General features: G+C 49.4%; 1 long non-coding RNA gene across 1 annotated transcript; it reads right to left on the bottom strand.

Annotated features, from left to right (window-relative positions):
• Nucleotides 1-76,558: 76,558 nt before the first annotated feature.
• Nucleotides 76,559-77,403, bottom strand: LOC144135540 (uncharacterized). The gene is made up of 2 exons (XR_013315526.1): nucleotides 77,245-77,403; nucleotides 76,559-77,081 (listed from the first exon to the last, which is right to left on the bottom strand). It is a non-coding gene; the product is annotated as an uncharacterized LOC144135540 (long non-coding RNA).
• Nucleotides 77,404-144,179: the final 66,776 nt, after the last annotated feature.

Genomic DNA, 144,179 nt, shown 5'->3' with positions numbered 1-144,179 from the left:
TCGTCACGAGATCACGCACCCACTGTCTGGCGAAACCGGCACTCTTAGACACACCGTCTTCACAGGTTCGATTTATCTCGTTCTTGAGCGATAAGAGCAAGCCTCTTATCTGCTTCCGTTCAGAAGGAGCAGGAACCTTTTGCATATCTCTCAGACCCCACCGTCCTGGCTTGTGATGCTGCCGCCGTTATTGCTGCACACAGCATCTGAAGATATCAGCGATAGTGAAAACCGGAGGAAGTGTCGAAGATGGCATCGAAATCGGCAGCTTCGTCGTCGTTTCGGTTTCCTAGGCGAAGGTTGCGTCAATGTGCTTCAAGCGCTGAGTGTTCAGATGAATGAAGCCGTCTTAGCAGAAACAGCCACTGAAATCCACGGCCCGTGCCTTGACCGTGTAGTAGAAACTTGACGGGAAAAAGTTTGCAGGAAAACTCTTCGCATGTCACACCAAATCACCATAGTCTAGATCTTAAAGAATAATTGGCAGCACTAAATGAACACTTCATCATTTGTGGAGCTATGTCCTCAGGTAATTGCCAAGATATACCTTCTCTTGCCCTACCAAGTGCATGCGCGGTCAACTCGTTAATATTTTGCCCTACCTCGCTTGGCGAAGTCGGAATGATAATCGATAAACTGAAAAATGATTCTGCCTCTTCCTCTGGAGCTCCCGTAATACATATACTATCAGAAATCATGTCACCTGTTTTGACCTACATTACCAATTGCATGCTCGAGTCAGGAACATTTCCCGAATACCTTAAAAAGCTAGAGTATGTCCTGTTCATAAAGGGGGAAACGATAATTCAGTAAATAACCGCATGCACATATAAATGTTTTCATTTTTTTTTCAAAAGTGTTTAAAACTATTATAAATGAAAAATTAATAAGCCTTATGAATGAATAAAGCATAATGAGCGATTCTCAGGTAGCTGCCTACCATGTGCTACAATGGTCCGGCCGAAGAAAAAGACGACTCGCGCCAGCTTACGCCCAGTGCGCGGGCAGAAGAGATTCTGCGCAGTCTGGTTTACGCCTGGCAGAGTGGGCCTGGTAAAATATAGTTGTGGACACCAGGCAATGAGGTCTGTGTGGTTCCCCTAGGCCACACTCAGTATGGTTTTCAGAAAAAAAAGTCATGCGAACTCGCACTCTACGTTGAAATCTAAATTGAAAGTTTGTTTTCTTTAACACGCATTACAGTGAGAAGAGAGGAAACGGGGCAAAAAGCTGCGTAAGACAGCTTGAAGTAGCTCCCAGTGTTTCAGGTATGTTTCAGGTAGGTGTGTTCGCGACGCGTACAACAGGTTTGAGTACAACACAATATCCCACTTAAAAAAACAAGAACAAAACAAAGTGGACATACATATAGAATTAAAAAAAACATACATTACAATACATCACCACAAAAGATTCTAAAATGCACTTGACGGACACTAACTGGCTGCGTGACATTTCTTCTATGCATACATATCTTATTTTCTGCCAGAATGTTAAGGTAATGTGCTACGTTATAGGATAAAGACTACCATATGAGGTGCGGCAATAAGGTAGAAGCCAGGGCAGGTGACATCGTGTATAGTATGCTGGTGTGTACTGATGAAGACAAAACAAGAAATAATAAAAATATTAATGATCATTCATAGACAATGTATTTATTTCTAGATTTGCGTAATGCATATGGCTGCTTATCATTACATTCTTGTATCTAAATTCATAACTATATGATACCTGACAAATCGTAGAAATAAATCTTTCAATAACCAGTCCTGGCCACGATCAATACATTTAAATAGTATACAGCGAGGATCATTACAGGGAACATTTTTATTTAATCTGTGTATAAATGATTTTCCCACAATACGTTCTTCTCCCAAAATCATCATGTATGCAGATTTCAGTGGTCGCCAAAAGAGTATAGCCGGTATCTTCTTGGAGAGGTCTTTACATTGCTAGTTTTCTAACGTTTTCAAAATTCATATCTTTTCCCGCGGATAACATTCTCGTCTTCCGCCTTGCGTTTGAAGTCGTCTGCATAACCTCTTTTCTCTGTATAGTTTTATGTTCCCTACAACTTTATACAAGATGTCGCTGCGTGGGCGGGCTGACAGTCTTCTTTTTCATCTTGTTGACCAAGAGACCATGCACCCGCTATTGCCTCGGGTAGATAGCACAACACGCAATAGGGGAGGGGGGGGGGGGCACACTTGCTTTTACAGCGGTACAGTCTGTACAGGGGGCCGCCAGGGAAAATGATATCCACGGTAGCGTCTCCGTGTTAGATCGTACCTGCTGGCAAAGCAGAATGTTATCCAGACGCGGTGACATTTTCACTGGTGGCGTGTTGTCGAGAAGATGACTCCTGTAGTGACGAGGTCCAAGTGCGCGTCAGAGTGGACAGATTTGCGGGGGTAGAGTGCACGAGAGGTTAGCATACTTACTGACAGCACGTTTTAAGTAACGAACAACTACATTTTTGGCCTCGAAAAGCAGACCAAAATGTGTCTAAAGACCGTACAAACACGGCACCTTTTTCTTGTTGCAACTCACGGTTGTTGGCTGCCGCCGCAGTGCAAACACTCATCCACACTGTTGATCTGGCGAAGCGAGGTGATAGTCGCGGTTGCAAAACCCTTTCCCCGTCCAACAGCTGCACTCTTTATCTCTGCACGGGCGATATAACGTTACACGTAGAATGTTATATCACCCATACAGAGATGAAGAGTGCGCCATACGTGCTCTACCGAGCGATTCCAGGAACCTGGCAGTTTCCGATTTCGTCAGCACTCGGTCGTCACGTGATGATCAAAGAAGAAGGAAGCTACAAGTCCGTTGCGGTTGCGCGAACTCGAGAGAACACAGAGCCAAGAGGGAAACAAATGTGGTTTCCTCTCTTTCTTAAGTTTCCGATTTCGTCAGCACTCGGTCGTCACGTGATGATAAAAAAAGAAGGAAGCTACAAGTCCGTTGCGGTTGCACAAACTCGAGAGAACACAGAGCCAAGAGGGAAACAAATGTGGTTTCCTCTCTTTCTTAAGCAATGAGGCGACGTCTATAGTTTGTACTATTGGGTTCGAAAGTTTACACAGTTCAGGGGCTGCAACAGAAAGAGAGAGAGAGACAGAGATGGTAAAGGAGGATAAAAAAGAAAGGAAGAAATCTGGTTACTGGTTTATTGGGATTAACGTCCCAAAGCGACCCAGGCTGCAGATAATTTCGATCGCCTGGGGTTCTTTAGCATGCACTGACATCGCACAGTACGCGATCTCTACATTTCGCCTTCATCGAAATGCGACCGTTGCGGCCAGGATCGAACCCGCGTCTTTCGGATCAACTGCCAAGCACCATAACCACTGAGCCACCGCGGCGTAGGGCGAAAGAAAGAAAGAAAGAAAGAAAGAAAGAAAGAAAGAAAGAAAGAAAGAAAGAAAGAAAGAAAGAAAGAAAGAAAGAAAGAAAGAAAGAAAGAAAGAAAGAAACAAACGTGGGTATGTGCCATTAAGCCTCAGGACGTCATCATCATCATCATATTTAAAAATAAGAGCGACGTTGTTGTTCGCTGCTAACTCTAAGAGAGAACATATGTGAAAAAAAGTTAGTGGACGATTCTGAAGCCAAACTGTTAGATGTCCTTCGTCACAGTTCCTGCTTTTGTGGACATTCTCCCTTTTAGGGAACAACATGCTCTGTATCTGAATCTGCTAAATGTCAATCATCTGTTAGGCGACAGCATGATTTTCCGCACACTCGTTCCTTTCGTTTCGAACGGTTCTCTACGCCTATCCTTGCTCAATGCCAATGCAGGAAATGCGCCACCACCTAGCTCACAGCGACAGATGTGTTCAACCAGATGGCCCGGTATGCGCCCCCCCACAATCTGCCAGTTTATCCGACCGAAGCCGTTGCCATCACTTCCGGGTTTCTCCGGCGCGTCTGTTGCCGCCATACGTGAGAGTTATGGAAGATAACCCGGCAACGAAGACACCACCTGAGAAACGAGAGAGAAAAAAATAAGCGACAGGTCCAGTGTGATGACCTTCCTATAATGAACCCAGGAAATATCTTCTATTCTGAATGCAAGCACGAAACTATTCACAACGTGCAGACGATAAACTTGCTTCCGTTAGCTCTGCTTGAATCACCAAAAAACTTCGAAGCGTTGACCTGCGAGTCATTGTTTACGTGAGATCAATTAACGCTGGAAGGACTATCCGCTCAAATAAATATTGTGTGTCCATTTTTTGATATTTAATAAACTTTGATTTATTATTGCTTGATTAGTTTGTTGACCATCTGACAGACAGACCGAGCGACCGACCGACTGGCTGACTGACTGACATGTCTAATTAATTAATTAATACATTGAAGCGCACTTTTCTTGACCTTCGCTGGTGCTGGCGGGAGAGATGCCCTTAAAGCATTTATTTCAAACAACTTAACACAGCCTAGCTGAGAAATCATGTCAAGCGAACATGCGGTTGCCGTTTTGTACTCATCATTCACCACCCCCGGTTAAGCAATGTAATGCCCTCACTAAAGCAAAACAGGCCAGCGTGAAAGATGTGGGCGAGAACAATCCCGTCGTGCCGATTCCGTGCCAATGCCGTGCAAATACCGTGCCAACATCTCTACTGGCAACTCTACTCTGTCACTGCAACCACAAGGTTTTGAGAACCATGCTTAAAATGATCTCCTCGCGGCCAAAAAGTGCACCATCCGACGGGCGTCTTTGAGTGCAGCGCATAGCCAGCCTTTGACGACTTCCTCCCGAGTCAGCGTCACTTCACCTTTGCAGACTAACCTAGAAGACAGATGAGAGCTTGCGACGCTTTTTCTCGAATGCTCTGCAAACAGCCCTTTTCGAGCCGACGACGAAGAAACCATTTCTCTACCCGAAAGGGGTAAAAAAAAAGAACAAACACTAAGAAAAGCAAGCTTGCACGTGCAAAATCGATTATCTCGCGCAGCACATTCAGATTCACAGGCCCTCTCGCACTTGTTTCCGGCACCTTCCACCTACACTCCATCCCATAACTAACTTAGCGCGTTAAGTGTGTCCTTTACAAAAGAAGTCGGAGCGACAGACGAAGGCAAATGAGGCATAGGAAACGACAGGACTGGTGCCACAAGCAACTGAATTTTATTTCGCACGAAACTCGCACTTTTGTAGGCCAACCGAGCCGGATCACACGTGCAAGTGTCCTTATAACGCAGGCTTATGGAGCCAATGCGCGCAGTACATCATGTAGGTAATCATTCATTTCATTTATTTATGCTGTCAGCCATGATCACAGGATATATAACAGGAGAGGGTAATGTGGTACAAATAACAGCAATGACACAGACATTGAAACGGGCGCAAAATTCCGTACATAGAGCGTTCGCGACTTATGCAGAATAAAACTCTGGCGTATAATTCATACACACGATAAAGCATTCTGCAGCTTATCTAAAAATTCCCCAAGTGATTGTGAAGTGATAACAGAGTTTGGTAATATATTCCATTCGTTAATGGTTCTTGGGAAAAAAAAACTAAATTTGAAGCAATAATTTCAGACAGTGTGCATTGGTATGTACAAGCTGTGACGATGGCTTGATAGTTCTCCAGCTTTAATTTCAAAGTACTCTGATTGGTTTATTTTCCAATACAAGCCATCATGCAAGAATCAAGCGAGTAAACCATCGTAACCACTGAATAAACATCAGTTGCTATGCTGAATAAAATTCATCGTAACTGAATAAAATTCTCTTGCTAGTGGCACTTGTCGTTTTATGTATCTCCTTTGTTTTCGTCTGTCGCGCCGTCTTCTTTTATAATTCTCATGTACCAACTAGCCCATACAAGAGTTCTACTTAAGTTTGTTCCTCCAAACCTAATCGTCTGCGTGTCGTCTGCTCGCTCGCGGCGTACACATGTATGGTTAGAAAGGACTATAAATCGACCTTGTTTACGAACCGTGCGCGTAAGCACGCTTACGTCCGCTAAACGCAAGCATTTTGCGGTACGTTACGCCATTTGTCACATTCGCACTTTTATTTTCCAGCTCAGCCTAGTGGCGCCATCTGGTTATTAAAACGCGCAGCATTTATGTCAACAAACCGACGCTTCTCTTTAGGACTACACACGGCAGAATCGCAACTCTGCATTTGATTTATTCGCTCATACGTTTTGTTATAGGTGAGGTGAGACGAAGCGAAAGCTCGGTGCCTCGTTTGATGACCAGTGAAGGTACTGAGAATCAACGACGAATTCGGTACAAGGTGAGCGGTCCTGGTTCGAAGGGCGCCGCCACATTGGAAACTATGTTTAAGAGTACGTTTGGCGTATGCATGCGCATCATAAAGAAATGCTATCCCATATGCCCGTACGCTTATTTTACACTGGCACTGCATTCCGCAGCGTCAAAACGTTGCTTGTGCCCTCATCGCAGCTTTGGCAGTGCTGCGAGGAACTACAGGGATGGAATATAGGCGTGTGCGCACACACGGAGTAAGCAACAATGAAAACATGTGAGACAAACATACGCGATCTTGAGCGAATCGCTCGCTGCGAAACATCTATCTGCTCAGCTCTGAACGCAGAACGCACATATCATGCATGCGAGCGAGCGCAACCGCACAGAGAACGATCCTTGGACGTGCAAGTGACAGCAACACCGGGTGGAGGAGAATCGGGTGAACGATATAGGAATACAAGGTATCTTCTTACTGGAGTAATGCTTTGAAGCCCGTGAGCACGTACTATTGCATGCTGCCCGGAGACAGGGGCCGTGTAAACAGAACCCGGCCGTTCAGGGCAGCGATGGGCCAACTATGACAGACGAGTGGGGAGAAGGGAAACGATGGGGAGGGAATGTGATCGAGCAAGAAGAGCGATCTCCGGAGGGCTCCGGTAAGTGCAGTCATCGCAGCGGCACCCGTGGATACACGGGCGACACGTTTGAACAGAAAGCAGAAAGAGCGAACGCCTGCTGGAGGGGGCAGTCCGACGTAGGAGTTATGCAGAGCAGCCAGTAACCGGATCGAAACGCTTCTGCGCATTGGTTCGCGGAAGCCCACTCACTCTCCGCGTACAAGGCGACAGCTCTTGGAAGATGGAACACATCGCTGGGTCAGGCTTGTGCTGTCCAAAAGAAAAGAAGCAAATAAAGCAAACAAACGAAGAAACAAGCGGAAGAAGCGGGCACCCGTCGTTGTCCTCGGGAAAAGCCACTACGACTGTCGCGCGTTTAACCTGACGCGTTTGGCTGCCAGCAGGAATTCCTGGTCTGCGTGGCCGCGGTTAATGTACCGAGCTAACTCGGACGCGTGCCTAGTTGCGTGTGTTCTTCATGCGAACGAAGTTGCTCCCGCTTACGCTGATAACACGACAATAAAAACTTTCTGCTTGCAGCGATGTTCCTTCCCTTTGGCCATTTGAAAACCCTGGTACTACAACAGCAGCCCCACCGAGTTCTCTGGAAGCTTCGAACAGCAGGACCAGAGATCTGTACAATGACCTTTCCCTGAACCGCTGCTGCAATGCGTGCCGAGTCGCACAATATCCCCCCCCCCCCCCTTCGCACACTTTAACAGTTCTTTCCTTTCTTTTTTTGCTTTGTTAGTTTCCAGTTTAAGGGAGCGTGTTCTCTAATAATTGGTCACGTACTGTAGGCGAAGTGTGGCTCAGGCTACTGACATCTGCTTTCTTTTTCTTTAACGCAGGCTTCAATTTCGACTCCAAACGTTCCTCTTGGGCTATAATGACACCTTATAATCACTGTTTAATTTGATGCATCGACAGCGTCATCACCTCGCTAGGATTCTGGCGCCCCCATACTGCCGAAAGCCTCGTTTCGCCACAACTCAGCTCGATTTGCCGCAGTAATCTGGCTACGCCTGGAGCCATCGCTCAGGGCAGAATCTAGGGATTAAGTGCATATATAGCTTGAAACATTAACGGATTTAGCAGGGTTTCTAAAATCGACGTCCTTGCCGCCGCGGTGGCTTAGTGCTTCTGGCTCTCGGCTACTGACCCAAAAGATGCGGGTTCGAACCCGGCCGCGGCGGTCGAATTTCGATGGAGGAGAAATTCTAGACTCTGCTCTTTCCTTTTCTGCGACAGTGGCAAGACATCTGTGTGTTTCAGCCCACGCCACAAAATAAACGAGGTGTAACGAGCAGGCGTTTGCAGCACCTCTCCACGATACTGTAGAGAGAGAAAAAATTTGTCCGCCACTTTTATTACCCAGCTGAGTTGGCACAATTTCCGCTCCAAATGGCAAGTGGCCACATATTGGGCGAGCGTCGCCAGCGCAGCTTTCGCAAAAAGCGCTGAATCGAGTGCAGACTGCTGCTCTCCAAGTGGGAAACAGACGACAACTCGCTGCGTGCAGCCAAGCAGTCTTGAGCAAGGTCCTTACGCAATCTCCGCACCATTTGCGCTGTCCAGGCGTGCACGAGCAGTGGTCGTGACCGGGCCAGCCGTGGCGACAGCTGCCTGCAGGGGCGTGCTTCAGCAGGGGTCGACGAACCGTTAACGGGCCTGAATGTCACCATGGGGCAGGAGTGAGCAGTCTGCCGCGCCGCTTTTCATGAGACGCTTTTCGATTAACGTAAAAGGATAAAATGAAGGAAACCCAAGGGGGTTAAAGATTTCAGGCGGCAAGTAGTGTGTCCTGACAGGTAAACCGGATATTTTTTTTATGGTTCTTCGGTGCGAATATCTTACGCAATGCAGTGCTCCGAATAAGAAATCCTGTTAGTAGTTATCATGTGCCCATAATGTCTTTTCTTCTGGTGTCGCCACTTTGGTGCTACTCCCGTCAGCAACAATACCAGCTCGCTCTGTTTGCTACCATAATGAGGGGGACGTGCACTTAGCAGGCTTCGCACTGCATCCGTGAACAGTCGACCGTTATCCATGAGCGCGTCTGGAGCCTCAAGCGACTCAATCCAGGGCTGCTAGCCTGGGTGTAAAGGTGCCTGTCTTGGTTGATTCGCACAGATTTCTGACGCATAGACCTTCAGAGGGCCATAGCATGCTGATACGATACAACGGTCCATGCCCGGTTGCCACCAGTCGAGCAGCCTATGCACAGTCTCCGCGAGCGGAGCTGAGCCCTGAAAACATAGCAGTAGCGGTAGCACAGCAAATGTAAACTAAAATGTTATATAACGAAAACTATTTTAGCTTTGGTTTGACCACGCAGCATTCTACCGTGGAATCTACAGCGTCAGCTGCGTGAGACCTTTTATTAATTGTCGATTAGTCTTAAGCTAATTTACGAGATTTAAGCCGGGCACCTGCCACAGTTGACAGGTGGCATAGTGTAGAAAGAGAAATCCTCCTTGTAGTTTTGGGCGGAGGAGGGAGAGGGAAAGTGAGAAAGAATAGAGAGGGTGGTGACGGGTGGCCCAATTAAATTTCGCTGCTTTGCCTTAGTACGGTTGACGGTGTAGGTTTCACTGCCAAATGGCTGAATGGCTAAACCGAAGCTATAACAGCCTTCGATGATTAATGCGCTATGCCGGTAAGCGTAGCTGTGAAAATTTGTTACTTCGTGAGCAGGTGAGGCATGACGTTAGGCGTGTAAGTATACCCATAACACCGACACATTGATGGCAGTAATTGGCAGCAAGTGTTAACTGCGGACCTACGCCGCTAACTTAAACAATGGGCTCTCCTTATACGATTCATACTGAAAAACAGCGCACACAATACAGGGGCGAAGAGAGGAAACGAGAACACGAGCGCTGTGTTCTCGTTTCCTCTCTTCGCCCCTGTATTGTGTGCGACATTTTTTCAGTATGAGTACATGCCAACTCGCCCAGTCTTCTACTTTGGCTTATACGATTCAGCTCGAGGGCAGCCCAGACTGGCTGCTCTACTCAGCCCTCCAGCTTTGCGGTGCAACTTATAAGTAGGAATTTCCGTTTCTCACCCGCTCAATGCAGTCGGTCTGCTCGAAGGTGGGTGGAATGGATGGCACCAGCTGTACAGAACGTCAGTTGTGACTCTAGGCAGATGTCGAGTGGCAACAGCTTTACTTATGAAAGACGCCGGCGGTCAACTGTGCGTTACCCTCTACAGACCGCATTCTTCTATCGCCCAGAGTCGGACGAGCAGTATAGACCGAGTTAGTTTAAAGAAGTTTATAAAAAGAGCACCCGGGAAAAAAACATTGAGGCACAGTCATGCGTCGCAGACATATATATGAACGTGAACCCTCTTGCCTCATGGCACCAGCCGGCCTTCCTGCCAACGGTTCTAACCGAAGCCCCCGGGGCGGCTGCATCGCTGAATGGCCGCGTGCAACGTGGGAAAGCGAGTGCGCGCCGTTGTTTATGACCCACGCGTGACGGAGCACTCTTCCGCACGGCCCTCTATTCTCGGAGCACAATGCTCGACTGCAGACACACGCGTTGCACGACCGGTCTGTCCACACGTCCCGGCGTCCGCACGCATTAGGCCGTGGACGCCGAACAAGACCTCGAAAATGCGCTGGCGGCTCCCCCTGCCGGTGAAACGAAGCCGTCCCTTACGCGCTGCCCACCCGAAACCAGCCACTTGAAGGCCCTCCCATTACTAAAATTTCCTTAGACAGTCTATAGACTGTCGATAGGCTTCTATAAAGTCTATAGGCTCTATATAGACGCACTAGAGAACAGTATATAGGCAATACAAATTCTATAGACAGTCTATTGATTTATGGATCTATACATTTAGTACACTTTTGTTTAAATACAGTCTATAGACTATGAATAGACAAAGAGAAATATCTATAGGAAGGAAATAGAGTCTATAAGGAGTCTATAGACTGTTTATAGACCATGTTTATAAGGGATCCCACCCCTCGGGTATACCGCAATCGCCTCCATCGTTTTCTACTGGTCACGTGCGGTGGGAAAGGCAAGCGTGAGATGTTTTACAGCGTCTTGCCTGAAAGCAAGTGATGAAGTGCGGGCATCCAACATGAAGTGCGGCAAGCCAACGCTCCGCTACGTCGCCGCAGAGAAAGCCGTAATGTAATGTCCACCGTCCTCCATGTGCACTGGTGGACTGAATTTGGCATTTCAGAAAGGAACGGCGCCACTTTTGACGGGCACGAAAGGAAAGACACACGAGGACAGGCGTTGTCCTTGCTTTCCTTTCGTCCCTTTCAAAGGTCGCGCTGTTCCTTTTTGAAGCTAGTGGCGTACCAACTCGCCCAAGCATCAACTCTAACCGGAATTTGGTGCTAGCCCGAGTTAAACCGATCAGAAATTAACATAGTAACTAACTTATTCCTCACTCCGCTTCGGCTTAGTCCACGAGGCTTCAAGGAAGAAAGACGCATTTGCAGGATGATAGGAAAGTGAGAAATTTGAAAAAGAAAACCAGTGAAGCAAAAAAAAAAATCCACCATCGTTGCTGTCCGCCACCCAAAAAGGGGAAACATCCTGGTAGTTTGCGTGAATTTTATTCCGTATAGTATTTTGTCCAGGGTACAATCTGCGCGAACGAAACATTTCGTGCAGTCGGGCTCCGTACGTGATGAGAGCAGCCAAGACGTGCCCTCGCTTTCGCCGCGCAGCAGAAAGGCGATGCTCTGTTCGCAGCCCCCATGGAGGGAGAAAGTACGAAGAACTTTAGTTAAACTCCTGCGCCGTTTTTGTGTTTCTTCATGCTATTGTCAACCGCTGCATTAGTGCGAACAGGGTCGCAGCAGAAGCGGCGGCCACTTATAGACCGTGGCCAACGATGACCCCTTGAAGCACACCTCCGCACCAAGCGGAGAAGTCCGCGTTCACGCATGACCCGGCGTGACATTTCAGTGAGAGGCCATCGCACCTTCTCGCCGCGACGTTCCCAAAGATCATCCGCAGTGCGCATAGAGGCAGCCTGTTGCTCTTTATACAATCGCGACGTCGTGCAGTAGTTTGGCGACAATTGCTCGGTCTTCCAAACTCTCCGTTCCGATTTACTGCAATTTCTTCATTTCTTAATGTGTGTTTCTTTCTTCCTTTCTGTCTTTTCCTTGCATTCCTTCGCCGCCGCCTTTCTTTCTTCCTTTATTTTCTCAACTTTAGTACACTGACCTGCGAGAACGAGCGAAGACCTTTAGCTCGAGGCTTCCAGCTCTGTTTCTAGTATTTACTCATCTGTGCAGTTTCAGTCGACGGCAACAGCTGCGTTAGCTACACAGATGGCAGCGATTGATGTCGGCCTCCTTCTCATTACTGGCCGCCGCGGTGGCTGAGTGGTTATGACGCTCGGCTGCTCACCCGAAAGACGCGGGTTCGATCCCGGCCGCGGCAGTCGAGTTTCGTTGAAGGCGAAATTCTAGAGGCCCGTGCACTGTGCGATGCCAGTGCACGTTGAAGAACCCCAGGTGGTCAAAATTTCCGGAGCCCCTCACTACGGCGTCCCTCATAGACTGAGTCACTTTGGGATGTTAAATCCCCATAAACCATAAACGAAACCTTTTCATTACTGATCTCCGGGAAACGCGACACATTTTTTAGCTCTGGGTGAGAAAGTCATAGGAAGAGCGTCTCTATGAATAACCACAAGTATAACTCTCTCTTGCCCCCTTAAGTGTCGCAAGCGATCGCATGTAGCATTATTTGTTTTTGCGGACGTCGTTTTTCGTCGGCCGTACAGTTGAAAAGAAAAGACCAAATAGCCCAGCATCACCCCCATTCGAGCTGTGTATACAGTCCCTTCCTATCTTTTTGCTGACAGCGCTTTTTCTTTATTTCGTTTTGCCAAATTTGGACGCTGGCTTATGGAAAATTGCATAGTTCCGCCAAATCGTGGCCTCTGCGTATCACGTACGCGTTATGAGCTCCACGAAGAAAAAGAAAAGTTTATTTCATAATCTATAAACGTTATGAAATACCAATGCGCAGAGTCTTCGTCCCGTAGTTTCTCTGTTACTGTAGTAGCAATGCTTCTTTTTACGTGCTTTGCTTAAATTACCTGTCACCTGCTATTCTAAAGTTGTGGGTATATTAAGTACACAGGCTCGATGAGAGAGGAAAATTCTGATTTTATTATTTCTGCAATTAATATTTTTTTCATTCACAAGAATCTCATAAAATATGCGACAATAAGGATACCTTATAGTAATACGTGCATGTGTGGGTTTCGCTCTGCGGGAAATCTTGCACTTAGACGTGACTGAGCTGTGTGTGTGCTCGTCGGATCGTGTAAGGATCACTGTTCCCTGGTGAGGGATTTTTGCGAGCAGACGAATATGCAGCTGAGATAATGCAGCAATCTGAGTCAACTGCTTTTCTTATCAGGCTGCGGGTGATTGTGTTCACTGGGACATCTCGGTGTACTCGTCGCATTCGTGCATGCCAGCAAGTTTGCTCTTACATTTCCAACTATGACTTGGCACCCAAATAACTTCACATTGCCTGCCCTTGGGTCCACTGAAGACGTTATACGTTCAGTTCGAACGATTCTATGCAGAACGCCGATGCTGGAATCTGAAGAGGCTCCACCATTTCTTCCCTCAAGTTGATACTCAAGCTTAGCGCATGTATCTGAAATGAGATAAATCTTCCGCTCCCCAGGCGACGAGGCAGGCTGGGGCGCCAGCAACCTACCAATATACGTGTTTTATTCGCAGCAAGGGGAAGACCACTTGCCGCGAGTCACACAAGCTATTCGCCTTGTTTTTTCCCCCGCGCGTTTGATTAAAGGAGACCCCCCGCCTGTAAGCAGCGCAGTCTAAGACGCAAGCGATACCCGTTAAGAAGGGCGCGGAGGAGCCTCTTACCTGCACACAAAGGAGAAGATAAAGAGGATAGGCTAAGATAATCTGAACCAAATTACAGCGAAATGCGGCGCGTGCGTGGAGTATACACACAGGGGCGGCTACATAGACGTGCTGGAGAGAAGGAAAGCGGTTAATATCGAAACGCAGGGTGGGCAAGAAGGAAATAGAAGAAAGAGTGCAGACCGGAACGAATGCGAGACCGGCACGCCCTCTATCTTTCTTCCTTCGAGAAGCGCCAACCTTTTTTTTAATCTCATTTAAGCTTCGCGCGAAGCCCTAAAAGGGAAAGGGACGGTGTCTGGAGTCGACGGGTGCGCGAAACAAATAGGGGCAACAAGAGGAAAAGTTACGCAGAGGTAATCTTAAATATGAGAAAGGGAGAGGAGGAAGGGGAGAGACGGAAAGGGCGAATATCGATGTAAAAGCCTGCAACACCCGAGGGAGCAAGCAACTTAACCAGCTTGCTGCAAGACACAGTGCCTCGCTAATCTCTTGCAGAAATGCGGCAACTGACAAGCTCTAAAAAGTGTATACGCATGTATGCTGTTCCCTTAAACAAACAATGAAACATGCCGGTCGATTTCCGATGGCCTCAGAAACCGGCTTGACGACGACGGCCCAGGAATTGCATAGACCTGTATGCCAAAACTAAAGAAAGTGAACTTGTGAGCACGCTCCCCTGCTAAGCGCTCTTGAGTGGAGAGGAAGGCGAAAGTGACTTCAAACTAACCGTCAAGCGAGTAAGCCAAGGTTAACTTATTAAGCTCTGCCCCATGCCACAGAGTACAGACCTGCACCATCGACAACACTACTCAACAGAGCTAGGGACAGTGCTGAGTCGAGAGTGTGCGCAGAGCACCATGTTGCTGCTCTGCCCACGCAACGGAAATGAATTCCAGGGCTGGAATTTTTTTCACAGCATAGAACGTTTGAGTACCGAGCCGATACTAAACCCGGGCGACGATGAAAACTTGTTTTCGCTCATTTTGCTGTCTTTAGGTAACAGTGGATATCAAATGGGCATTGTACAGAGCAAGTCCGGAGGGCCACTTCATTAACAATGAATGTATTGCCTGTATATTTAAACCGTCCTAAATTCATGAGGATTCGAGTCCCATCCCTGAGCAGCAACAGATTGCTGACGAAGACGGTGCAGGAGGCCACGAGCGCCACGGGTGCGTGGTGCGAGCGATAATAACCCCCGTTCCCACTCGGCGCCTGTGCTTCAGTGTCAACTGCGACTATTGGCATAGCACGTACCGTGGGCAGTCAGTGCGCATGTCCAGATCGCCAGGGCGCCAAATGGCACCATGTTCCCGCCAGCTGCCAGAAGACTAAAATCAGAGTGGAGGAATCGAAGAAGCGCCACATAAGTGGAATGATATAGCTGAGAACTTGGAAAATAGTCTAAAATGAGAAAAGAAAGGCAAAATAGGATTGAAAGTAAAACAAGTTGCAAAATAAATAAAACAGCTACTTTATTTCGTAGGCAAGGTGGCACTCGCCACCGCCCCGATTCGAGAGGACGCCAGTAATAGTGAGTTTTAGCCCCACCGTACGAAACACGGCAACTGCTACTGTATACGACAAATGTGGCTGGGCAAGCCTGACAACGGTAGCAACGGCATTGCGTTGCCGTATTCCCTGGACTGCTGTCCGGCCACCCTAAAACTGTCTACTGTCCGTCTGTCCAGGCCGGTCCGGTCCGGTCCGTCCATCTGTTCCTGCCGCGTCGGGACTATCTGTGCATGCGCAGCGGTGGCGCGTGCCGCACAAAAGATATCTCGTAATAGCATAGCGCGTACCGCTTACCGCGTAGCGTGTGCTGCCACTGCGCATGCGCAGAACGCCCTGATGGCTCCAGATGGCGCCACATTTTTGTCAACAGCGCGCGCGCCTTGCACGTCGGGACCAATCAGCGCGTATGTTGTGGTGCCCCGCGGAAGTGGGTGATGGTAGCGGATCATGGATAGCGCTATGCTATAACGCTGTTATCTTTATATATTAGTGAAAAATATATAACATACCTTTAGCGTGGCGCGAACCGCTTAACGCCTACTGCGCCCCGTCCCCGTCCCCGAGCTGACTGGTCTCAACGCAGCAGGCGGGCGCGCTGTTGACGGGTACGCGGCGCCACTAAGGGGACCTCGGGGTCATCTCCACATGCGCAGTGGCGGCTCGCTGTACGCGGTAACGCTTGTGGTAAGTATTACGCTAAAAGTATACAGGTATAGAGGGATTTAGCGTAGCGCGATTCGCGGGCGCTACCGCGATCCCTTTCCGGGGCGAGCCACTGCCCGGTTGAAGAGTTGTTCGACTTACCAAACGCACCAACTGCCCAGTCTCAGTTGGTGGGTTTTTCGACTTAGCAGATATCCGCGCGCTTTCATTAAGCTGACTTAGCACTTCTCAGAAGCTAGAGCGTATAATGAGCAATGGCGCCATCAGCTGGGCGAACTGCGTTTCAGAGAAGCCAATTTAGGAGTGAGGAAAACCTCCAATTAGCGCCGTTCATGCCCCCCCCCCCCCCCCCCCCCCCTATGGGAACAAATCTCTTAATCTCGTCCCTGTACTCACTTTCTGCCAGTCCCGACCATCCTTTTCTTCCATTATGTTGCACCTTGTTAACGCGAACGTTGCTTATCCGCTCTCCAACAATGAGTCCAATTTCTCCTCTCCAGTGTCACCATCAGTACTCAAAACCTGCAATAACACGAGATCTGACGCCACGAGGAACTTCACGGGACGAGGAAAAAACGAGCGGGACGCATTCGTGTTCTGTAACCCAAACCGAGGAGTAACCACCCCGGCCCGCCGACAAAACTGGCACGCTTCTTCCTCGCTTCTTCCTCGCTAACTCGTCGCGATAATCGCCAGCATGGAGCGAAGCCCGCCAGGAATGCGAGATGAGTGCTGCACAGCGGCGACGCGCTGTGCTGAACGCTGTTGGCGCGCGAGCTGGCAGCTTTGGCCCGCGCAACCGCTAAACTTAGGCGCAGGGCAGGGCGCAATGCGGCGGACATTACGTGAATGTGGTTTGGTATATGCGCCTCTCACTGCTGTCTCTTCACTCTCCCACTCTTCCAGGCGAGCTCAGCACAGCGGGCAGTGGTTCGAAAGGAAACGCGCGAGTCGCGACACTCAGACTGGCGCTGGGCCCAGGTCTTTTTTGCGCGTCAAATAACGGGGCAACGCACGGCTTGACGACCACGACACTAGGAAACATCCTCCAGTCCCGCCTACACAGCTGGTGCTGGGAAACCGTGTCAAATTCGCGCAATGCGGGAGACACGCTCGCCGAAAGCGAGACGAAAGAACAGAACAAGAAAAAAAAAGTGGGGTGCGGAGAGGTAGCTTTTGGGGGCATACCGCTACACATGATGTAAGCAACCTGCTTTTAACTGAGCCACTAACAAATTTGGTTGGGCAGGCTTTGGCCGTCAGAGTGACGATACGAAGGCACTGCAGAATTCGCCGATGACTGACGGCTCCGCGGTGCAGTCTGCGTGTTCCACTGGAACACCTCATTTGGCTTTGAGGGCAGCGCGCAGGGGCGAATTTACAGATCTTGGAGGAACGCTTGGGGAGAGGGGCGATACAGGGTACCTAATACTTAGGCCATCTGAGGCTAACGGAAAACCCGTCGTCGTCGTCGGCGGCGGCGTGAGCTAAACATCCCCACAGGTCATGTGACATTGTGACGTCATCACAACCTCTCCACCGGATTGTGAGCAAACTGCCCACCGTGGCAGGTGACAGTTAAATTTATGATTGGTCGCGAGAGGTTGCTCGGGAAGAGCAACCTGGGTCTCACAAGCCTCACCGATGGCAGCACCTCTCATCGCAGGGCAGTGGCGCATCCCTTAACCACTGCACCATTGCGCCAGGAGTGGCATGAGGTTTCCCAGCGATGTATGAATGCAAAGTAGAGAATGGCCAGTTCCGCATATATGGGCATTAAATAACCCATTAACGCTATCGCGTCATACATTTAAGGCGGAGCTTATGTGCCCCCCCATAGTTTTTAAAAGCAAGCGAATGCTTTAGGCAACAAACACAATTGTAGAATGTTTAAAAAGAAAAACAAATCGCGGTTAACAGAAATGAAAAAATACAAGGAGAACACAAGGATATAATGCAAGTGCTAAGATGTAAGGAAATTAAAGGTGGGCTACAAACATTTTTGTAAAGTTTCTGTTGTTGCATCATTAGTAAGATGATTCCAGTGCATAATCTTCGTCGAGGAAATAGGTACAGCTATAGAATTCTTGCGTTTAATGTTGTTACTGTTAAATCGTGGAGTGGCGTTGTGTTATATGAAGAAGAGAACGATACAATTTTGAATATGTTAATATTGAATTTATCTTTGATTAATTGAAAAAGGGAATTTTAAACCATAGATGCTATTTATGTGAGAGGCTGGCAGCAAACTACTTTTAATTAATGGGATAAGTAATAGATATACGACCATGCGTCTTATAAATACATAAACCGTACTACTTTCTTTTAGGAATATTAGTTCTAGTGAATGGATCCCAGATCGTGACAGAACAGGGTCGATTGGCGAGGTATGGGACAGGTTTTTGTCCTGCAGTGGGCGTAGTCAGGCTGATGATGATGCGGATGGTGACGTTGTAAGGAGACTCTTACGGAGGGTGCTGACCTTCAAAGCACGTCGAAGGGAGAATAGTTTGCTTGGGGCGTTATATGTGACGTTATCGACGTGCCCTTACAAAAACTTAAACATATAGTCAATAAACTCTCTATGCACAGGGAATTTTTGTAAGGCTGGCTACAAGCAAACGCGAGGTGTTTTCTGTCATGACAAATTACGGCGACGGCCACGTGGTTTGCCCCGTCCTAAGGCTCGCGGACTGCTGTCGCTGTAAAAAAGCGAAACGATCGCATTGTGCGTAAATGCATTCCTTCGTGCTCGCTTCCCCCCTCAAGAGCATCGCTGCGAGTGCGCGGGATTGACTACGCGAGAGAAAAAAGAAAGAAAATCATGGCAGTGATGTGACGTAAGAGTGGCACGCGCGAAAAACACGCGTGAAGCACGATAATCGAGCGGATAGAAATAAAATACGGGCAGAGGTAGCAGGGGAGGACGGGGGGGGTGTACGTACGGTTGGAGGAAACGATCAGCGAGACAGGAAATCCATTAGCGCGAAAACACTCTTCCTCGCTCTCCCTTCGATATCGCGTGCTCCTTTTAGCCCAGCGCGGTGTGAGTACACACACAAACACACGTATGCGGACGACCCAAGAGGACTCGACAAGCAGCAGCAGCAGCGAATGTCGAGGCCACGTCAGGTCGGCAGAGCCTGGCTGTCCTCCGCAGCCCGGAATAGAACCAATCGGGCCACAAAAACGCTTCTCTCTGCGGGTGGACATAATCCCACGCACGCGCTGACCCTCTCCTGTATGCGCACGGAATGACTCAACTGCGGAGGCTTCTGAGAGGGGGAACGGGCGCGTGAAGCTGCAATTCAGAGTCGGGTATTGCGCATCGTCGTGTACAGGGATCATGCGTTTGGCTTTTCGCGAGAACCCAGGAACCGACGCTGTCAGCTCTTCTACTTATACCCCAGAGCTACAAATGCAATGAATTTATTTTCTCCTTTATTTCACATTCCGTGCAAACGACTTGAGTGGAGAGCTGGCCGAGTACACGGGTATTTGACTGCCCGCTATCTGGTTTTTGTGACAAACTTTGACCTGTTCTGTAAGTTGCACTCCTTCCACACCGTACTAGAAATCAGTCCTCGCTCTCGTCGTGTCCAACGACCGGAAAATCGTATTTTTTTATGCCGCGAGGTCATTCATGAGACATATTTCCTCCGAAATGAGTCAAGAGACCTTTGATACCATCACCAAGACCATTTATTATTCGGCTAAGATTCCCAAGGCCGCTTCCTCTGAACGCGTCCCTCAGGAAACGCCGAGCGAGTCGCAGGAGTGTGCCACGAAATACGCAACCAGCGCGCAGGAAGAATGGGCGCGTGCGTTGCGGGCATGACGTCAGAGGCCAGGAACGAGCAGAGCTTCCGCACTGATGCCTCGGCTCAGTCAGTCCACGCGCGCGTCAGCGTCTTTCGAGAGCAGACATGGCACCGATTAAATTACTCTAATCACTCTGATTACAGCAATGTAATTACTTTCCTCGGTAGTTTGTAATGACCTACTTTTATGGTCCAGTACTCGTGACGTAACGAATTACTTCTGAGCAGTAATTCTGGAGCGAAATGGATTAATTACTCTCGAAATTACTATGAATGTAGCAATGATCGTTGAGTCGCAAAGATTTGATCTCTCACTAGTCGAGTTGGGTACCTCGAAAGGAGGAGTAGCGTTTGAAAAGCCTGGGCCAGCAAGGCAGCACTGAAGTTGCATGCGCGGGCCAGGGGAGATATGTGCGCGGCCTTACCTGCTACCTGGGAACGCGTAAAAGGGAAAGCTACATAGCTACTGAACTTCAAATGAATGCATGACATATCGACACGTGATTTTACAATTTTTCGGTTGTACCCAAAGGCTGAAAAAGCTCTTCATGATGCACAAGGCAGACTTGCTTTAAAAATGCATCAGCGGAACAGCTATTCAGCATGGCGAGAGACAGCTATCTTCAAAGCAGGACAAAAATTTCGGCGATGCAGTAAATTTAGAAATCTGGAATGATTGCAGGAGCTGCGAACCGCGTACTTTTTGTAAGTGGGAAATCAAAGAAATGCAGTATACTAGCAATTTCAATTACTTTCCGAAGGTAACTGTAATGCTACGTCATTACTTTTTGGTGGGCAGTAATTCGCAACGTAATTTAGTTACGTTTTAGCAATATTTAGGGAAATAATTACTAATGTAACTTAATTAATTTTCAAAAGTAGTATTGTCACTTTAGAGAGAGATGAGCTCAAACAGGTGAGAGGAAACTGTTTCTCGCATTGCGAGAAAAAGAAAGAAAGAAGGATCTGGTGCCAAGCTAGCAGCAGAACAGCAAGAGCAGCGCCACCGGTCACCTCGTATCTGCGGGCTATAGTTCTCTTCCAGCGTGCATTCGCGTACGCACACGACGACGGCCTAGCTGTCGCAGTCGCTTCGCCAACGCCCCCAGAATGAAATAAAGCAAGCCCTTCCAGCTCGTTGCTGTTTCGCTGCTCATTTGCTTGACCAGTTTTCCCTGAGGCCGGCCACCGCACGCCGCCTATACGCTGAGGTTCAACGCTCAACTTTTCTCAGAGCGTGCGTGGGGGGTTTAAACCGAAGTCGACATCAATACGCTCCTACAGGCCTCGCCGTCACTATCGTGCCGTATACGCGCATTGAGTAGAAATCGATGACGGCTGCTCCACTATACAAAAAGCCGAGGCACATGGTGCCTCCATTGTTCCTGTCTTACATTACCTGTTTTCTTTTCTTCAATTTAATTTGACAATTTCGCCTCCTCATTGGTGCGCCGTCCTCACGAGCGCCATGTGAATGAAGCCCTCGCCTGACTTCACCTAGCAGCCGAGCGCACGATCGAGAAGCTTCTGGAAAAGTGAACCAAGCCGGGCAAAGACCTTGCACCTGCGCATGCGAAGTTTCCTTATTGCTTTAAATAGGTTTGGTTTATGGGGGTTTAACGTCCCAAAGCGACTCAGGCTATGAGGGACGCCGTAGTGAAGGGCTCCGGGAATTTGGACCACCTGGGGTTCCTTAACGTGCACCGACATAGTACAGCACACGGACCTCTAGAATCTCGCCTCCATCGAAATGCGACCTCCACGGCCGGGATCGAACCCGCGTCTTCCGGGTCAGCAGCCGAGCACTGAGCCACCGCGGCGGCTTTTTTTAATTTAAATAAGGGTACTCATTAGCAACTAGTTTAGTGCAGTAATACGGCACACAGCAAACTTGGGCAATTTTATCGGTATTGCAGTTGAAAAAAATTATCGCCCTGGTACGGGTTTGAATGTCGCCCAGCTTTGAATACTTCTACACCTTGGAGGCTTAGCGCAAATACACTGAACTCCTTTTACTCCTATATGCACGGACTTTGTCAAAATATGCAGCGCACAGGGTTTGCTGCTGCGTGTGCCACGTGGTTTCTTTTGTACCGTCACTGTTCCAAATTTTCAAAAAATGAGAGCCATTATACCGTGGGAGGGCATCCTTCGAGGAGCATTTGCCGCTTTGTTTTTGAGATGCATCTGACTACAGCCGTCAGGGTGTTAGAGCGCCCCAGTGTTGGACGCGCATGCAATCCCCTTCAGCTGCACACTTTTCACAAATGCTACGTTTATGATGCAAGTGAATCGAGAGCGTCCCACCTGCTATCCAGCCATGCAGGTACGGGCAGGCAGACCCTGGCAAAACGTGTGTTTTGTGCTGCCAGCGTCTACGGCAGTGTTTTTGATACCGAACTCATTTAGCGATTGGATGAATGCATGAGTGAATGAGTCACTGAGTGACTAATGAATGAGGCAAAAATTAGTTCATTTATTTCATAAAACAAAGGGCTAGATGCGTTGGTTGCGCAAATGTGTCCGTAAATACAGCGCGCCTTGTTCGGAAACGGCTACCGCCTGACCCAGGTGCACCGTCAGTCGACCAATAAGCAGGCATTCGCCTCGACCAATACGGTGCAGCCTTGGGGAGGCTGCATGGCTCCCGTCAGCCGCGGCAGGCCGGGGGCCGTTTTCCCCAAGCTGGGAACGCGTAAAAACCCATGCCCCGTCGACTAGTGCGTGTGTGTTCTCACCGAGCACGATAGTTAATTACCCCCGTTAGCGACAGTTAAATGGTAGTCGTAGTCAGTTAAATGGTATCAATAGCCGAACAAACGTGAACCGTTTGTTCTGCTTCGTTTGGCGGCTTCGTGAATTCGGCGCCCGATTTGCCGTAACCAGCTACGCACCCTTTTCTGCACTGTTCAGTTTTAAACCGCCGCGATGAGTGTGCACCTGGAACAGGAAACAGGGGCGGAGGACGGGGGCATAGAGGGAAAGAGAGCCATGCTGACGAGTACCTGTTTTATGACTTTGCCACAGATGCGCCCTCGCTGCCTGCCGTTCCTATTTACGCATCGCACTCGCTTTCGCTACGGCGGCTACCGAGAGCCCTGCGCTTTATTTTATTTTCACTTCACTCGGCGGAAGGCTGTAGCCAGATGCGAACTATCCGCCAATGGGAAGTGCGCAGTCGGAGAACTGCGAAGAGTGTCGGGTGTCCTCTTCGTGTCAGACGTGGCGGCAGCTGTAGTACGTGTTGCAGCGTCAGCTGTTCAATGCTTCTTGTGCGCAGATCGCGTCCTTCGCACGAAAGGACGTCACATGAGCACGCCACATAACATGGCCTGGTCACAAAATTAATTACGTCACTAGCCCGTGTGGTGATCTCACCACTGGGTGAAGTTTGGTGAATTTTTAAATACTCCTTACCAAGAGCTACTTGAGGCCTCGCTTGGAGCCTCCTCTCCTTGCGGTACGCACACCTTCTTGCTTCCTTAAAGCTTGCTCCTTGACCTGCACGCATGCTTCACTGCACAACCACTCGCTCTGCGCTGGCGCAGTGGGGAGTATCCGGCGGTTACGGTGGCACCAAGTTCACAATGGCAGAGCGAACATTCGCTGTTGCCGTTGCACTGTCGCTGAACTGTAGGCGATGGGACGTTGCCAGACCAACTATGTTTTCCTGACACGGAGAGCACTAAAACAATTCGCCTAAAAGACAAAACGAGCGCACATAGGCACGCGTACCTGAAAACAAAGACACACACACACACACACACACACACACACACACACACACACACACACACACACACACACACACACACACACACACACACACACACACACACACACGCACACGCACACGCACACGCACACACACACACACACACGCACGCACGCACACTAAAATTTTTTAAATAATTTGTACAGATATATTATTAGGCGCATATCCCCGACCCCAGACGCATACAAGCGGCTCCTCGTCACCCTCAGTGCCTGCTTACCCCCCCCCCCCCCAAAAAAAAAAAAAACGAATAAGGACGGTTACAAAAATTGGATTGCACCATTCAACGCTTCCTTGAGTTAAGGGAGCATTTAGGACCCCTCATTTGAGGTAAGGAAACCGTGCAAACCAAAGAGCGTTCGTAAACTGCGCATGACCAATCACGTTCATGGCTCGTCAGCGCTAGGGAAACCATTTGACTCCGGAAGCCTGCTCGCAGATGTACAATAGGGCGGCGCTGGCATCGAGGCACCCTAATGTACAAATACAGACAGCGCTCCGGCTTCCAGCGGACGCAGAAGTCAGTGAAGCTGGGCGTGTCTGCGTTATCCATCTTTCTCTTTTGGTGGTCAATCAAGCAAATAGAAAAACTAAATAAGAATAAAACAATTTGCTTATTTATTTGAGGGCCACAGTTATATAACCCACAAAAATTACAACGGCGTGAATGCGTCAGCAGATCGTAAGCAAAGCACACTGATCTTTTTTTTATAATTAAAACTTTGTGGAGCATGCTGGATCCTATTAGTTCGCCAGCATCCACACATTTCCTAACCATAAAAACAATATTCCGTCAACACGTGCGCGTACAGACGTCTGTTTGGGACAGAGCGGCAAATATCTGGACCCGACTGAACTGAAAGTTCTGTTTTCCGCGGCAAAAAAATAAATAAATAAAGCAAGAAGAAAAAACGCGAGATTGGCGCTGTTTCCCAGCAATGTTGTTCGCAAACGCGCAATGTGCGAGTGAAAGGCGAAGCAGGTTACTTGCTCCGTTCGCTTCCTGCTGACGTGTCTCGTGCACTTGAATCGGCACCCGACAGAGATATGGTGGGAAAGGTTGCTCGGTGGACAGAAGGGAATACCGCATTTCCACTAGCATAGCTCGAACAAGCCACCTTTCGGGGCTATCCATTTCACTACTCTGAATGAAAACAAAAAAGAATAAATGCAGGTGCTATAGATGCTTGTGTTAAACACTTTTAGCACAGTGCAGCGCAAGGAGTTAAAGAATACAGTGACGTGGCAAAAAAATAAGTGCTATTACACACAGAGAAATTGAAGAAAAGCGGCAAACGCTAAGTACATTTATCAAAGCAAGGAACAATGCCGGCGTATATAGTTTCATATAGTTTCAGAGTACTATTGATCACAGCTGATCATAGCGGATTCCAAAGTAAAATGGTAATAAAAAAATATAAGCGCACAACAATGTCCACATTCTTGCGTTAGCAGGCATTACCGACTTCCCAAGATAAGAGCTATCGCGCACTAAAATATCTAGCAATGTCTCCACATCCTGATTAGTTAGCAGAGGAAAAAAACTGGACGGGACACTTGAGCTTCGAGTTAAGGGTATGACGGAATATCATTAACGAGTTAATGTCCATATATTCGGAATTTGTCATTGTCCGCATTACATTCAAAGATCGCTGGGAGTCCTCGTACCACTCCTGGCGCAGTGGTGCAGTGGTTAAGTGGTGGGGCTTGTGCGACGCATGTTGCTCTTCCCGGGCAACCTCTCGCAACAATCCCTAATATAAATGGCACCTGCCGTGATGGGCAGGTTATGATGACGACACAAGGTCACGTGACCTGGGTGGCCCACCTGGTTGATTCTTCTGGGGATTTTTCGCTCACAACACCAACACCGATGACGCCCTATTTTCTGCAGAACGGGAGCCTTAACGCTATCTCGTTAAAAAGAGCGTGCAAATGTATTAGGGCAAGGGAGTCTTGATCATAAGCCGACCTAATCTGTATTAAACTTGTTATAAGCCTGGAAGCCCAACTCCCAGTTCTGGCGCAGTAATATTGTAAAAGGAGCCAGACCCGCCCTGGTAGCTTTGTAGTTATCGCTTGTAGGGGCAGAAATCCATATAGTAAAACACCGCAAAGGACGCGGGCGCAAAGAGTGGTCACGGAAGTTATGGCGTTCGGCTGCTGATCTCAGGGTTGGGGGATCGAATCCCCGCCTACAATATCAGCATTTCGTTGGAGGTGAGATTCATAAGATACCCGCATGTATAATGAGATTTCATTGCACGTTAAACGACCCGAGGTGACTGATACTGGTCCGGAGTCGGTCTTCCATTATACGGTGTGCTTTGTGGGCTACAGTGTTGCGTTGTCACGCGAAAGAAAATCGACCAGTCATCACGGGAAAAGGAGTCAGTTATACGAGCGTAAACGCGGTACGTCCGATGGAAGGGGCCCTCTGTTCGCTTCCTCCCACGATGACCGTGGGAGCGGTGCACGCAAACAAGCCGGGTAAACAAAGGAGGCTCTCACGTTGCGGAAGTGGGGCCGCCGCTTTCCGGCATGACGATACCGGCAGCAGACGGGCTTCTTCTATGTACGACATGTAGTACGTTGCGTAGTATACGGCTCTATCCCCCCTCCTGTGTTCGTGGATACCCGTGCTCATCGCGGTGGGGGCTATCGGCTCTCGGCCTTTCCTCTTTCAGGCTTTTATTTCTCCGCGATAGCTGTATGGACGGAAGTTTTCGCGCATTTGATGGTCGCTGCCTGCGCACAGCACCGTTGATTAGTGGTCAGTGTGAGAGGGTTATTCTCTGCAGCAACTGGACTGAAGGTGATGATGGTGGTGTTGGTTGTGATGAGGATGGTAGTTGCATGATGGAATTTCTCCGGGGTAACCCGCGCTGTTGGCGTCGTAATATGTCGTAATCGAAAATGCCCACTTTTACCTGCTACCCGGCAGTAGGTCCCGAGTCGTAAGAGACTAAGGGCCGGGCAGTGGGCTCTCTAAGTGGTGTGCCAACTCTCATCATCTCACGGTTCTGCTGGTGGGACTGACAGTGGGCGCAGTGGCACCACTCGATATAAAGGATACACCGCGGGCACGGAACAAAACTGTATAGGAGGTGAAACTCCCGGCAGCGCGAGCGAGCGCAGGCGACCAGATAAAGTCACGATTGTATGCGCCGACGGGGGTCGCATGCAGTGGCGGCGCCATGCGGCGCCTCGTAGAAGCCGCAGCGAAAAAAAAAAAAATGCAGCGCCCGGGCAGGCCGCTTCGGCGCGCTCAACGCAGACGACAGACGACACGGGTGTTTGCTTCAGCGGGCACGCCATGACGTTGTATTTCAGTAGTTTCTTTCCAGGCCGCCAGGCGCCGCCAGTATAATAGTGGCGCCGCGGGCTTGTGACCTTTTCTGGTCGCCGCAGACAGCGGAGTTTCCACTCCTATATAGTCTTCCTCCGTCACCTCGGGTGTCTTCCTCGGGGCAAGGAACGGCATATAGACCTCCTTCACCCCGCGACGTCACGAAGATGCGGTGGCGCTGATGTCAGCAGCGATTTTCGCATGGTAGGCAAAACAGGTTCCGCCTGCCCGTGCCTACCGCAGATACCGGCGACTGCATCAAGGCTGTGCACTGCAGAAGCAGCATGTATTGGCCAGCTGCGTCACTACTGGATCCGCGGAGTAGCATAAAAGTAAATTTTAATTATCCTCGATAGGTTTCTCACACATAAATGCCGCATTAGAAAACTGGCTAGCAGGCATTGGGCCACGGTAGTAAAGCGCGAAGTCTGGGAGTCGATCGGAACTGCCACTCAATGTACTTAATAGCATGTAAGTTACTGCGTTCATTCACCTGAACACCAGGATAGTAGGCTTATAACTCAGCGGCTGCGCGCCACCCTGTGGCTGCGCCGCCACGCTGTCACATGGTTGGTCACGTGGTGCGGAGCAGCTGCCGTGGCTGATCACGTGGTTAGTCAACTGGTTGGTCACGTGACCAAGTTCCTCTGAGCCAGCTGCAGCTATCGCGTCCCTCTAGGTTTAACCAGAGCTTAACCACCGCCATTTTTTTTACATAAGCTTGGATGATGCCTATCTGAAAACGACGAAATTGCTGTATCTTGATCTATGACTTCGATGTGCTCTGTTACTACTCTTTGTCTTTTGGGGAGTGGGTCATTTGTCAAGCCGTGTACACAGCATTTTTCCTCACTTCCTCCCTCATTTTGATGGAAATGATCTATACAAAAAGTAACATTTACGCTCCTTTTCAACACGCGGCGCGCTAATATTCCTCAAGAGAACTGTAGTTCTCTACAAAAATGGCCTATAGACAGTCTTACAAAAATGGTCTTTAGAAAGTCTATAGACTTCTCATAGACTCTATTGCCTTCCTATAGATATTTTTTGTCTGTTCATAGTCTATAGAAAAGTCTACTAAAAGGGCGTGACCATAAATATATAGATTGTCTATAGACTGTCTATATGATTTGTATTGCCTATGGACTGTTCTCTAGGGATTGTCTATAGAGAGTTTGTACATTTTGTAGGCAGAAGTCTATGGACAGTCTATAGACTGTTTAAAGAAATTTTTGTAAGGGTAAGGCAGCTTTTGCTGCATTTTGGTGCTCTACGTTAGGTCATTAGCAGTCGCTCACAACAGACTGAGCACTTTATATGTGAGTCAAAGAGAGAGGGAGGACAACTCTATCAATTTATTTTTGTTAGCAAAATCCGCTAGTTCGGCATTTCGCGGCTTTGTTGCCGCTTGTCCGGCGGAGAAACATGCATTTATTGCTGAGAGATTTTGTATCCGAAGTTGAAAAACATTGTTTTCCCTCGGCTCCGCTCCAAACTCGGGACTCAGTTATGACAAAATGGCCGGAAAATGACGTAAACTGACGCAAATGTCGACGCCGTGTTGGCTAGCCTGAAGGGTCCTCCACAGAGAGAGTACTTGACAGGGTCACAGTTAGCTGGCGAAAGTGGCCTGTGGCATGGTGTTTTTAAAAAATTTATTATGCTTTTTTTCTAGCTTACAGAAGCTTCGTTTTCAGCAAAAAAAAAAAAGCCCTTTTGCCATCAAGACGCGGTAAATATTCGATATGGGGCAAGCCCCGGTTATAATCTGTGTCCGTTTAAAACATGCATTTCTGGCACAGCAGCTGATTGTGGTTACGAATATAGGTATAAGAAAGGGCATTCGCAACGCTGAGCATTTAATATAGACCTCGGTAATAGTTTACGTAAGGCGCCCCGGTGTATTGGACCACGTGTGCTGTTTTCGCTCACCGACGCGGTCACTCACTTGCCCTGCCAGCGAACGCTCAGGAAATGAAGCGTGCGTGCACAAACAGCAGGCCGAGCTGGTAGCGCAACGTCTTCCAGTTCCCTCCCAGCGCGTGAGTCAGACGCGACAAACAGCGGACAGCAGCGCGGGTCGTCGGCGCTGAGGCTGCGTCGACAAATTTAGACGACCGCGTTTTTCTTGGGTCGAGTCTATAGGCCACTGGATATTACAGCCGCGTTGCCGAGGATTTCATTTCGATGCTGGTGATGCTCCGAATTGTTTCCGCGAAAGGCCTGCCGGTTGTGCTCGCGCTGTCAGGAACATGCGTTAGAGATTGTGCGAATAAATATGGAGACAGTTTATGTGGGTAGATTTCCTTTCAAGAAAGTCAGATATGTAGCTGTCAGAATATAAGAGCGATTTTGTTACAGTATACGCAATGTGAACGGAAAGAACCTCTCACAACACACGGTACCTTGTACCAGTGCATCTGCGCTTAATGAAGAACCATTAAAAAAGAAGGTTTCAGTGAAGGTTTCTCAAAGCTCAGTTAATTTAGTCGGCTAATGCGAGAGGCGACGCTCCTTCTGATCCTGCTTACACGGCTGACCACGGCCTTTCTTAGAAGGTCATAGCGGACCGGCGACGGATGTCACGGTGTGCGCCCTTCACTTCGCCGGAACAACAGTGCGCACTAGTACAGCCTCGCTGAGTGGTTTTCTGTGCATAATGCAGGTCCGCCGGCCTTGACCCAGCGCGGAAATTCAGAAACCACGTTCCCTGTTTTCTGACGTCATCGGAAACAGCAATACCGTCATCAGCCCGGATCATCAAACTCGGGATGAAGACATCCCCTAGCTGAGGTCAAGCGAACCAGCTGATTTCCGTAACCTCATTTCTTCACCGGACTTCCTTCTGTCCTCGGCTACGTTTTCTTCTGCTTTCTAAAGCTCTCTAAAAATATGACATGGTGCAAGACCATGAATCCGGACGGCGGTGCGGCGCTTGTCGCATGACAAACGTGACTGTATACTCACACTCAATAGACAACGAGGAGACTGCACGCGTGCGGACTCTGTGACTCCATGTTAATTCGTAACGGTCACACGAGACCATGCTCCCGGCTCTCTAAAACTCCCAAATGGCCACCTTTGCCACAGTCGCTGCTTTCTGACGACACATTGCCCTTAATGCATCCCCGTGCGTGGGCACTGTAACTACAAATTCGTAACCTCTACACGTGGCCAAGCTCCCGGCTCTCTAAAACTCTCAAATGGCCACCTTTCTCGCTGCCGCTGCTTTCCGACAACCCGTGCCTCTAATTCCTCACGCCCAGTGGGCATTGTGGATCCAGAGTTTTGTAACGGGCACCTTAGACCAGTCTTCCGGCTCTCTAAAGCTCATTAATGTCCACTTCTTGTTCTCTTGCAGCGTTTCGCGAACCGCTGCTGCAATGCACCCCTGCGCAGAGAATTACCGCGTTGCGGAGTTTTCGTTGCGTCACCGCACCGGGGGAGGCTTTATAGAGCGCAGCAGCCTGCCGCCACCGGCAGCAACAACTCCACTGACCTCGACCGCTACGCAACAAAAAGCCCCGCCGGGACACGAGGCGCTAAAGAAAGACGCGCGGCGCAGTGACAACACAGCAGCCCGGGGAAGAGTGGAAAGAAGGGAGGGGGAGAGAGCACGCTAGCGAAGACCAGGAGGAGGAGTGTAAGGATGCTATTCGGGCATGAAATGTGGGTCTGCAGGGGACGAGGTTAAGGCGGCGGCGGAGGCGAAGCCATGGCGCGGGGTTCGCGGTGTAGTCCGGAGACCACCGAGCGGATGTGCGCTCGCATAATTCTTGGCACCGAGGCGCGCGATCCGAAGAGCTGCTCGCTCGCGCGCGCAGCGGGGCGATCAGCTGTTGCAGGGAACGCGCTCCAGCTGAGAGGCGAGGCAGAGAGAGAGAGAGAAGGCATTTGGCAACAACAGAAGTCGGTGCACAGCTGTGCGCGCTGTCTGTTGCGAAGATAAATTTTTATGTTATACTGCGCAGCTGCGCTTTGTGATGATGTGCTTGTCAAGAGAAAGATAAAGTATAAGCATGGAATAGCGTTGTGTTACGATTTAAGGAGACAATCACATTGGAAGCTCTTGCAGCGTCTTGTAGAAGCGCAGCTTGTTGGGCCAGCTGGTGCACGGTACCAGGTAGAAAACCAGCAGAAGAGGACGCGTACACAATAGAAGGAATTCACACGGACGAAGTCAGGCACTGATTGCGTCAGCGATGCGGGAGTCAAATTTTCTTTCAAAGAATACCAATTCATGAATGGGACATAATATCCACGCGCAATATAGCAGTGTTGTTAATGACAGACCTTTCTTTTGCTTTTGTTTTCTTACTTTTGTCGGCGTCCCCTGCTCACGCGCATGTGCGCCCTGCTCTGCTCGATTCTTTGATCGAGTAAAAATTTTCGGTTGTGCCTCCAGCGTCGTCCGAGTGAATTCATTCTATTGTGTACACGTCCTCTTCTGCTGGTTTCTCTACCTGGTACCTTGCAGTGTCATTTCACGTGAGTCCGAGACAATAAGATACTCCCTTTGTAGTTCAACCTTATTAGCCATATATGCGGGCGCAGTTGGGTCGCGAAATATGTATGCAGTATGTATGAGCTGCCTGTCTGGCACTTGGCTGCAATCCTCTCTTATACTCGCCTCCTCCCCGTTAGCTAAGGTTGGAGTATTGCAGAAAAATAAAGGTAATCGGTTCATATTCACGCATCTGCAGTGCGTTAACCTTACGCCGCAACAGCACATGAAAACTTTGTTACCCAATCGTCATTATGCGTGAATGGCACTGAACACTGTGGAGCATATATGCATTGAGCGTGGTGCTACACTGCGGCCTTCGGTACATTCACGCGCCGAACTCTATAGAGCTGTCAACGCGGAGGTGAGATTTAGAATAGCTTGCATAATTCCCTGTACATTAAGACCAACTCGTTTCATAACCACAGCAAAATTGTGGATGCAGTCGAATTTTGTCCGCTTAGCGGAAGAGCACCTTTAGGGGTTTAATTCGAGTGTCATTAAAGTCTTCTCTCTTCTGACTTTGGCGTCGCACAAACATCTATGTTCAAAGCCGAGGTTTGCACTCACGTCCCACAGCAGGCGTCTCGGCGGTCCTGAAAGGCGTGAGACGAGGACGAGGAGGAAAAATCTTTATGCGAGGCCTGTACTTGGGCCGAGGAGAGAGAGAGAGGTGAACTTTTATTCGGTTCGGAATGGGTGCGGCCCTTAGTCCAGAGTTCTTGCGGTGATCTTGTACCTCACAGCCAGCTTCGAGGCTCTCGCTGCACAGCGCTGCCTCCCACTGCTCCGTTGTAGCATTCTGCAGTTTCAGAGCTGTCGTTATATTTTGGCAGCCCCATGTAGTATGCTGTAGGGTCGGTTTTCCCCTGCACCAGAGGCATACGCTTTGATATTGTGTGGGGGCGAATTTTGTTTAGAAGAATTTCTTGTTGGGCTAGATGGTGCATGTAGTAACAAAAGAACTGTAGCGCAACGAAGACGAACACAAAGAGCCACACAGGACTAGAGCAAGTCCTGTGTGGTCCTTTCTTGTGTTCGTCTTGGTTTCGCTATGGTTCTTTTGTTACAAGGATTTTGTTTACAATGTGAAAATTTGGAAAAGTGTCTGCAATTGCCTCCAGTGAACCGACTGTTCCCTATTGAGCGTCGGGTGAGGTTTTGTGTATCGCACGCGGGCGCAACGGAGATGTCCAAGGATAGTGCAGGGAAAAAGGCCCTTGCTCCTTTAATGGCCCTTGTCAATCTGCCGTGTCCAAGAGAAGCCTAGCCCTCCAAAGAGAAAGGGAAGGGCATTGGAAATAAAGGAGGTAATGGCAGCGTCACAAGGGTACAGAATGCGTTTGTATCTACCGTGATCTCCGGACAGTTGGTACAGTGAGCTGTGGAACGCCATCCGAAGATGCAAAGTATTAATGGGGTGTGGAGAGTGTGAGTCTCAGTGTTGAGTGACGGGTGAGGATGGGTAAAATTGTGGGGTTTTCCCGGATGTTCTGGTAGTGTTCAGCTATTGGCTCTTGGTGCGTTGCAGTGTCTTCTGCTGATGCTGGATTGCTGCCTTTGGTGCTCAAACTTTCGGCAAAACGTGTTTCGATAAACTTTACAACTTTAATCAACTAGTCTGCGCCACAGAGGCGGGCCTCCATCGTGTGTTGTTCGAAAGCACTCGCTCGGTTGTTGCACATTAACCCATGAGAGTCGGTAAACCTGATCTTTTCAGTAAGTAGTTGTTTTAAACTGCAATGGATTCTTTGTTTTTCTGGCCTTTGCAGCTTTAACCAACAGCCTGATCACAAGCGAAGAAGCGCTATTGGTGCTTCGGAGTGCACTTATTCTGCTTGCAATTTTCGCCATTTACGGCTCGCCATAACCTGTAAACAGCGAAAATGGCAAGCAGGCTAAGTGCACCACGGAGCACCAAGAGCGCTTCGTCGCTTGTGATCAGGCTGTTGTTTACTCCAATGCCCTGTTTTGCGGTGGGCAATATGTAGAGCAGTCTATAGACGGTGTCTTAGTGAAAGATTAAAAGAACACCGTTACGAAGTTTCACAACTTGAATCTGGTCACCTCGGCATTGACTGCAGAGATTGTGAACAACCAAAAAAAAAAAAAGAAAGCAAAGAAAACAGTGCGTGTCACGGAAGAATGATACCGCAGTGGTTGCAAGGAATCGTGACAGCGGCACGAGAGAAACTATCGGGGCTCTGAAGATTAGAAGGTTGGGGAATCCGCGCGTCATCACTGCTTCAATTGCACTGCTGCAGAAGGAGCTGTCACTTCTGGGTGAAGCTTAATCACTGTATTGCTCTTGTTCTGAGAATTTGTTTTTGTTGTTCTTTCTTCTTCTGGGCGCATCTGTTCTGAATCGCTTTCGCGTCATCTGTGTATCTGTACTCGGTGTCGTGGAAATATACCTTCAGTTGTTAGCACTGTGTTCGTCTCATTCTTCGTCATACTGCATGTGTCTCAGATTGCGCTGTTCACTTCGTGGTGCTTCGTAACCAAGGAGCCCGCCAAAATGTCTTAGCCGAACTGATCCCCACCAATGCCCGTCAGCTAGCCCACCGTGAGATATGACCAAAGTGTTGCGAGGACGAAAAACAACAATAAGCGAAGATCAGTCGACCGAAAAAATAAAGGAGTGGCAGCAGGCCGGGGGAACGCGATGATGAAGCCAAGATAGGGAGATCAGGAGGAAAACATGGACGTTCGCTCACTGAAGAGTGGAAAGAGGCTTGGGGCAAGTTAAAAGAAAAAGCATTCCGGATCTCACCCTCCACACATTGTCCGCCCACACACACGCACAGATTGAATAGCAGTACACAGCCCCCAGAGACGTATCCAGTAAGGCGCTGAATCGAGCAATCCGTCACGGAGCGCGTCACTCCGCGTTCCTTCAGTTGCAAGCAATTGCCGAAACAGAAGGGAGCCCGGTAAGACGAGACGGAGAATCCGTCTCGTTCAAGAGCCACGACGATATGTACTTCGGCGTTTGCAGAGTCTGGTTCGGGCGTTGGAAAACAAACAAAACGAACAAAAGCGCTCAAAGCGGGGAGAGTGACATACCCCGAAGAAAGACCCCCCTCTTCAGCTGTCACTGTCTTGCTTCACGACTTCAACGGCTTCGCGCTCGAGCCGGATGCATTTGAAGAATGCGGGCTTTTCGATACGGCGCCTGCTTTCTTGGCCCAGTATGGTGCTGCTGCTGCTGCGGAGAATGCGCGTTGTGACCGACCGCAGGCTTCTCAAGCTGAGTTGTTTTGTACACAAATACGAGAGCGTCAGGGGTTCCCAATCTGGGATCATGCCACACAACCGGAGGCTTTTTTGTCTGTAGGTCGATTTTCCTTTTGCCTTCGGCTCTCAAATATTTTGACTGCCGTTGGTCTGAAGAGGCGCGCTTTCATGTCTGTATTCCACGTGATTCATCGCCGCCAGTCTGAGTCGGTGGCGTTTCGGTGGCAATAAGCTGAGTGGGGTCTGTGTTCAGCGGTCCACGACCAAATTGGTAGACTCCGTTTCAATACACACGTTTACACCGAAGATGAGACTTAAAAAAGGAAAACATATTCAGTCAACAAGTCTTTGCTGGGAACAATGCCTTGCTAGCAGTGTGACTGGATTTGCGGATTATTGAGTTTGTGAGTCACTGATTGACCTAATCGACTCATTTATGTAGTGAAGCAGTTCTTGGAGTTTTATGGGCGTCGCTAACTGTAGTATGAGTCGAACAAGTATACGGGATGCGGGTGTGCGAGAAAAAAATTATTTCGACGTAGTCACGTAAGCCAATTCTCCTGAAAGGTCAGGAGGTGTGTGGAACCGAGCATGCACTAACAGCTGATAACGTTACCTGGCGGCTGAGTCGCGATACGGCGCAGAAATAATTTTGTTTTTCCCCGGGAACCCGCATCCTGTAAACTTTTGAGGCTGACAGTACTTGATGTAGTCCGCGTAGTCCGTGAGGAGTCTAATTGTAAAAAATGTCCCTTCGCAGCTCGTGTCTAAGGGAATAACAGTTGGTCTTTTTAGGGACTAATGGTTCTGCAACGCTGGTTTTCCCTAATGTACAGACCACAACTCCCAGTTTAGTCTCTTCTAGTTTAGAGTGAGATAACAAGCATATGTTATATACACTCCACACGCCAGACTCGTAGGTACGCAACGCTGATGCTGGAGCGGTCGCTGCAGTTTCAAAATCTTCACTTTTCAGATCAAGTCCTGCTGCGAGCTGCATAGCTGCCAGCGGAGGTGCGCGTGGATTCCTCTCTGCGCGAAGCCAGGGGGCGGTGTTAACTGCTCGCACGGTTCCCTCACGCGAGGACACAGAGGGAGCGGCACACTCATTAAGGGAGTGTTGATGAAGCTGACGAAGGGGACCACCAAAAAGGGGCCGCAGTGAAACCTGCCTCTGGCGCCTGACAGCATTTTGCGCGCTCTCGCCGATGGCGAGGCATTTGCTTCTCGGCTGTACAGAAACGCAAGCTGATGCGCGAGGAATACCGTGCATTAAGGAGAGCAGGCCGGTTATGGCGACTATGATTATGGCTATTTCAGCCGTGGAGTGTCGTTTTGCTGTAATGCACTAGCGGCGGCTTTAACTCCGTAACAGCGTACTACCGGCGCGCGATATGTGCCCGAAAGGAATTCCCGCGTAGAGTCACCACTGCACCAAACCCTGCATCTTTTACAAACTTAATTTTCAGCGAAGTCTAGCGCGACGCATCATCGTGATGCGCAGAAAGCTCGTGGCCTTATTATCCTCACGCGTCTGTGAGCGGAGAAAGGCCCGGTCTTGTTCACGCGGTTGCAACTGTCGCAAGTGTGGCCAATTAGGTAACATCGCGGCGCGCGTGCCATGCCAAAGAGCGGATTGCGAATTGGGGTCGATTGCGAGGGTTCTGCGTAAGAGCATCCCCATTTCTCCTTCCCCTTCCTTCCAAGTCTCCCTGCTCATTCAACCGCAGTGTACAAACACTCCGTGACGTAACGAGCAGTAAGTGGCGAGGCGCCACGCCTTCTCGCGAAGCCGCACTCATTGCCATTGCCGGTCGCATCACGGCGCTACTTGGTATCCCGCATAACCCCGAGTATTAGGAGCGAACGGTAAAGGGGGCTTCGCGACAACACAGCAAGTTTAAAAACAGTCGTTCATTATCATCCCCAGCCCATTTAAGTCCACTGCAGAGCGAAGGCCTCCCCCGTTGATATCTATTTAATAGCGCCCTTTGCCAGCTGCGCCCACGCAGACTGCTTGGGTTTCCTCGGACTCGGCGGGTCACCAACGGACCCCAGCATATATAGCAATCGTTAGTTTTCACGTGGTCCTATAGCTATCATCATCGTCACGACCGCCAGTGTCTTCAGCCCAGCTGCGGGACAAATTGATCTCCAATTAAAAATGTACTTTGCTAGCTACGAGCCACTTTACCTTTTCCGATTTTCCTAATCACATCCGCCTACCTGATTCTACTGCAACCACCTGCTACTTTTGCCATATCCCTTGCAATCCACTCTGTTATCTTTGGGGACCATCGCTTATCTACCCTGCGCATAGCACGCCCTGTCCATAACCATTTCCTCTTAGGGGTCCCAGTATTGGCCCCGAATAAAGTTGTCTTCTTCCTGCCCGTCCTCACTCATAAATACCCAGTTCCCTTAACCCCTTGCAGCAAGGCGCATACAACTGCGCACGCGACTTTTACCTTTTTTTTTCGAAGCGCCTAAAGCCGTTTTCACGAAAACAGTGATGCCGGCTGCCTTTTAAATTCCTGCTGGATCAAATGACAGGGTCATTTGGCGCCTAGAAAGAAGCGTCGCTTTTCAGAAAGAAAAAAATAAAATGGACGCCGCGAATTTTTAGCGACGCCTACGAAGTGCTGCTTGGGGCTGTAATTTTTTTGTGTGTGTCTCACGCTGTGCAATATTTTACTAAACAACGCTGCAGCTGATTTTTTATTCCGGAAATAAATTCGAATGATAACGCAAATAAATATTTGGACGTAAGTGTGCGCGCTTTTTTTTTAATAATGTGGCTGCAATTCCGTGAGCGTGGAAGTGTGTGGCATGCGTAAATTCTACAATTTTTGAGGCATTCATGCTATTTTTGCGAAAAAAGGGGCTCGAAATATGCGCACACAAGCTTTCAGATTTTTCTCGATAGTTGAACATAATGCGTGCCTGAAAGAGTTAGTGAAGCCATGTAACACCCGCAGCCTCTTCAGAGATGCCAGAAGGAGCGGCCTCTCCGCGTCATGTTTGTTTTGGGTACCACGTGACTTGGTTCTGAAGCTTTATGTAGACCTTTCCATCGGGAGAGGAAGATGCCAAAACTCCTCCTCTCAGGGCTGTTGCAAAACTGTTTCTCTGCCACTTCCACCCCGTTAGCGCGAGGTGCACACTACAGTTTGGCGAGAAACGTGGCGACGTCCGGGAGCCTTTATTGGAAACGTGTATACTTTCTAGCGATGATGGCTATAGATTTTTAAAAGGTATCTCGAGCAATTTCTTCCAGGGCAGTAAGGATTTAGCAGTGCGTTGATTGTAAGTGAAACTACGTTGATCCCGCACTCATACACTCGTAAATCAGGCTCCGAGCCGAATTTCTGCAGCACAGGTTTCGAACCCGCACATGTGTCCGGGTACGTTACTAACTGGAGTGCCAAGCCTACAGACCTGTCGAGGACGTGTTGCATCATACGTGCTGGGAAGGGAGCCTTTTATCACTGGAATAGCTGCATGTATAAAGGATCTTATAAGATCCTCCTCACCATCCTTATCAAGTCTTTATCAAGACATCACTTATAATTGTGAGTCAAGTGTACAATATTGTTAGGTACAGTCATGAACAAATTGATGGGAACGGTCTAATCTCATGAGTGCATAGCAAAATTTTGAAGTTTGTCCTGCGGACGCACCGACTAGCAAGGAGGAGGAGGAGGAGGAAGAAGAGGAAAGGCAGGGAGGTTAACCGGAAGAATAATCGGTTTGTTACCATACCCGGGGGGAAATGGGTGAGAGGGGGAATGGTGCGTTTTCGACATTAGATAGCAGGAAATTAAAAGCACTCCGAAGGGTTATCGTGAATATATCGATTGATTATGATGCAATCTTGCGTTTTGCAAAAAAAATCGCGTTTATAAAGAACTTGGTTTCGAAAGATGCGCTTGTCCAGAATATCTTTGTAGTTGTTATCGCCAGCCGGGTTATGCGTGCAATGGAGGACAAACACCTTTCCCATAAAGGACCAACGGTTGTCAGCAAAACCTTCTGCCTTGACGAGTCGGCTGGTGAGAGTTCCAGCCACGCGAGCCGAACGTTGACGCTCTGGAGATTGGGTCACTGCGGTAATCCAGGTGGTGCTGGCAATGAGCTCTCTTGCCGGACAGCGGGATAGCAGTATGCATCCATTAGCGGAATTAGTTCGTACCGCGAGAGGAACTCCCAAGAAGACTATCCCGGCTTCGCCCAGGTCCATTTCGGAACCGAAGTTAAAAACCTGACTCGGTTCGCGAGGCTGTCCCCCCTCACGTAGTGCACACCAGAGCGACGGCAGTGTGCCCGAGTTGTTATGCGCCTCTCTCGCTACACCGCGGAGGGGGCCGTTGGCAACACGAGGGAACCACAAAACTAACGAGTCTCATCGCAGATGGCGTCGCGGCTCATGACCATACATGCCCGGAGCGGCGTCGGACACCAACTGCGACACCGCCCCGGTTTAGCGTGGCTTTCTTGGGGTATTCCTTATGAACTGTGGAAGCTGCTGTGAGGTTGGCTTCCCTGAGGAAACTGGAGTCCGCCGGTGTTCTTCATGGAGCGTCGCACAGATGGATGAGGAGGAGCAAGTGCACTGCTTGCTGCTTTTGACGATGAGTAGGAGTGATGATGAGCTAAAGGAGGTGTGCGCTGGCGGCAGCGGTGGGGATAAGGAAGTGGCGCTCTATAGTGATGATAAGTCATCGTTATCATCACCATGTCCAACGTGGTGGTGGTGGTGGTGATGATGGTGATAACGAAAGCAATGATAAAAAGAAGGAAAGAGATTGCTAGTTGTTGGGAAGTGGTGATGATTACCATGGCGATGATGTGAGGAAAGAACAAAGAAGCTGGTGGTTCTGCGAAGAGGAGGGAAAGAGAGGATGTAGAGGTATACAGAGACCACGCACTGCTATTAGGGCGTGCCTCGGCGGTTGCAAATACACATGTGCTCTGATCCGTGGCCATACGATAATGCATCAGATGCCTACACACAGCAGACGGCCCTGCGTGTCATTGACACGAAACGCTAAGCCACGTATTTAAGAACAAACCATTTCATACGTCCTCAACTCATTACAACCATGCTGAAAACACGGAAGAGACGGAAATGACGTACTAACGCAAACAGTGGAAAGCTACAGCAAACATTTCGCCGAATGTTGTTATCCACGCAGACTTCTTCGGAGACGCACTGCCCGAAATGCCCCACATTTTTCATGCATTTTTACACAACTCCCCTCTCCACTGCACTCGTAACTGCAACTGTAGACAAAAGGTGAAGAAGTAGAAACGTGTCAACAACCAACTTCAGCGCAGCATTAGACACATTTAGCATAGCACGCATCGCACCGATGTGGCGCGCCGTCGGTGCGCACTCAGAGATCGCTGGTGCCAAGTACCGGCCAGCTGTGGGCCCACCTGCCCTGTCTGCGCATGCGCAGAGGCAGCGCATACTACGCAGTAAGCGGTGGCGGCACGCACTATGCTAAATGTCTCCGCATTGCCCCAGCGGAGAATCGACGCGGCGCAGTCATGCCTGCAGTAAGCGGCTGCCGCCCGAGAGTCATAGCGCCGACCCCACGCGGTGTAGGTGACGACGGCAATTAAGGCGCCCTCGCCGTAAATCATACCGAGCACGCGGCACGGAGAAGGAATTCCAGAGGCCTCGTGATTACTCACAGATTGCCGCACTGTCGCGAATATAAGCAGCGTTCATCTCAATAAGCGAGCTTGTGTTCCTAGTCACAAGATTTCACCACAAACAAAAGACCGGCGATACGGAGAGTGACTGAAGCGATTTTATTGGAGCGAAGGATAGAGCTCATAAGTTGATCTCCTGCATGTTTATCGCTAGCGCTATTCATATGCTGACGGTATACGCGCTAACTGTAAGCAGCATCACAGCCTGTTCAGTATTTCAGTTTCTGAAATTAGGTCTCCGAAAAATGGAGGTGCTGGGAAGGTGTCGGAGGCGGCGTAGCGTTCGCTAATAATTGCAAAGCCATTAAATTCGCGTTAATACGGTACGTATGTTTATTCGCGGAATGCGCCTACCTCAATGTCAAAAGCGAACACCTTCAGTGTACGGACGCGTGCGCACACGCGTTTCTGACTAGCCCACGCTGTGTACATGAGTGTGTGCGCACACGGATACAGCCAGCATTAGACACGGGACATCCATTAGCAGATGCGACGGCCTTGCCAACGGAGACGTGTACACGGACGAGAGAGACGTGTTTCTGGCTTTGTCTCCGGAGCCGTATATGGGTTGCAAGTGGGCATATCGTCCTTTACTGAGCGTCGGCATTAAACGAAAAATTCATGGGGCATTCGCGGAAGCTGACACGACATTCGAGTAAGTGGCAAGTGGAAGGAAGAATGGTGTGGCAAAAATGTGTTCCGACGTTTACACGATTCCCATGAAAAACCACTCTTCAGACATAGTTTATGTATTGTCCGGGGTGCCGCAAGGCGAAGTTCTCGCACCGATCGTTTTCTCTTGCATATCAATGATAGAACGCAGCACCGTCGACACCGTTCAGATACGTGCGGGCAGTTGTATTATATACTAATAGTAGATAACAATGAGGATAAGCGTGTACTATAGAACGTCCTTTCATTGATGGATAACTGGTGTTGGACCGTCTTGCAGTGAAAGCAAATCCCGCTCACCTTTCCTTACAGAGTCCGTCATTAATGGAAGTGAGCAATTACAAGTGCCAAAATTTGGCCACATCGCGTCAAAATACATGCGCCTTCGAACAGCCTGCTGGCAAAGTAACCACCCAGTGCACGAGTTACGTGCACTCGGATGTTGCGTGCACTCGTAGAAGTATAAATTCAAGCTGCAGTTTGCTTCCATCACCGACATTCAGATAAGCACTTGTTCAAAAGAAAGCCCGCTTCCATTTCGTTGCTGAGAAGTCGGGTCCTCGCACATTTGCATTTCTTGCAAGGTGAACAAACATGTCCTCCAGTCTACCCGGAGAGAAATCCACACTCGGACGACGTGAGTGGTCGTCAGAAGGGCGAAAGCATGTAAACCGCGAGATAACACATTCGGCCATTTCAAGAACAGTACTACACTGCACATACAAAAAAATAGACGAAAAAAGAAAGGCTCAAGAGAGCCCATCCGAAGTGCAAGTCCGTTCGCACCGGCCGTTTCTGTTTCCTTGACCACGCAATCGCAAGCTGGGAGCGCGCCCCGCACATAACATCTGTGACAACTCCCCACACTTCATCCCAGGATGACACAAGCTGCAAGAAAGCAAACTGAATAGCTAGGTGGAACGCACATCTGCCGAACAGCTTGGACAGCAGACACCATTTTCGCCACGCCCAAGGAAACCACTCCCCAGACGAACAAATCGCGAGAAGCAAGCTATTGCCTAATACCTGCTAGCCAAACCTTTCGAAACCGAGTTAGATATACCGACGCGCCCGCAACAGGCTAACACAAAGTACGTCCCCCTCTTTCTTGCCACTATCGTTTTTTCGCTCTCTTATCATTTCGTTTTCGTCGCGTTGCGTTACTCGCAGATACCCGAAAAATACTCGTTTTCTTATTTCCCTTTCACATTCAACCCAACCCGCGTGCCACAGAGGCAGCCTGAGGGAACAGAGAGAACAGATAACGCCACAGACAAAGTCGATAAAATACAACGAAACTGCTACGACAAGCAAGCAAGAACAGCCGAATCGGTGCACCCGTTCTCACCCCGCTGCCACCCCCCTACACACGATGTGTGTAATACGCATGGCAGCACATCCGCAAAGTGGAGGCGCCCACGCTTTTTACGAAGGACGATTTCCTCTCGGTGAGGCGCGTTCAAAGGGGGAACGAGTTCGTCGCCTGTGCAAGCACACTGCAACTCCACGCTATTCCTCCTCTCTTCTCTTATCGCCTCGCCACCGCTCCCAGAGTGCCGCACACTCGAGCACTACAGCTCGAGATCGAACGCACGCACGCACCCTGCCGGGTATTACCGCGCGAAGGAACAAGAGGGAGCCCGATTGCGGCGGTTGTATCCAACGCTTTACTTTCTTCACCCTGCACTGGTGGGTGCTGCGCATTACGACCTTGGGAGTCTGACGATTCATCACCGGCAGGCGGCTGAAGTTAACCAAGCTGACTCGACACTCGTGTCGTTGCAAGCGTGTATTGTGTACGTGTACGGTATTCATTGTGCGCACGTGAGCCCGGAAAGAGAAGAGGAATGGAAAGCTCCTTCCTCTCGGAGCTTGGAAATACGAGAGTAATAACAAATGTATCGACTGCTATGGGTGTTCCGTGCAACTGAAGTGGCGAAGTAACGATAATTTCAGGGTATGAAATGCACTCCTGCAGGAGTCTATAGTCCACCGTCAGCGTGGGTGCGAAGGCAAGTTTATTTCGTTTGGAGTTTTTTGGGCTACGGTTGCTATGACGGAGCATAAAACGATATGCAATTGCGCGATAAGATGCAGGTGTGCTTGCAAAGTGCACATGTGCCTTACTTATAATTTATTGAGTGTATAATTAATAATGTGTTTGCATTGAAGGGTGTGTGCAAACGGAAATTGGGACCGCCATCTGCCAGTAACCAGTGGCAGGTGGACAGCTGCCCACCGGGCTACGAACTAATTGAGTGGACTACTTATACGAACTTAGATACTACCTGGGATATAATGAACTTTTGTATGCCAACTCAGATATAATGAACTTTAGTGTGTTAGCCTCGGATATAACGAAATTTGGTGTATCATCCTCGTATATAACGAACGTTTGGCTACTAACGCGTTCAAACGCGTCCGAGGATTCGCTGAGTCTTTTAATGCGAAAGCATTACTTGTCCCACTATGTGAAACACCGGCGGCGTGTTTTTGTGTACTCGCAAATGGCTCAGAAAATCCCAGTGATGGCTGTTGCAAATGGGTTGCAAGCCCCAAGGGTAGCGTTGGCCTGGCGGCCTGGGGCAAAGCTGGAAACATCCGAAGGTCCCGGCAAAAGATGAGTCGACTGGCAACAGAACAACTTGTTTATTCTGGCATCGCAAAAGAGCAGTCGGTCAGGGCGACCACGTTACTCGAAGGAAGAAATCGAAGTCTCTCGGTGGCGTCCGGGCAAGCTTCCTTTATACCCACGGAGTCGAGGGCAAGAAGGAACGGCTTGGGAAGAGGCGTCCGATACGGCGACGCTTGAACATGTTCAGACGTGACGTGCGCGTCCGCCGGGCCGGCGCCGTTCAGACCTCCTCGCCTCCCAGTTGGGGAGCTCCTCTCCCCGGCTGCCGCGCTTTGACAAGCGTGGGCACCAACATGCACACACACACACACACACGCACGACGACACGTGGCACTGAAACCTGCCTGGACGCGCTTGGCGGGAGGCGTTGCGGCAGCGATGAACGGGCCCAAAATGACCGCCACTTTGAACGAAGCCGCGGTGTCCGTTGCATTCGCGCCGGCTATACCGCGCGTCGTAGGCGAGACGTAACATGGCAAAAAAATAGCGTGACGTCATCAAGCGGCCGTATGATGGTAGACGAGAAGCCGAGCACCGCCACTTCATACAATACTATACAAGTTGTTCGCCTTGGTGTTACAAGGAAGACTTGAATTTTCAAAAACAGGATTTTTGAGGCAAAATAATGGCTTTTGCGGCATGGTATTGCCAGGGTTGCCGGACGACAGAAAACTGGCGAATCATCTTAACGAGTAAGTGGGTTAACGAATTTCCAATAATTAACTTTTAGCTATCAGAGTTAGGCGTCTAATTGCAATTGGAGGTTTGTAGCTCGCCGTTAGCAACCGCCATATCAGTTTTTTGGAATTTCGAAAACGTGATTACCCTCGCCGCTGTGGCTCGACAAAATTTGGCTGCATCATGAGAAAATGCATGCGCTTTCCGAAGCATGCAGGCAAAGCAACCCCTCTAACTAGTCGAAGAAGCCAAATTTTGTCGATCCACAGCGGCGAGGGTAATTTCCATGATCTGAACTCTCGCCAACCCGCGCGCGCGCAGCGGTCGCGCCTTTTCCGAGACGGCCGAACGGCGGCAGCACCGACCGCCGCCGTCTCCGCCGCAAGGCCGTCAGCGCAGGTGGCGCATGCTCGCAGGAGCGCGCCTCCGCTGCCGTCTTCCATCGTCTGTGCACTCAAGACGACGCGGGCATGGAGAGCTCGTCGTCGAAGACAGCCTGCACACTTGTGAAGAGGTTCTTGCCGCTGTTCGACGACGTCGCTGTTGCCGATGTAGAGGGAGGGGTGTGCAGGCTCGCCGTCGTAGTTGAGTATCCTCCGCCATCGTATTCACGTGCACGCCGCGGTGGCGATCTCATCCGGCGTCCGAATCCGGTCGTCGCTGGTGGCAGCGACGGAGCAGGCGCGCCGTCGTTACACTCCGTTCAGGGTCGACGAAGACAGCGCTAGCGAAGGAAACGAATGTTGTGCTGTTCCTGTGCTGTTGTGTCCCCAGGGGCCGAGAAATATTACGTCGGGAAGCAGTGCTGAACCCCATTTTTAGACAAAAAAAAAAAGGCCAAGATATATATGGGTCAGATACAGATGATGAGACAGCGCTACTGTTCGGAAGCTCGAACTCCAAGCTTCATCAGTTGCATTTGGCATAGCCGGTGTGTACGTCTGCTGTTGTCAGATTGTGCATGGTTCCCAGCTTAAAAATGGTTTCCTGGTTTCTGTTGGTTCTCCTCAACGACAGAAAAGCATGCCTTTTCATTTTGACGTTTACAGCACCCCAGGGCAAAAGGCGGGCTTAATTCGATCAGCCATTCGCACAGGCCTTAGACACGGCTCAACAGCGCCTGATAATTGTTGGGGGAGTTGCGGTGCACCCCACACAGAGATGCGAAAGAGAAAACTTCAAGGGACGACGTTTGGCTATGACCAATGCGAGACAAGGTCCGACCATCCTGGCAGACCCTGCTCGGCCAACGTGGATAGGGAACAGCGTAAGCCGAGATACCTGCTCGGGTACCACGCTATCAAAAGCCTTGACTACCAAGAATGGAACAACCTCGAAGGAACCTTCGGCAGTGACCGTAATATTCTTGAAGCCACCATTTCGGTCCCTAAGGTGAGAACGAGGGCACTTAGGATTATGCTCACGGACTGGGATACTTTCAATAAACGGCGTGAACAAGGGCGGGTAGCTGAGTCTGATTCAACAACAGAAAATCTCCAACAATACACACAACAGATCCAGGGAGATCCTCCTTAAACTACTACAGTTCTAGATGCATCAACAGAGAGCCCAGGCATGGACAGACGTCTCCTGCATCGATAGGAAGCTCGCCACAGCCTATACAGAAGAGATAGCCGACGCAAAAACGTAGTAGGAAACTAAAACAAAGCATCGGGCCTCGGCGGGGGTCCCACGCTTTCGCAGCCACTGGCCATTTCAGAGCGAGAGCTCTGCTCCTCCGGGTACAACATCCGATTTCGATGAGACAGTGACCTTCAATGCCTCACAAGGTCAAAGCGAACTCAACTGTGGGGTGGTATGGCCCAAGCTATGGTAGTATGACCACGCGATCACTTGACTATGAGCATTGGGTGCGTTACCTTGACCTTGACCCCGACTTTTGATTTGAGACAGTGGGCACCACATCGACGATGACCTTCGATGCCACACAAGGTAAAACCAGCACACTTGGCCAGTGTCAACCCGGATGGTACATTGTTTCTTCTTTCTTTTCACGAGTTTCGTTTTTATTCACGCCGCGGTTGTCCGATTGTGTATTTTTGATTGATTATTTCTTTTGTTCGGCCACTTATCAGTGTTCTACTTGTGCACTACTCCCCCCGACGGTAATGTCCCACCAGGATCGAATAAATGATGATGATGCTCCACGAATGTCTAAAAAGTTTTTGTTCTGGACTTGTAGGCGATATTTGGCGATGTAAAAAAATTTCGCCTATTCACCTTCAGAGAACACTTTTCATCGAGTGCAGGAACCTGTACTAGATGTCATTAATGGAGAATGCATCCCGAATTACTGGCTGAATGAATGTTGGTGAACAAAATCGCTCCAAGGGCTTGTCTTCGAAGACAACAAAAAAGCAACCGAGCCGCAAAGAGCGAAGAACACAAGGGGCCGAGAAATACTCGACTCCCCCGCAGTAAGCAACGTGCCAAGCGACGCCTGGAAGAAAAGCTTCCCAGGAATGCGAGGCAGCCAGGCCAAAGGCGCGTGGCCGTCCCTTAATCGTGGCCAAATACAAGGTCGCTGTGTTGTTTGCGTTCGAAATCATCCATCACACTTATTCGCAAAGAGAGCCCTTTTCCGGGGTTCCGCAACCCAAAAATAACTGAAGATGCTCTTCTCTCGTGCTCACCCTGGCCCGCCAGCGCTTCTCCAGCTTCTGCTGACTGCCTAGCTCACGTTTTTCCCCTTCCATAATTTCATCGTCGCTGGCCAGCCAAAAGCTTAGGTCGCGGGAAAAAGTAACTCGTTTTCGCAAGTATTCATTTCGTCTAGTCCGTTCATCTTTATCAAAACCAGCATTACGGTGCAAAAATAAAATATCAGCGGTTATTAACAGCAAGTCTTTTTTTGTGTGTGTGTGCAGAAGTGCACTGTAAAGCTTCCATTCCTGATTTTGAGCTGATTGTTCGCCCACTTTTGGGTATACGCACTGCAAAGCTCACCTCGATAGATATAATGGCTCGGAGAACAGCAGGCCTACGTGCAAAATAGCCTTCCGAAGAACTATGCTGGCGAAAATGAGGCTTGCGGGAGCTATTCCTTCTTGCATTACTCGGGAAGAGCAACAGGGGTCTCACAGGCCCTACCGGTGGCTATGTTTGAAACAGTTACCTATCAGCGCAATGTCACATCTCTTAACCGCTGTGCCACTACGCCGGCAGTGGTATGATCACTCGTTGCGACCTAACGATGGGACACATTTTGCGCAGCTGGAATGGGAATACAATCAGAACTGGAATAGATTGGAGAGTGAAAGATGAATGTTACCGCATTTCCTCAGCATCAATCAAATTGATCGCCACAACTTTTTTTTCTTCACCACTGCTACCTTTCACTGCTCCTGTCATACTTTCCCTTCTTTTTTCCCCGGTAACCACCCAAACGGTGGTCCCCTCGCAACTCGCAACTACGCTCTGGTTGCGCAATCTCACGCTCCGTCCTCCTTTTCACGGCAACGACGCTCGGAGCGGTTCCGATGGTAACCTACTTTCGGTTGCCCATTTCTGCTATCTAGTCATGCCCCTCGTTCCATGAGCACCTCCTCAGAGCGGTTCCCATGGCGACCACCCTTCAGTTACGCTGACTGATATTTTTACTACACCGACGCGAAACGTAGGAACTGGCGCCTAACAGCTGTCGCTGCAACAAAAATGACAAGAATCATGTATAAAGTGCCCGAAGAAGAAAGCTTCGACACAATCCATGGTCCTCTCTGGGTAACCTACCTGACCGCTGTAACGGGCGTGTCCTGCCTTTTTAGCGTGCAGAGCTATCCGCCCTGTGTAAAGGTTGTGCATAACATTCACATTTCACCTTGAAATCCCAATAGCGTTATTTTATACAGTTTGGAGCGCGGCAAGGTCCAATTCCCATAATCACGTTTATGCCTTTGTTATTTGGGAGCATATCCTCTGCGGACGGAAGTCTTTTTGCTTACATCTCTAAGAGCTTCTCTTAGAAGAAACCACTATGGAGAACATGTGCTCTTGCTCATCAAAGAGAACTGGTATTGAGTCATCTAGAACAGACGCGGAAGTCCCTCTAGCAACGAGAAGGCGTATTCTTTGGCGGATAACCAGAAGAAAGAAGAGAGTACACCCTTCGCGGCCAGGCGTCGTGTTTCATGGCCTCGCAAACAATTTGGGAGGAGTGGCTCTCCCCTTCGGGAGAAGCTTCGGCTGAGCGGTTCTAGCTTTCCCGCTGGAAGCGGACGTGGGAAGTGAGAAATGGAAAGGACAGGGGTGTGGCGTGGGATAGAGCGAGAACCGTATGGCTGTGAAGGTTCTCTTCAAAAGGACCATACAATCGGGAAGTCAATCGAGCAAGCCGGGCCCTCTCCCCATTAGGGACAGGGCCTATAAAGGGACCTGCTATTGCCGTTCATGACTGAGTTAATGTCCTCTCCATTGCTTGTCCACTGCTTGGAAGCGATCGGGGAAGTGCGAGATAGAAATGCGGGAAATAAGGAGGCTCAACGGTGGCCCGTCTTCCTCTTGCGGAAGTGCGAAGATCGAGGCCAAAGCCGCGAAACTAGAGAATCGTTTATTTTGCTAGTGGCTCGAGCGGAGGCCTTCCAATGGTCTCGCTCAATTGCAGCGTTTGGGTGCGATGATGAACGGAGGGCTTGCCGAACTTTCTGCCTTCCCCTCTGATAGCATTCAGGGAGAAGGAATCGACCTCATGCGCTTATTCTTTTTTATACTACGTATTTTGTTGGGTCGCCGGAATTTTTTTAATGGCGGACAAATGTGACGATAGAGCGTCATGCCATCGATGTGGAGCCGTTTTCTTGGCGCTGATTTTCAATGGATTGGATGGATGTTTTTGTAGAAAGCAAACCAGGTTTACTCTGGTTTGCTTTCTAATTGTAATCGGAAGTAGCATGATCGCACCGGAAGCTATGTGCCATACGATGGGCTTCTCTAGGAGAGGAGGCTACCATCCTTGCCCTTGGCGGCTATGAATCAAGCGATAAATGAGCGCATAACTTTCGTTCCCCTACGCCCGGCCTGTGCTGCAGCGTTCTGCCGGCCGATGCAGTCGATAGAACTTCCACGCAGACTCCGGCCGCTGGATAGGTGTTCCACACTGTTCTGTGCAGTGCGTGGGAACACTGCAAAATGCAGCTTTCTCTTTATGTTTTTTGTTTACTGAGCAATGTTTAAGAGAGCATGTTGTTGGGTGAATCGGCCGTTCGTTATCACCCACGCAACTGCGCACACACAAACAGGGACGCGCACACAAGGTCTCTTCAGCGGCGTGCTCAAGCGATGCAGGAAACCAAGTCTCAACTATAGTGTCCAGGCTAGCCAGCCAAAGCATGCGTCTGCTGCTTGGAGCAATCACAGAATTGACACTTGCAGCAATACGGCCGTCTGTCATGTGTACATAACTCACCGAAAGACACGAATGACACTTTCAGAGACCTCGACCACTGAACGTCTAAGTCCGTGGCTTTCATGTCAATCAATCAATCAATCAATCAATCAATCAATCAATCAATCAATCAATCAATTAATTAATCAATCAATCAATCGACCAACCAACCAATCAATCAATCAACCAACCAATCACCAAGTTGTAGAAAATTAGACACCATCGACATATCGAGGTGTTCCATGGCCTCGATCTTCCAGACAAGCGGATCATGCCTGCCTCACAGTTTATTTTACCTCGACGACAGAGCATTGCACAGGAGAATGGTAGAAGATACCTGGAAGCGTTAACAGCGGAAGCGGTGAACAGAAAAACAAGCTCACTGAAGGAATAACGTTATCGAAACAGAGAGGTGCACCGACGTAACTCAGCACTTTTCTGCACCTGGCTTTCATTCACTGTGCAGGGTGTTTCACCTAAGACGATGATGATCATAATGAATTGTTATGGCGCAAGGGAATCTGTGGTCAGAGAGCGCTGTGGCGCAAGGTTTTTCTTCTACTCAAGGTGAGGTCAAAGACCCATTTTCTAAGCATTTCACCCTAAGCAAGCCGCGAGCACCAAGATGGGGTAAGCTTGTGCCCGGTAATTGTATCACCGGTGGGTGCCCGGCGGCACTGGGGATCGAACCCCGCACCTCCCGCATGCTAGGCGGATGCTCAAACGACTAGGTCACCGCTGCGGTACATTTTGCCTAAAACTTTACACAATTTATAAAATAGGCTTTCTGAGTCGGAAGAGCGCTTTTTTCGTCATAGCATAGTCAGCGGTGTAGTACATCAGAATACGGCTAAGACGTGCTAACTAGCAGGCTGGTTAACTAATAATGAGTATTTAACTTTTTATTATTACTGTTAAGCTCCTTCCTTTTTAAAATTTCGAAAACGCGGTTACCCATGGCACTGTGGCCCAACAAATTATGGCTGTTTGGACGAATTACGTGCAGTAGAGAGGTTGCTTTGCCTGCGAGCTCCTCGAAAGCGCATGTATTTTGGCGCGATTTCGCGTAGTCGACATAGTAGTAGTATGTCCTGCGTTGCCATGGGAACCACTGGGAGGGTGGTTACGGTGGGAGGATGAGGGTATCGGGAGAGTGGAGGAACGGGTAACCGGTGGGTAGTTACCACCTAAACCATCTGGAGGGGTGATTACCAAGGGAGGAGGCGGATATCGCGAGAGCGGAGGAATCCCCAATGGAGGATTCGTTTAGCGTATAAGGACGAGGGTATGGTGAGAGCGCAAGAAAGCGCAACCGGTGGGCGGTTGCCAGGGGTACCACCCGAGAGTTATGACTCTGGAAGGAGAAGGAGGAGGGTATGGCGAGAACGTAGGAAGGCGTAGCCGGAGAGTGGCTGCCAGGGGAGCCGTTCGGAAGGTGGTGAACGTGGAAGAGGCAGGGTGTGTGGACGGCACAGGAAAGCATTCCGGAGGACGCTCACCGTGGAAGGAAGAAGGTATGGTGGTGAAAGCGTAATGCACAAGTGAGGGTAGCTGTCGCGGGAACAGGCGGATAGTTACCCTGGCAGTAGGAGGATGGTTACCCTGGAAGGAGGAGACAGAGTATGGCGCGAGTGGAGGGATGTAGTAAGGTCCATTCGCGGTATCTGCTGTAAAACGCGTCGGCTGAGGAGAGGGTCGTCGATGGCTCTGCGCGAGTGCAGGACAGGAGAGAATAGCTACTCGAAAAACGAGCGTGTATGGAAAACTAAAAACATCGTCCTCGAACTGTAGAGATGTGAAGTCCCTCTGATATTCTCTGCCGCAACACACCGCAAAATATAAATACCTTAACAGCTGTCGCTGCATCTCGCATTGCACAGCGGTAACCGCTGCGAACTTTTTGACCCGTCAGTTGATCCATCGGCGTGCCTCCCTGCCTCGGTTTTACTCGCGGTGCCACCTACCGCAAACCGGGGTGGCACGCGTGCCGTCAGGGTTAGTGGCCCATTCTCACGCTTTGGTCTCCGTAATTACCAAGACACGAGAGCCGAGTAATTGCGTTTCGAAGCCCTGTAAAAGCCTTGCGCGTGGCGTCTGTGGTGCTCAAGCACCCGCAGTAACACAGATTAGTGTGTTTGTACAACGTGTACACGTACACAGGTACTACATACACTGGTACGGGCTCAAGTTTTGCGTGCTCATGCGCGAGCACTTAGGCCGCGGTGGCCACACAGGAAGAAGCCCGCTTAGTTATCTCGCCGCGCTTGGCACTGTTCGCAGCCGTTGCGAAAGATGTAATGACCTCTCCCGCTCACTCACCTGCGTGCATGAACAGTTGAAGGAACAAGTCCAAAGGAGGGTACAAAGGCACTCGTGCCGTCTTACTTTTTTGTTTTCCTTCAATGTCATTACGTCACGCAGCAAGCGCAAGAACGCTTGTTGTTTGCCTCGTTGTAATGAATACGCCAGCGTTATTTCGCCCCTTTACGCATACGCTTAAGGCCTGCAGTGTTCTCTATCTACCTTTTTCCTTTGTGTTTTCTCTGTTAGTTCTTTCCACTGCTGCCACAGCTTACGCTGCCTTGGCCAAATTTGTTCCACTCACGACTTCCACCGAAGCACATTAACCCCTTGCTTCCAGAGCTGTGCGCAGTGCACACCCGAAGTGCAAAACGAAAAATTAGTGGGCGCGCCGGTTCTCGCGTGTCCTCTCGTTTGTTCTTGCGAAGCGTTCGCTTCCTTTTCTCTCTCTCTCTTCTTTTCCTCCACTTCCCTCAGCTCCACGCGTCATCTCTTTCCTCTGCGTGACCTTTTTTTTTATGTGTACGTTCCCGCTATGCACCCAGAAGGCATTCCCCACACCCTTGCGAATTAGCGGGCCGTTGAGGCTCAGTGGTAATCGATGGGGAGTGGTATACTAGAGAGTGAAGATGCCGAGTGGTCGACTCGTGTGGCACGGCGAGTGGTTTCCCCGTCACGGAAATGCGTGAGCTGCGCCAGGGCAAAGTGGCAAACGATAACGTCGCCGAAGGGTCTTCCTCGATTACCTGGTCCCATGGCTGTTGCTTTAAGATTCGTGTGTGAAGCTTCCCGTAAGGTCTCGACAGGGGACTACCGTCAACCGTAAAGGCAACCCCGCCGCTTTCTGTACCAAGGTGCCAATGGCAGCAATGCTACAAGAATGTCGTGGCAAAATTTGAACCATGTATTTGTTGGAATTGTTTCCCCTCTCCCACCGTAAAAAAAGAGATGGGGTTCAGTATGGTTTTCCCGCCTTAAACTTCTCGCCTGAAGGTGAGACTTGCACCTAGACGTTCCTCAAAATTATGCAAATGTATTTTTCGCCAGTGTGTGAAAACGTTGGACTAAGGCCCCCACTCAACGTTTTCGCTTAAGTTCTTCTGAAGCCTGTGGGCCACCTTCCTTCCGGCAGGTGGCAACCTGCCCAGCTCTGTGTGTATACCTATATACCAGGTGTTCTAGCGAAGGTGAACCAAAGTTTTTATTTTTTAAATAGGCTTTTTCAGATATGAAGACCACTTCGGCGGAACAATAATACGAGCGTCGGTGGACACCAGAAAACATGTAGATAATGTTAACTATTAAGCCGATTCATTAATTTATGATAATTAACTTTTTGAATATAACAGATAGGCTACTGGTTGCAATTGGAGACCTGCAGCCGGTCGTCAGCAACAGCCTCTAGAATTTAGAAAACGCCATTACCCTCGCCACTGTGGCTGGAAAAAATTCTGCTGCATCGTGCGAAAATACGTGAGCTTTCGAGACATGCAGGCAAAGCAACCCCTCCAGTGCACGTAGCTAGTCGAAAAGGCCAAATATTGCCGAGCCACAGCGGCGAGGGTAATACGTCGTCGCGCCGGTACTATGGCATTCTCCAAAATCGCCAACCGTGTTTGTACCCTCCGCGTCCACTCCCCGTGTACTGAAACAGGAATAGCTCAGAGCAAATGCCACGCGCGCTCCGCGTTGACGCCCAAGCGTCTTTCCTCCTGCTAGGCTGTTCCCCTCAGTTTGTTCTCCTCCCTTAATACCCTGCGGTCGGCGCTGACCGCAGCGCATTGCGTCGCTACCTAAGCAAATGCCACGCCTGCGGCTTACGATGCACGTGTATTTCTGCGCCTGCACAGCTAGTGCCATCGGCAGCGGGTGTACGCAAGGTGCGGCTTGAGGCGAGGTGCCTCTTCAGAACTGCAGCTTAGCGACCCGTTGTGCCATAAGCGGCGCGGGCGGGGCAGTTTTGCATTTCTATTTTTTGGAGGCATCGCCACCACCTAGTGAATGTTCGCCCCCAAGCAAATTCTCATCTAATATTCTGCCAACTCTGTTCTCCTCCCCTAGTTCCTCCCACAGTCACATGAGCACGGTACTTTCGCATGCGGGGGAACGCGCTTATGGTTCGCACAAGGCAGCGTGGATTATAGCCACGATTGGGAGCAACACGGTGGCTGCACTGGGGATCGGCGCCCACCTCCGTTCGATTCGTTTCGGTCGGGCATCTGCGAAGCTTTTCTCGGGGTGGTCGTTTAGCGTTCATCGAGCGTAATCGCGAGGCCTTGCGTACTGTTCTTGGCACGCCTTTTTCTCTCTTTTTTTTTGTGTGGCTCAAGACTTGCGGCAGTGCCGGGTTCGGCGGGTCGAGAGTCTGTATGTCGTTAGCAAAAGCGCGCTTCGTTTCTTGTCGAGGCTGAGTTACCTGTTCCCTGGCACTCCGTTTTTAGGCCTTACTTGTGACGCTCCTTCGCTCGTTTCTGAGCCCCAGCGCATATCATAACCATTCCACAGAAGAGTACATCCCATGCAAAGTTGTCAGCAGACGTGTTCACACCGTATTTGTTAACTGTGACAAAACAGCGCAGGGAAAACAAGGACGAGGAAGGAATACGACGTGCATTTTTGTCTTTTTCTTGTCTGCGCTGTTTTGTCATGATGAATTGCCAACAGGACCGTTCATCCGTCTTAAAATTTGTTTAGTGAGTAATGAGGCTTAAGTAAGTTGCGTGAGATTAAAGAACGTTTCCTTGCCTAAGAATCTGCAACTGGCACGTTTTAGTCCCCTGCTTCTGATATCCACTGGATGGGCTGTTGCCTATGCGTAGAGATCCACTGCGGCAGCTGTAGATGTCTATGGCGTTCAACTCCTCAGTATGAGATCGCGGGTTCGATATCCAGCCACGGGAGCTGTATTTTAGCGCAAGCGAAACGGATTCATTTAGAAGTGAACCAGGACCTTCAATCACAGCATCTCTCTCGTCGAATGTTCAGCTTCTGCATCTGCATTAAGAAATATGGAGTGTAGAAGCATCCATCACCAGTCGTTTTTGCGATTGATGGGATGACAACCGCATTGTATGGGCATTGCTCAATGAAGATGAAACGCTCAGAACGACTGTGCATTGAATTCATGGGAGGCATATGGCTGCCATACTTACTGTGAAGCATTCAGTGAACCGAAAGTTTGGTGCAAGTGCAGGTATTCCAAATGAACCCGGAGCCCTGCATTGCAGTAATTCTCCAGTCCTCAACCAAGCTGTGAATTGTGAAAAGCCACTGATTCAGCTACTGAATAACCACTACAACATCTGCGTCATGAAAACTGCAGTGCACGAGAGCCCATTGCCAGTCTTGCTTGCCACAGAGATGGGACGATGAGCGCACTACACGTGCCATTGCGATGCGAGGCTGAAACTCTTGGAAAGCCATCGCGTTGAGCTCAGCAGCGGCATCGCTCTTTCCCGGGAGAGCAGAGTTCGCCGAACTCCATTTCGAGAACGTGCTACTCTTCTTCTCCGTGCACTTCTGCCCACTGCCTCAATGGGTGCTGCGGCAGCTGCCTAAAATGGGCCATGCCCGGGGACACGTGACGGTCGGGTGCTCTCGTGATGTACTTCGCACGCGAGACGATGAACTGCGCTTGCCGCCGTCGCGAGTAACGGCGGGCGACCGGGCGCCCAACTCGCGGCTCTACACAGGCACACGGGACGTCATTTTTCCTGGCTCGGGGCTTTGATTCCAAAAACTCATCCAGAGCTTACTCATAATGCGACAGCCGCATTTTGAAGCAGGCGAAATGTGAAAGACACCCGCGCACAGGTGCTGTGCGATCTCAGTGGCTCTCTCCTTTCACTTCCTCCTTCATTCTTTTTCTCACAGCGAGGTCCGGGGGTTAACAATGAATGAGACAGATACATCATCTTACCTTTCCTCGCAACCGAATAGAATAAAAGATTAATCTCCTCTCCTCTGATTCCGTGGCTTAAAAAAATGTGCACGTCTAGACCCTTAGAAGACTACACGTATTCGCCATGGAAAGCGCGGCTTGTCTCATTAGTGTTCCTCGACATCCCCCTTCCCTCCCCGCCCTTTCTCATGTGTTTCTCATGTGTTTGAGTTCTCATGTGTTTGAGTCATGTTCTGAAGCACTGATGAAACGTACAATGTTTTAGAGCGAAAGCTCTACTCAACTAAAGCTGTAAAAGCCGGGCCATCGCTGAAGCCTTGACTTTAATAAATATTGCCGCGACTGGGATTCGAACCCGCGGCGGCGTGAACAGATAAGCTTCGCTGGCCACTATACACGAGAGTACTATGCTATCACCGTAGCCGATCACGCCTCGTGTTAAACGGCAACACACTCTCGCGCTGTCCTCTGTGTCGCGCGCAGTCTTCTTCATCAATTAGTACTACTATCAAACTAATATTCGCGCTTTGAGCTATGCGGCGTTAGTGACAGTGTCCTCCCGTTCTTTGGTGCCGTCTTTGCACTGCTAATATTGAAGAACGGAGAAGACGGTGAATCCGAAGGATAAGTTTCCATGGTAATCCACTCTTTTCAATTATGAACTCGGGGGCGATATAGGGAGCGTATATATATGACGCCCGGTAATGCCTGTTGGAATAATAGGTTTTGTTCTGCATTCTCTGTCTTGCTGTTCACCGTGGTGTATACTGTATACTATTTATTATAAGGTACATCTTCCGCCCCACTGCACGCAACTATAGGGGCAAGAAAACATACAGAGACACCTTCTCATATGCAATCCCCGGCGGCCAGCTTCCGAGAAGGGGGCAGTAAACAGGAGAGGCTGTTTAGCTCGTTTTCTCGGAGATAAGCCGAGGCCCTCGCTTAACATGTGTCCAGCAGTGAAAAGCGACAGCGCCGCTCACACCGCTTTTATGATTTGCGCTTAGCCCACATGGCACAGATAAAGAGGGAAAAATAAAATAAAAATGAACTGTCATTCACGTATGCGCGCAGTGTAAAATCAGCAACGCAAATGGCTGTTGCGCATCCCGGGAGCTCATTAGTAACTGAGCGCGTGATTCCGGGAACGCAATTCTAAGGGGGAAAAAGAGGCCATTGAGTAAGCCCTCTAGCTTGTGGGTTTCTCAGTAGGCAAAGGCCACTACCCACCGCGGGTTCGAGCTTCGCGCGAGCCAAGGGCCCCGATCAGCCGTCACCACACGCACCCTGGGGCACCGCTGCGGCGGCGTTCAACCTCTGAAGAGAGGAGAGCGGCTCGCCGCAAGAAACAGGCCTCCAAGTTCACGCAGGAGACGTTTATTGACGCCGTCCTCCAGCGGTACATACACACACTCAACAGTCACCCCGTCCCGGGGCGCGCTCAGAGCAAGGCTCCGGTGCGCGCTCGGGGCAACAAGAGAAATGCGCGCCGCTAGCACGCCGCTGCAGGAGATTGTCCCCGCGGCAGTGCTGTGATCTCTCTCGTGTCGGCCGATGGGCCGTTTGCGAGAGAGAGTGGGCAGTCAACGCAAGGTGCGCCTGTCAGAGGTCGTTGGACCCCTGGACAGGCTCGAGCCGCGGCGGATCAAGGACCCACGCTGGCGAGCTCGAGTATGAACTGGTCCGAACGGCAGAGGCCGGCCCGGACGAACAGTAACGTACGCACCTTACGCTGTCTCGGAGGGGTCTCTCCTCTCTCTGGGCCCCGCTCGGAAGGTCGCGCGACCACCCCAAACGGGTCCCGAATTCCCGCCAAAAGTCACCAATGGCAAAGGCCCTTGGGAAGCCGGGGGCGGAGCTGCGGCCGAATGACAGCGATTAGCCACCAGCCGTCTCTCCGCCGCCCGAGGCGGGAGAAAGGGAAAGAGGGCGACGCGGGATGCCGCGCAGACGCCACGGCGGGAATCTAGCAGGCTTCCCACATCCTCCTCTCCTTAAATGCCCTCCTACCCATCGGCGAAAGCATGCGGCAAAATAATAAAAAAATAAAAAATAAATCCACATAAAACTACCACACTTCAGTTCCAGCCATACCCCAACGACAAACAAATAAGAACAGAAAACAAACAACACTTGCATACGTTCCAAGGAGACAAAACTAACTACACTGTACACTGTACACAAGGCCAGCTTACAGGTGGCCTGCAGCCTCATAATGTTCGATGGCGCGGCCCATTGGGCCTGTCGGCGGCCAACTCACGCTTTTGCTGCCTTCAGGGTCCCGGTAGACGATTTATCGACGGCGGTCCCTTGTCCTCCACAAGGTCATCAAAGTTGAGCATGAGGACGTCGACGACGCTCGACGATCCCGAAGAGGACCCGCAGCCCGACACCTCCTCGCCGGTGGACCACTTGCCTGGCCGCCGCTAGGCGCCGGCACTCCGGGGGCCAACAGCGCGGCGAACGCCGGGCTGGCCTCCGCCCGCCGGCGGGAACCCCAACGGGAAAGGGCGCTGTCCTTCCTGCTCCCCTCTCGGCGTTGCCTTTGATCTTGGGAACACGCACAATCGCAGGCACGCACCGGCACAGAAGCGGACATTCATCAGTCACAACGACCCGCTTGTCGGAATCGTCCCGAGGCGCCGTGGCAGGGGTCAAAGGACACAGTCTTCAGACGCACTCTTCACGCTCCCCATAGCCACACAAAAACCATGCCACGAGACACTCGCTCCTTAACGAGCAAACCACTCCCCAGCCGGAAGGGGAGACTTTCGCCGACCCCTCCGCGAACCAGCCGGTCCCGTGTTCTTCCTCGCCGCACCCGTGGGGTCAGAACATAAATGCAAAGAAGGCGCGCTGTACAAAAAAAAAAGGCCATCTCTGCGCTACAAGAAAAGTGCAATCGCGAGTAGGCTGAACTTTACATATGTACAAGTCTGGTTTAAAAAAACTGAACGCCAACGCAAACGTATATTACATATGTACAGATCTCGGAACGTTAGGAGAAACAACGAATAAACTGGAAACAAAAACATTCTACAGACTGACTAAAACAAACAAACGACTAAATAACTGCACAAGGCTGGAACTGAGCATGCGGCAAAAAAAAAAAAAAGAGCGCCGTGCTTCACCTGGGGTAGGGCCCGACGAGAAAGCTCGCCAGCTAGCTGAGGCTGCGTGCCTTCGGTTGCGGAAGAGTCCGCCATCCGGCATCAATCACATCGGTGACCGGCGCCTCAGATTGTACCGGTGCTCGGTACGGTTGCGTTCCGCAGCACCAGTTGTGCCTTTGCGCTTGCTTGTGATACCAATGGGTACCGACGCAAACTCGTCAGACCGTGACGCATAGGCCTTCAGGTCTGCGATGTGGGCACGGCTGGTTTTCCCCGAAAGGGGATCCTCCAGCAGGTACGCGAGCGGCGACCAGACTCTAACCACTCGGTACGGACCAAGCCACTTAGGAGCGAGCGAGGCTGAGAACCCCTTGCTCGCATCACTAAGAACGTGGTTGCGCTTCAGGACAAGATCGCCCGCCTGAAAAGTCAGGCTGCGGTGCTTGCGGTCATACTGAGCCTTCTGTTGGGCTCTGGCTGCCGCCAAACTCTGCCTTGCTCTATTGAGAGCCCGACCAAGCCGGTCCCGAAGCGTCGACGCATAAGCAGAGCAGTCTGCCCGCGTCTGCTCATCCCCGAGCTGGCTCTGCACGACGTTTGACATCGGATTCGCCAGCTCCCTCCCAAAATTGAGGAAGGCGGGAGAGAAACCAGTTGAGCGATTCTCAGCGGTTCGAATGGCGAACGCAAATTCGCTCAAATGGTCTGCCCAGTCCTTTTGACACTCGGCAAAGGCCGCCAGCATTGGCTTGAGCGTTCGGTTGATTCGCTCGGTCAAGTTGGACTGGGGATGGTAGGGTGAAGTGGTGTAGTGCTCGATTCCGAGGGAACGGCACGTGTTACCGAACACCCGAGCGGTGAAATAGGACGCATTGTCCGTGATCAGTCTTTCCGGAAAGCCGAACCGACAGAACACTTCCTGGAGTTTATCCAGCACCGCTCGTGCTGACACTTTCCGAAGCGGGTACAACTCGACCCATTTGGAAAAATGGTCAGCTACTACCATCAGGTGAATGAACCCCTGCTTACTCCTGGGGAAAGGCCCCATCAGATCGCAGGTGGCCATCTGCCACGGACGCACACTGTCAATTGGTTTCATCATTCCGGGCGGCTTGCCGCCCCTTGACTTCACCGCTTGACAGACATGGCAGGAACGGCAATAGCGGAAAATGTCACGCTTCATGCCGGGCCACGTCACCGATTGACTCAGTTTTGCAAAAACTTTGGAGCCACTCAGGTGACCGGCCAGTGGTTCGTCATGAGAAAATCGCAACAGTGCGCCTCTCAGACTTTTGGGGATAACCACCTTGAACGGGTCAATGGACTCATCATCGGTGGCTATGTATTTCAGCACGAGCCCGTCATGGCCCAGCAAATATGAATCCCCCGGGGCTCGCCGCGACCCACGCTGGCTTTCACCCCCTGCGCCCGCTACAATACAAGTAGCGTCCCGGCGCTCCGTCTCCCTGAGACCGTCGCTCATCTCGCGACACATGGGGTCATTTTGCTGGGCTTTCAGCAGCTCTTTCCGGCTGAAAACGATTCCTGTTACCCCAGAGGGGGGCCTGGTCTCGTCCCCCTTCAGGTTTGCAGCCAAAATTTCCGCTCGCGACGGCGTCTCCGAGGCGCTCACGCGGAGCTTTGCCTCCCGCCCGCTTTGCGAAGCGCTGCTTGCCTGGTTAGCGGAATGGGTTAGCCCGTTTGCGGGCTCCCCCTCCTTGCCGCCCGGCGGCTCGTCCGCTTTTTCGCCCGCTCCGCCTGCTGGCGTCAAGGCGCCGCTGGCGAGTGGGGCACGGGATAGCGCGTCAGCTACCACGTTCGTGCTCCCCTTTCGATACTGCACCGAAAAGTCGTAATGCTGTATCAGGAGAGCCCAGCGCGCCAGCCGACCCGCAGGCTCGCGGAGCCGCATCAGCCAACTGAGCGCACTGTGGTCTGTCTGCACCACGAATTGCGTTCCGTCAAGGTAGACGTCGAATTTACGCAGTGCAAACACGATGGCGAGGCACTCCTTCTCGGTCACGGAATAATTCCTCTCCGAGGGTAGCAAGGAGCGGCTGGCAAAGGCCAGCGGCTGCAGCACGCCATCGAAATCCTGTAGGAGAACTGCTCCTAAACCCAGATCGCTCGCGTCAGTCTGGACTACGAACTGTCTGGTCAGGTCGGGTAGCCTGAGCTGCGCTGTCTCGGCAATGGCACTAGACAGGAGGCGAAAGGATCGCTCTTGCTCGGGCCCCCATCGCCACGCGGCAGTCTTTCCCAAGAGCTTGGTCAAGGGTGCCTGCACGCGGGCACAGGACGGGATGAACGACCGATAGAAATTGGCCATTCCCAGAAAACGGCGGTGGCCGCGTACGTCCTTGGGCACGGGAAACTCGAGTATGGCTCGGAGTTTGTCCGCATCGGGCTCAATGGAGCCCTCGCCCAGCGTGAACCCTAGCAACTGAACTCGGGTCCGCGCTATTTGGGCTTTCGCAGGATTCAAAGTCATCCCAGCAGCCCGTACCCTCGCGAGCACGTCGGCAATGTGGCCTAAGTGCTCATCGAAGGTTCGTGAATAAATCACGATATCGTCCAGGTAGCACATGGCATGAGACCATTTCGCTTCCCCTAGGACGCGGTCCATGAGCCTCTGAAAAGTCGCAGGACCATTGCAGAGACCAAAGGGCATGCGAGTGAACTCAAACAGCCCTCTGTGGCACGTGAACGCGGTCTTAGACCGGTCAGCGTCCGCCATCTGGACCTGTAGGTAACCTTTGGAGGCATCTAGCGTGGAAAAGTACCGCGCACTGCCCAGGTTTCCTACGATTGAGCTGATCGTCGGGAGCGGATAGGCATCCTTTCGAGTCAGCGCATTCAGACGGCGATAATCCACACACAACCGGTGGCTGCCATCTTTCTTAGGCACCAACACAACCGGAGACGCCCAAGCGCTGGACGAGCGACGGATAATGTCCGCCGACAGCATCTCATCCAGCAACCCATCGATCACCTGCCTTTTCGCAAGGCTGACGGGTCTGGGGTTGCACTTCAAAGGAAGCGCATCTCCGGTGTGGATCTTGTGGCTCACTAAATTAGTACAGCCAGGTTGATCCGTGAAGAGCTCATCGTACTGACACAACAGTGCTGTCAAACGAGCCTTCTGTGTGTCATCCAAAGTTACCGCAAAGGCGGCCAGCGGATGTGGTGCCTGGTCGTGCCGCGCCGCTCGGTCCCAAAGGGGAGCGTGAACGACGGAACGCTCGACACAAGGGCTTGGCCCTGGTCGCTGAGCGTGGCACTCTCCGAACGCCTTCACTGCGCAGGCAGTTATTGACGCCGGTGGGCAGATGAACGGCTTCAGCTGGGACAATGGTCCGTCGCGATAGCCGCCATTCGCAATGTCCACCACGATCCCGGTTTTCAGGAGAAAGTCCCTTCCGAGAATCACGGGCACACTGAGCCCTGGGAGGTGGATGAAACGAGTGCGTCTCGTCCGCTCTCCCCACCTGACAGTCAACCTCGCGGCGCCAGCCGAATGGGCTACGCCTTTCGCAAGGTTGAATGTCGTACGGCAGTCCCGCAAGCGCACCGAGTGCTTTTGCAAGTGGGACAACACCTCTTCACCGAACAAGGAGGCAGTGGCCCCCGTATCCAGTAACGCCAAAAATTCGCGGCCAGCAATGGTGACCGGAATAAACGGCGCGTGCGCATTAGCAAGGGAGCTTGCTCTGTACGCTGAGGGGATTAGCGAGGACTGGGCCGGTCGTCCCTTTACGACCGACCCGCGCCGCCATTTCCCTGCCTCAAAGGAGGCCTGGTTACGGGGCATTCTCTCGCTAAGTGCCCCGTCTCTTGACAGCGGAAACAGCGCACACCGCCGCGAGCTTGGTCGCGGAACAATGGCGCCTCTCCCTGCCTGGTTCCGCCCGTTGCACGGCCAAAGGGCCGGCTGATTCGGGTTTCCCCCTCCGCTGTGCGTTGGGGCGCTTGGCGTCCCTGGGCAGGCGGTCCAGAAAACGGTGCAGCGAAGGCTGTCCGTCTCCTGTAGGAGTAGGGATCGAGAGCTCTATCGCTCAACTCCCATACTTCGTTTTGCCCGCTAACGGCTGCAGAGGCAGCGTGTGCGGGTGGTCGCCGGTTGGGTAGAGGCATGGCCCCTCTCCATGCACAGCGTGGCTCGAGGGCCTCGCTTGCCGGCGGTGGCGGACGATAGGCGCGCGCGGCGAGAATGTCGCCTTGAATGCGCTTTGCCTCGGCGGCCAGCTCCTCAAAATCTCGGAACCGGCCTCCGCGCAGGTATGCCGAAAAAGTCGGATGTGCCTGCCTGATAGTCCTTTCCACACGTTCCTCGTTCGAGGCTCTGGGCTCGGCGATTGAGAAAAGGTCCTCCATCGCACGTACTCCAGGAGTGACTCCTCCGGAGCCTGTGTACGGAGCTCCAACTCTCGCCGCATCCTACGCTCATAGTCAGCGGGCAGGAATTCGCGCAAGAATGCTGCACGGAACTCCTCGAGAGTCGCTGCCCGGTGGCCGGAAAGCCGATGCCACCTAGCTGCGGTGTCAGTCAGTGCTGCGGGGATGATGTGTGCAAGCACAACCTGATCAGTGAGACCCAAAGCTCTCTGGTAATGGGTGAGGGACTCAAGGAAATCCCGGGCACTGAGGAGGTCATCATACCCGCGGTATGTTGGCATGGGCAACTTGACCGCGGGGTGAGACACCTTCGGCGCGGCCAAAAGCGTCTCAACCGCCCCTGACAGCGACTGAATCATCTGGGCAGCACTCCTTAGCAGCGACTGCGCCCCGGCCTCAGAGGAGGCTTGGGCGGGCTGCACGAACGCAGTAGGCAAGGCGCCCAGTTCGATGAGCGGCGCGGTTTCCACAGGGAGCCGGGCCAGCGCCTCACCGTTCCCAGAGCAGAATTGACTGCTCGCGGGGCACGGCTGCTGCTGTGCAGGACGGCCGGTTGCGGCAGCGTCGCACGCACCGCTTTCGCACTGGGTGCAAAGCACGCACAGCGGAGGCATGTCATTGACGGGTGCACCGCAGGGTGCTCCCGATACAGCTCCAATGGGAGCTGCGTGATCGACGTTGGGGGTTGTAGCGCCGTATGCCCCAATGGGGGCCGCGGCCAACCACGGTGTTTGGCTATTCGAAGGAACAGCCGCCAACGGATCAAAGGACGCTTCGACTCCTAAGGGAGCCGACACGTAGCTGCCGAGTGCCCCGATGGGGGTGGCAGACATGGTGCGCAAGCGTGATCGTCAAGGCGACCTGCTCGGCAAATGTGCTATCAAAGGCTAAGAGCCAGTGACTGAGCACGTTGGGCGCCAGTTGTGGGTTTCTCAGTAGGCAAAGGCCACTACCCACCGCGGGTTCGAGCTTCGCGCGAGCCAAGGGCCCCGATCAGCCGTCACCACACGCACCCTGGGGCACCGCTGCGGCGGCGTTCAACCTCTGAAGAGAGGAGAGCGGCTCGCCGCAAGAAACAGGCCTCCAAGTTCACGCAGGAGACGTTTATTGACGCCGTCCTCCAGCGGTACATACACACACTCAACAGTCACCCCGTCCCGGGGCGCGCTCAGAGCAAGGCTCCGGTGCGCGCTCGGGGCAACAAGAGAAATGCGCGCCGCTAGCACGCCGCTGCAGGAGATTGTCCCCGCGGCAGTGCTGTGATCTCTCTCGTGTCGGCCGATGGGCCGTTTGCGAGAGAGAGTGGGCAGTCAACGCAAGGTGCGCCTGTCAGAGGTCGTTGGACCCCTGGACAGGCTCGAGCCGCGGCGGATCAAGGACCCACGCTGGCGAGCTCGAGTATGAACTGGTCCGAACGGCAGAGGCCGGCCCGGACGAACAGTAACGTACGCACCTTACGCTGTCTCGGAGGGGTCTCTCCTCTCTCTGGGCCCCGCTCGGAAGGTCGCGCGACCACCCCAAACGGGTCCCGAATTCCCGCCAAAAGTCACCAATGGCAAAGGCCCTTGGGAAGCCGGGGGCGGAGCTGCGGCCGAATGACAGCGATTAGCCACCAGCCGTCTCTCCGCCGCCCGAGGCGGGAGAAAGGGAAAGAGGGCGACGCGGGATGCCGCGCAGACGCCACGGCGGGAATCTAGCAGGCTTCCCACAAGCTCTGCCCCTGGATCGGGCCTGGAAGCTGCGAGCGACGACGCAAGTATTTGGATGTGTTTTGGATTGCTACCCACGTATGAGCAGACGCCGCTAGAGCGCGCACTCGTACGTCCTATGGACTCACGCTGATGCGATGCGTCGCTCGCACCACAGACGAACAGTCTGCGTTTGCACGCCGCGGGTTTCGTAAACAATCACTTATTTTTGCTTCCACTCCACGTTTTCTGCATAGCCTCCGCTGGCTTGCTTCCTTTTGTCTTGCTTTATATTTTCTCCGTTTGTGGGGCGAGAACGCTTCCTTCGTGCCTGGAGCATTCCTTCGCGTCTGTTTATTTCTCCACGCGGCGTCCTATGCGGTTCACAGGCGCAACCGCTTCCGCGTTATGAACATGTGCTCACAACAAGACGTTGACCCCTGCCTATAGATGTCATTGCGGCTGAGCGATGTGCTCTACCTGGCGTCGAGTGCCCGCAATGCACGAAGAATGCTACGGTTTGGTTTATGGGGGTTTAACGACCCAAAGTGACTCAGGCTATAGGGACGCCGTAGTGAAGGGCTCCGGAAATTTCGACCACCCGGGGTTCTCTAACGTGCACTGACATCGCACAGTACACGGGCCTCTAGAATTTCATCTTAATCGAAATTCGACCGCCACGGCCGGTATCGAACCCGCGTCTTTCGAGCGCCACAACCACTGTGCCACCGCAATGGTTTAACGTCCAGGAGCTACATGAGCTATGAACGATGCCGTAAAGTGGATGAGCTCGGATTAACTTCAGCCGCAAGGGGGTTCCTTGGCGTGCACTGAGGTCTTACAGCTAACAAACATTTTTTGCCTTTCGCATTTACGTAAGTGCGGCCATGGGAGCCAGGATTCGGTCCTATAACCTCGTACTAAGTCAGCTAAGCTGCAGGAGCGGAACGCCGTAGCCACAAAGTAGGTGCGGCGGCCTACTTCTACTGTTCTATCCGGAGAATTTTCCATATTTCAGGGAATTTGAAAGGTAAAAATCGGCGAAACGGTACTTTTGCGGAGTGGCGTGGCATATTAGGAACCAAAATTGTCACACTGCTTTCAATTTGAAGATAGTCTCAAGCTGTTTCGGGGAAAAAAAGATGAATAATTGCAGCGCAGCACACACACACAAAAAACTCACATATGACAAGTTTACACAGGAACGCTGACTTCCAACTGGCAATAATTCCCAGGAACTACGACTTAAATACTAATCTCAGGAAAATTACACCAACAAGGCCAAGCTGTCCGCACCCTTACCTTAGGGGAAAAAGGGCCTTAAATAAAGAATTTTGGGTCTAATCGAGGGAAATTTCGGTTACTCCATGGAACATCACTGCGCGGCGCCTGGGTCCCAAAAAATCATGAGACATTTCCAGAAAAACTCGGCGTGAATTGCAGTGGCGGATGTGGTGCGTCGTGCTTTTTCAGTGGCGTATTTTGTTCACAAGGCGAATTAACTTTAGTCAGGTTTCTACATACAAAAAATACGCACAGAAGCGGGGATACTTCGGTAAAAAGCTGATTTAGTTAGCTTTACCGACCCCCAGTCTCCTAAAATGCGAGAAATAACGAAAAAAAGGAAACAATAAGCATACTGTGCTGCAACAAGTGCATATCGGTCAAAATCCAGAAAATCAATTAATCGTCTTCAGTGCAGCGATAACAAAGACCACTCAAGGTAGCCCACAAATATTGAAGAGCATTGAAATACAATTTCAGAACTGCGAGCATATTGTGTAATAACAATGTGAAACAAACCGGTTATTTTCAAACATGGTAAACGATCGGTTAACTGAGGTGTAATAATGCTGAAATTTGAATGTACAAGTTTTTATTTTTTTAAACAACTTTGAAAGTGTAAGTGAATCGTTTCTTACCGTAATTAATCCTTGAGATGATTCTTTGCTCATTAAAGCTGCGAACTGGGCGAGTTGGTATTGATTCATATTTGAACAGCGCAATAAAACAACGGGACACAACGAAGAAAGGACACCACAAGCGCTTCGCGCACGTCGACATGCCCGCAAGTACCTGCTGCTTTTTCTGTTTTTCTTTTCACGCAAAATGCTTGCTCAAGTCTCGAATTTACGTCAACCATCAAACAACAACCGCATGACGCGGAGTGCTGCGTGACACCGCCTCCGATGACGTCACTGCATTTCTCAAGCATCATCGCTGGCCTTGCGTTGCGTCTTCTGCAGGCGACTGCCGCCGTCGTGCTCGTGACGTTGATTCAACGAAATCCCTGTTTAGATTCAAAGAATTTTATTTCCACTACTAATTGTATCCACGAAAGCGCCGTTAGACAGCTTGCTGGCGCAACAAGCCAATTTGCAAGGCGCAAATATATTGATTTCTTCCTCACTTTTGATATAAAAGTAGACAGTAATTAATTACGTGAGCATCATCTAGCATTCTTGATGCAGGTGGTGGTTTAATAACGATGAGAATATTTTTTTTTGTGACGTAAGGAAAATAAGTGGTTGAAGTCTGACGGGCAGTCACGAAATAGTTTGTACGAGTTTTTGGAGGCAATAAAGGCGCGTACGTTTTCGTGGATGGTTGGATCAAAGTTCCAACCACCCTCTGCTTTGTTTTCTCTAAGTGCTTTGGGTTCCATGAAATGAACAACGAGGAGAAATTGAAATTGACCTTTGTCGCTAGATTACCGCGTTCTAACGAGGCCAGTTTACCTTAAAACGGAGGTTTTATAAGCTACAGAAGATTAGAAAGTTAAACATAGGTGTCGCCGCAACCGGCCCTTTTATGAGAGAGAACCGCGATCTATTCTCGGTTCCCTGAGGCTACGCTACAGCATCCTTCGCTTCCTCCGCTGGGGATCATGGAGTCTTTGTCGGTCCGACGTCTCCTCAGGAGTGGCGGGAAGAAGACCCATTTTCTAAACTAAATTTTCTCACCGATAAATGAGCCTTCTGCAGTCAAACAAACATCAACAGAGAAACAACAACAACTACAAAAAAAGAATAAGTCCATACAGTCGACTTTCACCCGGAACAAAAATTTCGTGGAGTGGTCCTCTCTGTCGAAGTGATGGAATTGTGAGTACAAACCGACTGCACATTTCATAAAATGTTTGGTCTGAAAAGCGTGCCGACCTTGACCAACGCTGCAGGAGCTCCCGATATGGTGCGTCAAGGCAACGCGGCATGCTTGAGTGCCCTGAGAGTTTTCTTTCGGAAAGCCGACGGTTGCTCGTACGCAGCAGAGCATACGCAGGAAACGGGGTCGAGACAAGTGTCTTTGTGACACGCTCTTGTTGTCCGAGAAACAGCACACCTACCCTGACGCGCACTCGTGAAGTTCGCGTGCGTAAAACCACGAGAGCGCCTCTCCGTAGAGGGTGTTTATGCAACCGGCATGAATGAGCGTACTGAGACAGATGTGACGAGTAACTTAACGCGCATTGTTTGCCAAGACTGGCTTCGCTCGGAGAGAGCACTCCGGTCTCCTGAGCTGCTGAGCTCTTTCGTGGTCTCTTATACAAACTCTTATACCGCGGCGTTCCTTCCTAAAAAAACAAAAAGAAAAACGACCTGATTGCGTTCGAGGGTCTTACAAGCACCCTCTGTGTAAGCACATGCGAGCCAAGGCGCTACCATGGCGCAATGAATGACTTGTTCAGCAGCCTTCCATTTCCAACCTTGCCGCAACATAAACCGCAGTGTGTTAGTAATCAAGTCTCGTGACAGTACAACGTCGACAGGGGTACAGAAATGGAGTGACGGCTTTTGTAAACAGAGCAGAAGAAAGGGGCACGCAGACATAAACTATAAAAATAATATAAAGTATCTCATGCAACCAGCCCAAAAAACATAGTGGTCAGAGCCACAGGGGCCGCATTAGGGAGATACGAGTACGTAGCTCTTCCGCGAGAAAACATTCTGATACATGGCGACAATCAGGGGAAATAAAATAACCATCATCAGCTTTAACAGCAACAGTTCAACACAGAAGTGATCAAGAAGCGATGCCACAGGACACTACGGTTGATTCGACGCGCACGCTAGACCAGCCTTAACGTATAACGCTGCTGAAACCACGACGTGAGAGCCCCGTTCAATTTTCCCGAAAAGCAGCGTGAACACACACACACACACAGAACGTGAGGCCACCAATCGCGTGCTCATTTAGGCCGCAGGATCGTGCGGCGGTGATCGAGCGATGTGCGCGAGAAGGCAGATTCGCATGAAAAAGCGAATCGATTAGTTTCGCGTACCAGCACCCGCGCAAGCGCATAATCGGCGCACGAATAAGCAATAGATCCGCGCAATCCTGCTTGGTCTCGTTGTGTGCTCTTCTCATATTTCTTTCTTCCTTTTTTTTTGTTGTCGCGGTGCGTTCGAGCGCCTCAATTAGCGACGCCCATGACACCCGATGAAGTCATCTCCTGCCTCAGTTGCATGCGCACTCATGCGCGACAGCGTGCTCGGAAACTCGGATTATGGTGGTAGATGGTGCCAGTAAGCAGAGCGCGGTAACTGCTGCTGGCAGCTGTGGTGCCTTGTCGCTCTCGCAATGAGTCAAGAAGCTTGGTCCACATTTTGTGTTGCGCATGCATAGTAGGCGCGAACAGGGCCGCTCTGTGACCGACCGGCTCACTGCGCACGACTTTATCTGACTGACTCATAATTTGACAGATACAGGGGACGCATTGTTCCGAGCTCACTTCAGCATGCACGGCTGCTGCGCATCGATGTTCAGTGAGCGTGTGCTTTTTAGAACGCGTACGGACCGGGTGAAATCGTTGAGCCGGTAACGACGGCCTGTTTTGAGGACGAGTGTGCGAACACCCGTTCCATCCTGAAGGTGCCCTAGGAACAATGCAGTTGAGTGCAATGTGTCACGATCGTATGCGTGTACGTGTGTAGGTAGATTACCAAGGAAAGATCTTAGGCCTCCTTCTCCTCTCCGTCTGACCGAAAGGACTCTAGCATCTTGGCAGCAGGTATATCTACTTCCAGTACTGCAGAGCAAGGTTCCGGGCTAGTTGGCTATGCATTTAAAAGGAAGAAACAGCGCGATGAAACACGGACACACCAAGAAACGACACACACACATCGCTTGTGTATGTGTCGTTTCTTGGTGTGTCCGTGTTTCATCGCGCTGTTTGTTGCTTTTAATTCTAGTACTGCGCATGTCATTGGCCTTGCGTGGTATTACACAAGGTGTAATAGAGACACATTTCCTTCCAGCAAACCTTGTTGGAATTTATCGCTGTCTACGAGTAAGTCTGCAATATAATTTCTGCCTCGCCTGTTAGGCACTAGGCTTTGTGTTCAGTGTGTAGTGGAGCAGCCCGCCCAATTTTCTATCAGTTGGTGATTTTCACGAACTGGGGGGGGGGGGGGGGAAGCAGTCAAGCCACGATGGCGACCGCAAAGATGATGATGGATTTTTATGGCGCAAGGGCAGCTTTGCCAAAGAGCGCCTTGGCTCAAGGTAGTTTTCCATTGCACAAGGCAGTTTTTCATTGCACAAGGTAAGGTCAGAGACCCATTTCCCAGACATTTCACCCTAAGAAAGCTGAGCACCAGGCAGGCGAAAGCTTGTACCCATTGCATCACCGGTGGGTACCCGGTGGCACTGGGAATCGAACCCCGCCCCTCCCGCATGCGAGGCGGATGCTCAGACTACTATTGGCCACCGCTGCGGTCACGACCGTAAAGAGGAACTCTGATCAGCCTGGGCCCATTAATTAGGAAATCTCCTTGACCGCATCATTTAGTCACGATTTTTCATTGAAGGTGAGCGCCTGCTTTTAGCTGAGCGCTTCGTATTAGTCGGTGTAAAACACAGAACCGATGGAAAATTGGAGATTGTCTACCTGTGTCTGCAAAGATCCGCCGTGCAAGCGGAACCGCACACGATCGTCGACCGCCTCCAGGATGTTTTCACCAATGTCAAGATCGCCAGCGCTCTCTGTTCCTGCACGACGGGAAAGACTCGAGTTTACTGCTGCATCGCTACCGGTAAGCAACGCTTCGCGGAATCGTTGCATAACGCTGAAAAGTAAAATAGTTCGCGATGGTTTCCTTTTCGACCGTCGTATACTTGGATTTGAATTCAGCAAGCTGAACTCCTGCCCCGTTTACGTGTGGTCGTCACTTCAGTCGAGCAAGCAAAGTCCTTTTATGTACACTCGATCGTGAGCAGGGTCATGTGCGCTGGAGTAGTGTCCGTTCACACGCTGCTCATGGACACATGGTCGTGCGATGATCACATGACATCACGTGAGGAGCGTCAACCATGTGACCAAAGTCAAGCATGTGGCGGCGCACCCGTTGCTATCTTGGTGGCAACCCAGGTTGCCGCAAAGTCTCTAAGCCTTAGAGTTTGTTGTGGGGCGCAGCTACCAGCAAAAGACAGGCAGCAGCCCGGTGACAGCTTCCGCGGAGATTATAATCGCATTAATTACGCTCCACAACGTAAACACTGGTAGATTTTTAATTCTCTTTTCCCATCGACTCTGCACCGTTTCGACTACGTTGTAGGCAATTTCACATCGCTTTTTTTTCTTTGATCACTTTGTTGCTATTTTATTTATTAAGTATTCATTCTTTTTCTTTTTTTTTCTCATGGAATGGACGCATCCAAGCTTTTTGCCCTGCGCATCTTAAGTCACTCTCATTCGTCATTCTAAATATCGAAAATGCCTAACAATTCCGTAGCACTGCAAACCGCACACATCACGTAAATGCGTGAACTTACCGCCACTTTTGCTGTTGAACAAAACGGATTAAATTTCAAAATAAACAAGTGGTCTGCCGCGTGCTTCAAAGCGCTTGCAGCGCGGTCGTAGGTACATCTGAATACGAGTGTGTTCTCAAGTTCCCTTCCGCGTACCACTCTTTGAGCAGCGAAGCAAAGTCAACACAGTTGCACGATGAAAAACACGGTATGCAAGAGTCGCGTCGCTCTTGACGGATAGCGCCCGCGGGAAGAAAAATCAGCGACAGTCACGAGCCGGGTGCGTCACTCTGCGAAAGGGGTCAAGTTTTCTCGCGGTCCCTCGGCGCGCGGCGTACTCGTCTTCTCTCGCAGGCGTCTTCTACGGGACGACCTCGACCTGCATGCGTCCGGCGCGACAGGCTGTGTACCAACTGCCGGCGTCGTCCTTTCCATCTCATTGAAAAAGCGAGAGGGCGTCGCGCGCACAACTTGACGGATGGGGCACAAACGCCCCGTCCCAGCGGAGATGATGTGAGCGCACATATACTGCGTCGCCTGCAGCGTCCAGCTGGTTTGACGGCCGCGAATAGATTGTGCCTTTCGCTGGATTGCTGCTTTCCCACACAATTAGGGGAAAAGCTTGTTTTTGTTATTTCATCCACGACGCATACCGAGCAAATAACTGTTTCTTTTACGCCATTTTTACTTGCCCGAACGCGGACATAATGGCAAGGCCGGTTCACTGGTTCCCATCTGCTGATAGGAAGCTGAAGTCGACGTGAACGATAATGACGAAATTAAATTCGCATGTCATGTTTTGCATACTCGGTTGTCACCGGTCGTATCTTGTTGTATGAACTAAATCAAAATCAGAATGATTCAACAAAACATAGTCGAAGTGCATGATATTTAGCCGTGCCCTCGAGAGACCTTCAAGGCATAGATCAATTCATCGCATGCTACAGCGCTCTGTGGTGACTGACGAATCTGCTGACGTCATTCTGTGGCCAAAATATAAACTAAACAGAAGAGACAACGCCATCTTACGAATTTTAATTACATAGCGCATCGCCTGGAGCCACATCTGCATCGCCGAGCACCTCGTAACGACCTCCTGCATTTGTTGGTGGCGATGTCAAGCTTTGTTTCCCTTCTTCATCGAAGGTTCGTCAATCACCTACCAAGCAACACCGCATCATTGCCTATGACGACCCTGACTCTACACGAGAGCAGCCTTATCGTGTGTCTGAACCAAATGCAAGTTCAGGAGATGCTTGACGATGGCGTCGTTGAACCTTCCCAAAGCCCGTGGTCTTCGCCAGTTGTTGTTAAGAAAAAGGACGGCACACTCCAGTTCCGCGTCGACCATCGCAAAGTGAATACTTTACGATAGTGAGGAGAACGAAAGGCAGGGAGATTAGCCGGAAGAATAAACCGATTTGCTACCCTGCACGGGGGAAAAGGGGTGAGGATATAAAAAGATGATGGAGAAAAGAGAGTAGCAGGAAAATGAAGTCAGTATGCAAAATCATCAAGCGTTCAGTAAAGTCAGCCTATCGTGCAGGCCAGAAGTTCCCAAGAAGCGGAGCAGTTCCTAGGAGGCCTTCACCGCCGACGACCGCCGCTGCCAGTGGCCGAGAATCTTCGTTTCCGTCAGTCTAGATGCTCCAGTGCACGGCAGAGAGACTGTCTTTCGGCGCTGTAGGCAGGGCATTCACAAAGAGTGTGGGCTATAGTCCCGTCACATCCGCAGATGGCACATGCAGAGCTATCAGCCATACCACTTAAGAATGAGTAATGGTTGGTGAAAGCTGCACCAAGCCACCGGCGCAAAGTTGCTTCACGTCGTGGTAGGCCGGGTGGAAGCCTGGGCTTCAGAGCATGCTGCAGGGATTTTAAACGTGAATTCGAAAATTGCCCCGAATTCTACGCAGAAAGCGTGATATCCTGCGAAAGTGCGCGAAGCCTGCCCCCTGCGTCTGATCTCGAAATGGGGATCGACACATTTCACAGAGCAAATGGTGAATAGTCGACGGATCGGAGAAGAGGCGCGTAAAAAATAGTAACTATAGGATGTCTACATGCGCAGCCAATCCATACAAATTTACAAAAAAATACTTTATGCAGTGTTGCACACATACCTTTCGAAATTTAGGTCATTACCAGTTATAGAATGTTATATCCATAAGCTTACAAAATTCATTTGTTGCATTTTCAGGCAGCGCTATGGTTGAACCAGAGGTCACGGTGATGTGGCCGTCAATGTAGATATCCTTACAAAAGCGAAAAACAAAAACGAAGCGCGTGTAAGTTAACGACGATTCCAGAGCTAATTCCCCTTGTTACTCCTGCAGCGTGTCGTCCTTCATCATTCTAATTTACTCGAGCACCCCGACAAACCTGTGAAATATTTTTCTCCTTTGAAGAAGCCGAAAGTATGCCTTTGAAGCGTGTCATGGAAGACGATAACTTCGTTAGGAGCCGTAAAGTTGCGCCAACAAAGAGCAAAACAAGGAATAGCAAATAAACGCCGACACGGGGATTTTTTGCCTTCTCATGTGCGATGCGTCGCTGAAAGGGAGGGGAGGAAGCGTGAAAACCCAGCAATAAAGGCGGAAAGTGACGCTCCAGTCTTGTCCTCCTCTATGTTCCTCACCCCGCTAATGCTCTGCAACTTCGGATGGTGTGACACAGATCACTGTCCCAACTGTCCAGAGGTGAGGGCAAGCACAGAACCGATTCTCTTCTCATGTAACATTGCCATTACCTCTCCTCGTTTCCCTTGCCCCCATTCCTGGAGTGCTTGGCTTCACTCGGCAGATCAGTGGGCCTTCGGCGGAGGAAGTGCTCTTCTTCAGTGGGCCTTAGTGCTGGCCTCAAAGAAAGTTTTTACTCCTCCTCCTCCTCCTCCTCCTCCTCCTCCTCCTCCTCCTCCTCCTCCTCCTCATGTTTTCGTGCTGCCTCCCCTCGCTGTGCAACGAGACCAACAAGCTCAAACCAAAACTCTAGTTCTAGTTGAAAGAGTGTCACGCGATAATAATTTTTTTAGACATTAAAAAACGGCTAACAGCTGCCTTCGCGTCGTAGCTGGGAGAGTGAACTTTACATAAACGCCACAGAAGGTGGGCGCCGCGGTACCGCAAAAATCGGTTTTGCTAGCGAGGTTATTTAGAAAGTCGCAGACGCTTCGTGAGTCGCAAGCGTTGTTTTCCTTATTATTTTAAGTAAGATAAAGTTTTCCAGTGTCGGAATAGTTTGCCACGTCTGCGGCAGCTCGGTGGCCCGTGCATAGTATGCCGTCTAAATTAGGCCTCATACGTAAAAAGCCCCTGCAGCTAGCACCTGCAACGAGGTTTTCTTCGTCATCCTGTGTGACTGAGTTGCTAGGAAAACACGTGCAATGTGGCACAATTAGCAGATTACAACTTCAGGTTTAACCTACTCGAAGTAAAGTGCTCTAAGAAAGTATATTTGTTCAGAAATGGTTAAAAAATACACGAGCTTTAGTCGCCGTTTCGTTCTTCTATCCTCAACCATCCCCTCTGCTGAAGAATAAGTGACCGCCGCACCAGGAAAATTAATTTTTACTCTTAGGGCGAAACGACAGCGAGAACTTTAAAATCGCATTATCCTGTATATATACCAATACCTTGTACGCAAGATCGAATGCCTGAAAATGGACGTCAGTATCAGTGTTGTTGCTGGTGCCGTGCTCGCGAGATGAAAATATTGTAAAGAACAAGGTGACAAAGACAAAGCAGGTGACACATGACAAAGAAGAACATGGCCCTGGCGTCAGCCGCATTGCTATCGCCACGAATGTCTGTGCTCGACTGGCTGCCCTCGGACTGTTCTCGCCGCTGCTCCCGTCCCCCCAGCTCCTGTCAATAAACCCCCGCCTTACAATATTTATATTCGACGAGCATATTTCCACTGTAAAGGATCGGTGGATGCTCGCGTGGTCATCAGGACCGTTCGTCCTTCTTCTGTGTCCCGCGCCTGGGGTCTTGCGGACACTTCCCAGCTGGACGCGGCGAGAAGCTCTCAAAGCGAAGCATCCACGCGTTGACCATCCCCGGCAGTGGCGTAGTGAGGGAGTGGCTGGCTCGTCCGGTCCACCGAATGTCTCCTTTCTTGGAATGGCGCGGCCACGCGCGAAGTTGCAGGTGGCAGAGTCGTGTGTTTTGTTTAACGCCCGCCAAGGCTGCTTACTTTCTGCCTGGTGTGCAAACAGTGGTAAGATTTACTGCACCGGCAAAGTGGCCGCTCAATGACAGCGCCCTCGTCTGAACGGACTGTGGTACAGCCTCGAAACAGACGCTCCTTTTGGAAGATCCCTTGAAGAGTAAACTTCCCCAGACAAACGGATGCTGCCGCTTGTCCAAAGATGGTCATGGCCCGTTTGAGTTATGCCACTTCCCTAATTCCTGGAGACACCAAGGTCGAGGGTCTACGCGGAAACCGACGCACGTGTTGTCGTGATGGTGTGCTTGCATTTGCTTTTCCTTTTTCTTCGGCGGGGGAGAGAGTTTTTGTAACACTGTCAGAGCTGCTGGGCGCGGCACGCAGCCAAGTGAACCAATTATGTTAGGAGTTTACCATGATTGGGTGCTCTAAAACCGGGCCCCGGAGCCCGGAAAAGGGGCTACGGTCTGATGTAATACATCTTCGGCTATGTCAAGCAGGGGCCTCCCCTGTTGTTAGTCAGTTACATGTTTTATTGTTTTATGCTCTTGCTGATTAAAATGCCTAAACTTGTAATTATGCAAGTTTGCCTACATAGAGCTCCAAGTCATACACCCTTAATCCCTGCATTGTAGTTCGTCGCAAGGCTGTCTCTGACGCGGTACCTCTGGCCAAAAAAGACTTCGTGCCATCAAATCTACGAGCCCTGACAGTCGCTGATCGAACGGGTGGCGGGGAAGAACCGGCGTAGAGAAGAGAAACTTTAAAGCCTACTTCCACTATTTGCCCTTCCTTCTTTGCTTCCAGTTCAACCAGACAGGCTACGTCGTTGAACTTGAAACCTTGTAGGTTCGGCCACAAAAAACATAGCGGCAAGAACAGGAGACACAGACAGGAGCGCAGTCATGCCAGTTTGCCCTTTCGAACCATGCAGGGCTTCCTCCTGCGCCTTTTCGCGTCTCAGAATCACGAGGTCTGGCGGCTGGGGCAGTCCACCATTCTCAGTCTCTATCCGGCCACAGCACGCACCGCAGTCTGCGTAAATCATAGAAGAAAGACAGACGTACGCGCCTATAAGACACATACGGAAAGCCCCAGGAACGGAAAAAGGCAGTGTGCAAGTTGGAAGATGAGTGGTCTGTTTGCAACGGAAGAGAAGCCCTCGGTGCGGAAGTGCCCGGTGTATATGTATACATACGTGAGGCTTCTCTCGCACGTGTAGCCAACAGCCCAGGCTCCCTCTATTGGCGCCTCCCTCTAACTCGGGGGCTTTACACACTCGCCAACGCAGACGCGGCCGAGAGATGACGTCTGTACGGCCTGCAGCTTCGCACGCCGTTCGCCGATGCTGTGTATTTATGGGCGGCCAACGAAGGGGGCAATGGATGAGACCGCTCTGGAAGCCCCAGCGGAGCTTTGTGTGCTTGCACGGGGCTTCCCGGTTCACTGGCTGTCCCGCAGTCACGCAGGCCTCTTATGCCTCGCCTTCCTTTCGGAAACACGCGGCTTGCTTGCTCGCTCGCGCAGACGGCGTCGGCCTTTGTAGGCTTAGCAAGTGGTCGCGCATCACGGAAACACAGCCGCATTATTTATGGTTGGCGGTGGTTTAAAGCGCGGGGTATAGTCCGTAAAAGCGTTCTATCGCAGATCTCCACGACACGAAGCGGCCGTAAATGGCACGAAGTCATTCTAGTTTTATGTGCCTTTCAGAGGACCGAATCGTCTCCCTCACGCGTAACATTGGACATGCGGAAGTTTTAAACGCTTAACGTTCGAACACCGGCATGAGGCCTGCCTTAATCCTAGTCAGGCACCACGCATTTCCTTCTGCTTATTATAGAATATGCTTTTCTCGGGTACCGCAGCTGCCTGCCAAAAGTGTACACATGTGCCACAAAATAGAGGAACATTGCGTTGCATTTTCTGCTTATATTTTGCTTCCTTGCGCTATGCCTTACATATTAATGTCAAATTAACATCGTGGCTTTTCACTCTTGCAGTCTTACCAGCCGTAACGTTTTCGCAACATGTTTGACCGTAGTTTTGAACCAATGCCTTTGTTGTCGCTGTAATAGTGATACTTGGTATCCCTTGATGCACTGGTCTGGGTAACAGCTTTAGAAAAGAAAATGAAAGCGTCGCAAGACCCTGTTAAATCCTCTCTGTCCCTGCACCAATGCACGGCTCATCAAACATGTCGTCTGCTGATTACGCAGCAAGGCCCGCCACTAGGGTACAGTCCCTTATTTCCTTCCCTTCTGTTACTTCAGTGACACTAGCTTGACCGTCATGGTGGCCTTACGCGCTGACGTCACAGGCTGCCTTTCGGTTTCTCTCTTTGTGGTGTCAGATGCTTTCTCTCTTCATGGTGGCCGTCTGACTGTAGTTATGTGACATGGTCTATTGGTCAAGAATCGTTAGGTCAAATGACCTAGTCATGCGACGCATGGTCCCACCCCACTCTACTTCCAATTCTCGTCGCAACTCCCAACTGAGCCTGCCAGCAAATTCTCTTGACACATCCTTCCTTCCAGATCCCCATTTCAAACAAAGCTAAAGCCATAGCAATGCGTTGCAGAAGAAGTTGCTTTGGGGCTAGTTGGTTCATGGCTCTTTGTGTCATCCCCCTTTTTCCTGTGTGTGTGTCTTTTGCGCCTTTCAGAACTTCAATCTAAAGCCATAGTCCTAAGGTGAACGTAGTGTCAAAATACATGAAAGCTGTATTTATCTTTTTCGTTTCAGAGAATACGGAGTATGCAAGGAAATGTGTTTTGCCGACCTTTATCACTCTGCGTTTCTAGGCAGCTATATATGGGATCTCTCCAAATTCAGTTACATTTTATATCTGGGCTGCGTACCCCAGCGCTCCCGTTTGCCACAGTTAGAAATGAGAGATTTCGCGCTGAAAGAGAGACGTTCTGGGTGGTGGCGGACAAAGCAAATATGAAAGCAAAGCTCTAGGATGGCAGTGACGCCTGACGGGACTGAGGCGAAATATGTGCCTTGGCGGCGTACAGCGTAACGAGCACTGTGACTATGGTGCTCGGAAGTAAGACGGGACGCCGGAGAGACGCAAGACCACACCAGACCGGGCGTCCTCCCTCGTCCGCGGTCATAAGTTATCAGCGAGATCCCGGTGTTACTCTGTTCCGCGCTCGTTCATCACGTCTGCCCACAACGAGGTGCCTTTCTTTCCCGAGGAGGCGGGGACGAACTCGTAAATAACGGGGAATGTGTGTCTCTCGCACACCCAGCCATGAATGTCCTTTGACTTGACCCGGAGTTCCTTACTGGGAGCTCTTCATCTCTACGCTTCCGCCTCCTGCTATCGCTTGCAGCTATGTGGCGCACTTGTCGGGAGACCATTTTGTCTTTAGGCGGGCTTGATTCGCTTTCTTTTTCGGTTTTTAGCAAAGGACCGATAATTAACGTTACCAGCTTCGTGCCTTTCTTATTTCTCTTTAATGCTCGTTCCGCTTCTGGAGTTGCAGAACCGAAGCGGCGGGTGGAAAGGAGACAGTCTGGAACGTGACTGCCTCAGCGACATAAGCGTAGTTGCGGAAGAGAGAAAAACGCCGGGTATGGTGGAAGGTAGGGAAACGGTCGGGAAGAGGGGAGGAGGGTGCGCAGAGAATGCGACTGCGACCCACGTTCTGACTCCGGCTAACGAGCCTCACGTTGTGCGGGTGAAAGAGCGTGGATGTCTGCCGTGCGTTCCATTGCCGCTCGTTGTTTTATCTCTTACCTGACCTCCTTGAGCTGTCACACTCGCGTTTCGTTTTCCGTTTATTTTGTCGTGAAACTAGCATTTATAGAACGAAAGTTCCAGTGCCCTGATAATGTTCTTCCAGTGTGGCAAAGGCACTCCCCTCCTTATTTCCTTGCTTACTTTCTGCTCAATGCACATGTTAACCATGTGCATTGAATCTAAAGATCACCAACTAGCTCAGTTGTCCGCTTTAAATTCCTTTATGTTTTCTTTATATATATATATATATATATATATATATATATATATATATATATATATATATATATATATATATATATATATATATATATATATATATATATATATCTGAAGTGGGGTATAACTGTAAAAATTGTTACAGCTTGAGTTGATCCAGAGTACGCTCGCATTTTTTGAGATCGCTGGATGGTGCCTCTTGTATGCCATACACTTGCCCGCAAAGTTATACAAACTTCGAGGTCACAAAAAAGTAGAATTTTCTCACTGCTTGGAAGTGCGGCTTGGCACTGAAGGCTCCATACCTGCGGTTCGCGGCTCCATTCTTAGCCTGACAAGAAATAGGGCTATTCCGTGACTTTTAGGTCCAAAGCTTCTTTTTTTTTTTTTTTTGACCGGGCACCTGTACATTGCTGTCTGGCAGAGGTTCAAGCATTATAACAGCAGTATGTCACTGCGAGTGTGGTCAAGTACGAGTGGTCACTGTCTGTACAACGGACGTGGGTCTGAATGCTAATAAGCTACGGCAGGGCGGCATAGTACTTGGCTAACAGGCCATGTGATAACGCTTGCACCCATGCATCTAAAGTTGTCTTTTTCTTCTCTGCTTTTTAAAAAGCGCTTCATACACTACCTGAGGCCGTATTTGCAACGTTTAATTTAGTCCTCATTTCATCGGGCCCTCTGCCATTGGTTGCTGCTCCCGGTGACATGAGCCACTGGGGACGACGTCACGCTGCTCGTTGCAGGAGCACGCCTGCAGGACAGCATATCTACTCGCCCCGCACAAGCGCACGGGCAACGATATGGCGACGGATGGAGGAGGACGAAGACGCGTTTGTCGGCCCTGACAAGCTTTATCGACTCTATTTCTATATATCTCGGATAACAAACTTTGCAGTGGCTGGGCTACGCATTGGCTGACCATGGTCTCTGGGACACATCCCCACTGTTTGTAATAGCGATAGGGCGGTGCCTAGCGACGGCACTGCGTTCAAACAAACCAGCCGTGCCCGAGACTGGCCGTTTACTCCAAAACTCCGGTTACTTTCTTCGGGAATGTCGTCGAGGCCAGCTGAAAAGGAAACGAAATGAAAGGTTACAGAGCAGAGCCGCAGACGTGATACATAAGTACCACGGGCACTCTGTGTGCTTATTCGCGGAAATGACGGAGGAAAACGATAGTAAACATGCATCTATAAATTATCCGAGGAGGCGACGCTGAGGAGAATGAATGGCGTCACTCCATAAGAAAATCCGCCTGAAATACGACACCCTTAGCATTCCTGTAGTAAACTCGGGAAAAAAGCAGGTATGATTTATTTTTCTTTTGGGAAGTAAGATAGGGCATAAGGGGGGGGGGGGGGGAGTTGTTTCACACCTTCGTTAACAATAGGGCTGATGTCAACATGTCCATAAATAGCTCGGCTATTACCCAGCTATTGAATACCGCTGTCACGTCAGAGGAAGCTGGCATGTCAGCCCTTTCTGAGTTAAAACGTGGCAAGGATTAGGCATGCCGAGTCAGCACGCACATATAGCAGATATGGAACATTTACTTCCTTGTAATCAACTGTGAACCAAGCGTTCGGCACGTCGATCTCCTGCGCATTTAAGTTTTTTTGATTTCAAGTGCATGCTCGGGAAAAAAAGGTACTTCAACATTTTGGCCTCTTTTGATCACCAATATTTCTTATTTTCCCTTCCTCGTCACCTGACCGTGAATTACTGATTTGCGCATAAAAAAGGACCCCTGGCGGCGTAGTCGAACTCGTATGATGACAGCATCTTCGGAGTTCTAATCTCAGCATTGAGCTATATCTAAGAGAAAGAGAACGCAAGGAAGGATGAAGCGAGGAATCGAACGGACAAAACAGAATTCGCGAGAAAAAAAAAAGGACGAATGGAAGGAGTGCAGAAAGATAGAAAGAAGGAAAAGGCAGAAAACGAGCAAGGATATTAAGAAGGAATGCAAGAAAGAAGAAAGAAAGAAGAAGATATGAACGCAAGAATTAAAGAAAGCGGAAGAAATAAAGTGGTGAAGAGAGAAAAGAAATAGGAAACAAAAAGCAAGCAAAGAAAGTAATTAAGTAAAAAGAAGAAGAAAGAAAGAAAGTAAAAAAGAAGAAAGGAAGAGAGAAATAAAAGAAAAAAGAAGGAAGGATTTATTTAAGAAGTAAGTAGGGAGGTAGGGAATGAATGAATGAATGTTTTCAACCGATATGAGCCATGGGGGAAGCATGCAGCTGCTCCGTCCCGTCACGTGCCAGGTGGTCGCCCTAGCGAAGCCGACTGTACTCGAGGAGACAACAGGCCCATGAAGACCGGTCCGACACCCGAGGGCACATACAAGGCGTCCGGACCGGCAGCGTGGCACAATGGCAGCCCTCCATCCCGCAGATTCGCCGCTGATGGAAACGTCGTGACAGACAGCGTTGTCCGTAAGCCAGGGGATGCATCAGAGGGGAGCGCTGCACGAAGACGAATACATGTTCTGCGTACACCCCAGGTGATTGCCTACTCGATTCGAGACGGAATCCTCGATCCACACCTGCCCAACCAGCAGATGTCCCTTTGCATTGCACGTCGCTCCTATACCAAGGAGACTATGGGATTCCAGCCGCTCCTTCACAACCCGCCATGCGAGGTATAGGTGAAAAGAGCATCAGTGTGACTGGTATGCAGGAACTCATGAAATGCGGAGAAATTCTGTGGAGGTGTTGACTGCTGGACCCTTCCAGACGCATGTGCGGCCGGCGAGAGGTGCGGCGCACCAGGACAAAACGCATACACGCAGCGCCGCAAGCCACGGTCGGGTGCGCCCCCTCTAGCAGACGCCTGCCACAGTCGGGCCCGATGGCGGACAGGCGCTGTGAAAACAACCGCAGCAGGGCAATTGAGCGAGCCGAACAACGCGTGCACTCCAGAGAGAAGAGGCGCGCGTGAAACGATGCTGACAGGGTGCAGTGCGTGCCAAGAGGTTATTGCCAGAGCTTGGAATAACGGAATGATGGGAACGAGGGAGCACGCGGCAATGCGTCGAAGCGAAGGCAGGAGCCGAGTTCTGTATCACTGACTGCAAATGAAACGAGCCCTGGGAATAGCATGCGATGAATCATTCCGCGCTTTAGCAAAGACAAAATGGCTTTCCCATTTTACAGTGTGAAATTTACTAAAGTGTCTAAGAAATTCAAGCTGCATATACTTCTCATCGACGTTTCTAAACGGCAAATTTTCTTTAATATATCGATAAATCGTGTCCTGTTCCACCAACGAAATTTCAGCTCTCCTTCCCAAGTGATAAGCAAGCAACACGATATATTGGTGTGTTTCTTATATCAGGTGTTTATTGTATCATTCGCCAGTCCCGTCAAGGAAGTTCTAAAACGAACACGACATAAGGCGGCCCTGTTGCACATTTTTCTTAACTATAGAACTTTTTTGTCCTCGTTGACGAACACTGCACAGGGCTGGATGTATGTGAAACCCCTCATTAGTAGACCACGAAGGATCAACGCGCATGGACTATGTCCATACCTCCGGTTTGAGCCTTCTGTTCAGGCCGGACGGTTCAGATAACAACCAGAGATGTATAGTTCCCATGCAAGGCACCCATGTCTTCGAGGGGGTGTGTTCTTGCGGCTGGCGCCTGGCGCAACATATGCTTGTTTGGCCTTTGCTGTGCACACTAGTCTCCGCATTTGCTTAGACAGGAGAGTACAAGGGTCCGAGGCATGTAAGCTTTCCAGTGCCATCGCCCGCACAAACCTGCCCATGGTTGAGTACATTTTTTTTGTCTTCTGTGCAAAGCGTGCTTGGGTCAGCGTTAGTATGGGCAATGTCTAGGACACGATAGCACTGGACACTGCTGAAATGACAGACGAGAGACAAGCGGCCTCTTTATTACTGGCCTTTCGCCTGGCAAATACGTTATAAGCAGTGCGCCCAACATTGTAACAATGTCCGTTACGCGAGGGTATTAACATGTAGGTTGCTGTCCATCGTCTTCTGGTCTCTTTTCTTTCTTTTTTCATAAGAAGGTGTAACTTAAAACGGAAACGAGAAAGACCGTTTTATGTTGCGCCTTCTTATGACAAACAACCATGTACCAACTAGCCCAGCAACAAGTTCTTCCTCCTCTTCGTCTTCGACTTCGCAGGCCTTTGAATGAAAGAATTGCTTCTTTAACCTCATTAATTCTTTTGCACTACATTTTCAATGAACCGTCTAGAAATACTTGCGGCCTTTGTTTTTCAAGCGTGAGCAATCAATGACGCGATGCGTTAATTCCTTATCTTCTCTGCGCTGATCTCAAGCGCGCGTCTTCTATGAGCAAGGAAGGAGAAAAAAAAGCGATAGACAAGTTTATTCACTGCAAGGGCAGATTCTCCCGATATTGTTTTTTACTTTTCCTTTTAATTACTCGTAAATTTCACCCAAGGCACATTAATTAGCTTGGCACCAGTTTACACTATGCTATAGGGTCTCCCCCCTGAACCCAGGCCAATCGCCCGTCGTGGGTATGTTCCATGTCACGAAGGCAACAAGAACAAGGGCAGAGAGATCGGCCGTAAATATGAATATCTGGCCTGCCACCTTGCGCTGGGGAAGGGGAAGAGGGTCGTAATGGGTGACGATGTGGAGAAAAAAAAAACGATTTCGAGTGACGCTCGGAAGATTGCCTTCCGACGCCTACCGCCGCTATGTGGTCTTTGCTGTGCGGACTGTGCTGTGGTCTTGTCTTATTAACACGTGGCACTACCAACCGATGGGTCAGCAATAGGTCGTAGAGGTCTTGCGGGTTGTCTTCATCTGGTGTTTCCATGGCCCATCCGGGAAGCAGAGCAATGAGAACCAATAGGAAATGCTTGTGCATGGAATTTGGATATCCTTGTTCGCGCTTCGTCAGGAGCTCTTGTCTGTAGAGACTTGACTAATCTTTAGTCGCGAGGTCATTCGTTGAGATGACTGACGTGATGGAGGAGGTTTCAATCTGTGAGGTCAATGGGGGCAGTCGTACGAAGAATATTCTACAGCAAGAGGCCTCCGAGTCCTATCCTACTGTTTCCTTCTGCAAAAAGGCAATGTAAATCGATTTCTCAAATGTAAAGAGCGAAAATAACTTGTTTATAACTTTTTACCGTCAGGACATTGAATTTTTGATGAAATGTCGCCGCATTTTCAGATTATGGAAAGTTTACTGTCCAATTTCGGGATCGAAACAATTAATTTATTTAGTCTTTTTTCCTCCTTCATTTCTTGCCATTCTTCTTCTTGGACATATCTCTCTCATATTGCTTCAACAGCGCAACAGGGACGGTACGAAATGGAAGCAGCAAACAGGCTTTCCGTCCCGTCCCTGTTGCGTTGTTGAGGCAATATGAATACATAACAACTCACCCAAAGTTCAGCTTCACTCGATGTGATATCTCTCTCATAACTGCTCCTCTCAGCTCAGCCAGATGGCATGCTATCACCAGAAACAGCAACAGCGCACTGTCATATAACACTAAGACGGCACAAAGACGAACACATGGATAACAAAATCACACACTTCGAGCAAACTTTTCAGGCTGCTGTTCGAAACAGGATGAGTGCTTCGAAAAGCGCAGCGGCATATACGGACTGTCCTCAACTACAGGTTCAAGAACGGTTCGATACCATGCAGTCCCGCGCCAGCTGTGACCACCCTGTGCGCGTAAACTTCCTAATCTCCTCAGCCCACCTGACCGTCTCTGCCGCCCCTTGCAACGTTGCCTTGCTTCGGAATCCACTCCGCTGTCCTAAATGACGCCTATTTATCTTCCCTTTTAATTACACGCCCTGCCCACGTGCATTTTCCCTTCCACTTTCTGTACAGTCTGATACAACAAAGGTACGAAGTGGCAAACTCTCTTCAAAGTACTCCGTCCAGCCAATGGCATCGGCCCATTTAGTCGCGGTTAAATTAGCGTGACATGGCCGGTGGGTGGCCGGTGCCTCCTTGAACTATGATTAACCGCGACGTCATGACAATCAGCTGACGCCATTGGCTACAGGGCCTTCTTTCAGGGTGCCTGCCGCTACGATATTGAGTTGCGTCCGACTATGCCATGTACGTGGTTATAATACGGTGACTGAAATCTATGCTCTCGAATAAAGGAGATTTAATTGTTTCTCTTCGCTTTCGCAGAAATATGCAATTCTCGCGAGCGCACAGCGATGCCAATTTGAGGAGCTGGCGTTGCTGTGAGTGATCGTTCAGAGAATGTACATACAAAACAAGCACTAGTTCGAACGTCCGTATTCCTTCGGAGAGACACACAACAAGGCTGTCGTGCCGAACTCGTCGGCTGTAGAGCTCCTGTGGGAAGCCCCGGCGGGGCCTGCATGTATAGGGAGGCCTAATGCAACCCTTTGTCGCCTCATCAGTCAAGCTGTGAGCGCGACGCCCTTCTGACGTTGTGCACAAGCTGCACAAGACGACACGCGCCGGACACTTTCTGCACTCGCGTGTCTCTTGCAGGTCGAGGACGCGCTGGAATGCCGCCGGCGAGAGAATTAAAATAAGCAAGAAAAAGTTCGCAGGGGGTTGGCCGCGTTCACGTCCGCTGTCGTCATCATCGTCGTCGTCAAGCTTTCCCTCTCTGCGCGCCATCCGTCACGATGAAGAGCCAGCCAAGCCGTGTTAGCCGGTCTACAACGGGACGGTTATTACTGTATGAGCTAACAGCATGAAACTTACACAACTTATGAAACACTGTACCACCGTGTAAGGCGAGACATTGGAGATGAGCAGACAGAACACGCGCTGGACCTGCGAATGGCAATAGGGACAGACGGGCATACATTTCACGTTCGCCTTGGCCTTCTGGGAATATGTCAGTCGGAAGTTAGCGCCTGGGGTGTATATCTGTTCATTGCCTGCCTTCTTGGTTTGCACGATCCCTCATGCCATCGATCACCGGTGCCGACTTGACCAAGTTTCCACCCTAGTGAATTATATTTCACACATGATCGCCAGCTTGGTGGATAGGACGGGCTGGACTTGCTCTAGCGGACAAACCTTCCCGTGGCGGCCTGAGGAGGAGGAGTGCAAGTAAAGGCGGGAAGGTTAATTGGGAGAAGAAACCGATTTGCTACCCTGCACTGGGGGAAATATGATGAGGGTATACACAAAGCGAAGGAGATAAGGAAGTAGCAGAATATTAAGTGAGTAAGCGAAAAGCGTGCGGTGAAGTCACAGCCTATCGTGCAGGCCCGACGCTCTCAAGAAGCGGAGCAGTGCGTGTCAGGACTTCACCGCCCACGATCGTCGCGGCCAGTGTCCGAGAATCTTCATCACCATCAGCCGGCGTGAGTCAAGACGCTCCAGCGCACGACATAGAGACTGCTTTTCGGCACTGTAGGCAGGGCATATACAAATAATGTGGACTATGGTCTCGTTGCACCTGCGGATAGCACGTGCAGGGTATCAGTGCTGTACCCGATAGAAGTCCTATACTACTACTACTACTACTACTACTACTACTACTACTACTACTACTACTACTACTACTACTACTACTACTACTACTACTACTACTACTACTACTACTACTACTACTACTACTACTACTTATAAGCAGCTGAGGCTATGATCCGCCGATAACAAAGGGCTAGTGGTCCGTGAATGCGACACCAGAGCGGCCATAGCGTGATTCTAACACCAGGAGAAATACGGGACCATCACGCGCTTCTATTTTTGTGGGTTCTCGCCCCTATCCTTCCTCCGGAGGTTATTTCAAGACGGTGTCGAGGCGTTTCCCCGGTTCAGTTGTGCAGACTATACACAATCGTAAAAAGTTGCCACCCGTGCTCTACGCGGCTCCTAACCGGGACGGGTATGTGACCCGAAGCGAAGGAAATCCCTGGTGTTTTCACAGATGTCGGTAGCTTGCCTCGGGTGTTAAGACGTCCACTTTGTACAAGAAGCGAGCTTAAAGCGCTCAACGCTTTGCATGAGGGCTGAGTCCGTATTTGTGCCAACTCGCTTCCCGGGTCCAGTCGTAAAACGTTGCCGAATTCGACATCGGCTCTTGAAAGAGACAGCGAATGTGTCTAACACTTTCCCGCCGGTGGAGTTGGGCAGTTTTTTAGTGCGCTAGCACTAGATTTGTCACTGGCGAAAATGTCGTCGTGTGTCCTGGTGAGACCTCCACCTTCCAACCGTGGCAGGCGGTGTTTGGGGGGATTTCTGTCCGCCTACCACGTGTCAAGGAAGAGGGCTGTAAATTCCCTTTCCACTTGTAGGGGAGAAGACGGAGGGGGGGGGGAAGAATGACTCAGCAAAAATGAAAATCATTCAGAATGGCTGAGCACAATGAAAGATGACGAAGAGGGCCTGTGCAAAAGATGATGTTGCCGAAGCTGGATATTTCTCACTGGCTTTCCTGATCGCACCAGCGTGCTCTCCTTGTTATACCTGTGCGCCATCCATATGCGTAGCTTCGGTGTATACCGCATGATGGCGCCCTGTCCGCAGTCATGCAACCGCATTACTGTTGCGGCAGCGCTGAACATGCGCTCTCGTTGCCTTCAGCACCGTAGAGTGATGGACAACAGTTTGTGGGATCCGAATCAGCGGAAAATAAATTATTTCTGAGTTGGCTTCTTAGCCATTGAGCTAGCAGTCGTTCCGGCGGATGGCGCACGCAGGTCTCCCCATGATTATATTCTTTTAATCGACTTACTTTGTTTTACCGCGCAGAAATAATTTATTTTTTCGCGTACTGGCTTTCCGAAAACTTTTGTCAACGACTGTAGATTCGTATAGCCGACGCCCGTATTCTCGGTGGTTTTTTAGACTGGATGAATTGACCGCTGCAACTAAATCTTCAAGCTTGAAAGAAGCAGTGCAGTGGCACCGCTTAGTCGGATCCACTGCTTCTCAACCCTTAGCATGCCATAGCTGTCGCCAGCTGCTCACTGAAAGACGGCGGTGCCCTGTCCTTGAATGAATACGGACCTGCGAGATTTGGTTCTGGGTTTTTGGTGCAAACCATAGGCTTAGATACAAGTGACACAGTAGTTAGCTAAGATGGCAGTGCTCTAGCGGCATCGCAACGCATTCAAAGGGGGGTCGTCGATTCTAATGCTGCCCACACCCAAAAAAAACAAAAAAAAACATCGAGAGATGTGCGAGCTGACCATCAATGGATGACACTGTAAAAGGCGACAAAATTTTAACCTACACTTCCGGGAAGAAAGGCGCACATCCTGCAGCTTTGCAGTGCGTTTCAAATAATATGAGACATGGTTGAAGAGCATCTATAAAGCCTTGCGTAAAAAAATGATGCAGTGTTGCATATATGACTTTTAATTAAAAATAATTTGTTACTGGCTTGCCGACCTTACAGCTGCTGTAAATGCGGCCAGCATGTCAGTTCACAAGGCGTATGGCCTGGAAAGAAGCACCAGACGGGGCAGTATTTTGGAAGCTGTCTTTAATTTGTCTTTTATTTTTGTACGGGTTCGAACCTATAGTGCGCAAAACTGAAAGGCGTGCGGCGTAACACGGTGCGGCGTAAATTGGAAGCAGCTAGACTACGCTTGCGGGAACTTGAGCGCGACAGCTAACAGGAGAGCATCGGCGAGTCCAGGACGTCCAAAGTAGGCGCCCATACATGACGTAGGGTATTTTAAGTACTCGCACGCTTTTTTACGCATAGAGGCGTCGAACATGAAAGCCGTTAACCATGCGCCAAATGACAGCTTCGGGTGATTGTTGGGATGCTCTAAAAATTCCTCCTAATAAAACTCCAGGCGCTTCTTTCGTATCTAAAATGTCACCATCGTACTAGTAAATTATTACCAAGTAATTTAAGAATAACATGTTTTGAAGTGAACCTTATATTAACTGAGGTTGAGAGAGAAGTTGCTGTGAAGCCTACATAAACCTGAGCTAAGAAGCGTTTGCAATCGAGGAATGAATATGGACACGGATATGGAGGAATGGATGCGATAGGAACGAAAGGTGAATTTTTTGTCGAACGAAAGGAAAAAAGTCTAACAGGCGATAAAAAATGCTTCGCCTGGAGAGACCGACGCCAAGGGGGTAGGTAGCCTTCAGAAGCCTTGTAGGCGTTTTCATATGGACTCTAAGCGACCACGAATTGAATCATGGCTGAGCTGTTCTCACGCAACACATTGCTCCGTGAAAAACTTCGACAGAACCTTCCAGAAACGCCCTCGGATACCTTTGCACGCTGATAAAGCAATGGATGCCACTGATGATTGTTGTTTCGACACAGCCATATCGGGATCCCCCCCGCTGTTTCTTAACCGCCGGAGGTAGCCGGTTAACGACGTGACCGTTTTGTATAATGTTATCGGCTCGGACACGAGTTTTCTCCACGATGTGCGTTCTTTAGTTTGCGTACCTATGACTGCACTGCCGCCGAAGTCAGGGCAGCACAGCGAAACTGAAGGAGGCGTGCAAGCAATCAGCGCCCTTTCCGAGGTGTTGAGAGCGCAGTTGACGCCGCATACAAAGGAGAGGGGCCGTACGGAACGAGCCTAGGAAGGAATGCAGCAAGAAAGAAGAAAACGAAGAAGGAAGAAAAGGAGAAAGATGAAAAGACTAACAAGTAAAGAAACGTAAAAACTAAATAAAAAAAAATAATATAACCAATGGAGTAGAGGCAGAGAAGCACAGGCACAGGCTGCCATTCAGGGCCAGCTTGATGGCGTCTTCGAGCTCATAGTGACTAGCCGGCGAAAGAGTTTTTGCTAATTTCCTTCTTTGAATAGCTTAGCAGCTTACGACTCCTGCTCACGGCTTCAAGATTGCACGTTCCTCAGAGGCGTCCAAATACTTCCCTTCTGTTGTCATTTTAACTAAACAAATAAATTTTATTATAGTAGTTGCCGCCATCCCGCCGTGCTCTTTTGCTTGCCCGGTGGGGTGTTCGGCGGTTGCAAAGTTTGCCGAGATACCATTTCACTTACGTTACCCCGTTTCATGAGGCCTTCAGGCCTCATTGCGTTTTGACGCGGCGTTGAGCGTGTTCGGCAGCCGAGGAGAAACAGACTTAAGCGGCGAAGACTGCGACGATCGTTGCCAACGTCTTCCAGATTCCCCGAAATGAAAACCGGAGGCTTAGCATCAAGGCAGTGTTCGTGTTTTTCAAGGCTCAGCGGGCCAAGGCCGTGCAATTTTAAGTGAGGGTGAAAACAGTCGCCCCAATGAGAAGCATGCGAACAGTCGCAACCGGGAAGAGTCCACAAGAAGACGGGTACTGAGTGCTCAGGAGGAAGTCTGTCCGATTATGGGACGTGGGTTATTATTGACGCGGACGGAACTCTCTGCGCTAAGAGTATTAGTACACTATTAATTTCGCACTCATCAACACAAAAAATAAGAAAGGAACCTTCCCCTGATCTCCCTGGTTTCGCCGATTGTTGGCTTCCTTCATACGTAATCACTGTGTAGCCATTTGTGGATCTGTGGCGAACTGATTAGCACATGGACATTCGAAAATGTCTCATCTCATCTCATGAGCCCACCCGTTTATGAAAGCTCCTGATTGCGCTAGATACACACCAGAGGCAGGACAAACATAAAAGTGTGCTGTGCGCACGCTCTGCCTTGTCCACCGCATGGTGCGATATTGTGAGCCGATTTTCCAGATATATCGTAAGTGTAGGAGTGTCACAAAGTGCCACGACTACTTGGCTTCTGACAAGAGGGGTTCACTACAAGCGAACATGTGTCTACATGGCGCAATCAACCCGATGATGGGCGACGCATGGTGGATTAAATGGTTCGCGCAAAGGGGACACCGTCGTCTTGGCAGGGCACAGTGACGCTAGACGTGAAGCGCGGCCTTCCTGCAAGCCCTCTCAATAAAGCTGCCTCGGTACCCTTTATCCCCCTCCCCCCATTCCCTCCATTCGTGCAGTGGCTGTTGTTGTACGCAAAAGATTAGTTTCGTTTAAGTAAAGAGAAAGGAGGCTGTGCTTCTCCTCTGCGGAGGATGTTCCTTCCCGAAGTGCAACGACTTATAATAGGCGCTATCGCAGCACGTCCAAGCACTTGTCTTCATTTGGGCAGCGCTCTAAGGCTTCGAGAGAGACGAGCCTTGAGTGGCGTCCAAATCTGCATCTAATGTACTCTAGGCAAGACCGCCGCACGAACGTCATACTTCACGCTCAGGCACCGCAGGTGCAGCCATTCCATGCGTTCTCGTCACTCGTCCGTGACCGCGCGCGCAAATTGCAACCACGTGTTAAGCATAGCGTCACGCCGACAATATCGCCTCGCTTGCGCATGGCGGGCACGTATCACACTTTGTCGTTCTTAAACCGCAGCGCATACATTATCATTTGGCGCTGATTACGCGTACCCGCTCCATTGGCGGAATGACGTTATCCTCGTTCTGTATTTGTTACCCTACACTGGGCGTGCCCTGTATGTAATACTCTTCTGTTCTTCCCTGCCACTTTGTGTTGTTTTTAAGGCGCTTGCGAAAGCCACTTACCGTCGCGCCGCCACTTTCTTAATCAATTTGTAACGAACCGCGCAGGATGCGCGCACTTTGTTTTTGGCGTAATTTTCTTTATTTGCCTCATCCCCGGCTGGTACCTTTAACTCTTTGTCCGCGGCTGCTCGTCGGTCAAGTGGCGCTGCTGCTGCATGGAGCACACTCGGTTGCCTTTATTTGCGAAACACTCTGCTTGAAGTAGCGACCGCCGAGTCGAAGAAGCGAGGCCTTCGCATTCAGCACACGCTCATTCGAGACCACCCTCGGAGTCTAAGGGTTTTCCATTAGGGATAATTTGCCGGTGCCTCCCGCAGTGCGCCTTAAAGTGGTTCGCACTCGTAGCGTCCCACTAGCACAAAGCTGCCGCGCCGAAGGTATGCGCGCATGTATGTATCTTCTGAAACAAAAGGTAAAGCTGCTCTTGTACGGAATGGACTGTTGGAAAATTGCAGCTTTGGTCCCACGCAAAGTATATACGCAGAGAGAGAAGGAGACTCATGCGAGTACACACAAAAAAAAACAATAGGTGCTTACGCGGAAACCTGAAACGCCAGGGACGTAGTGTGCTACAGCTTACAGAACATATTCGTTGATATTTGTTATAATTTCAACATACTTGAGTCAGTATTTCGCTAAAACCTTCCGATTTGGTTTAATTCTCATCGGCTAGGAGAGGTGTACTCGAGAACTGGCTTTTTTAAAGCGACTGCGGTAAAGCGAATGGCCGGTCTGCTTGGAAGGGAATTAACCGTTGGTGGGACGGTGGAAAGGTTTTGCCGCTGCAGGCGCAAGTGCGAATTTATATCGTTGGAGAAAATGCTGCCGACATGTGCGCCTTCCTTGACATCGAACGTGCGCAGCGGCGGACGTTAACCGGCACACAAAACTTACCAACGCACGCGTTAACTAAACATGTTAACCGAACACAAAACGAAACGGAGCCTATGAATAAACGCGTAAAACTTGACAAGCCGAACGAAATGGCAAAGAGAGCAATGCTCGGACAGATACCTGTGTATACAGCATTGTTCGGTCAGCGTTGGTAACGAGAACCACATAATTTGCTTCGGACCATGCGTGCACACAGCTGCCAAGTTCCCTGCTTGCATCATGTTATAAGAACGTTGCGAAAAACGAACAGAACACTAAGCGCATGTCGCGCATTGAATGCCGTTCCTGGAGTTCACGTGGTGTAGGTGTGGGGCTCAGGCCACCGGTGTTGGGGGAATGCGCTTCGATCCCATTGCTGCCACCAGTTGTTAGGTGCGGGCTCCTGGTTCGCCTGTGCCGTCTCTCGCCAAGGTCGGTGTCCCCGGGTTCCGGATCGGGAGACTGCTGTTGTGGGGCGACGAAGAGAAGAGAGGGTCTTCGAGGTGGAGAAGAGACTGAAAGGGTTTATTTACATTTTTACATAGTTCGAAAGAGTGAATCGGGAGCTGGCTGATTACACGCCAGATCGCTGCTTAAATAGGGTCCGCTGTCCCCAGGTCCCTAGTTGGGGAATTTAGTTCATTAAAAATGCGTCGAATCACTGTGATGTAGATCACGTGTCCAGTCTTTAGGGTCCGCATTCCAGGACGCCCCAAACAACACACTCTTGCCACTTCTGGCAAGTTATGGTCCGCGCTGTCCAGGCAGCAGTGATGAATAGCCCTAAGTGGGCTCCAAGCAGCGTCGAAGCTGTCACCTGCACTGTAGCGTGGTAACGAAAGGATGCCACTGCACTTTGCAGAAGGTTCCACGTATGGACCTCCTTCACCCCGCGACGTCACGAAGATGCGGTGGCGCTGATGTTAGCAGCGACTTTCGCATGGTAGGCAAAACAGGTTCCGCTTGCCCGTGCCTACCGCAGCTGCCGCAGGTACCGGCGGCTGCTTCAAGCCTGTGCACTGCAGAAGCAGCATATATTGACCAGCTGCATCACTGCTGGATCCGCGTAGTAGCATAAAAAATATTAAATTAGCCTCGATAGGTTTCTCGCGCATAAATGCCGCATTCGGAAACTGGCTAACAGGCATTGGGCCACGGTAGTAAAGCGCGAAGTCTGGGAGTCGATGGGCACTGCCACTCAATGCACTTAATAGCATGCAAGTTACTGCGTTCATTCACCTGAACTTCAGGATAGTAGGCTGATAATTGCTCAAGGAAAAAAAAAAGACATGTAGCTGCACACGTACTTATCACCTTGAGCCGGAGTGCACGGGGCGCCGACTGGTTCACTCGCCCCCAAGGAATGCGTTTTTTTGTTAATAGCACACCATGTTTAAATGGCGCGTTTTGTGATATTTAATATTTACTTGAAACTGTTTCTTGATATGACGACGTAATTATTTCATTCGAGTAGAAAGAAGTCTGGTAAGTTGTGTCAATCTTGCGCGGTCGCGTTGGTGTGCTTAGAATAGCGTACCTTAAGTGTGCTAAACGCCATATGCTTTTTCATTGCATCATGAATGTGTCATGTTTCATGAGGTAATACATGATCGCGAAGCATGTTTGGAAAGAAGCAGCCGCAGGCGTGCTACTAACAGACACGTGGCGAGATTGAGAGGGGACGCGGCATGAAAAGTGTTTTCGTTATTCATGCATGCGATATGTAACTAAACTTGGTGCAAATATGAAATTCCTACGCTAGTTTCAGTCATTCCTTTTATATATAGCTATACCTGGTGCAGTTCTGGGTAATTATAATTAACACCGTCGTCAAGTCTCCCCAAGCTAGGTCTCAAATAATTGAGTAGATAGTGCGCAGTTTTTTTTATGCCAGCATGTGCATAAAGCCCTGTTCTGTATGATGACGTGATTAGTTCTTTTTCTATATGATCAGTACTTATGCATGCATAGTTACATGAAAACGTTTCTTACAAAAAATAACTAACACAATACTGCATGTGTAGGGAAAAAAATCGAGAGATTTATTACGCTCCTCAACGTCTCAGGAATAGTTTGCGACGAATGGAATCATTTGATTTTCATGCGAATTACGAAGGTGAGTGATCCAGTCGCAGAAAATGTGAGAGGTCAGAAAACGAACCTTAAAGTTTATTCCCTCGTTTATGGCATCTTCGCTTTCGCTTTGGTCAAAGAAATGCGGCACTGAAATCAAAAAAATTACCTCACAATTTCTGACGACCACACTTCTAAAAAGCGTAATTTATAAATTTGTACTCAATATTTTGCTATAATTTTTCGTCACGAAACTAGACTTCAGGGCTAGGAAAGAAAATAATTCTAGAAATCAAAAATTTTCATCAAATCGACCAGCTTAACAAGAGGACAAGTTGGCCTGGCTGGTGCGTGGTCATGCGGCTAAAAACAGCGCTAAGCGAGACAGGAGATCGGGGACACCACGCTGTCCCCACTTTTCGCGCAGCGCGACACGTACGTATGTCAGCAGACGATGAGCGCATGTCTGCTCCGACGAAACAACGCCAGCACTTCCCCTCACTACTGTCCCGAAGTAAAATCATTCCGGCTAGTGCAGAGTGTCAAAACTTGTTTTATTCAATGCCTAGCGCATAAATAAGCAGCAGGAACGCTTTCTACATGTTTACTACTAACCATATATACAATACACAGTGTCAAACTATTTCTCTTTATAGGCCGCACGTGGACAACGCGAGCTCGTGTACTTCGACAAATTACAAAGTTGGAAGCATCGACCATTGCTATGATTCGCAGAAACTGGAAACGCGCCTACAAGCCTTGAAAACCCGCGCACAACACCTATCCTCGACGCCACTCCCCGACCTTTTGCCTACCACGAGCTCGCTAGCGACTGCAGCGCCACCTCGTTTGTTTACAAACATGCAGGAGGTCCATAAGGAAAAGCACTTAGTCTAAGAAGAGGTTGTTTTCGAAGCACGAGGATTCCGGCGAAGTTGGCTTAGTCAAACCCGGCCGCATTTGCCACGGCTCATTTGCAGCCCCGCGCCGCTTGCCGGCTCCCCCGCCGTCCCCTCCGGGAGAAAGACGTCGTTATGTCCCGGGTGGGTCCGGCGTTGAGAACAAACGACAGGTTCCCGAAAGCCGTTCTCAGGCAGCGGAGGGCCGTTTCACCCTGTAAACAGCAGGGGGGGGGGGGGGGAGGGGGGGAAAGGTTCCTTGTAGACGCCATCACCTGCATTCGAGGCGCTGCAACCACGTCGACGGCCCTTTGAAGCCTCTGTCGATTGATGCTTCTCAATGGATTGAATATTCTTGGCATGTTGGCGTCTAAAAACGTAACAGTGGGCATATTAGGAATATATACAGTTATGTACTGAATAGAAAAAATGAATTCGGCAGTCTCTTTAGACTGCTTGCGTGTGAGAATGCGAAAACATTGAAGTGCTGCTTCATGCTACGTCGTCGCGGAATGACTATGAGTCATAATTATGGCTACCAGGCATGATTATGCATTTATTGTAAGAACTCTATAAACCTTACAGTACTTTAAATTGCTGAGTCATGCTACGTTGCAGAATGATATGGGTCATACCTTGACTACGAGACATCATGCAACACGCCTATGCCAATCTAGCACCATGGACCCCTCTAATGCTCTTCGCATTAAAATGCGCGGACACGTGACATGAAAACGCTAAGGTTAAATGTATTCCACGGTCTAAGACCACATCACTTGTCGTCGGCCTCTACGCTTGAGGAAATCAGCGTCGATTATAAATATACATGGCGACGGCATACGGACTCCCGTAGATGAGCGCACTAATCCGTTCCAACTCACGCGTACTGCTGGGCACGACTTCGCGCACTGAGAGGTACCGGCGTCTTCCCGACGACGGCGGCTTCTTTCTGTTGGCGGTCAGCTGCGGCCAGGTACCCGGGACGGGCCCGGCACCCGAACTGGGAGTGGCCTGCAGCAAACGCGGTGGGTGCACGTGTGCGTTCGTTCCTTCTTTGCAGGCTACACCCACCCGTGGCCGCTGAAGGAAAGACAGGCAGCGCACCGTGAAGGGAATGAACGTACCAATGCCGGCAGCAGGCAATCCGAGACAAACCGCGAGATGAGCCACCGGAACGCCGGCGCGAAAAAGCAGAATAGACAAAAACCCATTAGGACGTCGGCTTAAGGCTCGCGCGGCTTTCTTGCTGCTGCCACGGTCAACGCGCTGCCGACTTACTGGGAGGAGCTGATAAAGCGAGCATGGGCTTGTCTAGACTGCGTCCGGTGGGGCGCGAGTGCCTATTGCTTGTGCGCCCGGCTGATAAAACCACTAGAGCAGTTTCATATACTGGTCTCCTTCTGCGTTAGCTGCACTGGTCTAAGGCTCGTCATCCTGCACCTTTTTGAAGAGAAAAGCAGCCGTCGCGTGGGCCGGAGAATGACCTTGAAAGACCTTCAGCCCAACCACGTTAGCCGTGTATGAGCATATGTGGTACAATTATGGTGTCGAACCCTTGATCACTGATCTTGACCCATGACCTTTAGTTGACCTCTGAACTTTGGCATTGGGTGACCTTTGGGTTGACCTTTGACCTTAATAACATCCGATGGGGTGATGTGAAGCCACGTGCTGACATCCGATGGGGGTGTCGTAAGACCATGTGGTACCACGTCATAGCCACGTGGTCGTGTGGGTATATACTATAGAACGGCTGTCGCGAGCGTGTAGCGGAGCTGCCATGGACGAGCCTCAGACGCTAAGCAAGCGTGCTTGATTTTCGCTGAATTCCAGGGTTAGCCAAGTTAAGTCACTGCCATTTTTTTTGTAGGCGTCTGCGGCAGAACACCGATATTCAGACTAATGGTGAAGATCTTAAGCAGAATGAGACTCAAGAGGAGCTTAAAGGCCTTCTAAAAATTTTCCAGAAAGTCCATCAGGCCCAGGTGTCTTCGAAAGTGGCAACTGATCAATGGCACCTTCTAGTTCTGCTAAAGTTGAAGGGCCAGTTATTGCCGTCGAGCACCCACCCTCTGAAGTGGGCTTCACTAGAGAGACGGAGCGAGCCACATACTCTGCACCTGAGGCTTGGAAGGAAGCGGAAAACAAAAACGCGCAGGTTTTCTCAGATTCTAATAATATTAAATCTGCGCTAGTCCCCAAGGCACTATCAGAGTAAGGTGCTAATATTCTGTTGGGAACCGCATGGCGGCGCTCATCAAGCAAAGCCTGACGGTGTCGGTTCCTTAGATTGCAAGGCGCAATTGGCGCGAGACCAAATACGGGCAGCCCTGTACCGTTCCGCGTCAAACTGTTGAAGCTGGCACTTCCCACCGTCGATTTCCACCGAGTACAAACCAGTAGCGTCACAGTTAAGATCACAAATGTTATAAAGTGTTTTGAGTAACTGCTTCTCTTCAGATTTTTCAATATAGAATCTAATGGAACCAATCTCAGTTGCTATGCTTCGCACTTCCCGCTTAAACATCTCCCAAGCTAAATGTGAATGAATTCCTCCCGAGAAAAACAAGACCGGAAGGCTAAATTCACGCGTGCTCTAAAACGCTCATCGCCAATCAGCGTAGCATTGAGCCTCCAAGCAGCCCTTCGAGGTTTGAACTTAGGACGGCTGCATTCACCAATAGACACAATAACCATGCTGTGATCAGAGACACCGGCCTTACACAACACGAGAAGCGTCGGGTAAGGAGAGCTGAAGATACGTAGATCCGGTCCCGACAGGCATGCGAATTTCCTTGGATACGCGTAAAGGAGCAGGACGCCGGCACAGGTAGCTCAGCGTCTAGTAGGCGCGCGTTTTCAGCAACACTAGACAGCACTGAATAACTTCTGTCGCTACGTCTGCTCAGTCCGGAGCGATCATTGCGGTTACACACGCAGTTAAAGTCCCCCGTCCAAATAATGTGGCGCTCAGATTCAAATAGAGCACCTAGGTCTAAGAAAAAAATATACTCTCTTTGCCTGATCACACAACGCGTAAACGTTAATCAACCGCTAAAACTCGTCATACATCCCCAAGTCGCAACATATGAACCACCCCTCCGTGTCTACTCGGTACACAAGGTCAGTATAGGGTATGGTATTTTTAGAAACAGGAGGCAACTCGCCGAAAGCTGCACAGAGTGTGAGACGAAAACATTGTAATCTGCTAGAAGAGACCGGAAGGCTCTTTCTGTCTCGTCGTCACTCTCAGTCTTGGTCTCCTGTACGTCGAGCCGACTGCCCGAAAAACGGCGGCGCTGTTGTGCCTGTATTTCCCGAGTACGAAGTCCACAGACACTCAGAGCTGCGAAGTTCACTTGCTAGGCAGTCGCCATGATGGACTACTGGCGCTGAAATTAGGCATTCTTGAGGCGAGGCAAGGAGTGAGAGGGCGAGGGCTCTTTTGAGGCCGCGCCGTTTCTCCTTGATCTCGAGCGACGCGGTGGCTTGTTCTTGGACGCTTCGCGCAGGGGTTCATGTCTGGAAGTAAGAACCTCCTCAAAGATCCAGATGTTGACGATGCGCACCGCTACGTCGCCACATTTTCACAGCATGGGTCTGCATCTGAGCATTCGCCAGGCTGGTGAACACAGCGCTGGTTTGCAGGCTCTTCCATGAATTTAGATGGAGGCAGAACTCTGGAGGTCCGTGTACTGAGCGATGTCAGTGCACGTTGAAGAACCACGGATGGTCGAAATTTCCGCAGTCCTCCACTAGCCTGAGTCGCTGTGAAACGTTAAAACCCCATAAACCATTTTCTGTTTTCTTCTCTGTCTCGTTTTCACACTTCTTGTCTGCTTCTGTGTTTTCTTTCTCCTGACGTAGGAACGGAGCAAGCTGAATGCATACTGCGTACCCGTTGAAATTAAAATGAAAATTGTTTTTTCGAGGAAGGAAAATGGTGCAGTATCTGACTCACATCTCAGCGGACACCTGAACCGCGCTGTATAGGAAGGGATAAAAGAGGGACTGAGAGAAGAAAGGAAGAAAGAGGTGGCCGCACGTCGCCATATGGGGCCGGTGCGCAGTGCTCGAGCGCGAATGCTGGCATCATTTAGTTTCGCGGGGGCCCCGGCGTAGGCGTCGGTTCGGACGGGGTAATCAAAGTGAATCGCATGTATGCCGATCATTACGCAATTCCGCGGTCACTCGGTCACGACAGAGGCCGCGCTTGCTGCTTGGGGAATGTTAATACTGAGCAAGTGTGCACACATCAGGCACACACTGTGACGGGCGTTTACAACAAATGCTAGCGTTGCGTCGTGACCTCCTGGGCAACTGTGAAGAGTTTCAAGTGGTGCTCATATTTCATTGAGATTGTGTGAGCCATAGCTAGAACTATAGACGATGGACATGCTCGATGCAATTACTGTGGTTGACACCACTAAGCGATAACAGTGTGAAGATATCCCGCTGCGTATTGGTCAAAACAGCTTGAAACGAAATGCATTATTAAGATGCAGTGCACGATCACTTCCTAATAGGGCGAAGCCTGCTTTTTGTTACTTATGATGCTTCAAGTAGTAATCGTGTAGATGAATGACCGCTTTATGGACGTTTCAAGTTGGGATGCCGGATTAAAAGCACCTTCTTCTTTAGTGCCAACTGTATATTACATTTAATATTAATCGTACCTGCACGTAGTATAATGGACTTAACTGCTACAGCCCACGATGGTATATATTACAAGCCTTTCATATACCATGCTGATATAGAGGAAATTGTGAAATGCCAAAGGTTAATGACTTTTGCGTGCCGAAGCATCCCTTTGGATTCTCAGGCGTGCTGCAGAGGTGGGCTGCAGAATAATATAGACCACCTGGAGTTCTTTAACGCGCACTGAAATCTCCCCGAAGATACAGGCCTTATCGCACCGAAATTGCGCATTAAACTTAAGTGGCTTCTGCCGTCGCACTTTAGTGCATATGCACAACTTGGCGATAGATCATGAGGGCTCTACAAGGCAAGCTGAAGTGCCCATTAAAAATAAACGGTGATTTTTTTCTCCTGCTTTATAAGTAATTTTCTTTAAGCGACAGATTAATCGAAATATTATTCCCCATTGATCAGCATTACAAGTTTAAAAAAATAAATAGAAAAATTCTCCTGTGCACCTTGGTTTCGATGACTGTTGGCTTCGTTCACATGTTTGTCAAACGAGCCCCTCATTTCCTTTGTTTTGCCTACTAATACCTTAACGAGGGTCTCGGTTCTGGCAGTCTTGGTGCCATAGGTATAGCATAAGAGGGCTCTCGCACAGTTTCCGCCCTCGCCGTTAGATGACGTTCCACGTCACGCTCGTGGTATTGCAGGATGTGCTACGTCCGCCGCTATGGTCGAGGGTGGCGCTGGTGAACACTCTCAAGGTTCGCTTACACGCAGAACATAAATACCCACGAAAGCACCAGATTGGACAGCCGTCGCCGTAGCTCAGTTGGTAAGAGCACCGGACGCGATATTCGGAGGTCGTGGGTTCGGATCCCACCGGCGGCATGGTTGCTTTTTCTGCTCCTTTATAAGTAATTTTCTTTAAGCGGCAGGTTAATCGAAGTATTATTCTCCCATTTATTGGGTCTACAAATTAAAGAAAAATAGAAACATTCCCCTATGTACCTTGGTTTCGGTGACGGTTGGCGGTGACTGTTGACACACGAGGACACAGGTTCGTCTAAAGAGGAAGAATATTGGAGTGGATTTCAATAAGCGGGAAAATGCTAAATTTTAGCATTCTGTTTGTATGTCCATTGACTCAATCGTCGTCCAGTGGGTGGGCTAGTGCATACAAGCAAGAATTATTATCCGAAACAACGTTCAAATAAAAAAAACTTTGTAGAGCTGTAGTAGTGCAAGGTACTTTGTCCTCCGTAAATAGCATCGCCGTGGTAGCATGGCGTAAGAGCAAGTCCCCGGGATGAAGAACGCAGTTCCTTTGGTTGCAACGTAGTACGCTAATAGTGTTTCGTTCTCGCATGTAATTGATAGATGTTCTTAGTTCTAAAGCACTATTCCGAGAAAGATCTTGGGATGTTTGTATGCTTGCTGTGTTTGTGGGTTTGTGCCCAGTGAATGTAATAAATCAAAACAAATATCCACGGCTGGGGTTCAAAGCCCTGGCGGCGCGAACAGATCAGCGCGAACATATCAGTGAGATGGCTGCGCGTCATCACAAGAGGGTGCACACCAGCGTATAATGCACAAGGGGACACAAGAAAATAAATACACTTATATGTATCCTGTAGTCTCTGTTGTGTTGTTTTGTGTTCTGTTATGTTGTGTTCTGCTGGGTATATACTGAGCACTATCGGCTTGTGTAAAGTGTTGCTTTAATAATGCTCGCAAAATTAACTTATACTCTGTCATCGAAAATAGGCTGTACAGAAATGAAGAAGCCATGACCGATTTGGAAACCGAAGAGTCGTGCGTTTCACCACTGGCATCTAAACTGCAATGGACATTTAATATCCTTGCCTGATAGTGTGCATGGGACTAGTCGTGGTTTACTCAAAGCACAACATTGTCGGAGCAAGGAAATTAGCGTTGTGACCTTCGGCCTTCCCATAGCGAGGAGGGTATCCGCTGTTTTTGTTACGCATAATTTTTAGGGTACAGCCAGCATTTAATTCGCCCATTCTCCATCTTTACCACAAGTTAACAAAGAGTAGCTGAGCGTCCCACGATCAACCGGAGCTAGAGCACCCGATTCTAGTCCTTGTCGGGCAGGCAAACCTTCCAGGACACATGTCACGTCCATAGTTCGTTTTCTCGCTGTGACCGACGGACCAGAGTTGCAATACAAACAGATCCCTTGGACGACACCAAAAAACAAGCAAGCAGACGTTAACACCAGAGAGCCGGCCGCCAACGCGAAGCTGCTCTGAGTTCATCCGTACACTCGGCTCCGAACAAGAAGTGAAAGCGATAGGCACTGTCGGTCAGTCGGCTTTTCTCACGTGGACGCCGATTGAAAGAGGCTCCGCCGACGCAGACCAGCCCTACGCTTGACACCCACATAATACGATGCGTGGGTCAACTCGTGAATGAACGGCTTGGTGGCAGATGCAGGTTGGAGAAGCCGGAAGTCGACCAGACTGGATCGATGTCCACTTCCTTTTCCTTTTTTTTTTGCGCAAACTAAGCGCACGTCACGGACTTAGGTGGAGGCGACAGAGATTGGGCGGATGCCAGTGGGGTGCCGCTTGAGCAGATATTTGCAAGAAGGAAAACAGGCATGAACATTAGCATGTCGTTTCATGTGTCGTTTTTGCATTGTCCCCCTGTTTAGACTGGCTGAGTGGCTAAGCCTTTTATTAAGGGCTGTATTTGTAGCCTTTTTGGCCCACCCATCAAAGAGGGGACGAGAAGAGAAAATGAGACGTATAGGCAGAAAACCCGCTGCGTTGGCTCAGTGGTTGCCGCGCCCGGCTGCCGAGCCTGAGTACGCGTGATTAAACCATGGCCACGGCGGCCGCGTTTCGATGAAGGCGAAGTGCAAAAGACGCCCGTGTGCTGTGCTGCGTGCTCAGCACGTTGAGTAAGCAGCTGCGCCTTCGTGTTGCTTTGATACGGCTGTTTAAGCCACGCGAAACTGCTCCCTTCGGGACTACTTCTGATTTGAACAGCACATTGGCAACATCGACACCACAAAAATATTCACATCGCCAGACAGGCGTAAGCAACCACACGAGAAATTATGCCAATGTTCGCTTCAAGAACACTGGCAATTGAATTGAGGCGTGGCTGGTCTCCGCGATTGAGAAAAGCTTCCTGCGTGATGCATGACAGCAAACTGCACTCCAAACTTCGGATAATTACATTATGCAACAGGCTCTTCTCTTCGCTGCTCGCACAAAAACATCTTCCACGCTAGAAGCTAGTGTTCACGTTTGTTCGCCAGCAGACAGACGCATATTTATTGGAACATTTTTTCGTGCCTTCAATCGATTCAAACCCGTCATGTGAAGAACAAAAGTGACTCCGCGATCACGGATTGGTGAATGGCGTCGTATCCTAGCCTCAGAGATCCAAGTTAAAAAAAAAAATTATTTACGTCAACGCTGTTTGCTCGCGTAAATCGTCTGTGGTAGCGATAGCTGTATTTATTTCTCTCGACCTTTCCCATCTTAGAAGGGCTGTGTTTTCAGTGACAACTCCTTTTTTTTTTCATTATAGCGCAGCGCTGCATTGGTACAGGCCAACTTAAGCTTGTTCTCAGAGTGCCTATGAAGGCCTTCAGAAGAGGGCACTAGTGCTGTGGGGTCGTGCGGGGACCCATGGACCTACGTGTTTCGAATCCCTTGGTGTATTAAAGTTTTTTTCTCTCTTTCTTCCGTGTCAGTAGTCGTGCGCTACAGAGATATGGGAGCTGCCTAGGGAGGAAGGGGGAAAAGGTCGGCAGGGGGGGGGGGGGGGGGCTTGCTCCTCGCCCATTACTCTACACAGGGGAAGGGACGAGCATTAACTTAGAGAAGGGAAGGATAAAAGTGAAGACGCGGCTCAAATACCTCTCATATTTGCTTAAAATGAATTGGCGAAAAAAAAGCGCCAAACTATGCAAATCACCAGAAAGAACGAAGACGCGACACAGGCGCGAACTCAGAACTAAAATTTATTGAACCCAGGAAGCACCTTATATAAGGTGAAGTTTGAAGGGGAAAGAAGGATGGAATGGAGGAGAGGTTGAACAAAGACGACCATCTAGGTACGCAGGGGCAAGCAAGCAGCCGAAAAACATGGTTTATCGCAATTTTTTAACCAATTCAAATATGCACCACCTAGCCTAAAAAGAGGTGTTATTATATTTGTTTAACATGTAGCGGAACTATGCTCTGCAAACCGGGCCTTTCTCATTTCGGCGCCATTGAAACGAGGGCGCCGCAGCTGGCATTTTACAGCGGGTATTAGCGAAGGCTGGTAGAAAAAAAACACAAAATAGCCAAAATGCACAAAAGCAGTGCATGCACGTAAACAAAAACAATATTGATCAGTGCTGTAAAACTGAAGCATGACGTTAAGACTGTTAGCTGCAGAACGAGCTGGCGTTGTATTAAATTGCTGGCAACTGGCTCGCTGCAGCGACACCTTCGACAAATGTTAAATAGAAGCCGTCACCGTTCGTGGCACGGCTTGTGTTCGAAATAAGGTTTTTCAATACTGACATAGGTACCCTGAAATGTTTCTAGCTGGTTAAAAAAAAACAAGGAGAAGCATAACGCCAATCAGAGTGGCATGACCGCTCCGAGGCGAAGAAACCTAATACGCGACAGTGGCCAGTGTAGAGGTTGAGGTTGAAACTAAGAAGGAAAGGCCTCTTGCGGGTCCGCGGTCTTTGCTGCTCTGCTCGCGCGCCGAAACACTGACAGGTTGGCTGATTACGCACGTACAGCACGTAAACGCTGATAAGCAACATCACATAAGCGTACACGTGCACTTGTAGTTGCTTCTACGCTTTGGACGGAATCTGAAACTGCAACGTTTTCTAAAAACCCGTGCACGGCCAACACGCGGGCATATGTATTTATCATGGCCGTAACGCGGGCGTAATGGATTTACATACGACGCTCGAACGTAGCGAACGAAATAAAGTCTTCAAGGTTTGTGCACTGGGTTGAAAAATCCAATTGGAACACTTTCCGAAAAAAAAAAGAGAAACAGCTAAGAGCTAATTCTAATTAATTGTAGTACGTGCTCTGCAAAACCTGCAGTATGGCGCAGTTAGTGTGATCAGATAAAAGTACAGGACAGCGGTGAACACAAAAAGAACGTGTTAACGGTGTGCTACCTCACAGCTTAAATAGAGTACTGTGTGAGCAACGCACCCTGACCAGTCCGCCACTGTGGGTATTTGCCACTCCACCAACAACAGCAACAGCTCAACTAAGGCTATATTTTTTATATAACGTTCGTCGAGATAGTTTGCAACGTATGTAGAAAAGTCGAGACTAGTGGTTTTCAACCACGTCGTGCAGTAGGGCTTAAACAGCCTTCTGTGCAGTGCCGTACGCGAGGAGCTCTTGGTTAAAATGCTAAGCTCACCGGCCTGCAAAATTCGACGCGGAGTACATCATGTAAACATTAGCAACGCGGCCCGAAGAGCCTGCTACGTACAGCCCCCGTCAAAAGTATGCAGCTCAAGGCGTTTCCTTGCGAGCCGTGCAGCGCGACTCGGAACGCACCCTCAGCAACCGTAATCTCTCGAACGGAAAATGGCTTCGAGTCTTCAGCCCTCCCAAGCGTTGGGCAGCTAGATGTTCTAAAGAGCCCCGCTAGACAGCTTAGAACCAAACCCCTTGGACTGTATACTTTTGACGGGGGCTGTACATATACGGCCAGGCGGCACTCCTCTGACGTTTTGCAACTGTGTGTTTTTTCCCCTTTGCACAGCATTCGCAGCCACAACAATAATATCCTTCGCCCAGCGGGTATACATCTCTGGCAGGCACGGCACCCCTACTGGCGTTCTCCCAGCTTCTAATGATGTAAGGGGCACCAAAAAGTGAGGCTGGGTGCCATGTCACAGGGAAGAAACATTCTAACACTGTGCCTGAACAGTTGGTGCCAAAGCTGCGCAGAGGGAAACACGGGCGGTCCATCTTCCTTGCGTCTTTGGAGAGAAGGAGAGGAGGTCGGAGCGGCGCTAACGACTTGTTTACTGAAGGGCAGCTTCGTTTACTCACGCTGGCTTCCTTTTATACTCCAGGGAAGACGAAAGATCAACCCTGCATTTTCTGAGGCCCAAAAAGAACGTGCATTTAGTTTGGTACGTAACCTTTCTTCCAGTATTATGTTACATCCTTCCTTAATTTAGGTCTCATTCCACTGTCGCGTTTTGTTGTGATTGCAGCTATCACCAGGATGGGGGGGGGGGGGGGGGGGGGGTGCGAAGGGTAGAAACAGACGCCGTAGTAAAGACCTCAGAGCAACTTCCACCTGTGTTTATTCAACGTGCGCTGACACCACACAACACACGAGTGCTTTTTTGTAGCGATAGCTACATTACGGTAGCATTTCGAGCCTTCAGCGTGGCGGCGCCGCCACGCTGTCACGTGGTTGGTCACGTGGTGCGGAGCAGCTGCCGGCGGGGCAGCGCTGTGGCTAATCACGTTGTTGGTCACGTGACCGGTTCCACTCGGCCAGCTGTAGCTATCGCGTCACTCCAGCTTTAACAAGTGCTAAACCACCGCCAATTTTTTTCGCATTTCGCCTTCACCGAAGTAAACGCATGAATCAACTAATCAATACAAGCAAATTTATTGCCCAACTTCAAAGCACACGTACGAGTATCTGTGCCAGCAGCCCTTCCTGGTAGTAGCTAGCCCGATACAATCTCTTGTAGGTCGACCACTCGACGGGTTCCTGAAAAGAGCAGAAGAAAAAAAAACGGAAGGCACAGTCCATTAGCCAGCCCAAAGTTTACAAGAATGCCTTTAAAGCGTTCAGTCTGACAACTAATCGCGTTTATAAGCGAGGTACACTGCCGCTGCTCCCTCTCTTCGAACACGGTGCCGAGCGAGAAGCCTGTTCAGTTCCAGTTCAATGTATTTTATTTCAAATGGAAGTGAAAGACAAGGCCTCGTCTCCCGCCTGAAGTTGACAGCAGGCAAAACTTTGGGATACAATCACCGGGAATCCTCCTAACAGCAAAACATAACACATAAAATATAAGAAACACTTGAGCACACAGTACAGGCTAGTGATTAATACAACCTATGCGGTGATATAAACACATAGCACAGTATGCGACAACATATTGGTGAGAAAATGGAGCATATATCTGGATCTAAGAACAGTTTGAAACTAACATAATGACATAAACCTGGAAGAATTTATGAAGACTGATCGCATGCTCTATGAGTGCACTTATGTAAATAAAATATGTTCGGTAGTCATTAAGGACTTCTTTACTGCAATTTGAAAAGCTTAAATAGACCATTAGGTCGATGTTGCATTCATGATGGTTAAGTAAATTTATTAACCCATAATCATGGTCCTGTTATTCATAATTAGTTCTGACTTTTCTTGTTCCGGGTGTATAGGCTCGAAAGCTGTATTTTGGAGAAATGTCCTTACTTCTAATGAAAAGCATTTTTTTGTGGATTAACACCATCAGTTTAAAGCAATATACCTTGTCGGCCGGTAGTAAATAATATTTTAAAAAGAGTGGCTTAGCAGGTCACTTACACTTCCTTTATTTTTCTTAAATACGCGCAGAAGGCGTTTTTTAGCGCAACGGCCTGTCGCAATTTTCTTCAACCATGGAGCCCCGATCTAATATTGCGCAAAGTAGTCTGGAGTAAAATAATGTGTAATATAAATTTTTTTCAGCCAAATAGGAATAAGTGGAGCTTTACGGCTCATACAGCCCACACAACGATAACGATCGGTTATAAAATGATTAATATCAGGAGTCCAAGATATATCTTCGCCAAACCAAACACTTAACAATCTCTATGTTGATACCTGAGCATTTTATTACATTCTGAATTTAAGTGCGATGCTTTCTTTAGTGATTTTGTTAACGGGTTTGAAAAGTATAAGCTTTGTTTTGTGCGTGCTCAGTTATAAACAGTTCTCCCGGAGCCAATTTGACAACTATGTTAGGTAAAGATTTGCCACCTTTTCTACATGCTGCACGTGTTTACCAGTAAAAAATAAACTGGTGTCATCAGCAAGGATTGTTATAACGGGCGTATAGTTTGCCTCTGCAATGCCAGTTATATATAACAAGAAGAATGTGGGATCTAGTATGGAACCTTGAGGTACCCCAAGTTTTATTTCTAAGCTTTCTGAGTGTGCTTCATTGAGGTTTACGAACTGGTGTCTAAAGACAAATAGTTTTTGATAGGTCTGATGCAACACCCTGAATTCCATACCGATGGAGCTTATAACGCAAAATTTCGTGGTTAACAGAATCAAAGGCGTTCCGTAGACCAAGAACAATTCCTAGAGTATATTCTTCGGCTTCAAATCTTTTTACAATTAACGATGTTACGTGAAAACCTTGCGAGCCCTTATAAAAAGGTCTTTACTAGAAGGAGTTGACTCCTCCTCGTTTCCGGTAGTAAATCACCCCCCCCCCCCCCCCCCCCCATTTCTCCCCTTTTATCGTGGCACATGTGGAAACCCAGCTCCATGCAAATAGAACCTTGAGCGTATGCGTCCCGCACGTTGGGCTTGACAGCGCTGGGTGTAAACGGTCCCAAGTTCGCGGAAAGCTTCTAGGACGGAGACGAAAAAGATGAGGCCTCACAAACACATAAGTGTATTTTTCGCGGTGCTCTCGTCTGGGGCGTGCCGTCATTAGTTAGAGCAACAGATGCTAATTATTCGGCGAATACCTGAGAAGTGCTAACCGCACTCAACGTTAGGCCTCAAGTTTAAAGAGGCGAGACAAGCTATGAGTGGTGTCGCCGGGGGTTTCAATCTTTTACTCTGCTTGCCGCTGTTTGACTCCTAACCTAACCTAACCTAACCTAACCTAACCTAACCTAACCTAACCTAACCTAACGTTTTCACTGCAACTGTCATGGACACAAAGAAGCGACTAAACGTGCGAAATATACCCCCCCCCCTCCTCCCCTAGAACGGATTGCTCGAGACAACAAAATATCCCACGCCAATTAACTTATCTGCAATTAACGGCGCCGATGTGGCCGTGGGTGTCGGCTTGTGACTAAACTGTAGCCGAAAATTGCCCCGTTTGCATGTGGCTAATAATAAGCTACTCAGTTGGGCCTGGATTGGGATGTGGCATCTGTGATCAGGCATTTGGATCAATGCTTCTTAAGACCGACAGGCAGATTCGAGAAGTTAAACTCCGCATACCACACGATGCCGTAGCATTCCATGCCAAAGCATGGTGTGCCATATTTTCACGTTGTGGGGACAACGCCGGGAAGAACAGACGAGAAGACTGAGGCGTCACTGGTAAGAATATTTATTGGACGCCCAATTTAGAGCTGACAAAGAACTTTTGAGGTATAAACGCAGAAATCACTTACGACATCTGCGAACAACGTAGAGTCTGTCACGCGCGGCTACAAACATTCCAGATGAAATCTGGTAGCATCTCTTGTCAGAAATAGTGATAAAGGCGCGTGCCGGCGGCTTTGAGCGCAAACAGACTTAGCAAAGCTTTGCGGCACTATCATTTGCAATATACGGGGTGGTCGAAGTAATAAATGAATAAAAAAATCAACATTCGAAAAGTATAGACTCAATATAGCACGATGCGATTTTCGCAGAAACGTGCAGAAAAGCGCGGCCATTTTTTTTAGTAGTGATTTTTATTGCCAAAATAGGAAGATTTGCCACCGAAAGCTGGTGTTTCAGTAGTGTCAGTAGTTTGTACAATAGGCTACCGCGCGTCCTGTCAGGCGAGAAGTGTGCCAAAAAAAGATCACTCTATTATTTTTGCTAACTATTAATTAGCTGTTGGTGAAAGAAAAAGCCTCAAAATTGTGAAACATACTGGAAGTGATGTACATCACGGGAACGCAAAAACTGGGCAAGGGAACACGGACACTGGACACGGACTAGCGCTGTGTCCCTTTCGTCCGTGTAAATTTTGTGAGTTCCTGTAATGTGAATTGAACACCAATTGGGCCCATCTGCAATCTTCATCAAGTTTATTAAAGCTAGCCAACACCATCCAAAAGGTGTGAACCGAAATGATGCCGAGAGCACAAGCCAGAAGTTTATAAAGGCCTGTAAATAGAAGCTTATTACGGATGTCTAATCAATGAAAATGCGACAACATTGAATTAGACAACAGCTGCGACGAATCAGTTGGGACGCTAGGCTGTATGTAGTACGCATATATTGCCGGGAAGCTTGAGTACGTGGTCTCGCTGTAAAGACAACTGCTTCTCCAGGCGTCTATTGTGTTCTTTTATTTTCGGCTGACCGTCGGCTAGCCTTGAAAACATCCGTGATAAAAGGAGATAGGAGAAAAATGGGAACGACGGGGTGGGTGGTCGTTTATCTCAGCTTTTGCATATCGCGAATGAGGGAGACGGGCAAAGAGGAAGTGACTGACATTCCTCGCGTGATTGCGATGGCTGCCGTGCTTACTTCGCCGCCTCTGTTATCATTGCTTAGCAAAGTGGCAGACAGGGGCCTTTCTTGAAATGATTCGCCACTCAGCTCATTCACTTCGTAGAAGCGGAATCTCTGCACTTATTTGCGCTTACACCCACACAAGGAATGTGCTGTGCACGCACATTCTACCGCCTTTTCTTTTCCCATACCATTCACAGAACGGATGTTTAGCAAAATGCATAAGTTTACTAGCACCCGGGTTCGAATCCAGCCGCGACGGCCGCGTTCCGATGGAGACGAAACGCAAAAGGCGCCCGTGTGCTGTGCGATGACAGTGCACCTTAAAGATCCCCAGGTGGTCGATACCATTCCAGAGCCCTTTAGTACGCCACCGCTTCCTTTCTTCCTTCTTTCACTCCTTCCTTCATATCTTTCCAGACTGCGCTGTTTGAGGTGTCCACCGAGGAATGAGGCAGTTACCGCGCCGTTTAAATATACCATCATCGTCAGCTTGCACTGAGAATGATTCGAAGGACGCCCAAGTCGGCGTTGAGGACAGCCAGTTTGCCGTTGCTAACTTATAGCGTTTGCAATGCCAAGTCGGATGAACCTCGACGGTTGTTCGCTCCTTGCTGCACCATCAACGGCCGGGAAACGGATCCCTCAACGACAAAGAAAAGATCGAGAGCTAAAACGAAGTGGCCACCTCAAAGCCTTCGAACCTCACCGTCGTCACCCACTCCGAATCTTTTTTTTTCTTTAAGCCCCGAACTGCTAACCGAAACATAATTGGAGCTACGTGAGGCTATACTTACAACCTAACAACGGCAAAAGATTGAATGAGAGCAACGGCACCGCCAAGATACTGATAGATGGCCTTCCCTTACGGCGCAGTTATTTCCTTTCTCCAAAAAATGAATTTTTCAATTTTCTATCTGTGTTAGCAACCCGTAGATATTGTTACTAAACGCTTATAAAACTGGACTATATATAATGCAAAAAAAAAAACAGCGCGAACAAACGGGGACTAGACGCACGTTGAATACTGCTAGTATTTGTGTGGTGTACGTGTCTCTCTTCGCACGAGAATATTCGTCGCTAAGAACCGTCGTAAGGCTGTAGTTGTTGTGAAGATCCAGTGCCGCCGCTGAGAAAAAAAAAAGAGGAATGGGAAAAAGGCGAAATAGAGCGCACTGTTCTGACGGAGCACCTCTTTTGTCACAATGGCGCTGTCAACAGGATCCGTCGACTGCGCAGTGAGTGGAATAAGTTGAACTGGAAGCTGCTCGCTCCAGGTTCAGTACATTCATCGCTCCGAAGCCACCTCCCTAAAATGAAGCCCGAAGCCGTCGTTCAAAAAAAAAAAAAAGGAATAGCTTTACGGCGTCCTTATATATAGCACACACAACCGACGATCAGCACCATGGTTTGCCTCCGCTTTTGCAACCATCATACCCACGGCGTTTCCTCTTCTCCAAGAACTCGCATCACGTAAGGCTGGGAACGCTGTCAGCTGCGGCGCCTTCGCCGAACGAAATTTACGACCCTCGAGCACCGCGGTACGCAGAGCGTCCTATATATTTCATCCGCCTGTCTTAGGAAGGACTCGTCGTCGCTCTGACAAAAGACCGCGCAGAGGTCGAGGTTACGGAGGGATCAAATATCACGCCGAATTCCGCGCTTGTCGCATACAGTGCTTCGAGGCGCGACTTGTCAGCGTCGGGGAAACATGTGCGGCTAGATTGATGCGGTACCCTCGACAACAGCTGAAAGCAACCTCTCTGTGCGCTACAGCCGCATTTTCGCTGTATACATATAAGAATCTTAGACGCCGAATGGCTCTGCCTATGTGTTTCTTGCCTTATCTTTACTTGTCGATGCATATCGACTTGACGCCACTGCACTACATTTTAACTTTTATTTCTCGCCGCCAGAAACACCTCAGCGCTCGCGATTCACATGGAGCTGCCTGGTGTCCTTTCTGTGCTTCGTACGTGATGGAAAGTTCTGTTCGCGTCTCCTCAAACTATCAGAGCATACAAAAACACGAATTCTCATAGTCCGCTTAGAAAGGGAAAATACTCGCGGTCGTACGAATTCTGCCAGTGAGTGCGCCGGAAGTACTGCCAAAGTGAAAAGGTACAAAAGAACGGCATCTTGTTTGCGGGCTCTCATGTCGGACCTTTCGTGCAAGAGGTCGAGCGCTGGCATGCACTTCCGCGAAGACATATTCTGACGGCCCAACAAATGGCCCTGAATGTTCTCGCCTTGGAATACAGCGCCTGAAGAGGACTGCACTACAAGCCGACGTCGTTCGTGTTGGACTGAGGGCTCTTCCGGGGAGCATTAAGAAAGGACGAGAGGAAAAAGAAAGGAGAAGTATTGTGGGATGAATTAGATGAAGAGCGAATTAAGCGTGGTCCCGCATCTCCTCAGCGAAGAAGTGTGACGTGAGGGTTAAGCCGCGCAACGAATATTTGCGCCAATTTTTTTCCCGAGCTATACAGGGACGGTGTCTATATGGGGATTTGCTCGGTCAACACCGCGTGCTGTCAACAGCTTACCGTGGGCATCTGGCGATTGATGCAAGGGTTCTTCATATTTCCGGCTTTCCTTTTTTCTCTTGGGAGATGGCTTTGTCATCCCGTCTGTTGCGAGCTGTGCTTCTCTTTTTTTCTCTGCGCGTTTGCTTAGCCTAGCGCTATCGGCGACGTGAGGCATGCGAGAGGAATGGCTCGGCTCCCTTCTTGTCGCAATTTACGCCTCTGGTTATTGGGGTTAATCGCCAGCACAAAGGGCGTCGGTGCAGAGGAAATGAAGGCTATTTTTGAGCTGTCAGCCGGAGCGAAGTTGCAGAGAATTTGTAGTGCAGCGACGGTAGCCAGAAGATACATACGTCAGGGCATCCCGACAGACAGTGCCCCGGGTGGCGACTGAGTTAAATACTTGAGGTTAAGCACTCGATCAGCCCATTTCCTTATAATATCCGATTCCTCTAAGTGATGCTGTCTTGTACATATATCAGCACTCTAATTGGAGGAAGGAGCCTTAGTTTCCATTTCAGCTGTGACGAAGGCGATCAGTGAGCATCCTACTCAAGGGGTTCGTCGACCATTGTCAGACTGCTGCGTCAGACGATGACTGATAAACATGCTGACCAGGAGACAAAAATATGGAGACACAGCGACACAGAAAACTAAGAAATAGTGGTTGTCAAGAAAGTGGGCTACTTTGACGCCTGCAGTTCTCTGCGTTCCGTTTTTTCACGGTATCCCGAAGAGTGAATTAACAGATTGTCACTTCGGAAACACCGCAGCTGCTGTATACAAAGCCTGCAGCCGAGACAGACGTTTTCCTTTGGGAACCAGAAATATGAGCAATAGCACTTTCTTGACGAGGGACATCAGCTTGCGTTCAAGCTGCAGTGCCTCGTATGTTTGGAGATAGACGTAGCGTCAACAAACAGCACACTTCAGAGAACGTCCACACGGCCGTGCAAGGACGAGATACATCTGCTTTTTCCGGGTCCCATAAAGTAAGCAGTGCATTACGCACGTCTGAGTGCAAAAAGATTTGACTTCGCGAGCAAGAAAAAATAACTAGAAAAGCGGTAAAAGGAACAGAATCAAATGAAAAGTCTGCTATCGCTCGCGGACTGCGCTGACTCGTCCTCGCTTCTTCCGCACGGTGCGCTGCTGCCCCATATATTTTGGCCGGTGTGAAGGAACTCGGGACGCCTTTGTTGATTGAAATAACTGAGCAGTTCTCATAGATTTGTGCTTCGAAAGGAGACATCTGCGTAGGCGCGGCACAGCAGCCGGGTTTTCTGCAAGCGATTCACCGCTGTGCAAAGAATGGCGCGGCAGGAACTGACGCGGGCGACGAGAGTATATACACACAAGCGACAAATTTCAACCTAAAACGCCAACAACAGCGTGGCTGGCAGAGCGAAAAAGGAAGGAAATGAACCGCTTTCTGCATTAAAATCCTGCGTAGCTTCCCTAGCGCTCACGTCCAGAATTCGCACCGTAGTAGTCCTGCAGTATGAAGTATTTAGACGGATGCTTCGCTTCCAAACGCGGAAGTTTACGGGGATTTGGCGGAAGTGCTCTCCTTGAACCGAAGCGTCGCTCCTTCCTGAGAACCGCTTTTCCTCAGAAAGCTCCTCTTTAGAGCTAATGTGCGAAAATGTTAATGGCATGCCCCAAATGACCGTACAATATTTTCACTCAAGGATATAGATACAATTGTTTCGCAGAATTTGCGGCAGTCTCTTGACATACTCATCTACGCAACTGCACGCCTTTGCGGAGTGGTACTTATCGAGAACCTTTGATCATGTCTTACCGAGAAAATCTGGGCAACCGTATTTTTCAACCAGAAAAAAAATATGATCATAAATTGCGCATTCGTCGTAAGATCTCGCTATAAACAGTCAATATACCGTAGATCTCCCCTCGGCTGGCTTGCATTTTTTTGCAATTAACATTTTTGGTGTTGGACAAACTTTAGAAGGAAGATTTCATTGTATTCCACCCTACCAAAATCGTGGCTGAGGTTTCAAAATTTATAAATAAATGAATAGTCTGAATAGAGTCCACTGTCGGATGGCCTGTATCTGGAAGCTGCAGATATTGAGGTGGTCCCTCCTCACGAGTCGAACAAACAAACAAAAAAATTACAGTACTACATACAGCCCGTGGTGAGAGCAGCAGTCGAGATTGGTTTATGAAAAAAAAAAAAAAAGACGGTAAATGGCCACGGGCGCCTAAACTTCCTCACTGTGCGATGGGCGCCTGGACAATCCCGCGGTCGAGAAAGTGCAAGGACTGTATGCCTCCGCCGCGACGTGTCCCGCCTAACATAAACAGAGGCTTTGTGCTTGACGTGTAGCATGGCGACGCTAACGAGGCGGCTTGGACGAGAGAAGACAGCGCGACAAGAAAGAACCGTCCGGATGGCGGCGCCTGGGCGTCGCAGCACGTGGCGAGGCAAGACAATGAGAACACGCCGTTTGTGAGACCCACGGTATCGGCGGCGGAGGAAACGCTGTGACATATTCCGGTGCTGCTCGTATACACTATAACCATGTAAAGAAGGGAGAGCCTGGACGAAGACAGCCACCATCCCCGTCCCTCATCTTGGCATGCGTGCAGTGCGTCCGTTGATTGCCTGATCGAAGGATCCAGCTGGCGCCGGTTATCAATGCCGTGGCCCATGGATCTCTTAAATCGGGCTACCTGCATTCAGGGCAGGTGTTCTGCTCTACAGGCCGTGTACTGATGAGAAGTGATGCGCCCTTTTTTTCTTGAATGCGTGAGTACTCACGCAGGAGCACATATGCTGTTGTCTCTACGGATGTACGGCATTTGGGCAGAGCCCATTGTGCAGCGGTCCAAGAATGGAACCTCGGCGTGTTGCCGTCCACGCTCCTCGCGGTTTATCGTGTACCTCGATGGTGGGAACCGAAAAAAAATGCATGCAGGGGCCGAATTTAGCAGTCTTCCTAACTGACTGTTTTGACCTCGTACCAATGCAAGTTGTGACGTGATGACACAGCAAAACAAGCTGTGTCTTTGGTCGTCTGCAGTACCGAGGGTGGGACTGGTCGGTGACAAGGAAGGAAAAGAATGAATCGCGGAAGGAATCGTTTCAAAATAAAGTCACTGGTTCTTGCGTCAGCTATTGTAGCATTAGGACTGTCCTGCACTATTTCCTTCGATTTGGGAGCGTGTACAACCATACAACGGACTCGCGCACAGTAAGGGAAAGAACGCAATCGCACTACAAAGAGTTGGACCTACGTCTACTTAACGAACCGCCTGTGACTACGAAAAATTTTCTCCAAAATAATCAGCACTCGTTTGAATGCGTTTACATAATATCCGTAACTGCACGATATTTCTTTAGCATGATCGTTCCACTTTGCAAGTGCAACTAAATACAACGAGTGGTGAGAAAGTACCGAGGAAACACGTAACCGATACCTGACGTATACTGCCGATACAAAAAGGGAACGGCTTTATCGCCCATGAAAATTACAGCAAGAAAAATAAAACGCAGTCGTGGAAGGATTGTTAATATTCATTTGATGATTACCAGCGGGAAATAAACGCTCCAGCCTGCGGACATTGAAATGAGAACGAGTACAACAAAGGTCAGTAACCGCGATGTTGGACGAATCCCCGCCGCCTTGTTAGGGGACTTTCCGGGGCTGCTGCACAGAGTCACTAAACCAGCCTGCCTAAAACCGCGAATCAAAGTGACACGGCACGACCCGGCGCCACGAGCCTAGGCATGCTGACCTAGGCATGCTGATATAAGAGGAGAGCCCAAGAGAAAAAGCAGAAGCAAGAAATAGAAATAGAAAGCGATAGTTCTGGAAGTGCTGAGGGTGAATGTTGGCAGAATATACGGTAGACTACAGAACGAGCTCCAGGAAAGTACGCATATGGCAAACCAAACCAAAAAAGAAAAATTGACGTTTGCACAGGAGTTCACTGAAGCATCCGTCATTCACAACACGTCATAACGAATTTGCCTACCAGTGCTTGCCGCCTCGAAGAAAACGCCGGGACTCGGGAAGACCCAATCGACAGTCCTTTGTCGCCCCATCAGTCAAGGCCTCACCGGGACGCGCTCTTGCTTTCGTGCTGGCTCGCAAGGGGAGAGTGCATATGAGACAGCTTCGCACTCACATGTCTCGTCGCGTTCTTCTATATACACATGGGGAAAAGTTACCCAGTTCTGGCTGAGCGACACACAGCGTTGATGTCATCGTCGCGACTTCCTCCGTCGTATGCGCGACGTCCGTCAAGACGGAGCCAACTTAGTAGCGTGTTTGTCGGTCTACAAGCCAAATCTCTTCTGAAGTTGCCGGTTCCCGTCGAATGAGCTCGAAAACGAGCTCGCTTTGAGCAGGGCGACGTTATATTTACGTGCTTTTAACCGGCCATGCCGACCAATGTTTAACTAGACGCAGCCCTTCTAAACTCTCTTCGCATTAAGTAAATAAAACTTTTCTCCATCTCAATTTGCCGCTGGTAGAATCACACAAAAGAAAGAAAATCTGGACACCTAAAAAGTATTAACGCGCAGGAAACCTTCACAAACGAGCATTCTTGCATTTCGCCTCCTTCGCAGTGGGGCCACCATGGGCAGCTAGGTTCGAACCCGCGACCTCGCAACCTGTGCAAAATCAACTACCTCGACGGCCGTCGCTATTGGGATGCTTCCTGGAACTCCGTGGAAAACACGGTATGTGCGCATGCGTTCCCATTTTTTATGGGATAGTATAAGGAGCTCGGTGGCTCGTTTTGCGGTGTCCGTTGTAACACTTGAGAATGCTAGGCAGTATGCGTATGTAGGTGTATATATATATATATATATATATATATATATATATATATATATATATATATATATATATATATATATATATATATATATATATATATATATATATATATATATATATATATATATATATATATATGTTTAGGTGTCGTAATCTGTGTATGAGTCATGTTACAAGTCATGATTCATTACATAGACCGGGAGTGACGTCATATGATCGAAAATGATGTTAACCAAACTGGAGATGGCGTCACCAGGGCGTAATTGAGGTCGATAAACCGGAAGTGACGTCAGCAGGCAGGGAGCTCGTCGCGCTCAGGCGCCAAGTGGCGCTATGCTGCGGCATCACAGATGTATGGAAATAAGTGCTCCACGAATTCGTTGTATTGTGCTAGCCTAAGCCGGTGTCCTTCCTGTCGTCGGGAGCGCCAGCATGTTCCGACGTTGAGGACGTACAGCCTGAGAGAGCGACCGTGAAAACCGAGCAGCGTTCTAGCCGCTCCTGCTATCAATACCGTTCCTAAAGCCTCCAGGAAACAACCGTTCAAGTACTCAGTGAGCGGGAAACCCCTCCTGTTTTTACAGATGTTGCGGCGCTAATAACGCTGAAGAGACGCGCGAATTTCAAGACACCGCTGTGCTGGGCACGGTTCGCTTCCCACTTGCACAAGTTCGGCTCCTGGCGGCTACAGCTGTCAGAAGGGTTATCGAACCGGTGTCACGACTCATGTGCCCTGCTGCCCCTCCGCGCAGGACTGCACATTCATTTTTAGTATCCTATTTTGTGTGTGTCTGTGCGTGCGCTGCTGCGTGCGACGCACCGCCTGTGGCGTTTCCACAGCGACTGCTGCGCGCTCGACAAACACTACTGCGCATGGCTGCGCGCGTAGAAAATGCAACCCCTGTGAACTGCGCTAGGAGGAAGCTGGAAGACTGTGCCCATATAAGTGCGCAAAGGATGGTTTTTTTTTTTTGGTCGTCCATGGCGTACACACCCAGTGTGACGTCTCCATTCATGCATACAGGGCTGAATAGCCGCGTATTAAAAGGAAAAAGAGCACAGATCGGGCTTTAAAAGGAAAAAGAGCACAGATCGGGCTCTGAACACATCTGCATGCTTTCAAATTCACAACGTTGTATGCAGCAATCTTTGATTTCGAAACATGCCAAGAATTATTCACGGCTTTCGTGTTCAGACCATGTACCTTTCAATCAGGCAAAATAATGCATGTCGGCATGGCGGATCCATGGACACCGCCAGTGCAACAAGACACGAAGAGATTTTTTTTTTTGTAATGAAAATATGCACTGTTAGCCAGCAGATGATTCGTTCACCACTTTACCGCACATGTCATTGGAAGAATCATTAAGTGGCAAAAGACCGTCCATAGAGGGAACTACGAATGCCGATCTATATTATCCTAAGCTGAAATATTATGCGCGAATACTTTCACGTATTGTTTTGTTGATATCTATGAGAGCACGACTATGTCGACGCAGCCTGACGCAATTTCTACTCTGCTGATTAAATCTTGTAAACAGCTTGCCTTGCCCCCGCGTGGTTTATTTAATAATAGGGGCTGGTTGTTTGCCGGGCGCCTCTCTGGCGTGCACACAGGTACATAAGGGTTGTCAGTGGCAGCAATAATTATATGAGATCACTTTTCTAACCCAAAAAGCGCTCCTCCTGCTCAGCCAAACGCAGCTGCGGCCGACCGCCCAAGTCAGCATGCCGGTTGTGACCAGACAGTAGCCAGATGGCGCTGCGTCTTCAATTTTTCTACGCCCATGAGAAGATGGCCGATAGCGTACTACACTGCGTACATGCCTGCAGGAGGACAAGTTAACTCCGCTCTCCAAATGGAGCTCGGAAGAAGAGGAAACTGAATACGAGACAGGAGATGTACTACACCAAGAAAAAGAAAGCCTCGACTGAACACGGGTGTTCTGCCATCTCACTATTCTACTTCTACGCCTCATTTTTTCCCCCTTGAAATGGTGATTTTCCTCGGCATTAACCACCAAACGTTGGCAAATCACCCCCGTGTGGGTATATATGCCACGTTTACTGAGGTCAGCGACGGTGGTTCTGTGGGCAACCAGTGGCACCTGTAGCGCCCATCCAGATGCTTTTCTCCCCATCGACTTCATCTCAAGCACGACTCAGTGGCGAAAACCTTGGCATCAAGGGTGCGGCACATCTCTGTAAGGACGTTCGCTTTCTTTGCGCCTGGCAGCAGACAGCGCGAAATCGAAAGCCGTGTCCTCCGTCCTGCTGCTCCTACGCCACGCGTATACTGTAGAGGCCGAGTGACCTCGGACTGGGCGTACGCGATCGTGGCCGCGCAAACCGATTTCACTCGGCGGCGCCTACGTGTCAATCAGTCTTCTTTCTCTGAATGAAAGGGAAACCTAGACTCGATGTCCTTGGGTCGCCAAAGTGCAGATAAGGTCTCCTCTTGTCTTCTTTTGTCTTGCAACTGTATTGCATGCCCTTAGGCAGGCATGTGAACTTCTTCACAGGTATGTAATAATAATAATAATAATAATAATAATAATAATAATAATAATAATAATAATAATAATAATAATAATAATAATAATAATAATAATAATAATAATAATAATAATAATAATAATAATAATAATAATAATAATAATAATTTTCCCATCACCGATTTCCTCAAGATCTCTCAAAATTCATTATTTATATGCACAGATTCCTCTATTCATATTTATAAGCCGCTTGAGATAAACCTCGATGAATTTTCTCCTGTTTGGATCCACACCAAACCCTGGCCAATCCCCCACCGTGGGTATGTGCCATCGCTTTTGAGGCAGCAACAACAACAACTGTATTGCGCAGTACCTTCTCTACTTATATGGGCCAGTATTGCTGCCTAGGAGTGGGTCAGTCCTCGGTATTAAATTTGAGGATTAAATCTGTATTCAGGGACAGCACTGACGAAGCGGTCTTCCAGGTTCGCGGATCTGACATCACGAAGACAGTGCGAACAGAACACGCTGTTGTGATCGGAGGCCCCGACAGCGGGAACAGACGAGCCCGGCAGGCGCCATCGAACTATGTTTGACCCAAAGGTGCTGTCGTCCTGAGAAGAGGATTAGGAACGGCTCCTGGCGACGGTGAGCTGTGACGAAAGGCCTCTCATCCCTTCGCCCGGAGTATGGAATGCGGCGTTTCTCCCGAACTGCGCCCTCACGTGGACCGGCAGAAAGACCCGAACAAAGGCACCGGACCCGCCTCGCTCGCTTGCACTTGCGCGGCCAGACAAAGCGGGGGCGAACACGGCTGATTCATCTTACCCTCTGGAATGCCCGGGGGCGTCAGGACGCATCTTTACACGGAGAGGATCACCGCCTGCTAAGCCAACGACCTTATGCACCTGCTCAACCGGTCGGAAGCAGGATTCCAGGACCTCAAGGCGCCAGGATTCCTTATCGCCTGTGCACGTGTTTGTGGGGGCGGAGCGGTCACGGGGTTAGGGAAGAGACTATGAAGAGAGTGTCTGCCCATTGGACGCTTGATTAGCCACCGGTTTCCCTAGCTAGGTGCCTAGGGAATATCCACTGTATTTAAGCCGCGATTTGGCTGGTTTCACGGCACTTCATCTCTGACTTTTGGGCCTCCCTGCTTCTGTTGTAAATATGTAGCACTTCATCTCTGACTTTTGGGTCTCCCTGCTTCTGTTGTAAATATGTAGCACTTCATCTCTGACTTTTGGGTCTCCCCGCTTCTGTTGTAAATATGTAGCACTTCATCTCTGACTTTTGGTCTCCCTGCTTCTCTTGTAAATATGTAAATAAACCTTCAAGTTTACCAACCCTCCTGAAGGCTTCCCTCCGTCGTCTGCAGAGTTCATCGTCATGCGGTGAAGACCTCGGTCCCGATACCCAAGCATATCAACGCCGAGACGCTAGCGGCCTAACACTTTGGCTAGTGTCCAGTATCTACAGTCCTGTCCTGTAACGTGCTAGCTGGTGCACAGCTGGACTTGGCAGTGCAACCGAAGTACATGCGCTGGTTTTGTCGCGTTTAAGCGCGCAGTTTCCACATATATTGCCCAATGGTAGCTTTCCTCCAAACTCACGCCATTGAATAAGCTGTGACTCTGTTGAAGATACCCGTGAAACACAGAATGCAATTTTCTTCCCCTGGCATTGTTCAGTCAAGCTTAGCCGTTGAAAGATCGAGATTTAACGGCGCTTGCAGTCGAAGATTTTTTTCTAGGTTTATTTATTCAGAACCATTACTCCTCCTACATGTCTCACTCTAATTCATTAGATTCTCTCAAACAACTCGGATGAGTGTAAAAGTTCCAAAGCTTTATTTTTTTTTAATCCGCTCAGGACCCACTCTTCGGGTATTGACTCAGAATATGCCGACAACTCTGTCCTTTGGAAAACGCCCGGAACATTATTGCAACCGGGACTGTTGCACTCCCATTCCATCATTTATCTGCAACCTCTATTGCATTTCCCACCAAAGTCCAGGCGCTACTCTTCATCTCTGCTAGGAAACAATTGACTCGAGTTTACTTTGTAATGATTTTGGCATATGATTACAGTATCCTTTTCTTAGTCAAATCTTTGCTCCACTTAATTTTTTTTTTGCGATTGTCGTTGGTCTAGAACTCGCATATCCATGTGAGAGCAAATGTTTACTGACCCAGACACTCCCATGAGGGAGATATATGCCGGTGCCCGTGCCTTATGGACTGAACGGTGCGAACCGCATTTCTCATCGGCGTTCACGGTCTCCGAAATATGCGGGCTGTTCGCACGGCCTCGCCAGCACTCCCCTGGCTGCGTGGGAGGCCTCGGATGTGGCGGACGGGCGAAAGGGAAAGCGCCCTGCACGTCACGCCAAGTCCCACGCCCGCTTTCATTTTGTGCCGGAGTGAAAGTGAGGCCAATGCGGCGTATACGGAGGCACCGGCTGTGAACCAGACCCGTCGAATCGGATTGTGTAGAGATGCGCACACAATGTCCCCCGCTGCACCCCCGTGTTGACTGAGCACACGCGGACGGCCATGCAAGCCGCGACATCAAACAGGGCTGTTTGATCAGGCGACATTCTAAGCTCGGGAAGCCAGCACGGGCGGGGCGCCTCCCTTCCTGAACTCCCTGACCTCGCATCGGCCCGTCTTCTTCACGTGTGTGTGTGCTTGTGTGTGTATATGTATATCCTCTTCGGACCTGCCAAAAAGTTCGGTTTGTCAGCGTTAATTGAAATATATCTTTCTAGTGTGGTTGTTCCCATGAACGTACTAAAACAAAACTCGAATCATTAAGGTCTACAGTTCTTCCTGTTGCGAGTTTTCTCAATTCGCTTTCCTATTCGTCTCCCTGCAATTGCAACAAATTTCTACCGAGGATATTACGATAATTACATCCGTGAAATATTACGTATTTAAATTCAAATTACAAATGTACTCAAGGCGAAGCGCTGCAACCTTTTTAGTTATTTGGCCACTGGGAGCAGGAACCCGAACAACAGAAAGCATCCAACTTGAAAGGCTGTTCAGAGGGTCCCTATCGCTTACACATTTCTTGAAAAGCGGAATACATGGGGACATAGTGAGCGCTCGCTGAATTCCCATGGCGATTAGGCTGGAAAGCTGGTGGATCTAGCTTCTAAAGAACCACAAATGCAGGTGGGAATTGTAATGTGCGCGGTGCCTGGCGAGGAAATGCGCGATCTTACCCTGGCTACACTCGACGAGTGAGAGACACGTTCGAGAACCATTCGATAATTCAAAGAATAGGCGCCAACCACACCTAATGCTATCTACACTGAAACGATTGTTTACGTACTGCAGATTCTTTACAGCGTCTTCATAATTCTTTTCTTGTATTCGCTTCGTTTACAATTTCTTTCAGTTCTCTTATGTCAAGTGGTAACACTCAGCAAGGCTTCGAGAGGAACAAATAATACGGGCCGGAGTAATATGGTTCGGCGGGCATACTATGTCCGCAGCCTCCGCTTCGTTGCCTGCTATGTATGACAAAGAGCATAGGCTTCCTCTAGAGGCGCCATTGCAGCACGCATCCTCCTCTCTATTTCTTTCATCGTTTTCACTGCCGCCGCGGTGGCTGAGTGGTTATGGTGCTCGGCTGCTGGCCTGAAAGACGCGGGTTCGAACCCCAGGTGGTCGAAATTATCCGGAGCCCTCCACTACGGTGTCCTTCATAGCCTGAGTCGCTTTCCGATGTTAAACCCCCATAAACCGTAAACCTTTTATCGTTTTCTTCTTTCCTCTCTCACTCCTTGGCTCCCTTCTCCACCGACATAAGCCTCCAGTCACAACGGCCACAACAACGGCTTTTGCGGAAACGTTGGTCACACTGCTTGCGGAGTGAAACGTCAAAATAGCACTTTTGAGAACCGCGCACATGAGGGCTGATGTACGTGCTGCTATTCTTGGCATTGAATAGAAGTACCCTTGTTCTATTATTGGTATTTAAACTATCACAGTACAGGAAAACAGAGTGAAACAATCCGGATTAAGTCTTCGGTAAATAATTTGACACAAGACGTACGCGAAAATATTCAGTTTCTTTACAATCAGAGCCCACTGTTTGGAATTTTATAGGGGACTCTGTAAGTAGCACAGTGACGATTAGGTTACTATATGTGGCGCAGGATTCGCGCAAGGGGTGATCAAAATTTTTTTCGTTAATATTGCGTCCCACAATTTTTTCTTTTACTGAAGATGTACAAGATAGCTGCTATAGCCTCACTTTGTTTCAACTGTACATTAACTTGACGCTGTCTCTAACCTTAACATCAGCGGTGGATAAGCAAACCGCTGCTGCTCACGCGCTGCGAGCGTACGAAGAGACGCCACCGGCACCAGTGGCTGTGTGTGCCAGCTGGGACCAGTATGCACTTGAGTAAAAGGCTCACGACTCACGAGCGTCGGCGCAGAAGGAGTATATAGCGTCGCCTCGCTGACGCGCATCGGTCGCTGCACAAGGGATCCCTGATTGCGTTTTACGAGCACTGCCGAATAATGCGCGCGTCGTGACACGGAAAGGAGAGAAAAGAAATGAAGAGAAGAGAATGACGCGGAGAGCCTAGGCGGAACGGTACGTGTTTGCACCACCTAAGACTAAGAGAAACACCGTAGGCAGCTAGCTGGTAGAATTGACCGACGTTTGTTTGTAACGAGAAGAAGCTTCTCTTTACACTTACGTGTGCATATGTGCGCGCTTACCTTGCATAGTAGGTGGATATACTAGATGGGTATAGATTGCGAGAAAGCATTTAATTGAATCGAAACCTCAGCGGCCATGGAAACATTGCGGAACCAGAGTGCTGACGAGGCGTAAAGGTACTTGAAAAAAAAATCTATACCTCGGCTGCACAGCCACCGTAGTTCTCCACAGGGAACGTTACGAGATAAAAACCTCAATCGGGCAGGATGTCAAGCAGGGAGACACAATCTCTCCAGTACTCGTTCAGAGAACAGGAGAGGCGTCCAGAGGGCTGGATTTGAAATATTCGAGGAAAAAAATTAACGGGAAATACCTTAGCGTTTCGCTACACTGCCTTGCTAAGTAAATGAGGGGCAGAATTGTAAAACAGGATCGAGGACGTAGATGGGATAAGCAGAACGGTGCGTCTAAAAATTATTACGATAGGTTTATGTTCAATAGTCTCAGAAGGGCACAACAGTTCTCGATATATGCAACGAAGCATTTAAAGTTGTCAGGGACAGGTTAACTGCTGGCCCGCACCACGACAGTAAAATAACAAACTAGGAGGACAGAAATAAAATGAAATGCATTTCACAGGTACTGTCAGGTCATGAATAGCAGCTTACCAGCATCTTTAAAGAAGAACAGTTGTGTGTTGTGAGCACTCACCTATAGGGTGCATACTTGGAGGGCAACGAAAAGGTTTGAAACTAAGTTGAGTATAGCGCAGCAAGCTTTGGAAAGGAAAACGATACGTGAACGCTGGCAGGCAGGAAGAGAGCAGATCTTCATTGTTACCCTGGCCAGGTGTCCGTGCCTGGACTGACACACAAATACGCGAGTACACAGGGACAGCGGACAGGGGAACGTGTTCAAGTGTGCGTTGCTACGCATTACCCAATGCAAGAACTATAATTATAGTTCGCAGTTAGCGCTGCTTGAGAAACGATGACAGATTGCGCATTGCACTGTGGCTCCCCGAATCGGGTTACTGATCGGCCGTGTTACGGATCACTCGTGCGAACGCCGGGTAACCGAGAATATGCGGAAGTGCGCGGTCTGTGGCCTCGGCGTCTCGGTCAAAACAAATACGGACGAGGTCCCGCAAGGGGCAAGACAGAATGGATCACTCTGCAATAGACAAGAGGAGTATACACGACCTTCGAGGGCAGAGCGAGCTGCGCTTGCAACTTGGTGGGTGTCGCGAGGGTGCGAGAGCACGATGGTCGATGACGGAAAGAGCGAAAGGGAAAAGCAGCGAGGAATATGTAAACAAGGCGATGGTATCTGGGCCGAAGGAAGAGAAGGGGAGGGCCGATTTCCTGCCCTCCTCGTGCCGTCTACACCGCAGTAATACGACACCGTGTCTCGTTGACGCTCATTCACTTTTCTCTCTCCCTCTTCTCTGACTGCTTCTTCTCTTCTCTTCTGTCCTGCTACGGAAAGACAAAGGTACCGCGTTTTCGCGACTGTTACTGGACGAGAGTGCATACATAGAAAAAGAAAAAAGAACAACAACGGTAGCCGGGCACATGATACTATGCTAAGAGTGCACGCACTCTGGTTTGAGCATGAGCACTTGAAGACCTAAGTCTTCGCCTAATCCTTATGGCAACAGGAACACTGTCGCAGCCAGTTCTTTAGGAACAGTCGATCTGCAGGATACCGGCCGAGGTTACCAAGTTAACTACCGAGTAATGTGTGTTTATTTTTGACTGTGTCCAAGTTTTGTGTATGCCTGCAGCAGATTGATTAGCGAGCCATTGTAAATTATCCACTACTCCTAGCGTACCTTTGTCGGCCTGACTTCGAGGGCTCCATATATTATTATGGTGGCAGAACTTCGCTTAGGAATGACCTATGTGCAAGTGACTAGGATTGAGCGAGCACAGCATGGGTCGATCACCCTCCATATATCTGTCCCCTCTTTTCTAGGCACCAGGTGATGTAGAGAAATAAGGAATAACATGAAAGTCAATTGCTACAATGCCGCTTGGCTGCCTTACATGTGGGGAGGAGTAGAGAATGAAGTAAAAGACAGGAAAGAGAATGACGTCGTGTTCACGAAACGTGACCGTAGTCATTGGCACAGACCGAAGAGACGTCGCTTGGCCTCAACAATAGATCACGCGTACAAGTAGGCAATATTGCAGGCAACACTATTTTAAATTTGGATGAAAAAGGGGTGCGAATTATATTTGCCAAAATGCGGCAATCGTCCCCCAATCGCGGTGGTGCCCGTTGACACGGCACGCCTGGTTGGCGCCTCGCCGCCGTGGGTTTATCTAGTAAGCGCGATCTGTATTTGTCTCGCCGCGCATGCTGTCATGACGTCTCGCGCGCCGCACGCGTCTGCTCCATAACTTGGCCTCGTATCTCCTTCTCACTCACACACGTCGGAACCGGAGCCCTGCGCCATGATTCCTGTGCGCCGCCGACGCAGACCTGTTATCAACTGGTTGCCTGGCCTCGTTCGCAGGGCTGCGAAAAGGGCTCCTCATTTTGCCTCCCGTTGTCCCGACTCCAGTATTTTCTGCTTAATTAGCTTAAATCCAAGATTTAGGCACTAAAGCCGGCACACGTGACTCCCTTAGAGCATGCCTGCATTATTTCCAGCTGAAGTAATGGGTGCGTATGATATAGGCAAATACAACTGTTCTGGGCCAGGAAGGTGCATTCTGGCATTCCGGTGACAAACCGAAGGCTCGCTTAACAATTTCATGCAGACTGGTATTCTGCCTGACGCGTGGACAAAGCGCACTGTGATATAAGGATGCCATGTCTTTTTTTGGCGCCATTTTGCGTGAGAATCGGCCATATGTTAAGCTAGCCACCTACTTCGGTGCTTGTCTGCTTTTTGTCTGCGTACGTATGTTAATTCCTCCCGTGTCCGCTGTCTGAAAGAAGCCAATCAATCTTGGGTCCCACGACGCCGTCCGTCGCCTGTGTTCGTAGCTGCCTAGCTTATTTTATCCATACCGGATAAAAGCAAATTCAAGTGAAGTTTTTCACTGTTATTTATGTGCAGCTGTGTCATATCAAGACAGTACGCTGAGAAGAGGGAAAGAGAGAGAGAGAGCAAGGAAATAATATGCCGGGTGTTACAAGATAAAATGAGCCATCGATTGGTCGATCGACTAAGTGACTGACTGCTTGATTTTTTATTAGTTTTAAGCGCCAAACCAACTACAAGGTATTTGAGCACTTTTTATGGAGGGCTGGGGAGCAGTCTCGACCACCTGGCCTTCTTTAACGCTCACGAAAAAACATGGTGTATATGCGTGCTTGCCATTTCGTGTTCATCGAAGACCAGTCGCCGCGGTAGGGATGGAACCCGCGACCTCAACAAAGGCGTCGGCCAGGAACCGGGGCATTGTTTGCAAGATAATTTGGACATTACAGTTGGGTAAAATAAACACGATTTTAAGCTTATGAGAGCTCTTAATAACCAAGTAACATTTCAGACTGGCTTGCAGGCGTTACCATCCCCGGGAGGTACGTATAATAAGATTAAATCTGGACTTGTAGCACCAACTCTGAAAATAATGAAAAAAGTAGACTGAAGACTTTGAACATTTATTGTCATTTTCCGAGCGTGTGTGGCACAGATATTACGCTCATGGTAGCTGCAGGACATGACGTTGCATGCCTTGACTGAGCGGTGTATTTTTGAAGGCGATGCGGTAACGTCGCTGCCATGGTAACCGATAGAAATCACGTCGCCTGCTTTCGCTGCTTGAGCACGCGTACTTCTTGGGATTTTGAAGAAGCCAGGTCGGGCTAGCTGCTTTATGGGGTGAGGACAGTTGGTTTGAACTTTGCGAAGGACGTGTGCTTGTTCCGTGTTAAGTGACGGGTGACAAAGCAATCCCCGCGTACTGGAGATAGACTGTGTGGGATTCCTGCACAAAGGCACTCAACGCTTTGCGAATGGTGAAACATCGCCACGCCTTTCCTCCGCTCTGCCCTTCACCTCGTTCTTCCGAGAGCCTCTGCCACAGATCGCGATTTTGTTCCTGTCGTCATCCGTGGAAAAGAAAGCTCATGCATTCATGAGGGTCATCTCGTTCTCACCAATTTCACCATTTCCTACTTCTACTATACCTAATACTCGACCATCTACTACTTTGTCATGTTCCTTCCTTTCTCGCTTCATCTGGCTACCATGGATAGGGAAGTGAGCTATGCGAAGCGGACATAAAAGTGGGTTGGCGCAAATGTGACATAGAAGCCCTAGAAAGCAGTTTCACATTGAAAATAAACAATAAAAGGAACTCGCCCAGACCCATTGCCTCCCGCGGAGTGAAGCTGTGTTGCGACGCCCTCCGTACACTCGAAACACGAATAAGCCTATATGGCTGCAAAAAAATAGACTAAAATGCCCTATAGCGCACCCATTTTTATAAAGGGGAATGCTCTAGAGGAGAGCTTACTTTCTTTTTTTACTTCTTTCTGTTTAGGGTGTACGTGCTCCCCCTTCCAAGCGCACATGGGTCCCCTCGCCTGACCCGTGTGGATGAATTTGTCATTTGGACAGCAGGTGAAGATGGAATGTGTTGTTGTGGAATACTTACTGCACCCACGCCCACTACCCGGGAAAAAGTCCCTCGTACAGCTATCACTGAAAAATAGCTTCGACTAGAGCATTGCACGGGGGCTGCTTTTATAAAAAGTGGTCTATAGACAGTCTATATAGTTCTTATAGACTCTACTTTCCTATAGATCTTTTTGGTCTATTCATAGTCTATAAGCTGTCTATAGACAAGAGTTGACTAAAAGTGTATGGCTATAAATCTATAGATTGTATATAGACTTTCTATAGGATTTGTATAGCCTATAGATTGTTCTCTAGGGTTTGTCTAAAGAGAGTCTATAGAGTTTATAACAAAACGCTATAGACAGTCTATAGACTGTCTAAAGTCTTTGTAAGGTGTAGTGGAGGTCTCCAGAATAATTTCGACCATCTGGGGATGTTTAACGTGCACTGACATCGCACAGCACACACGGGGGCCTTTTGCGTTTCGCCTCCATCGAAACGCGGCCGCCGCGGTCGGGTTCGAACCCGCGAACTCCGGCTCAGTAGCCGAGCGCCCTAACCACTGAGCCACCGCGGCGGGTCTAACAATGAACCATTCCAGTAAATTTTGTTTTTGTAAGCCAGGGTGGAGGCCTGATCACGATAAACCGGATGCAGGCTATACTGGGGAGCTTACGGAATTCTTAATGCTATAAAGGGTGCGCCGTCGGTGCGTGTGCACGGCAGCCCCCTTGCGATGTGCGTGAACATCTCCGCTGTAGAGACGAATGGCGGACGCGCCCTCAGGAGACAGCAAATAGTTATTACCGCATTCCTGTGTCGAAACAACCTGTGCCGACTCGGCCGAACCAACCGCCCCGTGGTCTCGCGCTCGACTGAGCACGGGGACACTCCTCGTTTAAATGACGCTGCTGTCGGCAGAGCAATGAGGAAGTTCCCCTTCAATACCAATCCATCGTCGAGGGACGTTTCAGGGTCGCATACGCTAATTTTCCACTCCGCCTTATTGCTAGCATCACCTCGTGCAGCTGTATATGCAGGAGACAAGCAGGGGCCTGCACCACCGACGGCGCCTCTTCTCTATGCGTAGATGCATGATTTGGCAGCAGTGACTGAAGAGAAATGATTTTTTTTAGAACTATAAGAACAGTAATGATCTTTAAGCACAGATGCAACAACGTTTTGCATTTCTTCGCACAATTGAAGCTGTTGCTACGCATGAAATGCACACTGTGGCACGAGGTGTGTAGTTTGAAATCATGCAAAAGCGGGAGACACTATAAATCAAAGGAGGCGCATTGCAACAAAGCTCTCTCAAAAACTGGGCCCGTGCGATTTTTTGAGGAAAAAAGATAAAGCTGCAACGGTTCAAAGGAATCTAGAAAGTGCGCTACGCAAGGCCGATAAAGAGCGCCAAGTTGCTCAAACCGCAACTCAGTCTTCAGACTCTCCGCCCTGGATGGTGTGCATATAATTAGAGACTACCTCTTTAGGCCGGTGCGCCTGTTTACGCCATGTAGCCCGGCGGGTAGATATAAGGGGGTGGGGGGGGGGGGGCACGACGTAAAAGGAAACGACGTTATATCATGCAACAGGAACGATGCCCAACAAAACAGCACAGCGAACACACAGCACAGACACAGTAGAGCACAGTGACAAAAGAACACGGTGACCAACGGCACAATTCCAAACGAATGACGAAAAAAAAACACCACCTCCATAAAATACTGAAATAAAAAGCAGTAAACGTCGCAACACCAGGGAGAAAATATAATTTAGCTGGACTCCCTCTCCAGCTGCTGTGTACATATAGTGTTGTGCGCCTGTGCTTCCTCTTCTTTTATGGACTCAACACGCGTGCAACCTGTACATATGTATTATTGTGTAAATAGTGTATTTGTGTATGTTACCTCTCCCCCCTATCCTCTCTTCCTGTCCCCTTACCTCTTTCATTTCATTTCTCCATTCTGCCTGCTTTCCTTTTTTTCCGCTGCCCCATCTCAGGTGTCTCCGTAGTGACGGCAGATCCGGGGGCCAGCAAAAATCTTTTCCTTCCTTTTAATTTTGTTTCTTTTTATTTTTGAATAAACGGCACCACCACTACCACCACCACTACTATTACTACTACTACTACTACTACTACTACTACTACTACTACTACTACTACTACTACTACTACTACCACTACTACTACTACTACTACTACTACTACTACTACCACCACCACCACCACCACCACCACCACCACCACCACCATCACCACCTCTACCACCACCACCCCACCACCACCACTACCATTACTACTACTACTACTACTACTACTACTACTAGCACTACCACCACCAGCACCACTACCACCACCACCACCACTACTACTACTACTACTACTACTACTACTACTACTACTACTACTACTACTACTACAACTAGTACCACGGTGAGGAACGCGGTAGAGGCGGACTTGAATTTCGACCCTCTGAGGTCGTTTAATGAGTGTCGAGGTGTTACCAGGCCCGTTTGCCTTCGCAAGCATCGAAATGGGGCCGCCCGCCTGGGACCGGCCGAATTCCAACGCCGCCACTCATCTATCGCAACGGCAGAAGGGCGTTGATGTGGAATAAGCCCGACTGCAATACGCTCCTAACGAGGGACTAATTGGCAATTAATGCTCCCCCAAGCACATCCGCGCGGCTACCAAGTAAATCTCGTCAGAGATCTTCGCTAAAAGTGTGCGCTGCCCTCGCTTCGAGCTGTTGACCACTTCGGCCACGCGCAGCCATCTGCTGCCGCTTCTGGTTGTGGTGCATTTTGTATACATTGCCCGTGGGCATAGCCCGGCGGTGGCCGCAGCTTGGATTCGCGGGCCGAAGTGCATCTTATATTCCTCAGGAGGCTGTGTAGCATGTTGCAGAGTTACACATCTGACTGTCCTATCTTCCTGCTTACAGCGAAACTTTTGGCATTAGATGCGTTCTAAAATTCAGACGTCTATGGTCGGTCACCTGCTTTATTTTATTTTGAGCAACCAGTAGCGCGAGCCATATTCTTCGAAATTCATATACCTACCACTAGGTATACAATTAAGAACCGGTAAAAGAAGTTCTCTGCTTAGCAAGTTTGTGTTGTCGGCTAGTTTGTGGTCCCTATTAAAAAAAAATGTGCTTCTGCTAGGCAAACACTGAAAAGACGACGGAAGAAAACACATCAGAGTTGGCTCCTTTGATTTCCTCACACGCGCTTTGCTTTTAGAATGGTTTTTAAGAACTTGTTTTCTTTTCACTGCAGTTTCTTTTGCTGTTTCTGATTAGTGCGCAAAAACATACACCGGTTCATGCGGGTTTCAATAAAACCAGTTGTGAGTGGAGCTCTGTGATCTGTCTTCGTCCGTCGCCTCGTCCCTGTTCATGGCGCCAACCCACTTTTTAAATATAGTCCTCTGCGCGTCTGAAACAGAAGCGCAATGCTAGTGTGATTACGAGAAAACATCCTGATAGTCAAACTTTTGGTTCACGGGATGCTACTGTCGGCTTTGAACAAAAAATACCCCCCCCCCCCCCCCCCCCCCCCCCAATCCGCGAAACACAACCACTGACAGTTAAAACACGTATATTCTGCGCACACTATTCTGGAAAATATGGTAGAGTGCACGTTTGGCGAGCTTGCAAGAAGCAGCCATGGAGAGAATATCTTCATCAATCATCGTGCTTTTTCCTCTTCAGTTTGCTCCGGCGTAATTGCTTTTGAACGTGAATTGCTCAGTCAGTGCGTCGGTTGTGTGCTTGCCACAGTAGTGACCCTTGCTTCCGGAGTTTAACCAGAGTCCATAATTGCGCACTAGTGCGTTTATGCAACGGGGCTAGAATGCGGCTTGCGTAAGGGGAAAAGATAAAAGATGAATAGATTTCGTCTAGCCTCCGATTCATGTGGCTGTGGCAGTCATCATGACCTGATTCGAAGGGCAGCCCCGTAAAAAAAAAACACAGAAAATAAAATACCGCTTTCGCTCCAGAACGCTCGCTGATTCTGCGGCAGGAAAGCGCATGTTTAGCATACGAGGCGCACATATATCGTCCAAAACCACTTCCTGTCTGGAGTACTCTTGGTCGCAGAATACGCAATTCCGCGACTTCTGCTCTCAGCTCGTTTAGTTTTTGCCTTTTCTTTGCTTGATGTGAAAATAAACAAGTGGACATGTGCTTCGAGACGCACTGAAGGTCGAAAAACGTCTCTTGAGGTCGACAGGTATGAAATATACACAAGTTGACAGCATCTTTATACCGTATACATTAACCTTTAGGCTTGCCTCTTCCGCTATACGCATCATTTTTCATATTCGTAATTACGTTATTGACTGGCATAGGCTTTCTGCTGCGCCATGTCATCGCATGTTAAAGAACTTAAAGTGGCCGTAGTTAATCCGTAGTCCTCCACTATAGCTACTCTCATAGCCCACGTGGCGGATCGGCACGTTAAGCCCTCCAGACACCCGCATTGGGATGAACAGTCGGGCGGTGAACGAGATTCCTGTAGATGCGAGCACATTACGCGCCCAACATGCACAGAACATTTAACCACCCAGCCATCAATCCTGCAATTCCCAGTCGAAACAAGCGACAGAAGAATCGTGCCCAAAATACGGCGAAGTATTTTGCTGGTTTTTCGTAATCACACATTTTTCCTTAGTATTGCAGTACACTTGTATGGTAGTTTAGTATTTTCCGTAATATATTTCTGCAGTTCTGTCACTACAACAAGAAGCAGCATAATACCGCAGGAAATGTTTGTTACTACAAAACGTTTTGTTGTATTACAAATCGATGGCAAAGAGATGCAATAAAAAAATTTGTTTTTACGACAGAAAATTTCTTCTTGTGTTTTTCGACAAGGTTGTGAGCCCTGCGTCTCTATCATATGCGTCTTGACGTCTTAGCTGTTTTCTTTGCGGAAGAGCTGTCTCAGGCTTAGCCCAAAGTGACGCCCTGTAGAATGCAATTAGGTATAGGCGACGCTCGGTCCCGCCGTCTTTATTCGTGTTCCACCCACGCGTGAAGACTGACTTTAACAAAGCCCAACGGGAAGCCTTCTTTGTGCAAGTTTTTGTGGCGTTGGAAGGAGAGCAGGCAAGCAGTCTAGTAGAGCTGTCGTGTTAGTGGCGGGCTGGTGTGGAGAGTCCAGCGGAAACCGCCTTCCGCCTTTCCAAGCTTTCTGCAACTGTTCTGGATGGCAGTAGATGCGCCACCCAGGAGCACCTCCCCACTGAAAACTTAAAAAAGGCCCTGGATAAGTGTCTGCACGTAAGAACTGGTCGTTTATTTAAAACCCTGAGGCATACTACGCTAGCGCTAACAGAGGAGGTTGAAAGAGTACGAGGTGCACATTATGAAAGCTGTACACCGCAAATTCAGTGTTCGAAGTGTCCATCTATGAAGCTTCAGTGCTAGCATTCTAGCGGTTATCATCGTTTTTTCCAAGAAGCCGACTGTTCCTGTTATCTAATTTATTAGGTAATTATTAGCAGTATTAGCCTGACCGCTATACGGCCATTCTGCGCAAATCAGGCGTCGCGGGCAGCGTTGTGATCGAAAAAGATTGCCCACCTATACTACCTAGGTTGCGTAACCTTGAGACGTCATCACAACCTGCTCACCCTGGTGGGTGACAACCTGCCCATCGGACTGCGAACAAACTGCCCACCGTAATAGGTGGCGGTTAAATTAACGTTTAGTCGCGAGAGGTTGCTCGGGGAGAGCGACCTGTTCCTTACACGCCGCGCCGGTGGCTGTTTTAAACTTGCCGTAGCAGTGGCGTATGCATGCATCTATGAATGTAAGGTAGAGAGTGAACAATTCTTCGTATATGGGCATTAACCCATTAACGCGCGGCGTTTAAGCGGCTGCTCAATTTTTTTGTGCAGCCGAGACTTCCTTCACGGCTAATTTGATTCGCGCATGTAACTCGCAACTGGAGGGTCCTCACCGAGCTCGGAACGGCTCGGCGCGGCGTGGGTGTATAAGCAGTGCCACAACGCTGGCGGCACCGGGCCCCCTTGCGTGATGGGGAAATTGCGAGCAACGTCATCACTTGGAAGAAAGGACAAACAAAAACAACAGCCTCTTGCGAAACCGTACGCAGCGAAAAAGAAACAGGAACCCAGGCTTCGTCGCGACGACGACAGAAGCGAAGGAAAGGCGAAGTGACAGGCTGCGGAAAGATGGTTGTTTTCTTTTTGGATTTTGCTATCCGTTAAATGGCATCCGTCAGAGCGCTTACCGCGGAGCCTGTGCAGTGCGCCACAGTAGCCAGGGTGCGTTTGCAGTTACACCGGTCGTCTTCTTTGCACAGGAGTCGACTTTAGCTAGCTCTGCTTCTTTGGATTCGGTCGATTCTTCATCAATCTTCCAAAGTCTCAGTTCACGTCAGTTCTTCCTTCTTTCCGGGCCTGTCACAACCCGCTGTGGGGCGGTGGGCTGGGAAATTTGGCGGTCGCGGTAAAAGACAGGAGCTGAGCGTAGGAGGTTTAAGCAGACGCGGGGAAGGGGTGATGAAAGGCGGAAGCACTTTGATTGGAGATGCATGGATTGAGAATGGTAGGACTTGTTGGTTCGTGATACAGGAAAAAAACGTAGCGCAAAAAATAGAGGGACTGAGAAGGATGGACACGCACAGCGCTGTGTGTGTCAGTCTTAGTCATTTTTTGCGCTACTTTTTTTTCCATGAAACATGGATTCAAGTGCGCATGCGCACCAAGTCGAACAAAAAAAAAAAAGAGAATCGATTCAAAACTACGAAAAAACTATGGAAGCGAGAGTTTTGATAGCTTTTAGTATAGCCACATAGCCCTGAATTCTGCTGAGGAAATGACAGTGTCAGCCGAAAATACTTAATTACATTGGGAATTAATTTAATGGATCCCAAATAATAGATTTTAATTTAATTCAATTCCATTCAATTCGCGCCGGCAGGTGGCAAAGAGGAGGGGGGAAATTTTCCTCTCCACGGTAAGAGGCGAGGATGTAGATGGTAAAAATGAGAGGAGAGAAAGAAAGAGGATGGGGAGGCGATGGGCGGCCAGATCAGATTTCACTGATTCGAATGAGCACCGCTAGGCTCTCTCTTACGGCTGGCGACATAGATTCCACTGCCGAATAAATGGTTAAATGGCTGAACCGGAGCTGTAATAGCTTTCGCCGATTAAGGGGCCAAGAGGGTACGCTAGCACTACGAAGTTTTCGCCTTTTTGTCGTAATGACAGATTTTTCTGTAGTATGGTATTATTTTTATGCAGTTCTGCACTATTTTTGTAATGACTTTCTATTGTTTTGTTGCTACGACAAGGGACTGCCATATAGTACAGAAATTTATTTCACTACGAAAAATTTCCGTTCTTGCCACAAGTTCGTGGCCAAAAATACTGCAGAAAATCTGCTGTGACTATAGAAAATTTCCTGTTGTGTTTGTCGTCTGGGATTGAGAAAAACGTATCGTTCTAGCCCGACTGATGGAATTTTCCGCGCAAAGCTACACAGTAGAGCCACCGCAGTAGGGATTCGATCCGGCGACCTTGGGCTCAACAGGGGAATGTCATAGCCATTGAGGCACCACGGTGGGTGAAGGTATAGCTGCAAGCGGGACCAATGAGGCTGATGTATTTCCGGATCGGCAGCCTAGCTAAGTTGTACAGACAAATGAAACGCGATTGAAGCAACCTGGTAATAAAGGTGTGCGACCGAGGTACAGGTGCTTGGTACCAACGTCACTTCTGATATGGGTTTTGGGGCCCGGTCACGTTGCACACGCCTGTAGCCTTTCGTCCGAGAGCCCACCGTAAATTATTTTATGGGAAATAAATTCCAGGTTTAAGTTAGGTAAAGTGAAAAGGAGCAGTCACGGTAACTGTCTCACTTCGCAAGCCTGCAGCACGGCGTGAGTAAAGAAGGCAGTAGGGCAGAGAGAAATAAGTTGAAGCGAATTTTCCGACGGCAGTTTACGAACTACACAGCTATTGTGGCGCTGAAACCTCAGCCGTGATCGTGTCTGTCTGTCTGTCTGCAAACCTATGTTGGCAAGCAGGAATAACTCTAGCTTGCCCCTTCGGGCTTTTCCTCGAGGTACGACTACTTCATCTTTTCTTTACTCAGAACCAATGCGGGTTGAACCGCGCGTTGAAACTTGAGGTCAGAAAATTGTGTACTACGGAAAGGTCTTGAACGCATTTTATCAAAAGGAGATGAGAATCGTCTCATGCCCGCACTGAGCGAACGAAACCGAGTTTAGTTCTTTGTTTCCTTTATTTCTTTATATTTCCCTTTTTCATGCTTATTTTTTATCTCCTGCTTTCCTTCGTTCACCTGTTTCTTTCCTCCTTTCTTCCTTTATTTTTCTTTATTTTTCTTTCCCCTTCCATCCCCCTGACTCTTTCTGTAGTTATCAAGCTACTTTCCTTTCTTCCCTCCTTGGAAAGGTATCATTCTACTTCCGCGGAGGATGTTTCAACCTTATCTCCTCCTCAATGGAAGAGGGGATGGAGGTTACCGCGACGATAACCTTTAACGCGCGACTTAATTGGGGTGACCCTTCCTCGTCTTCCTTCGTTCTTGCACGACCGGGGACACTCACAGGAAGTGGTTATTTTCTGCGTGGGCCCTGATAGCGGGGGGGGGGGGGGGGGACAGAAAGAGTTCGTGAGCCAGCGGTTGCCGGCGAATTTAGTGAGGTTTTCACGTACTACGTTATTGTTAGCTCTCGACGCGCGCCCACCGTGCGCGAGCTCCCCCCCCCCCCCCCCCCCCCCCCCAACCCGAACGCCTTCGGCCAAGCTACGTGCGCGACCGTGTTCCAAAATAACCCGACGGGCGGCTCGCTTCACACTCTTTGCCACGCGCCGCTTCCAGGGTTTCGTCACCGTTACCTCTCTGACCGGCGCTCAATGGAGACCCAGACAGGAAGACGCAGCAGGGGTGTGGACTGTTTTTCTCATATGTGTACTGTGCGTAGCGTAAATAACAAACATTCTGCGCCCATAAACCAAGCACGGCAAATATTGCCTCTAAAGTGTTTGCAGCGATAGCTGTATGACCGCAGTTGGCCGCGTCGTCGTCCGTGTTGACGTCATTCAGTTGTTACGTGACGCTGGCTGAACGCCGAAATTGAACTGAACCTACAGCGCATTTTCTCGTTACCTTCCTCGCTCCGCGTCCCCCCTTGCATACAGCTGGTGTTAACAATGCTAGTGCCACACAAGGATGGCGCCCCTGCAACTTCCTTCAAAAGCTATGAAGCTGTTAGTCGCGAAATAAAAAAGACGGTAAGAACGAAGGAAATTTTTGCAGAACCTCTTTCTATAGCTTTCCATTGACCGCCAGCGGAAGTTAAATACCTCCCTTCTTTGTTATTATGCTGTGGCTTAGTTTCTACGACGTTCGGCTTCTGATCCCAAGGTCGCCAGATCAAATCGCCCTCGCGGTGGCCGCGTTTCGAATGATGTCAAATGCAAAAATTCTCGTGTACTTTACGGCGTCGGTAGATGTTGAAGAACCTCAGTTGGCCGAAATTATTCTAGTGCCATCTACTACGATGCTCTTTCATAACCTTCGTCTGCCTTAGAGACATTAAACCTTTTCGCATCACGTACGCACCACCAGCTTCATTATCATAATCACCTATCACAATGTACGAAGTAATGCTTAATACTATATAATAATAGTATTTTTATTTTCCATCACTATTTACATGAAGTCGGGCCCTTGCCCTTCAAAAGCTCTCTCCTGAAAGCCTATCTGGAAATTTATTCAGCAGGCTGCGCAGTTCTGTGCTTTGTTTCGGAATTTGTGGACACAGAGAGAACGCTAAAGCTGAGGCCGGCAAATCATGATGTAAAGAGGTCAAGGCTGCTTGTACGCTGTGGTGGCCGCGATTGCTCGACGCCAGTCTGTTGTAGAACTGCACAAATCAGAGCGAGTAAATCCTGAGGTCGAACATAAAAAATCTGCGCATGTTTGATTGATAGAGGCCGGCCCATGATTGGTTGGTGCAAATCAAGGATCAAGAAGTCAAAGGGGCCCGAACGTTTGAATGGTAATGATTGGTCGAGGTTGATCCGAGACTGGTCGGTGTAAGTGAAGACTGTCGCGACTGTTCTCACGTTTGATTGACCGCCTGACGGTGCCTGTACTTTTTCAGGCGCCTTGCCAATCGCATACGCTGATCTGTCATGAATTGCTGTAGTATTTGGGCTCGGTGTACAAGGCACTCATAAAGTATTCTGACAGGTCATGTGCCTTGAGACCCTTAATCTGAAGAGGGTGCTGTAACTTCCACATCAGTGGCGATATTTCGCGAAGCGACAAATCCGACAGTCAATCCTGGAAAGCAAAGCTGGGCGCCACGTACGAGAATCTGCATGCCGCGGGCTTTTCTCAAGCGTGTTGCAAAAATCCATTGACAAGACGCGAGCAAGCGGCACGCTCTCTAATGTCCGACGAGCCACCGGTAGTCGAGCGCCGCCGCGGTTGGGCGAAGATCCAGCCGAAGGATTCCCAGAACCGCGCTCTCCCCCGTCGGCGGTCACACCCTCTTCATCTGCGGAGCGCCGGGAATGCCTGCCTGGCTGCCTTTGCGGCGCGCGCGTTCTGCCGCCAAGTGTTTTATCATTCCTCACTTAACTTTCGCCCGCCATACCCTCTTCCCTCCGTCGCCAGAGTGGGCTTTCTCTTCGTCGTAAAGCGGAAAGAAGCCACACGAACACACCTCCGTCGCGGCGTAAATAGCCCTCCCTCCAGTCAGCGCGAACGGAGCCCGTTTCTACTCCGGTCTCGTCTTCGACTGCATGTTTTATTGGGGTCACCTCTCTCTCTCTCTGTGAGGCTCTTCGCTCGGTTTCGTGAAGTGTGAAAGCGGGAGACTTCTCGACGCACTTTCGGAGAATTCTTCGCAGCTGCATGCAGAAGAGGCGCCAACACATATTGAGCGCAAAATTGGAATGGCCACCCACGCTGTGCATCACTCCAGTCCAGCAGCCCGGTTTAAAGTCAGCCATCCAAGAAGCCACATATTCTGCACTCTAAACCAAAAACTGGCCAGACGGCACTAACTGCACTGGTTATTAGTATTCGCAGCAAGAGACTGAGTGCAGCTGATGTCCTTTTGCAGTTAGTGTCTAAGTTAGTATTGATTGCTCTCTCAAGGGCTAATGGTTGCCGCCGCGCAGTTAATCGGCAAAAGGAGTAGCCCCTGTGACTCTTTCGGTCCTCCTTGGCTCAGAGTGGGGTAGACAGCAGACCATCTTGTAGGGCCCGCGTCTCGGGCACTGCAGGCAGAAATAAACAAGGAAACTGAAAAGGCTGTCAGTATTCTAAGGAATATTTTTATTTCAGCTTTTAGCGATTCGAAGTGCTTTTACTAGATTCCCGGCACACACACGACTGTGTTGAATACTGGATAAATGGATATTAGGTTGTGTTAAGCTATCACTCGCCTTTGTTCTGGCAACGGTATTTTCTTGTATAATGCGGAGTTCTTTGTGATAAACGGTGTTTGCGTCATGTTCCAACCAAAAACTCGTAAGTTCGCCTGCTAATGATGAACAAGAATGTTATTCATGCAGTAGAACTTGGTGCCAGCTCTGTCATTCTCAGTGGTCAATGACAGCCATCTGCTAGCTTTCTACCTGGAAGTGCTTCCCTGAGAAAGAGGTCACCTAAAATGAGACGAAACGCCGAAGAAGGATTCAGAATGCTGAAACCGCGGTGCGATAGCCATGAGGCAAAATTATAGTGCGACGCTGAAGTCCTGCAGAATTTGGCCCTCGTATAAACTCAAGCATAACCTTGGTGCCAGCCCATACTGTTCAAGCCGAAATGCTGCCAGGCTATATACTGAGACACTAGGTTACTGACACGCAGTGAAGTCATCATATGCACCTTTGTGCGCTGTGAATAGCGATGGTGCATTAGACGACAATAACCCATTGAGAGTGCATACAAATCCATTGTTTGGCGCTGAGGCTGATGACGTGGCTGCGTGGGCAGCATGTGTCGTTTAACGCTTGCACATCATTGCGCTCTCCGCCTATTCTTGTGACGAAAATTGGGGTAAGCAGGAATCGCGGACTTGCCTGTGGCACGACGCCCGAGCCTTTGTTCTACCACGGCGGAAGGTGGGCACGCACATGCTTGCGCGCTCCACAGTGGAATGCGAACGGCTGCCGCTGGATGGCGATGCGCTGCGCCAGAAAGGCGAGCCACTCTTGGAGCCAAAGTGTACCATGAGCCTGTGTGAGTGGCATCACCACCATCCTCATCAGACTACTACCACTGCTGGACCAAGTCCTTTTCCACTGACCTCTGGGGTTGAATTAGAGACACCGTTGGAGGGGTCCAGGGGGGAGGGGGGGGATTTAATTTGAACCATGTACTTCTTGCACTTTTCCCGCTGAAAAATGCGACTTAGCACCGTTTTCCTATGTAAAATTTCTATTCTGCTCCCCCCCCCCCCCCCCCCTAAATCCACCCTTGACTGACCTCCAATGAACTCTTTCCTGCCGCCAACTGCGCGCGCCATGGATCAACACAGTTCTTAACCTCATTCGCCTAACTGCCTCTGCCATGCCTGCTGCGTTTGGTTCCCCCTTAGAATTAATTTATCCAGAAAAATAAGAAAGCCATGGATTAATGGCGATCTAATGGCAAGAATAAAAATAAAGAACGACATGTTCCACAGGTTCATTCAGACCAAAGATATTATCCTCCTGAGAGAATTCAAGAAGTATCGGAATAAGCTAAATAAAGATATTAAGAAAGCTAAAGCACATTACCTAGAAAAGTCTTTTAGTGCAGTTAAAAATAATAGCAAATCAACATGGAGGAAACTCAATGAAGTTCTGTGCCGCTCACAAAGAACTAGCCCAGTGGAAGAACTTTTGATAAATGGAATAATAGTTAATGGGGCTTCCCTAGCCGACGCATTTAATGATCACTTCGCTAGCCTCCCAACCCCTCAGCTATCTAGACATACAAAGCTCTCTAATAATCCTCCTTGCCCACACAGCCTATTTCTTAAACCTACTTCAGACGAAGAAATGTCTTCTATATTCTTGAATCTCAAGAATTCACGCAGCTGTGACACTCAAGGTATGCAAATCGAGCCAATAAAATACGTTATTGATTGTATAGCACCTGTACTAACGCACATTTTCAATCTGAGTTTTACTACAGGTACCTTCCCGAAACAGCTTCAAGTAGCGAAAGTGAAACCAATTTATAAAAAAGGAGATCACAATGACCTCGGCAATTACCGTCCCATATCAATTCTGCCAGCGTTCTCTAAAGGATTAGAAAAACTTCTTCTGGTTCGCCTCGTTTCCTTTTTAGATACATTAGACGCATTGTCGAGCGCACAGTACGGGTTTCGGAAACATCGGTCTACCCAATTAGCTCTACTTGATCAAAAGGAGTATATTTTACATAATATCGAAGCAAAAAAACTTGTGTTGGGTGTGTTCATTGATTTCACTAAAGCTTTTGATTACCTGAACAGAACCTTACTCCTCGAAAAGTTGGAATCTTATGGCATTCGCGGAAATGCATGGGAATTAATTAAATCATACCTCTCTCATCGTTGTCAATTTGTTGA

This window comes from Amblyomma americanum, chromosome 5 (assembly GCF_052857255.1).
Source record: "Amblyomma americanum isolate KBUSLIRL-KWMA chromosome 5, ASM5285725v1, whole genome shotgun sequence".
Classification (NCBI taxonomy): domain Eukaryota; kingdom Metazoa; phylum Arthropoda; class Arachnida; order Ixodida; family Ixodidae; genus Amblyomma; species Amblyomma americanum.
This window is presented reverse-complemented; position numbering and strand designations above follow the sequence as displayed.